Raw genomic sequence first — 143,590 nt, forward strand, 5'->3', positions numbered from 1 at the left:
ATATACACTGAGTGACCAGATAATTATACATTCAGAGATCATAATAATCTGGCCATTCATTGTATATTTAGGCATATAACATTGACTTCTTCCCTTAACTTATATGTAGCTCACATGTCAAGGCTAAATTATATTTCCACATTTTTTCTTCCTATTTACCCATATGCTTACAGTCTTTAACAGTCTTTAACCAACAAAAAATAATATTTTAACTTAAATAATCCAAAGTAAAAGAATAGGTACGAAAATGGTTTGTAGGCTTTTATTTTTAAAATGCATGTTTGCAGCTCTGAGTTTAAAATGTAGGTGTGCTTTGGTCTTCCTGACATGTGTCCATGCAGCCCTGCTCCTATACATAGCTCAGCCCCTCAACTGGATCTCAGCACTCACAGACAGCCCATGTGAGGAAAGTGCTGCTTTATCAACCTCAGTCCACAGGTTAGATCACAGAAATGCACTTCTTCCACATTACGAACACATAAGCAGGCCAATGGGACTGACAATCAATCTAAAAAGCCATGCTCGCCGAAACCAGTTTGGCTCAATGGATAGAGCATCAGCCTGCGGACTGAAAGGTCCCAGGTTCGATTCCGGTCAAGGGCATGTACATTGGTTGTGGGCACATCCCCAGTAGGGGTGTGCAGGAGGCAGCTGGTCGATGATTCTCTCTCATCAATGTTTCTAACTATCTATCCTTCTCCTTTCCTTTCTGTGAAAAATCAATAAAATATATTTAAAAATTTAATTTAATTTAATTTAAAAATTAAAAATTTTAAAAAGCCACGCACTCTTCCAGTCACTCCTTCCTAAGGTCATTTATGAGCCATAATTAACATGCAATGGGCCGGGACCGGTTTGGCTCAATGGATAGAGCGTCAGCTTGGGGACTGAAAGGTCCTGGGTTCGATTCCGGTCAAGGGCATGTACCTTGGTTGCAGGCATATCCCCAGTAGGGGGTGTGCAAGAGGCAGCTGATCAATGACGCTTTCTCATCGATGTTTCAAACTCTCTATCTCTCTCCCTTCCTCTCTCTATAAAATCAATAAAATATTTAAAAAAAAAAAAAAAAAAAACATGCAATGGCAAGACCAAGGACCCCAAACAGGAGAAGTTTAGTGTAATACAAAGTTCATGACTTAGAGTCAGACAGACTAATTCCATGACTTCGAGCAGGTGTGTTAAATATTCTGTCAGTTTCCTCTTCTATTAAATGGAGAATGTTGTGTACATAAAGAAAGAGGCTGTGTACATAAAGGACTGGCACAGTGCCTGGAATACAGTAGTTGCTCGATAAATAGTAACAGTGATGGTAGCAGTAGTAGAGGTTAATAGTGCTGGGGATGACAGTAGAAGTGGTGAAGATAGTGGTACAGATATCTCTTTGATTGTTTCTTTTTTTTTTCCTGCCTAACATCCCTTTCCTCCATATTCTGACAATGACACTCTGTTTCCCTTGGGTAACTGCCCCCCTAATTCTATGTGGTCCTGGAGGAACTACCAATCACAGTGCCCAACCCCTGCCCCCCATCCAGACCACAAGAATGGGATTCTGATCCCAGCCTTTGAGGTTTGTTTCCCTTTCTCTTGGCTCCATGTGAAATAGGATGAATTCAAATTCTAAGCAAGGTTACAGGCAGAACTTCCTTTTTTTTTTTTTATTAAAGAGCCAGCCCTATGTGCACTTAGTGGTTATCTCAATGCTGGCCTTGAAAAACAATGCTGTGCTATCCAATTAAAAAAAAAAAGTGTGTCAGGACCAGTTTGGCTCAGTGGATAGAGCGTCGGACTGCGGACTGAAAGTTCCCGGGTTCGATTCCGGTCAAGGGCATATACCTTGGTTGTGGGCGCATCCCCAGTGGGGGGTGTGCAAGAGGCAGCTGATCGATGATTCTCTCTCATCAATGTTTCTAACTCTCTATCCCTCTCTCTTCCTCTCTGTAAAAAATCAAATTTTTTTTTTTTAAATACCTGTCATGGTATTGAGATTGTGGGCATATCTGGTCTCTGGCCTGCAAGGTCAGACAGCTAAGTTTAACTTCATCATTCTTCAAACTGGCTAAAGCAAACTAGAAAGCAACATTTTATCTAGGAAGAACAGCAGAAAATTCCAAACAACAGTTTGTTGCGGAATGGAGGTTTTCCTTCTCAGAACCTTTAAAAATAACTACCTGTACCTAAAGCGGCACAGTCGTGTAAGGTCTGCCTGCGTGTGGTACTCTTGCGGCTGCCCTGGCCAGATATTTCAATAAATTCTTGCCTGCTTTTTTTAATAAATCATCAGCCTCCGGTGGTCTTATTTTGAACCCAGGGTTCGACCCCACAACACATGGATTGGGGGTTGGGGATGGGAATGTGCAAGGAGGACAAATGAGTGAAGTCTCTCCTCAAGGTTTCTAGAGAGATGCTGAGAGAGAGAACCCCTCCCTCCTCTGGGGTGGCTGGGCTGAGGTGATAAATGCCCAGAGCTATCTGTGATCATGCTGCCCTTCACCTCCTGCTCAACAGAAGTGCATCTTGAAACAGGAGAGAATGTGCCCAACACAGAGAGTAGCAAAACAGAAGGGAAGAGAGAGAGAGAAATATTTATTGTATATCCCTGGATCCAGCTTCACTCCTAGATTTGCCAGTTAAAATAAGTCAGTAAGTTCCCACTTTAGGCTTAAGCTCGTTTGAATTGAGTTTCTACCTTTAACATTCAAATATTCCTGCTAATAGAAGTGTATTTTTTAAACAGAAAGAAAACGAGGAGGAGGACCAGAGGAGAGCACAGAAGCAATCCCCGGAAGCAGCCTCACACGTTCATTCCAGCACAGGAAATAGAAGCCAGCAGGGGAAGTGAGCAGCCCCTGACTTGGCAAAGCTGCTGAGTCCGGGGGCCCTCCTGGAGGACACAGAAAACAACGTGAAGTCACTGCAGGTTCTTGCCCACAGCCTAGGCAGTGGAGGGAAGACGGTAACCCCTGATCTTGTTTCCCTGGCCAGGCTTGTCCCCCTGCTCCCCACAAAATAGGGAGACAGTGGCCAGGTAGGGACCATATTACAATGGCCTCACTATGAAATATGAAGGAGTTAACATTCTCTTCTTTAAGCCACAGGGGCCATCAAACGTTTTAAGAAGGGACCCTGGCCAGTGTAGCTCAGTGGTTACAGAGCCAGCCTGTGCACTGAAGGGTCTCAGGTTCGATTCCTGGTCAAGAACAAGTACCTAAGTTGCAGGTTTGATCCCCAGCCCTGGTTGGGGAGAGTGCGGAAAGCAAGCAATTGATATGTCTCTCTCACATCAGTGTCTCTTTGTCGCTCGCTCCCTCTCCCTTCCACTCTCTCTAAAAAGCAATTTTAAAATATCCTCAAAAAAATATAGTTTAAGTTTTAAGAAAGGTAATAACATGATTTTTTGCTTTTTGGAGGGAGGTGAAGAGATCCAAACTTGTTAAGTAAATGAAACCGAGAATAAGCAAAAACAAACAAACAGAAGTTAACAGCCAAAGGTTCTTCAGAGTTGTGGTGACCGGCAAGAAAGATGGCCAGCCCAACAGCCCAACAGAGGAACCAGGAGAGCCGTGGGAGTTGGTCCCATTTAAGGACAGTGCTGGGCAAACTGCGGCTCACAAGAAACATGCAGCTCTTTGGCCCCTTGAGTGTTCTAACGCCACTTCTTCAAAATAGACTCGCCCAGGCCGAAACTGACTTCTGTGCATGGGCCACGAAGTTTCAATCACTCTGTATGTGCACACCCACACGTGGCATTTTGTGGAAGAGCCACACTCAAGGGGCCAAAGAGCCACATGTGGTCCGTGAGTCATGGTTTGCTGACCACTGTCCTAAAGCAACCAGACATGGACCTAGTAGAGGCGTCCATTGTGGTGTGCTAACAGGGTCTCTCTATCCACTAGCAAGATTGATTGATTGATTGATTGATTGATTGATTGATTTTGGTTAACCCTCACCCAAGGATATTTTTCCATTGATTTTTAGAGAGAGTAGAAGGGAGAGGGGAGATCAAGAGCAAGAAACATCGATGTGAAAGAAATACATCGAGTGGTTGCCTCCTGCATGCTCCCAGACTGGGGCTGGAGCCTACAACCTAAGTATGTGCCCTTGATTGGAATCAAACCTGAGACCCTTCAGTCCGCAGGCCAAAAATTTATCCACTGAGCCAAACAGGCTAGGCTAGCAAGGCCCACCCCCTATGGGCCCATACCTGAGTCCTATGGAATGTAGGTGACATAAAAAGGGAAAACATATGTGGTATGCTTGGGCAAGGATGCTTTACAACCCCCCTAGCTGAGAACAACCCCAAACCCCACGCTGAGAGGGCATTCTTCCCTGCGTCACACATGTCACATGGGTGTCTCCGTGAAAACGCTAGGTATCAGGGACAGAATCTGTGCCAAGCCAGCTCAGCCAGGTTCCAGGACCTGAGAGGGGCAGTGACGGATTGAAGAAAGGCAGACAAAAGAAAAAAGCTGGGTCTTTGTGGGACGCTGTCCTCTCTGATGGAGAGGCAGTGCCACAGCCTGTAAGCTGTCTCTTTATTTTATAGCCAGATTCCACAGGGCAAAGTAAGGGCATGGTTACAAAGTTCTTGTGGGTTTTGAATCTATTCAATTACATGCACCTGAACTCCATCAAGCCCACATCACTCGACACATGGGACCACATGTTCCGACCATAGGCTCAACTATAATTGTGCTATATAACAGCTATCATTGTGCGGGGAGGGCTCTGCCCTCCGGGCTGGTACTTGCACGCGGCCATGAGAGGACTGTGCCCTCTCATCAGACCAAGCTTGAACCTGTCCAAACACTTGTAACCACAAGTATCAGACGCATGGCACTGGGACTCAGTAGTTGACAACAGGACCCTAAGGCAGGGGTCTTCAAACTACGGCCCGCGGGCCACATGCGGCCCGCAGAGGAGTCTGATCCCGGCCCGCCAGGTTTTTTGGGCAGTGAGCGCAGCCGAGGTGTTACAGTAGGAATTAGTAGTTCATATAGTCCGGCCCTCCAGCTCTCTGAGGGACCGTGATCTGGCCCCCACTTTGAAAAAGTTTGAGGACCCCTGCCCTAAGGGTACCCTATGGAGGTAGCAAAGCAGCTGCACCAGGCGGGAGGGCATTCATTTATGTACACACTAGAGGCCCGGTACACAAAATTTATGCATTGGGGTGGTGTCACTCAGCCCAGCCTGCACCCTCTCCAATCTGGGACCCTTCGAGGAATGTCTGTTTGTTTACCAGCAGTCTGACATCCCTCTCACAATCTGGGACCGCTGGCTCCTAACCACTCACCTGTGCCCTGACCCGCGGGGCACAGCAACATGGGGAGAGGGAGGACCTGTGGAGGATGAAAAGAAGGGACAGGAGAAACGGGGAAATGGAGGCAAGACAAAGTTCTGATCAAGCCTCAAACTTTATTTTTGCAATGGCAGTATATATACAGCAGGAACAAAGGGGGGCAGGGTTGCCTACGCAGCGGGGTCTTTGACAGTGTATAATTGGTTTAGGCACTGAGTGGCAAGGTGGTAAGGTATCTGGCAACACAGGATTGGCTAACTGCCAGGGCGGCGTAACATTCCAAGGCCGGGCTAGCTATGTTGCAGAGATCCTCCAGAGCAAGACGTGCTAAGCGGCAGGTTAATCTTTAGCTTCTGGCCAAACCCGCAGGGCACCGCCTAACTTCTGCTAGAAGGAACTTAATTCTAAGATGGAGTTGTATTTTCTTAAGGCGGAGTTGCTTGTCTCAACTCTGATGGCTCCCAACACACCTGCCTACCTGCCTGATTGCCCCTAACCTCTTCTGCCTCCTGCATGATTGCTCCCCTGCCAGCCTGATCACCCCCAATTGCCCTCCCCTGCCAGGCTGGCCATCCCCAACTGCCCTACCCTGCTAGCCTATTTGCCCCCAACTGCTCTCCCCTGCCAGCCATCTTGTGATGGCCATCTTGTGATAACATTGGGCTACCCACCTTGTGACAACATGGGGGTGGCCATTTTGTGATGACGTGAGGGTGTCGTGAGAGGGCCACCTAGGCTTTTATTAGTACAGATGGGAGAAGCCGCATATTACACAGGGTGAAGGATTGCTGGAGTGAGTGGAATAAGAGCTCACTCATCCAGGCCATTATGATTGATGTTATTCCATTTACACTAATAGGCAGTTATCTTGGGTCATGTGAAGTGTTGCCTAATCATGTTGCGTCTTTAACAATAAGAGGCTCCACATTTGATATGACAACCAAAACTTACATCCTTATTTAAATGCAAGGAGTCTTCATTTTTCTCTGACCAAAAATGTTTAACATACTTTATTTAGGCAATAAATCTGTATGAACACAAAAACAAACAAGGGTTCAGATGCAAACTGAACTTTAGCTGCAAATTGAAATGAAATCAAATACTACAAAACCAATGGGAAAACATGTAAAAAATGCATCTTTTGGCAGGGCTGAATGTCAGGATATAGGATTTTCCTCTTTTTACCCCAGATGCTTTCACACATTAATACTAATCCAATATTATCTATGACTCGATACTTTGGTAATTCTGTCACAGTGTCTTCTTGTCTTTGTTAACTAATCACAGGAGGACATGCCAATAGACTTCCACTTTGGATAAATCAGAAATGACTTGACTCTGAGGATTCCTCAAATTCATAAGTGATGACTAATTTTAATGAAAGGGATTGCCCTGGCTGGTGTGGCTCACTTGGTTGGAGTGTCATTCCATACACCAAAAGGTGACAGGTTCAATTCCCTGGAAAGTTCAGTGCACATACAGTTCAGGTTCAATCCCCGGTGTGGGCATTTATAGGAGGCAGCCAATATCTGTTTGTCTGTCTGTCTCTCTCTCTCTCTCTCTTTCTTCCTTTCTCTTTCTAAATAAAAATTTTAAATAAAGGAGATCTATTGCATCTTAATTTCTACTATTGGCTAAGGTATCCTTTAATCCTGGGATATACAGAAAAAAATGTTTGGTTTCTTCTAACATATCTTGCCTAGAGTTCTAGTCAACTATGCTTGAAGAATGAGGCAGTTTGAAGTATTCCATAACAGACTTTCTTGTGTCTCAAATTCATTAAAAAAGAAACCAAAATGTCTTGGCTAAGGAAAGAGCTGGCCCACTACTGAATTTATAGATAAAAACTCCTCTTGGCCAATCAAATGGGAAGAGCTCCTCGAATGAAATGGGAAGTTTAAGGCCACTGCTTTTGCAGATAAATTGGTTTAATCAAGGAAAGACTGCAGATCTGACAAGAAAAACAAAAAACAGCATGCTCAAGAGAAGATGAATTTTTACTATATTTCATTACAGAAGTCCACAGTGAAAGAAAAATGACTTCATCAGTCCCGCTCCAGGAGCCCTGGTGAGGCTGCGGACAGAAGGAGAAAGGCCCTGGGACGGGCTTCCTGCCACACAAGCTGCTTCCGTCAGTGCCGGAGCTGCAGAGAGGCACCTGCGATCCCCGCTGACAGTGGATAAGTCACAATTATCAGGACCTTATTAGCTATTGCCCTGGAGTGAAAGAGGCCCATTTGCCTCTATCAGGGAGCAATCGATTGCTTTGTATGGCCTATAACTTATAAGGCCAAGGTCAGGGTACGGTGATGGAAAATTAGGTTAGATATCATAAATCCTCCAGCACCGGTTCTTCTTATCTGGAGGAGAGTGCTATAAACTATTAACCCTGTTATATTTTGTGGGAAATTTAACAAAATCCAAAAGCATAGTGAACGCTATGATGGATAATACAGTATATCAGAAAAAACTAGACAGATTGAACTTTCTTCACCTGATAAGAAGAAAAGAAAATTGGATTCACTCTGCCTTGAGGCACATTGTTAATTCTTCAGACCAGCAAGTACTCATCAGAATGAGGCAAAAGACACTTTATAGAAGAAAGATGACCTTATTTCTCCTCCTTGTCTTCTCTTGCTATGATGCTATGACCCATACCCTAAATGAATGGGACACGAGTAGCAGAGACCATGAAGTTGGCACTGACCAATGTGAGGCGATAATTCTGCCATAGTATCTTTCTGTCTCTGTAACTAATCACCAAGAAGTAAACTTCCCAAAAAAAGACCAGAAACAAAATATAATTCTCAACTGCCCAAATAAAAGATGTCTTATAACAATTTAGAGTTGTCAGAAAATATTAACAATTAATAAACCTATATAAAGTATGTAGCATTACTCATCTGAATTACTGAAAATATTCAAATTTAAAAGTTGGGGGGAAATCTTGTGATAGTTGGTACTAAAGTAAAAGTAGCTGTGGTTTAGCCGAAACCGGTTTGGCTCAGTGGTAGAGCGTCGGTCTGCGGACTGAAAGGTCCCAGGTTCAATTCCGGTCAAGGGCATGTACATTGGTTGCGGGCACATCCCTGGTAGGGGGTGTGCAGGAGGCAGCTGGTCGATCTCTCATCGACGTTTCTAGCTCTCTATCCCTCTCTCCTCCTCTCTGTAAAAAATCAATAAAGTATTTTTTTTTAAAGCAGCTGTGGTTTAATTCATAAAAATAGTTCCTTGTATTTCTTATATTTATGTTTTACTTATAGAATAATTACTTTAATTTTATGGGCATAAAAAATTGCTTTTATTTTTCTGTATACTGAAATTTGTATACCTAGCATTGTACTAACTACAAATATCTATAAATCAGCATTTTTCATCCTGATTGCAATAAATATTCCAGCAACAAACTTATCTGTGTCTTTGTTTGGCAATTTCTAAAACTTGGAAAAAGATAAGACAAAAAGGTAAAAAATTAATGTCATCCTGATGATCATCTTTAGCATAGTTGAATCAAACAAGGAAAAAAAATTTTTTAACTTTATACAGTGGGAAAAGCGTAAAGTTTTATTAAGTTCATGAAAAATAACAGAAATTTCACCCTGGCGAGTGTAGCTCAGTTGGAGTGTCATCTGTACACTGAAAGGTGGTAGGTTTGATTCCTGGTCAGGGTACATGCCCAGGTTGCCTGTATGAACCTGGATATGGGGCAACCAATAGATGTCTCTCACATGACACTTGTTTAGAAATGACAGAACTTAGAGATTGTTCTTAAAAGTCGATGAGAATGGGCAGGAAAAAAAACAAGATGGCAGCATAGGGCAGACACCCGAATGCAGCCTACCACAACAAGTTTGAGTTTGGAACTGAAAAACAGGGGAAACATTGCCCTGAAGCACCAGACGGCTGGCTGAGAGGAGGCTCTACCATCTGGGAAGGAGAGAGAAGGCACACTGACCCTCAGGAACTGTGAAGGTGTGGAGAGTTGGCTGCCGGCTTGCTTGCGGAGCACGGAGAGGGCGGGCCGAGTTCGCTATGGCTTACTCCCTGCGCGCGGAGAGGGCGGACAGCTAACACGCAGCTGGCTTTCTTGTTCAGGAGGAAAACAGAACCACCCTATTGCACTGATAGATGGCCCCAGACAGGGAGAGGCCAGACTGTCGGACAGTGGGCGGGGATCTCTCAGAGGTGTGTGAAGCCAGCAGCCATTATTGTGGGACTCAGAAACCAGACCCTCATAGGAAGGGGCTGAATAAAGCTTGTCTGTACCACCCGAGATCCCGCCCCATCCAAGCAGAACACAGAAGCCCTTCCAGTGGCTAGCTTCCTCGTTCGCTGCCAATAGGACTCTCCTAGGGAGGGGCAGACAGGAATCTAAAGCTTGTCTGCGCCTATACCAAAGAGGTGCACACGCCTGCAACCAATTGTGTGGGATTCAACAAAGCTTGTCTGTGCCACCCCAAGACTGGGTCCCATTCAAGCGGAATACAGAAAACCTCCAAGCTGAGACACTTATGATCCTCATCGCCAATTGGCTTGGAGATCAACACTTCCCAATGATACCAACAACAAGCAAGGCATAACAACAAGACTGCACACACAGCCCACAAAGGGCTACACCAAGACTGTCCACCTCAGGTAACTGGGAGGCTGACTCACTGAACCATATAGGACACCTTAGCACACAGAGCCATCCTACCAACTCAGGGAAGCTGTGAAAATGCCAAGACAAGGAAATAGATCACAAACAAAAGAAATGGAGGAAAAGAAGAGACTGGATATAGAGTTCAAAACCACACTTATAAGGTTTTTCAAGAATTTCCTAGAAAAGGTCGATAAGACCTATGAGGAGATGAAAAGGGATCAACAAGAAATAATAAGGGATCAACAAGAAATAATAAGGGATCAACAAGAAATAAAGAATACATTGTCTGAAATAAAAAATATTATACAGAGTCCAAAAAACAGAACAGAAGATCGCAAGAATCAAGTCAAAGATTTGGAACATAAAGAGCCAGAAGACACTCCTCCGCAGAAGAAAGAAGACAAGAGAATCCAGAAAGTTGAAGATAATGTAAGAAACCTCTGGGACAACTTCAAGCGAACCAACATCAGAATCATGGGGGTCCCAGAAGATGAGAGAGAGCAAGATATCAAAAACATACTGAAAGAAATAGTGACAGAAAACTTCCCCCACCTGGGGAAAGAAATAGACTTACAAGTCCAGGAAGCACACAGAACCCCAAACAAAAGGAATCCAAGGAGGACCACACCAAGATAAATCATAATTAAAATTCCAAGAGCAAAAGACAAAGAGAGAATATTAAAAGCAGCAAAAGAAAAGCAGGTAGTTACCTATAAAGGATCACCCATACGACTGTCAGCTGATTTCTCAACAGAAACCATGCAGGCCAGACGGGAATGGCAAGAAATATTCAAGGTGATGAATAGCAAGAACCTACAGCCAAAAATAATCTACCCAGCAAAGCTATCACTCAAAATCAAAGGCCAGATAAAGAGCTTCACTAATAAAAAAAGCTAAAGGAGTTCATCACTGCCAAACCAGAATTATATGAAGTGCTGAAGGGGGTTCTTTTGGAAGAGAAAGTAAATAAAGATAAAAACTATGAACAACAAATACCTAACTATCAACAGGTGAATCTAAAAACCAAGGAAATTAAAAAAAAAATCTGATGAACAATATTAACTGTGAATATAATCGAATCAGAGGTATGGAAGGGGAGTGAACTGATGATTCTTGGGGAAAAGGGGAGAGGGGGGCTGTGGGAAGAGACTGAACATAAACTGTGCACCTATGGATGAGGACAATGGGGGGTGGGGAAAGGGCAGAGGGTGGGGTGGGAACCTGGTGGAGGGGAGCAATGGGGGGGAGGGGTGTGAGGAACATTTGTAATAATATGAACAATAAAGATTTATTTTTTTAAAAAATAAAGTATTACAAAAAAAAAGAAGTCGATGGGAATGAATCAATTCATTCTGATGATTTGATGAATGATCCATTCTCCAGATTCAGAAAGGGAACCAATAAAATGTAAATCCAGAGTTACCTCTGAATTCTCAGCTAGTTGAACAAACCTTGATATTAAATCAAATGTTTCTTAAATCAAAACTGAATTTTTCCATAGATTGCTATGGAGGCAAAAACAGGAAACTTCAGAAGCACATAGGCATGAAAATTTATATTCAAAATGATTTACTTTGCAATCTCCTCTGCTTTTTTCCCTCTATTATTGGACACTATCATCTGCTAAAATTACTCATTTATAGCTTTATTATCTCTTATTATATCACTAATTCTCACTAACTAGAGCTGAGTTACATTTCCCTAATACCTAGTAAAGTTGAACATCTTTTCATATATCTGTTGGCCACTTATATGTCTTCTTGGGAGAGCTGCCTGTCCAGGTCCTCTGCCCATTTTTTAATTGGGTTGTTGTCTTTTTGGTGTTGAGTTTTATAAGTTATTTATATATTTTGGATATTAACCTTGTTGGAGCTGTTGTTGCAAATAACTTCTTCCATTGGTCAGTTGCCTCTTTGTTTCATTGTTGCTTTTCTTTGCTGTGCAGAAGCTTTTTAGTTTGATATACTAGTAGTCCCATTCGTTTATGTCTTTCTTTACTTCCCTTTCCTTTGGGATCAAATTCATACCATGTTCTCCACCAAGATCCATAAGCTTAGTGCCTATGTTTTCTTCTATGCAATTTATTGTTTTAGATCTTGTATTTAGGTTTTTGATCGACTTTGAATTCATTTTGGTACGTGGGGACAAACTGTAACCTAGTCCCATTCTTTGCATTTGGCTTTCCAATTTTCCCACCACAGTTTACTGAAGGGACTTTCTTTTACGCATTGTGTGTTTCTGCTACCTCTGTTGAAATTATCTGTCCATATACATGTGGTTTTATTTCTGGCCTCTCAATTCTGTTCCATTAATCTGTGTCTGTTTTTCTACCAATACCATGCTGGGATTATTTTTTGTTTGTGTTTGTTTGTTTGTTTGTTTGTTTGTTTTTATTATTGTAGCTCTGTAGTATGAATTTGTGCATGGGTGGGGTTTGGCCAGCCTGGCCTGGGGACATGGATGGTTGGTCAGCCTGCCTGCTGGTTGAACTCCTGGTAGAGGGAATAATTTGCATATTAGCTTTTTATTATGCAGGATATACGCCGAGTGGCCAAATTATTATGCGTTCAGATCATAATAATCTGGTCACTCAATGTATATTTCTAATTACTCAATAACAATTTATGTCTGTTCTATATTCTTTCAGTTGTAAGTATAACTTTTTTTTTTCAAGAAAGATCACTCAAACTTGCACAGCATTGAGCTTCAATGCTGGGCTTTGAATGTCAAATGTTAATTAATTGGACTCAGAAGTCTACATATGTTGGAAAATGCCATGTCTACCTGTTTAGTACAGTTACTGATATTTTTTTTATAACTTCTCTTTAAAAAGTCACATTATTGATTTTTCTCATAAAATGTACAGTTATTATAGAAAATTTGAAAAAATGAAAACATCACAAAAATAAATAAAACTAACATTCTTCTTGCCACACAGAGGAGATACCTACTATTAACACTTAAATGTATTTTCTTTCTTTTTTTTCTTTTTTTTCCAAATAGATCAACCAACCTCATCCAGACCCCATACAAGGCACTCACAGATCAACACCCCAGCGCTATAATAACTCAACACATCCATATCTAAGCCTTCATCACTTGATTCAGCAGACCCTCAAGTTCCCCCAAAAGTTTCCAGCCATGTCTGAGAGGCAGCCTTGGGGCGGAGGCAGGCGAGGAGCGAGCTGTTCTGGGCCTGGCTGCTCCGGGCCTGGTCTCTGTTGCTCTGTCCGCTCCACAACCAGCTGCTCCGGGTCTGGTCACTGCCGCTCCTGGCCTGGCTGCTGCTGCTCCAGGCCTGGCCGCTCCCGGCCTGGCTGCTGCTGCTCTGGGCCCAGCTGCTACAGGCCCGGCCGCTCCCGGCCTGGTAGCTCCAGGCTTGGCTGCTGCTGCTTTGGGCCTGGCTGCTCCGGGCCCAGCCGCTCCAGGCCTGGCCGCTACAGGTCTGGCTGCTCCGGGCTTGGCTGCTGCTGCTCTGGGCCCAGGTGCTCTGGGCCTGGCCTGGCTGCTCCGGGCTTGGCTGCTGCTGCCCCAGGCCTGGCTGCTCTGGGCCTTGCCGCCGCTCCAACATTCTGTCTTTTTTTTTTTAAACGCATTTATGTTGCAATGTTGGCTGCTGAATTGAGTTCTGTCTTAATCTTTGATTTTTCAAGATCTTCTTTTTATTCTTTCTTAAGTAATTTCACTATCTTTTGCTATAACTTGATTTCTTCACACTGAAAACTTCTTCGGTTTCTTCCTCCTCGTCCTGGAAGTTCAGCAGGTTGGCCTGCGGCACCCCTTTGTTCTCCACGGCCTCCTGCGCAGCTTCAGCCTGTTGCCCGGGTCGGCGCCCAGGAAGCAGCCCCCGGCCTCGGCTCCGTGGCCCGTCAGCGGTTGAGGGCCCAGCGGCACCCCCACCCCCAGGGGCCCCGTCGCCCAGCTCCTTGCTGGCGCCCAGCTTGCTGTTGCCCGGCAGCAGCTCCTGCTCCTCATCGCGTTCTTCCCAGACTGGAGCTTTTCTCCTCCCCGCTAGGGGAGTCTAGCATCAGAGTCAACAGACCGTCCTCTGCGCGCAATGTGCGTGACTCCGGGGGCTCTGCTTTTCCCCACTCCCCTGGGGTTCCACCACACAGTCCTGTCTCTCTCTGTTTGAGCCTGGGTCCCCAGGGTCTGGCCTAGAACTGGGGTTCAACGCTGCCGGTTCTGGGGTTCAGCCCAGTCCGGGGCTTTTATTTACTTCCTGCTAGGGAACGCCAGCAAGGAACTCAGCCTCCCCCTCCTCTCCGGCTCCGTCCTCTCCGTGCGTGCACAGCATGTCTCCGTACCTTAGGCTTTTACAGCTCCTCTGATTTTCCTTCTGGTTTTCTCTTTCTTTCTTGTTGTAGAATTTTCAGTCAGTTGACTTCCTGTAGCTCTGGGCAATGTCCATTTTATATTTTAGTTGTATTTTATTGAAATTGTTGTGTGCGGCTGCGGTTAGGTGTTTACCTGTGCAGCCATCTGGTTCAGTAATAAATGTGAGACCTTTTTTTAAAAAATAATAGATTTGTAACAAATTTAGAATCGACAATTTTTCTTAAACACCATTTTCCATCTCCAGCAGCTGAGGGCTTCTCTTCCTCTCACTAAGGATGGTGATCCAGGGGGCTGTTACTCCTTGGAGGCCATGTGGACCATAAGGTCCACCACCTGTTGCTGTAGCCAAAGACATTGTCATTCCAGGAAACAAGCCTGACAAAGTGGTCGCTGCGGGCAATGCCAGCCTCAGCATTGAAGGTGGAGGGGTGGGTGTCTCTGTTAAAGTTGCGGGAGATGACATGGTCCTCAGTATGCCCTTGAGGGGGCCTTCTGATACCTGTTTCACCACCTTATTTTTAAAAATATATTTTTTATTGCTTTCAGAGAGGAAGGGAAAAGGAGAAACAGATAGAAACATCAGTGATGAGAGAGAATCATGGATCAGCTGCCTCCTGCACACCCCACACTGGGGATGGAGCCTGCAACCCAGGCAAGTGCCTCAACCCAGAATTGAACTGTGATCTCTTAGTTTATAGGTCAGAGCTCAACCACTAAGCCACTCCGGCTGTGCTATATTTTTAATATATTTTTATTTATTTCAGAGAGGAAGGGGGAGAGAGAGAAAGAGAGAGAGAGATCAATGGTGAGAGAGAATCATTGGTCATTACCTCTTGACGCCATCTTATTTAGCAGCTTTCTCCAGGCAGCAGGTCTGATCCACAACTGACACATTGGGGGTGGGGACACAGAAGGCCATGCCAGTGAGCTTCCAGCTCAGGGATGACCTTGCCCACAGCCCTGAGCACCAGTAGAAGCAGGGATGATGTTCTGGGCAGCCCCTTGGCCATCACTCCACAACTTCCCAAAGGAGTCATCCACATGGATTGTGGTCATGAGTCCCCCCATGATGCCAAAGTTGACATGGATGACCGTGGCCCGGGGGCCAAGCAGTTGGTGGTGCAGGAGGCATTGCTGACAATCTTGAGGGAGTTGTCACACTTGACGTGGTTCACCCCCATCACAAGCCTGGGAGCATCCGCAGAAGGGGCAGATGGTGACCCTGCAAGTGAGCCTTGGCCTTCTCCATGGCTCTGAAGATGCCAGTGAACTCCAAAACATGCTCACACCAGCATCTCCACATTTGATGGCAGCACCTCCCTCCTGGGAGATGGGGATGGACTTTCCATTGATGATAAGCTTCCTGTTCTTAGTCTTGATGGCGCCTTTGAACTTGCCGTGAGTAGAATCAAACTGGAACATGTAGACCATATAGTTGAGGTCGATGAAGGGGTCACTGATGGTGACAATATCCCAGCCCTGGTGAGCAGGCACCCAATACAGCCAAATCCATTCTGCCTTTCACTATCATGTCTCAGGGTTGCGGCTTGCACTGTACAGGATGAAGTGACTATCTGATGAACAGGAGGTGTAGAGAGCCTCGTAGTCAAATTCTATTTTGTTGAATCTGGATGGATAATTTGTACTGGCTAGGAAGATATTAGAAAAATTTTTAAAAAACAACACTATAATTCTCATACACTGCTTATAGGAGTATGAATTAGCATAGTAGAGTGGATAAACAAATCATAGTGTATATTCATAAAATACAATACTATGCACAGCAATGAAAATGAATGAATTGCAGTTAAATGTAAAAGCACAAACATAAGCAAAAGAAGCAAGGTGCAATAATAAAGCATTCTCCATTTATGTAAATTTCAAAATTAGTCAAAACTAAACTATATTATTTTATGGATGTATATACAGATGATAATATCTAAAGAAAAGAAAGAAAATTATTATCAAAAAGTCAAGATAGTGGTTACTTATAAGCTGTGCTGTCCAATACAAATATAACTTGAACCACAAAAGCAAGGTCTAAATGTATAATTTTCAGTTTTCTAGTAGCTACATTCAACAAAGGGGGAAAACAGGTGAAGTTAATATATATTTCACTTAATCCAATATATTCAAAATATTATCATTGCAATATGTAATCAATATTAAAAAGTATTAATGAAGTACTTCTTTTCTACTAAGTCTTCATAATACAGTGTGAATTTTACACTTACAGCACATTTGAATTCCAACTAGTCACATTTCAAGTGTTTACTAGCCTCGTGTGGCCAGTGCAGGGGTCGGCAACCTGCGGCTCCGGAGCCGCATGCGGCTCTTTTGAACCTTTGCTGCGGCCCCCAGCAGGTCCGACACTAGCAGGGCAAATAGCAGGGCGGGGCGGGGCGGGGAGCTGTATCACTTATGTCGCAATGGTTTTGCGGCTCCGAGGTGTTTTTTTTCCTTCGAAAACGGGTCCAAGTGGCTCTTTATGTCTTAAAGGTTGCCGACCCCTGGGCTAGTGGCTACCATACTGGATACCTAGTTCTAGCAACTAGGTTGCTAGATAATAAGAGTCAATAATGAGAGTCAAGATAGAGGTTATCTCTACACAAGAAAGGTAGGATTGGAATTAAGAAGGACACATGGGGACTTCTGGGGAATTGACATTATCAATGATATGACATTATCACTTGATATGAGTGTTGGTGACATGAATGTTTGCTTCATAATTATTAAACCATACATGTGAATTTTATGAATATTTTTAATGTGCTATTTCATCAAAAAAGTGGTTTAAACATACTAAATGTATATCCTTCTATATTTATCATTATAAACCTGAGCAGGTATTTCTGAAGAATAAATTTATAGAAGTGTTAACTATTGGATCAAATGATACAAACATTAAGACATTTAATAGTGCCCAGCTGGTGTTGCTCAGTGGTTGAGCATCAACTTATGAGCCAGAAAGTCATATTTCGATTCCCAGTAAGGGCACAGGCCCCAGATGCGGGCTCAATACCTAGTAGGGGACATGCATTTTTTTTTTCTCTCTCTCTCTGTCTCTGTCTCTCTCTCTCTTTCTCTCCCTTCCTCTCTGAAGTGAATTAAAAAAACAAAAACATTTACTAGTACTACATTAGCTTCCAAATACTTGTACCAATTCCCACTCATACCAATAATGAGTAAAAACTGCTATTTCTCTATATACTTACCTACATTGAATTTTATCAATTTTAGGACAATTTTGACAGTTGTGTATAAGACTATATTTGAATAGTTAGAGCCACTCAATACTATTTCAAGCAATTACAAATATTCCATTTAGTACACATTCCCTTTTAGCATACATTGGCCCTAATGATCAGGTTGTTGGTCCTTCTGGTGCCTTTGAAACATATGGGCACCTGCATTCTTGAGCTGCCATTGTCCCACGCCAGCAACTTCACCCTGCAGCTGGTCATTATCTGAAATAGCCTTCCCTTGAAAGGGCATGCCCTAACCTTCATTCTGACTACACATTTCAGCCTTTGATACTTCATCTCAGGGCTGTATCATGCTCCCAAGCTTTGGCTTGAGTGGTAGCCAAATGCAAGTTCTCAAAATCAACGATGACTTTAATTTTACTGAATGAAAAAATCTTTCCATCTTAATTGCAGCAACCTGGATGGAATTGGAGAACATCATGCTGAGTGACATAAGCCAGTCAATGAAAGAGAAACACCACATGACCTCACTCATTTATGGATGATAAAGAACATTATAAACTGATGAACCAAAAGATAGATATAGATACAGTAAAGCAACAAGCAGACTGTCAAATTACAGCAGGGAGGGGAGGGAGATCTGGGGTAGATAAGAGATCAACTGAAGGACTTGTATACATGCATATAAGTACAACCAATGGACACAAAACTCTGGGGAGGGTATGTATGGGGGGGGGATGGTAAGATATGTACACAGATAATAATTTAATAAAAAAATAAAATAAAATAGCAAACTAGATTGAAGGAGCTAAAAAGAGGCACAAGTGAAACACGAGGGCATGCCTACATCCACGAGGTGAATATCAATATGAAGGAGGCCAGTATTAAAGATCATTCTCCATGTGATTTCTTAAGTTTTGTTGGCAGGTTCATAAACCAATCCTCACATTTTCCCCCCCATGAAAACACCAAAATATACCTCACTCTGCCACATTCTTAATTTTATTAAATTTTTGTGTGTGAAAAAAAAAAAAAAAAACTTTCCATCTTAGCACTAGTCCAACCTTTCTCCTCTAAAGTGTTATTACAGTCCTGTTTCCCTTCGTGTGACATTTCTAAATGTTTAAAACCTATGTTTGGACTCGTCTAATAAAACTGCCTTCAGAGATGGATCATCAGCCACACAAGAAAAATGAGTCTCATTACTCTGTCCATTCTCTTTCCTCCTCCCCTTTCCTCTTCCTTCTCTCTTGTTTCCCAACATTGCTTAGACATCACTAGAATTGTGCTTAGTTCTGATCTGTCCTTTCTTCCTCTGCAACTTGAGCCACAGCCTGAGGATCCCACAGGCTCACAGTCTCAGGCAAGATGCCCTGTCCCAAAGGGTGGGCAGCTGAGAAGTAAGGACTCTGGAGACAAACGGAGGCCTTAACTACAGAGAGAGTTACGCAGAGCTTAACAAGCAGATCTGTGCAGGAGGGCTTCCGTGTTCAGTGCTGATTTACTGGCAAAAGTCAATTACATGGGCACAAACAACTGCACCCTAAATGAAATGATAAAAGAAAAGTCTGGCCTGCTTGTACTTTAAATTTTTTTTTTTTAAAGAAACTGTCTGGTATTGTAGAACTGCCTTTAGAATAGCATGACTAGCTAGTAGGGATGTCCAGGGTCCATGGCAGATCTCCCGAATCAGAATAATCAAGACGGTCATACTGGTTAGGACCACTTAACAGATGGAGGCACACAGAGTTCCCAGCCTAATAGTCTGGGCATAACTCTGCTCTCGTTCACACACACGGGCTCATCGCTTGTTAGTGTGACCTTTGAAAGTCTCTATGCACTTTGCTTTCCTTATTCGTAAGCTAGGGATGATGCTTACCATCATCCTAGCTTACAAAGCCAGGAGTGGGTTAAAAACCTGTGGTACATCTACACAATAGAATGCTGCACAGCTGTAAAATAGAAGGAACTCTCACCATTTGCAACAGCACTGGGAAGTATTATGCTAAGTAAAATAAACCAATCAGAGAAAGATAAATATCACATGATCTCATTCATATGTGGAGTCTAATGTGCTTCTATTTTTAATTAGTCTTGCTTTTTCAAGAGTCTAGCCTTTAAGTATCCATTATAGAATCTGATATTTTTTTTAAAAAAATTTTAATGGGAAATGTGGGTCAGTTTCATTGAATAGGGCAAAGGAAAATAATTTTTATATCTTTTAAATGTAAATGTTTTCATCCCAGTTATATTTATAGTTACTGAAATAGAAATGAACAAGACAGACACAAAATCTATTCTCAAAGTTTGTGTTGAGTAGCAGGATAGAAACAACTTACAGCAGACATCGCTAGAATTGTGCTAAGTGACAGTGTGTCACTGGGCCCCTCGCCTCGTCTGGAGGGTCACAGAGGTTTCCTGGGGAAGACACCTGTGCTGGTAGACAAGTGACAACCTAGAAGGAGAGTAAGGATGCACTGGAGGGACAGAGGAAAGAAACTGGGTAGACACCCTGTGGTGGAAAGAAGGCCCAGGGAGGGTGAGGAGAGACGGCTGGCAGTCACATGAAAAGCTTCGGAAGCACAGAGTGGAGGATCACCCAGGCTTTGGGGAACTGTTATGGATTTGGGACTCAATCCCAAATGCAGTAGAAAGCCGTGCTGGGTTTTAGGCAGAAGTGACATAACCTAGCCGAAACCGGTTTGGCTCAGTGGTAGAGCATCGGTCTGCAGACTGAAGGGTCCCAGGTTCGATCCGGTCAAGGGCATGTACATTGGTTGCAGGCACACCCTGGGGGGTAAGGGGTGTGCGGGAGGCAGCTGGTCGATGTTTCTCTCTCACCGACGTTTCTAGCTCTCTATCTCTCTCCCTTCCTCTCTGTAAAAAATCAATAAAATATATTATTTTTTTTAAAAGATATCCTTCAAAAAAAAAAAAGATATCCTTCATAAGAGGATGTCTTTAAAAAGAAGAAGAAGAAGAAGAAGAAGAAGAAGAAGAAGAAGAAGAAGAAGAAGAAGAAGAAGAAGGAGAAGAAGTGACATAACCTAATCTGTTCTTTCAGAGATCAATCTGGGTGCATCATGAAGAACTGAGATGTCGTGGTCTAATGAGAAAAACATTTGATCTTTGTCCTAGGTTCCTGGCACAGAGTTTCTAAAACCCTTGGCATTTCCTGAGTGATGAAAATGAGAGAATTGTTTTTCGTTATTCACATACATGTGTTTAAGTTAATGAGGGACTCTTGATGGAACCCTAGATAGCTTCAGGATAGGGGCTGGAGGAACCAACCTTGTGATTAGAGTGTTGGAACATGCAACCCCGCCTCCATCTCTTGCCTCCAGGGAGAGGGGAGTATCTAGAGGTTGAGTTTAATTACCAGTGGCCAATGATTTAGCCAATCATGTCTACATAAACAAATCTCCAATTAAAACCCTCCACAAGCCCTGGCCAAGTGGCTGAGTATCATCCTGAGGGTCGCTGGTTTGACTGAGTATGGAAAGCAGCCAACTGATGTTTTTCTCTCTCTCAAATCAAGAAAACATATTTTAAAAACAAAACAAAACACCTCAACAATGGGGATTTGAGAGCCTCTGGATTGGAGAACACATTGAGATGCTGGAAAGTGGTACACTCGGAGAAAGCATGGAAGCTCCATGCCCCTTCCCACACACCTCTCCTATGCACCTCTTCCATTTCGCTGTTCCTGAGTATTCTTTACAATAAACCAGTAATGGTAAATAAAGTGTTTTCCTGAGTCCTAGCAATTATCAAACCTGAGGAGGAGGTCGTGGGAACCTTCAATGTGAGGTACAGGAAGTCAGGCTCTCCATTGGCATTAGAAGTAGGAGCCCTCTTGTGGGACTGGATCCTTAACCTGTGGACTCTGATGCTATCTCCAAAGAGATAGTGTCAGAATTTAATTGAAATGTAGGACATTCAGTGGGCGTCAGAGAATTGGTTTGTATGTGATGGAGGGAAAACACGCATTTGGAAGTGTCCTGAGTACAAAAAGGTTTTATTTTAAGAATGGATTCAGAGGAAATAGGCATGAATGGAGTAGTGGCAGTGTAGGGAATAATAAAATAATAATTGGACAGTTCATATCTATTACTTAGGAGGTAAAATCATCAAAACTTAAAGGTTGATTAGAAATGGCAAATGGGAAAAAAGGGAAGCAATAAGGATCAATTCTAGGTTTCTGATTTGGGTAACTGGCTTGGGGATACTATTTATTGAGATGAGGAACACTGATACAGGATCAGGTCTTAGGGGCCAAAAAGAGGACATTACAGTGTCTAACACATAGCAGGAATAGACAGGTGCTCAGAAACAAGGTCTGAATTGCATTATAAATTTGGGAGTGGTCAACCCAGAGATGTGTAATCAGTATGCCTCCAGACCCCACCTCCTCTAACTGCAAGAAAGGCCGCATCTCCTGGAACATCCAAATTGCTTCATCCTTTCCCAGGGCTCTCCTTCAGAAACACCTGGGGACTCTCAGGGCTGCCCACACTGGCCCAAGCCCCATGTGTCTCTTGCTGCTGCCACAGTGAGGGCAGCTCCATCACCGCAGACTTCTCTGTGGCCTTATCTGCAGGCTGCCTCCACCATGTGTTCCCTGGAGGGTAGAATCAGAGGCCAGTTTTGCCTCTGATTGTGCTTGAAGGCACTCCTGGCCTCTATCCCCCTGGGGAGGTGAAGTAACTTACCTGCTTGGAAATCTGGGAAGAACTGGGAAAGCAAGACCAATATTCACCTATCTTCTCAGGAATGAGCTACTACAGCTCCTCAGATGCTGGCTTTTCCCCTCTGCCAGGATCCAGCACTGCCTGTGACTGAGAGAGAAATTCTGCCTAATCCTGGGCTTAGAAATGAACAAGCCCATTTTGAATAACAGATCTATAATACATCAAGCCCTTTGACAGAAAAAAAAAAAAAGATGGTATATGGGTCCACTGTGGTATCTAGCACATAACGTTTCTTATTTGCTATCTCTCCATAACAAAAACTATATGTATACACTATTTTTAAGGGTTGCTTAACAGTCCTCAGTATGATACACCATAATTTAATCAGTCCTCTATGAACAGCCATTCATCTCGTTACCACTTTTCTACTATTTTGAGCTTCATTCAGTTAATATCCTTGAACATTCAATTTTATACAACTGTCTATAGCCCAAGGGTGCAACTGCTGGGTCAAAAGGGATATATATTTTGTTTGCTTGTGGTGTGTTCTTGTTTTTAAATATAGATACCTCCGTTTGAGGCAATGTATACTTCTACCAGCATGGATGTACAAGTCTCCTATTGCTGCATAATCAATTACCATGAACTGAAAAGCATAAAACTTTCTGTGGTTCAGGGGTGCAGGTATGCTTTTCTGTGTCCTTCACTCGGGGTTTCATAAGGTTGCAATCAAGGTGTCAACTGGGCTGTGTTCCCATCTGAACACTCAAGTCGAGAAGAATTCTCTTCCGTGGTGCTGTATGAACAAGGTTCCAGCTTCCTACTGGCTGTCAGCTAGAGCTCCCACAGCTCCTCGAGGCCTCCCACAGTTCCCTGACATGGCCCTCTCCAAAATAAGTTCACAGTATGACTCTCTGCTCGCAGGCCAGCAAAAGACTCTCCCATCTGCCAAGAGAGGGTCTTATAAAATGTAAAAATTGCCCAGCCAATTTGGCTTAATGGTTGAGTGTCAACTCATGAACCAAGAAATCATTGGTTCAATTCCCAGTCAGGGCACATGGCTGGGTTTCAGTCTCGATCCCCAGTAGGGGCATGCAGGAGGCAGTCTATTAATGATTCTCTCTCATCTATGATGTTTCTATCTGTCTATCTTTCTCCTCTCTCTAAAACAATCAGGATGAGGTTGGTTGACCTATCTGGAAATGTCTTTTGTGTGAAGTGTATCTTTGGGCATGTGGAGGTATTATTGATATGAGAAAATGCTAAGTAACTGATTTACTATCTGAAAAGGGATTTATTATCGGGGAAAGGGAGGGAGGAAGAGACTGAACATAAACTGTGCACCTATGGATGAGGACAATGGGGGATGGGGAAGGGGCGGAGGGTGGGGTGGGAACCTGGTGGAGGGGGGAAGAAATGAGGAACCTTTGTAATAATATGAACAATAAAGATTGATTTAAATAAATAAATAAATAAATAAATAAATAAATAATTGAACTAAAAAAAATAAATAAATAAAACAATCAATAAAAACATATTTTTTTAAATAAAATAATAGAATGTTACAATCATGGAGGTGACATCTCATCACTGTCCCACCCACTATCAAGGTTAAGGGGATTCTAGAGAATATAATCACAATGGGCAGAGATCATGGAGCCATCCTAGAATTCTGCTTACCACAGTGAGGGTGCCCGGTCCCCATGCCAATCCCAGGTTATCAACCTCTGCCAATCTGGCAGATGACAAAAGCTGTCTTGTTTTTATAGGAATTTTTTTTATTACCAGTAAAGCTAAATACCTTTTTTTATATTTACTGGGTATTTCCTATTTCATCTTTTGTGATGTTTCTACTCTTTGCACAATGTTTTACTGAAACATTAGTGCAAATCAATAATCTCTTATCAGCAATTCATAAAATGTTTAAAACTCTAACATCTTAAATTCTTAACAACCCATTTGGTAGCAAAATCTGGCTTGAGCTAAGTTCATTTGTCAGCAAAACCTTCTCTGGACTGATGCAAAGATATTTATAGTTTTGTCTATCTCATTTAACCTGAATATTTAATTATTTCAATGCAGAACTAAAAATGTATTTGCTTAACTGCATGCTGCCCTGGACATCACTGGGCATATTAAATAATATATCCCATTTACCTTTCTAAAGCTCCCTCAAGCCGAAGCCGGTTTGGCTCAGTGGTAGAGCGTCGGTCTGCGGACTGAAAGGTCCCGGGTTCGATTCCAGTCAAGGGCATGTACATTGGTAGGAGGTGTGCAGGAGGCAGCTGGTCGATGTTTCTCATCGACGTTTCTAGCTCTCTATCTCTCTCCCTTCCTCTCTGTAAAAAATCAATAAAATATATTTTTTAAAGCTCCCTCAAAATTGAATTCTGAAATATTTATAGTCCCAAGGTTTTTTGATAAGGAATTATGGAACTCTATTTCTTGTTGATTTCCAAAATGTGCTTCAGATTAGGAAAGTGAACACTGCCAGTTTCTCCGCATTTTGTCATGTTCCAATCTAGCATATAATGCCAAGTGTTTTTCTAATTACTAATTAATTCATGTAAATTGCAAAAAATCAAATATAGGTTATAACAGTGTTTCTTAATCAAGTCAAAGATGACTTTGGAAATCTAATTAAAGTACTGAGAAAGCTCCCCAGGAAATTTACATACAATAGGGCATATAACTTCAGGAGTGTTATAGACTTATCATCTATCTATAACTTCCTAATATATGACACATATCTATCTTAAGATAGATAGATAGATATAGATATAGATATAGATATAGATATAGATATAGATATAGATATAGATATAGATATAGATATAGATTATATAGATGTATAACTACAGCCCAGACCCATTTCCTAATTATCATATCTCCATATTCATCAGACTACAAAAAAACTCCACTCAAATGTTTCACTAATATCAAACTTAATATATGAAAAACTGAAATCATTTTCTCTTATGCCAACCCATTCATCTTTTTATATTAATTAGGGGCTCAGTGCACAGATTTGTGCACCTTGAAAGAAACTGTGGGCCACAATTGGTGCACCTTGAAAGAAAGGCTGCGGTGGACACAGGGAGGGGCGGGTCTCGGCCCATCCTCTGCGCCCCCGCCTGGCCCCTCCCACTGCAGCCCCTGGTCCCCTCTCTGACAGCAGCACTGCTCCCGCTGCCACCACTCACACCCATCGACAGTGCCAAGCAATCGGGACCAGCACCAGGTGCTGGTAGCAGGTGCAAGTGGCAACTCCAGCACCGGCTGTGGGTATAAGTGGACCGGCGCCATCAGCAGGTGTGAGCACCGTGTGGGACCACGGCACATGGGAGCAAAGAATTTTCAGTGACCACCAGAGGCTCGCCTCGATGACAGCGACTGGCACTCCGCCTTGTTCTGGTGCCCCGCTCACCTGCTCCACCATCCCTCCGCGGCCAACACCCGCCATGGTCCACGCACATCCCCTGGTGGTCAGCTCACATCATAGCAACCAGTTGTTCGTTTGTTCGGTTGTTCCAATTGTTCTGCCCTTCAGTCTATTTGCATATTAGCCTTTTATTATATAGGATGTTTAACTAATGGAACCACTAACCACTCAACTGAATCAGCCAAAAATCTGGTCAGTAACCACAACTTCCACCTCTCCTCTATCCTTGATATCTCTCAATTTTATCCATTTCTCATCTCCATGCATTGCCTGAGTGACTCTAACAGCCTCCTAAATAGTTTTCCTGTGGAGTTTTTCTCCCCTCCAATCCATGTTCAACATTGTAACCAGGATGATCTTTCTAAAATACAAATCTGATATCACTCCCTCACTTAAAACTCCTCAGTGACTCCTCGCTGATCTTAGGATAAAACCCATACTCCTTAATATGGCTTGCAGCTTCTCAAGCCTCCAGCCGCTGCCGCAGCCCCCAGCTCTCCCAGGGTGGGGAGGGCACCAGGTCATTGCACCCAGAGGGGCCCAGAGGGGGGAGGAGGCAGTGCCTCCACTGCAGCAGCTGCACCCACAAGGCAGAGCATGAAGTGTGTGGTGGTGGGCGATGGGGCTGTGGGCAAGACGTGCCTGCTCATCTGCGACACAAGAACGCCTTCCCCCAGGAGTACATCCCCACGGTGTTCGACAATTACAGCGCCCAGAGCCAGCTGAGGGGCGCACAGTGATCCTGAACCTGTGGGACACGGCGGACCAGGAGTCCGACCGCCTCCGCACTCTCCTACCCTCAGCCCAACGTCTTCGTCATGTTCCTCCGTTGCCAGTGCACCCTCCCAGGAGAGGTGTGCCACCACTGGAGGTGTGCCACCACTGCCCCATGTGCCCATCCTGCTGGTGGGCACCAAGAAGGGCCTGAGAGCCCAGCCTGACACCTCGCGGCGCCTCAAGGAGCAGGGCCAGGCGCCCATCACACGGCAGCAAGGCCAGGCACTGGCCAAGCAGACCCACGCTGTGCCCTCTGCACTACCTCAGCCCTGCAGCAGGAAGGTGTCAAGGAAGTGTGTGCTGAGGCTGTCCGGGCTGTGCTCAACCCCACACCGGTCAAGCGTGGGCGGTCCTGTGTCCTCTTGTGACCCTGGCACTCAGCTTGGGGCTGCCCCTGCCGCCCCCCCCCCCCCAGTTGTGCCTTAAAGACTAATTCTGGCACCTGAAAGCCTGTTTTCCTTAAGGAGGCCCATGGGGGAAGGGGCTTTGGGTCCCCATCTGCTTGGGAATACCAGGCATTCTGGAGAGCTCACCCAGCCCAAGGGTGGACCCCTCCCCAAGAAGCCAACCCAGTGCTCCTCCCATTTCTCCCTGCTGACCAGCTGATCCGGCTTTCTACTCAGATGGTGCTGTCTATCGTGGTGCCTTCTCCCAGGTGAGGAGCTCTTAGCCATCTCTAACCTCTCCCTTGCTGCTCTTCGAATTGCTCCCCCCTCAAGATGCTCTCCCTTCCCCAGTGAAGGAACCACACAATCCGGAGAAGATGAATGTGCCCTAATTTGTCTCCATGTGCCCAGGCCTTAGGCATCGCTGACTGACTCAGCCCCCACCCCACCCCTCAGGTTCCTACCCCCATCAGTATCAATAAAACCTCCTGTCTCCAATGGGGGAAAATATATATGGTTTGCAAAGTCCTTTAACATCTACAACCCCACTTAATTCCTGCATGATCACCCCAATATCTGATCCTTCCCCGCCCTCTGCCCCCCAGTCCCTGTGTTAGTGAATGTCCTCAATTACCAACTTGCTCAAGACAAAAATCTCGACTCTCTCCCGTCTTGCCCTCTAAATCTAATTAACCATCATATCCTCTTGTTTCTTCCCACAGTGTCACACTCCGGTCCAAGCTACCAACTGTGTCTTCCCACAGTGTCACACTCCGGTCAAGCTACCAACCTAGCCTTCCCTCACTGAGAGGGAATAAAACAGATAGTTCTTGGGCTTTGTGAAAAGTTCAATTTTGTAAAAATGTGTAAGAATATACATTATGCTCTTTAAAACCCTGGTGAATATTACAGATTCATGGAAATTAGAGTTTCCTTGTAAACTATTAAAAAAAAAAAAACATATGAGCAAGGCTTTATATATATTCAGAAGTCTGGAAGCTGACAAAGCAAGAAAAAAAAAATGTGTGCTTCAATTAAACCGTGGTATTACTTTATTGCTCAAAGTAAATTAGGACAGTAAGGAACTGAGATTGTATCCTGCTTGAAAGCTAACAAGTGAGCCTAGTAACTGTCTCACACGGATGTGGACAAAAGACATGAGACTCCAGGTCAGAGACAAAGGCCTTTGTTGCCCAGAGCAACAGCACTGGCTGCTGTTAATCTTTTCTTGTTCTGTTCCTCAAGCTCTAAATCCCACAAGCAGGCACAAAGAGGGTCTAAGCGACATCTGCACATACAATGGATTTCATTACAGGAAAACAGCCCTGTGCTCAGAGAACCCAAATCATTTTACACAGGACAGTCAGCGTGTCTGCCCTTTGTGCCGGAGGTAAACACTGTATCTTCCAAGGTTCTGAGCAAACCTACCCTTAGCTCCAAAAGGAGACACTTCATGTCCCAAGGCTGTTTTGTTCCCTTTACAAAGATCCCTGAAAAGATAGTCTGGGACAAAGACGATCAGAGCCACTGTTCGCAGACATGCAGAAATGTGAGAAGCCACAGAGAACTATTTCCCAACGACGTTCACTCCCCAAATACACCCGTGTCAACGCATCACCTGCCGCCCCATCCCTGCTCTGACCGGTCTGACCAAAAGAGGCTGGAACCGAATCAACTTGCCTAACACAACGTTTAATTAAGGCTGCTGCCAACAGGACTCCATGCAGCTGGATGCGCCCATCCTCTATTGACCTCAACCATGGCCCCCAAAGTCCTAGAACCAAGCCATTTAATGAGTCCCATCAGCCATCCAGGTGGACCTAAGAAAGTCAAGTGGCTTTTTCTTAAGTTTCTGTATTGACCTTTCCACTGTTCCAAGGCACCAATCCAGACACCGTAACGTGTGACGGAGATTGCACAGCCTCCGCCTTGGCCCCTGGGAAGGCGGCAAGGGCAGTTCTCCCACGTGTAGCAATGCTGGTCATGAGCTGAGGCCCGCCTGACCTCCTTCCAGGACTAAGGCGGCGTCATTCATCACTCCAGCTAAAATCGTGAATGACTTCCGTTCTGCCTTTCCTAACTGGATGACTCCTATTGTAGGGATAACTGCCCACAGGGTGCGCGTGAGTAATGAGCCAGTTCCCTTCCTGGAGTGCCTCGTTTTGGAGAGATCTTTCGATCATCTAAGGGCCACATGATCTATCAGAGGTTTTTCTTTTAAAACTCAAAGGTCTCTTGTGATGGTCCATAAGGAGTTTTCAGAAGAGGCAAGTTAACTCCTGGCCTCCACAAAAAAAATAAAGTCCAGAGGGCACGCATGATATTCCTGGGGAAAAAATGTTTATAATTGTGGTAACCACTGTAAACCAACAGGGACCTGCATCATTCAAAGAGCACAGGCTGGCATTCCTCCAACGGGGCTTCCTAGCAAGCTGGTGAGCCTTAGTTGGGATTCTCCACTCAGTTTATTTATTTCTGTTTTATTGTGAACAGTACTACACATGTCCCCCCATTCCTCCTATTTGTCCCCCTGACACCAGCCCCTCCCACCCCAGGCCTTCCCTATACTATTGTCTGTGTCCATGGGTTATGCATATATATTCTTTGGTTAATCTCTTCCCATCCCCTCCAACCAGACTCCCGTCATCTGAGATCCGTCATTCTGTCCATGCATCCATAACTCTGGGCCTATTTTATCAGTTTATTCTGTTCATTAGATTCCACATATAAGTGAGATCATGTGATATTTGTCTTTCTCTATGGCACATGTGTCAAACACAAGGCCCGCTGGCCAAATCCAGCCCGCCAGGCCTTGCAATGTGGCCCGCACCGCGCTGTCATCACTGCACTCCGCTGTCAGTTTATGACTGTTCAGTAAACCATTCGGCCTGCGATTTAGGCTGGATTTTAGATTTTGGCCCCTTCTCTGATTGAGTTCGACACCCCTACTATGGGATGATTTTGCTCAGCATAGTACACTCAGGTCCCTCCATGCTGTCTCAAAGAGTAAGGAACCCTTCTTTTTTTACAGCTGCTAGTATTCCATTGTGTAAATGTACCACAGCTTTTTTATCCACTCATCTACTGATGGACACTCGAAATGTTTTCAGAACTTATTGTAAACAATGCTGCTATAAACATAAGGGTGCACACATTCTTTCTGATTAGTATTTCAGGATTCTTAAGATATATTTGCAGAAGTGGGGTCACTGGGTCATAGGCCGTTCCATTTTTAATTTTTGAGGAAACTCCATACTGTTCTCCAAGGTGGCTGCACCAGTCTGCATTCCCACCCGCAGTGTACTGGGGTTCCCTTTTCTCCACATCCTTGCCAGCACTTGTCGTTGGTTGATTGATTGATGGTAGTGATTCTGGCAAGTGCCCACTTAGTTTAAATAATTGAGTCTAGTCCCTATTTTTGGAGGGGTTGAGTGAGAGCTATCAGTTCAAACGGTCCTGTCTGTCCACACCACTAGAAAGGTGGCATTCGTTCACCGCTCCCCCGAATGCCCGCAATGGCCATGGGGATGGAAGAATTCAGAGGTGTGACCGGTGCTTTGCATGGGAGATGCCGAAGCTGACGCTGTCCTCTGTTTTATCTGGTAGATTTTTGGTAAGGTCCAGGGGAATGGCAATCAAAACCATGGCCAGAGCCACCTGGAAGCCAGGGAGGAAGATGCAGGTCCAGCTTCAGTACCCTTGAAGGCGTTTGTGACAGTTTGGAAGGGCCACCGCGGGGAAGGATCCAGCGTGGCTCTGAAAGACATTATGTTATCCGAGTTCCATCCTCCCCTTCCGAGGTCTAAGGCAGCGGTTTTCACCTGGCGTGCCACAAAGAACTTTAAAACGTGCCATACCTCACTATTTAGTCAGGGGCAATGCTCTATTTTCCCTTAGAATGCCAAATAAAAAAGTGACAACAACCAACCCAGTAGCCGTCCAGTGTGAAAGAATGAAAATTATACCTTTTTTCCAGATTCTAGCTATTGTAGATTGTGCTGCTATGAACATAGGGGTGCATATATTCTTTCTGATTGGTGTTTCTAGTTTCTTGGGTTATATTCCTAGGAGTGGGATTACTGGGTCAAATGGGAGTTCCATTTTCAGTTTTTTGAGGAAACTCCACACTGTTCTCCACAGTGGTTGCACCAGTCTGCATTCCCACCAGCTTTTTTTTTTTTTTTTTTTGTCAGATTGGCAGAAATTATATTTTTTGGTGTGCTTCAGGATTTTAGTAATTGGCCATGAGATAAAAAAGGTTGAAAATCTTTGACCTAAGGTGTTCTCACCTCAGGTGCTGGAGTTGTTGCTCTCTCACTATCACTACAAAATCAGTCTGTCCCATTCCAGTAGCTGTAACTTCACCTTTTTTCCAATTATCTCTACTCACACCCAGACCTTTCATCAGAAGAGTCGGGTGCATGAAGGATAGGGCACTTTATAAAACTTACAGAAACTCATTATGCCACCCACGCTGGCCTGCATGAACCACTGTGTGACTCACCAGGCGGTGCGCTCACCGTGGTGATCGGCCTTATGATATGGACTATCTCAACGCCACAAAAGAGCCCAGGTGGCTGAGGCAACCCGAGAGCCTGAGGGCCCTTTTTGACTGGGCTGCCAACCTACCGGCCTAGAGCTGCCATGACTGAACAGAAAACCATCATGCCTGAACAGTCAGAAAGAAATTCCGATTTTTAAAACAATCAGAGATCAGCCAAAACCGGTGTGGCTCAGTGGATAGAGCGTCGGCCTGCGGACTGAAGGGTCCCGGGTTCGATTCCGGTCAAGGGCATGTACTTTGGTTACGGGCACATCCCCAGTGGGGGGTGTGCAGGAGGCAGCTGATCGATGACTCTCTCTCATCGATGTTTCTAACTCTTTATCTCTCTTCCTTCCTCTCTGTAAAAAATCAATAAAAATATATTTTTTTAAAAAAAACAATCATGGGTCATATTTTTTTAATATATATTATATATTATTTTAATATATATTATTTTTTAATATATATTATTTTTAATATATGTTATTTTAATATATATATACCAGTTTCAGCCATAGATCTTCTTGATCATTAGCCAGGAAGTGGCTGAGAGATTATCTCTTTCCTGAGCACAGCCACAGTCAGCGACCGAAGTGCCTTAATAAAGTGTGTGAGCCAGGAAGAGGTGAGGAAGCTAGAGTTTAAAATCTATCTGAATTCAGTGTGAGGAGGCCATTCCAATACTCAACAGTAGTATCTCATGCCCGTGAGCGCCGGAGAGCCTGACATGTCCATCAAATACCTTCCCTATCAGCACCTTGTTGAGCAGCTTTTGTAATAAAAAGCACAGCATCATCGGGCTATCGGTGGTCCAGAAAGCGGAAAACATGACAGAGATTTGTTTCAAGGGCCACCATAGAGAGGCTGGAACTAGCTGATTAGGCTGCAACAGCAATATGGTAAGCTGGAAAAGTGTCAACAGCAGAGGAGGTCAACAGTCTGATGTATTCAATCTCCCAAGAGCAAGCAGGCAGAATGAAGGCCTGAGCTATGCACCCCCACCCCCACCCCCACTGAAACCCTTCGGGCAGCAGGCACAGCCTGACTGCAGAGACAGCCTCTGCCTCAGAAACGGGCCCCGAGCTTCGTGCTGAGCCTACGATGATGGACGGGCCGCCGTGTCCAGGACAGCGATGCAGCCAGGCAGCGATGGGCAGCGCAGTCCTGATGTGAACAGCAGCGTGGCACCGGAGAGCTGGCCCTTATTACGGGCATCTGCACGCGTGGCCCAGGGAATCTGTCAGCAGCTGTGACTTGTCATATTTGGCAGCCCCGAAGGCGGGTACCATTAACTACCAATCTGTACTTTTCTTTTCTTTTTTAAATATATATTCTATTGATTTTTTGTAAACATATTTTATTGATTTTTCACAGAGAGGAAGGAAGAGGGATAGAGAGCTAGAAACATCGAAGAGAGAGAAACATCGACAAGCCACCTCCTGCACACCCCCCACCAGGGAATGGTGCCCGCAACCAATGTACACGCCCCTCACTGGAATCGAACCTGGGACCCCTCAGTCCGCAGACCGATACTCTATCCACTGAGCCAAATCGGTTTTGGCGCAATCTGTACTTTTCTAAGTGGCAGACCAAACTACTTGATCATTAGCTACACCCAAAAGGTCAGTAAATATACAAGGATATATATATATATATATATATATATATATATATATATATATATATATATATATATATATATATATTAGAGAGGACAGGAAGAGGAGGAGGGAGAGAGAGAGGGAGAGGGAGAGGGAGAGGGAGAGGGAGAGGGAGAGGGAGAGGGAGAGGGAGAGGGAGAGGGAGAGGGAGAGGGAGAGGGAGAGGGAGAGGGAGAGGGAGAGGGAGAAGGAGAGGGAGAGGGAGAGGGAGAGAGAGAGGGAGAGGGAGAGGGAGAGGAAGAGGGAGAGGGAGAGGGAGAGGGAGAGGGAGAGGGAGAGGGAGAGGGAGAGAGAGGATCACTGATCAGCTGCCTCTTTCACACCCCACACACTGGGGGGATCAATCCCACAACAAAGGCCTGTGCCCTGACCGAGAATCAAACCGTGACCTCCTGGTTCATAGATCGACACTCAACCACTGAGCCATGCCAGCCAGGCAAATATACAAGTTTTATCAAGAGGAGTATTGGCCATTGAGTCTCTCCCCTCCACAAAGTGCTCCCAGCACCCCCAGGCAGGTGTGTATTGGGCCTCACCCTTAAGCACCTTTCTCCTTAATGAAAGCGAGGTCAGCGGAGAAGAGGAGCAAGAAGGAAGCACAAAGGGAGAGAGCTCTGAGCCAATAAGCAAGGCTTTGCGCTCACTGTTGGTGGCCACCCACTCACGGATCACCCTGATCAGCGTGTTTTCAGGCCACGCCAAGGTCTGTATTGAATAACTCGCCCCTCACTGCAGACGCCATGTTTCCGTTTTGGGGATTCTCTGGCCTCACAGCCAGGCACTGTCTTCAGGTTGTCCCCTTATAATAAGATTCCTACTTCTACCTGCCCAGAGAAGTGACCCCCGAAGGCACCATGTAGGCAGCTTGTTTCCATCCTACCTTTCATTGTTCAGCCTCTAATCTTTAACAAGCAGGATACCGGTATTGCCCTTATTACCCTAATCAACCTAATACTTGGGCAAGAGCATTTATTCCTGGGTGCCAGGGAGTTGTCTCATCTCTCACTGGCCTGTGGGCCACATCACCCGGCAGACCATGTCTCTGTCAGCATGCCATCCTTCTCACCAAAACTGGAAGGAACTGGGAAGGGCCTGAGACTTTACCCTTCTTCAGACGAACAAGTTAGTCTGGCTCAGCTTTGGGGGCGCTGGCAGAAGACATGAGATTCCAGGGTCAGAAACAAAGGACTTTATCACTCAGGGCAACAGCCAAAGTCTCATTTTCTTGTTCTGGTTCCTCAGCCCCACTTCCCACAGGACAATGCAAAGAGCCGAGCGATACCAGTGCACACGGAAGGCTGCAGTACGAGAGGAGCCCTGCACACAGGGAACCCAAATTTTTCCTAGTGCCCTTTGCTCCTGAGGAGGACATTCTCTGTTTTGCAAGGCTCTGAGCAAACCTGCCGTTTTTCCTGGGAAGGGACACTATCTCTTCTCTATCTTCTCCACCCTGCAAACATCAATGAAAGTATTCCGGAGCAAAGGCAGTCATATCTATACTTGCAAGACACACAGAAACATAAGAGACCCATGGAGAATTAATAAACACCTTATACACAGAAAAGGTGGAATGATTTCCCCATTTGTTATTTGCTAACAAATAAAGTAGACATTTGAATCAGTTGGTGAGAATATGCTTCCCTGATTTATTCATTACTTTGTTTTTACATAGTCATTATTTTGCTTCAGATAGTATGAATACAACTCAGACATAAACATATCCAACTACTTTTAACTACTTCAAAACTAAATAATTACCGCTCTTCCTCCATGCTGCCAGCGTGAGTGGGACAGAGCCCATGCTAGCATGGAAAAGGCTCTTTTGTTTATTGCATCGGACTCAGCTCCCTGATGGTCCTTGGGGATCACGAAGTCTGGGCGTAACATATGGGGGAATTCGTCCGGGATCCCCAGGACCATGAGACCCGATCCGGAGAGCCTGACTGGCCGCGGTAGGTGTGTGTGTGTCTGTGTTTTTGTGTGTGCGCTCTGGAGGGATGTAAAACCCCTCGTGGAATTGGTGCCCGAATACGTCTGGCAGACGTGCCATAGGACCACGGGCAGGAGGATCAGAAGACGTTCTGACCTCCCGGGAGGGCCCTAGAGGGATCCTCGTATGGGGAGAGGAATCGAAGCCTCTCCCAGGACGAGGTGAGCGGCGTTAGCCGTTGCCTCACCTGCGGAAACCTTTCCCAGGTCTGAGTTTGGTATCTGCGGGCAACATAGCGCCCCAGTATGGAGCCGGTGAAGTGTGGCCGGCATGGTGGTGCGGGGCCTCCTGGCGGCGTTGGGTCGGAGGGGGGGCTCCCGCGGGGCTCAGTCTGCGCATCGGAGCGCAGCTGGGCAGTAGTGGCCTGGCTCGGGGAGCAGGCACCTGGGTTAATTTGCTGGCTGCCTGGAGAAGGGGAGGTGGAGCCGGGAAGCCGCTGGGGTGACCAGTGCTTTCTCCTGGGGCCGCCTGAGTAGGGTGGCTGGGGCGGGGCGGCAGCAGCCTCGCTCCGGGGGCCTGGGCCCGGGGGGCCTGGGCCGGCGTGGAGGCCTCGGGTACGGGAGAAGAGCTCAAGGGCGAATCTCTGTGCTCAGTAAAGGGAAAAGGCCAGTTCAAAACGAGTGGCATAGTTTGGGGCTGTGCTTAAAACCTTTTCTGTGAACAGAATGAGCTTTAAAAGTGGTGAAGATAACTGAGAGATAAATTAAAACTGGTTTCCCAAGTCATTGTAAGCAGCTTTTGAAATTCCCCGCCGTGAGGTGGAAACTAGATGGTAATGGTAACAAGTTTACATGAATGGCCAGGAGTCTTCAGCTAAAGAATGTGTTCATTTGCATTTGAATGCTACTCCAGTGATCTGCAGGTAGTGGCAGGTGATTCCGTGGTGAAGCTGCCCAGATGGCCTTGCTTACAATGTTTAGCCTTTGTCATGGTATCAGCTAAGCAGTCATATAGCTACTTAAGTATGAATTGTGATTGACCTATGAACAAAATTCATTCTTTTTCCTGACATTGTCTTGAATCTTAGTAAACTGCCTCTGGTGCGGAGAGGTCTAGGGGAGGCTGGAGAGCGCAAGACTATTAGCTCTCCTACAAAGAGATTATTCAGTGCTTTGTTTGAACTTCAGAAAAAAATTTTGAGATCTGAAAAAAATGTATGACCAGATCTGTTGCTGAAACTTTACCCTAAGTAAGCAGGATATGTTAGAAATGTAATGTTATTAATCTAAAAAATGCCAAATATATTTGACTTGCCAGCTTTAAAAGTTCAAAATATAAATTGAATTAGGAAAAGTTAATTGCAGTAACTAAATGCCTAGAATATGGCAGGCTAAACTGTATTACATGTGTTAAGAATAAGCAGTAATGATCAAAGATCTCAAGGACTGATTTATTCTCATTTGTCATATGAATAAGTATGTAATGCTTACACTTAAAAAAATTATTTTAAGTCAGTGATGCAGTATTTTTTGAAGTCAGTTTTTCTGAAGTAATGTTTAATGTAACATGAAACTTTTATATTTGAAAAAAAAAAAACTAAATAATTACCTCTCTCTCTCTTCCCTCACCACCCCTACCTAATAGTGATGATATAGATTGACTCTTTTAAAATATTACAAATTTATACATTACTCATTACCTCCAGACTAGAAAATACTTCCCAAGTCTAGTCCTTAAAATTTAGGGCCAAAAATACCTACATTTTTTTGACCAGCCAGTGTCGCTCAGTGGTTGAGCATTGACCTATGAACCAGGAGGTCACGGTTCGATTCCCAGTCCCAGTGTGGAGCATGCAGGAGGCAGCCAATCAGTGATTCTTTCTCATCATTATTGTTTCTGTCTCTCCTCTCTATCTCCCTCTCCCTTCCTCTCTGAAATCAATAAAAATAAATAAATAAATAAATAAATAAATTTTAATTTGGGCCAATACATTTTTTTTAAAATGGTAAAATTTATTCTGGAAAGCATATTAAAATATATGTCTAGCCCTGGCTGGCATTGCTCAGTGGTTAGAGCGTCAGCTGGAGCACTTAAGAGTCTTGGGTTCGATTCCTGGTGAAGGGCGTGTAGCTGGGTTGCAGGTTTGATCTGGGCCCTGGTACAGGCGTGTGTGTGGGAGGCAGCTGACTGATGTGTCTCACTTGCATTGATGTTTCTCTCTCTTTCTCTTCCCCATTCCCCACTCCCTTCCACTCTCTGAAAATCAATGGAAAAAATATATGCAGGTGAGGATTAACAAATAATAATAATATATCTAATTTTTAAATTAGCAACACTTTCATGTTGAGAAACATATTAAAATACTTATTGCTTATACGTCCACAGTAATCAATTCAGAATATACTAAATACTAGATCAATATTTAACCACAGAGAAAAAAACACATTGCCACCACATCTGATTTTTCTCTTTGCATTTAATGAGTTTACATAAAAAAATTAATAATTTTACATTTAAGGAATAAAAGTTTTTTTAAAAAATAATACAAATAGTGAAAGAAAGGATTTTAACCAAGTTTACCTTTCTTTTTGATATAGCTTTTAACAATTCATCTCATCACATGTTATTGCAATGTTCAAATGCACTTACAGCACCCATTACAATCAGAAATTAAACTTAAGGAAGTACATGTAAGTAATATCTCTCAGGGAAAACGGATCTACTGTCCATTAAAAATTCCATGGTATATAAGCATTACACAATAATGCTGCTTAACCGCCTGTTGTCACAGAAATCACCACCACAGTTTTCTGGAAATGAGTCCACATAAGAATTAATGTTTAAAAGGTGAAATGTTCCTTACGTTTAACTTTAGCAAGATCTTATTTTTTCAGTTAAGAAACATTTTAATCTAAAGCAGAAGCTGTTAGTCTAGAGAGCTAAAACTTACAGATAAGTCTCTTTGTAAATAGTTCTCAATAAAATATCCTCCCTCCCCACCCCTGCCCCGGTTCTTACAAAACTTTGGTCAAGAGTAGAAATATATCCAGGCAGATGTATATGCCATCCAGTAGCAAGAACTGTAAAGCCCAACTAACGATTTTGGGTTTTAGAAATAGAAGGCAATTTAAAATGTACTCAAAGTTACATTAAGAAAAGCTTTCACAGGGTAATATTTAAAGTCACAAAGGTTAAGAAAATACTGATATCAAATTACAAATAACTACAATGTTAAAATAGACAAAAACTACTATACAAGAGCCTCTTTTAAAATTAAAAATAAAGAACACAACACATGAGTCAGGATTATGTTCCTGTTCTACTCATGAATTTTAGTCTTTATATTCACAAGGTTGGTCACGCTGACATCGAGTCGATTTTCTTCTGACATCTGACGAAGTCTCATTCCAACTTCAGAGGCTGGCTCTTCCCTAGGGATCCTCGCTCCGGTCCCCTCCGGGTCACTGTACAATTTCAAAGTAGTGCAAGATGGCCATGATGTGCTGGGGCATGAAGACGTATCCCGTGTATAGGGCCATCCCCACGACGGAGACCAGCATGGAATCTGAGTCGTAGTTAAGAAAACTTACTGTTTTTCTGAATTTATTCAAAACTGAATCCCAACATTTTTTTCCTCAACAAATGTTTTATGTGGAAGTAGCCATTCAATTGGTGTTTTCTCATATATATCAAGTATTTATAAAGAACTAATAACTGTAGCCACTAATGTTTACTACATTTTTAAAGCTCATTTTAGCTTCACCATCACCTTACAAGGTAATTACTATTATTCTCCCTTTTATACTCCAAAGCATCAGGTTGCTTCAAGTTAATCCTAGAAACTAGAGCTGTTTAACCAAAAAGACAGAAATATATAAAAATAAAATTGTATTTAATCACTGTACAAGGTCTACCAACTTGAATAAGTAATTAGTAATGTATGATCCAAGACTTTTAGATTGAGACTGTGGCTAAAAGCATTGGCTTTGGAGCCAATGCTAAAATCAATCATACACCAGTGACATAAGTTGACAGCACCTGCTACTATTAAATATTTAGTATTATCACTAAACTGCAACATCAAATAAAAGTCATCTTGATAACCTAACCAATATATGTTCTCTACAGTGTTCCTTCCTCCTCATTCCACAGGGAAGTGAAACTATACAGATGCAAATCAACAAAGTTTCTGACAAAATATTGATGCAGTGAATAAAGAGCTTCCCTCCCCCCACAGTCACATGGCCATGATAAGGGGAATAACAGCTTCTGAACTGGGGCCATGTTATCCATCCATTCATTCATATTCTCTCCCTCCCCGTTCCATCGCATACCTTTCAGCTCTGCCTACTAGTGGTTCTATAATACTTTACATTCTTTTATGAGAAGATATGGCTTATATAAACAATATGCTTACTGCCAACTAATATTTGTATAACAGTTTAGATGACAAACCTCTTTCACACATTTCCTTTCCGAGTTCCTGTGAAGTATTTAGAGGCTGACAAAACAGAGTGACTTGTCGAGGGCGACAAAGAAGCTGTCTTTAGAGCGGAGACCAAACGAGCTATTTAAACCAAATTCTAAAAGCATTTCCCTCATCCAGCAAACATGGGCAAAAAGCCCCCATAACCACCTCCTTAAGTTTCCTTTTTAGCCTCCCTTAATCAAGTCCTTTCTTAAACTACCACTTCTATTTGCCACTTAATTTCTTTTTCCTTTCTTTTTTTTTTTTAAAGTGCATGCATACTCGCTGCTTGGTATCTCTCTCCGGTCACCAATGACCTCTTAGCAAATCCAATGGCTGTCTGAATTGACTGTTTTACTTTTCTCTCTTCAACACTCTTCCACCCTGGTCTGAGATACTCCCTAGGGCTCTCCTCCCATCTCTCGCACCACTTTTCTGTCTCACTGGCTCTTTCCCTGTATGTTCCTTTTGTGAATTTTGAGCTTTTCTCTCAAACACACACTCCTTTCTCCTAGTATAGCAGCCATGCTCTTTGTGTAGGCCTAACCCTGCCCCACGTCCAAGGGTAAGTCCCACGAGAACTTAATCAATTAGTAATCGCTTCTTTCTATAATAATGCCTGCCCCCAAAACTATCAACCGGCTCAAAGCTTAGGACTTCTGCCGGGACTTCAGGAACACAGATCCTCTCCCTCCCTCCCATCCTCGAATGTGCAATTTGCTGATGGGCTCCTGGAATTACTGGTGTCACTCTGCCGCCATGAGGAAAGCAAAACTCAGAACAAGGCCGACTCATGAAGGTGGTGGAACAAAAATAATCACAGAAAAATGGAGCCAGAACCCTAATCAAACCCCCTGGAGCCCACCCTACCACTGGACTTTCTGATACAGAAGTCAATAAATTCCCTTCATTCTTAACAAGTCTGAGTTAGATTTTCTTTGTTACTTGCAGCTGAGAGCATTCTAAATGATAGTAATGGAGTTCCCAATATTTTGTCTTGGGTCGTATACACTCTTATCACTTAAACAATCGCCTTCATGTTGTTGACCTGACTGCATCTTCCATCCCACAGACAAATATTTTCTACAACTTACTGAACATTTCTATGACATTCCATAAGGTACTTTGAATTCAACGAAGCCAAAACTGAACTTATTTTCTCCAAAACTACCTCTTCCTATGAGTCCTATTTTTTTCAACTACTTGAAAATAGTTGATGTAATTATTTGATATAACTATTGATTAACTATCTCCCCAGTCATCCAATCTATAAACTACTTTTCTTTTTGTTATGATTTCTATATTCAACACATAACAGAATGCTAGTGACACAGGGCCCTGTGAAAGGAGAGACACAATTACTTGCAATTAAAAATTTAAAATCCTAGATCAGTATATTTAAAAATCTACCAAGTTCTGATGGAAATTTTGCATCAAGTACGTTGGGGTCGAATGAAAAAGGTATCTTCCAGAATTTGATTCTCCTGTAGCTCTTTGGAGAGTCCTGCTTGCCCCATCCTCTTCCAGGTTGATTTTAGAGAATTGAGTTGCAAGCACTGTGACTCCAGGCTCGTTTCTCTGCAGGGATGGGGCTGAGGTCCAGAAGCGAACTTTGGGCTCAGAGATTGAGCCAAATCCAGCAGAGCTGCCTCATACCAGGAGTCGTGTTGGAATGATGATGTGATTGAGCTTACAAGTTCCTTTTGGCTTTCTGTTGTCATTGGAGATGTAAACACATATTTTCTAACTCCTGTCATCATCGCTCTTTGGAGTCGAGATCTGTATAAGGTATATTTCTTTTGACATGTCCAAAGGGCATCATCTTCCACAGGTGAGTGAAACCCAGCTGTCTTCTTCTCCCTTCTAGTCTCTCCGCTGTTAGTGGACTCTTGGTGCGTTTTGATGGATGACGATGTTCCAGTCACATGGTGACTGCAGCAAACCTGGTCCAGGGTCACTCCCATTCATATCCAAGGTGAGCTCTCGGGGCTCAGTGAGCTCTTTCATCAGCAATCAGTTCTCTCCACTTAAACACAGCTTGGATCCTTAACCAACTGTAGCCTAGGCGAGACTGATGAAGCTGCTACTGTCTTAGAAGTTTTGTCTCCAGCAGATGCTAAAGGCGCTCCTTTTTCATTTCCAGCTCCATTTTTGAAGCATAACTTGCTGCCTTCTGTCTTCTGATAGCTGCTTTCTGAAATCAGTCTCACTGGGCTGCAGTACCTCTTGGCCATGCACCAGATGTGCCCAGGAATGCCCACAATAATGGCATGATTCCAGTGTGTCTTGTAATACCGAAGGGTCATGTCTGTAGAATGGCTAACATGAACATGATCTGCATGATCTGCATTTTCAGAAAGTTTACCAGCACAACACAGTCTAGACCAGGGGTCACCCACCAGGGGTCCGCAGGCCACAGGTGGTCCGTGAGGTCCAAAAGGTTGGCGGCCGCTGGTCTAGACTGTGTTATGCTTAAGGTGCTGGCATGCCTTCATCTTCAGTGCCTCTGAAGGTACTTTCTCTGTAGGGGCTGCATCTGCTAGTCTTTTCCTTGGGGATCCATAGTCACATGTTCTGGTTTCTGACGGCACCCTGTCTAGATCCTCTTTGGGATTTTGATGGGCTGATGGTTTCAAAGAATTATTCCTGAACTCCACAAGGGATTCAGTTTGCAGACTTAGGCCTTTGCTTGGTTTGGTAGTAGGTTTGTGGTTTGGCTATAGGAACATCCAGTTCCATGGATAAAGACGGAAGAGTGCTCTTCCTATTGAATAACTATTGTTCCTGCATTCTAGCAGCACCAAGTGCTGAGAGAGACATGGTGAGTTTCTCTTTCTCTTCGGACAGATATCTCTGATAGAAGCTTAGGAGTTCTTGGCATTCTATACTGTAGCTGGGCCTTGTCTTGAGCCCCTGCCTCTTCAGGAGACCAAACCTTCATGAGACAGAAAGGATGATCCAAGGGCAGAGCCATGGGTCCAGGAGGGGAGAGCCTCAAAGCAAAGAGGACATTTCCAGGCACTGAAACCTAACAGAGCTTGTCAGACTGGATCTCACAATCACCTGGAACTGGTAACTGCATTGTCCCTTCAATTTCCTCCCTTCCTGAATGAGAATTCCTAGAGCTTTTACCCAATGCCTGTCCCACCACTGTCTTCTGGGAACAGATAACTTGCTTCTTGAGTTTCACAAGTTCACAGAGCTACAAACTTATTTGATCCCTTCTCTCCACATTCAAATTATCTGACTTCTCAGTTCTTCCCATCCCTACAAGGGACTTCATAGTTTAAGTCCCCCATCCTAATCAATGATAAATGATTGAGGTATTTATCACTCCTTGCTTAATCAAATAAAAGCTCCCATTTTAGGCCTCTAGACACTTTGCATGCCACTCTTTACTACAGTGATCCTTTTAAAATGCATTAGGCCCTAACTGGTTTGGCTCAGTGGATAGAGTGTCGGCCTGCGGACTGAAGGGCCTCAGGTTTGATTCCGGGCAAGGGCAGGTACCTTGGTGCAGACACATCCCCAGTGAGGGGTGTGCAGGAGGTGGCTGATTGACGTTTCTAACTCTCTATCACTCTCCTTTCCTCTCCGTAAAAAAAAAAATCAATAAAATATATTTTTAAAAATACATTTAAAATGCTTTATGTGTCAGGCTGGTGTAGCTCAGTAGTTGAGCATCAACCCATGAACCAAGAAATCACTGGTTTGATTCCTGGTCAGGGTGCACGTCCAGGTTGCAGGCTCAATCCCCAGTACAAGGCATCTCTCAGTGATGTTTCCATCTCTCTATCCCTCTCCCTTCCTCTCTCTCTAAAAATCAATAAAAACATGTTTTTTTAATGTGATTGGATAGCATTACCCATAGGTAATTGGATAGTGCCCATAGGATAGCACTTGAAATTCTAAGCCAAGCTTCCAAGGACGTTTCCAATCTGATCCAAACTACCTGTCTTAGGTTGAAGTCCATAGAAGCAGACAGGAATTAAGGGATTGGGACAGGGATTCTTGTATAAATTACTCTTGAGGGAGTTTTCTCAGAAGGCTCAGAGGCTCAGTTCTAGAGCAGCGGTCACCAACCTTTGGACCTCACAGACCACAGTGATCCGCAGACCACTGGCTGGCGATCGCGGCTCTAGGCCAGTGGTCAGCAAACTCACTATTCAACAGAGCCAAATATCAACAGTACAAGGATTGAAATTTCTTTTGAGAGCCAAAGTTTTTAAACTTAAACTTCTTCTAACGCCAATTCTTCAAAATAGACTCGCCCAGGCCGTGGTATTTTTGGAAGAGCCACACTCAAGGGGCCAAAGAGCCGCATGTGGCTCGCGAGCCGCAGTTTGCCGACCACTGCTCCAGAGCATGAATTGTACCACATAGTTGGTGATGCTTGGAGGCCGGGGGGCTGACCTTTTGTATCCCTTTATCTGCCCCTCACTGGCCGCAGGGTGTGGGAAGGGAAAGCCACCTTAGTAAGACAGCTGCCTGGGCTGAGGGCGCCAGGCGGGAGAAAGGCAGCTAACGGCCCTGGCAGTCAGCACTCACAGGGGTTCCGGGACCCAGGTGGGGACCAAGAGCAGCACGGCCCTCCTGCCCACCGCTCCACCCAACACTCCAAACCATCCAGCAAACACCATCCTACCCGCAGCCATTTTACCTGAGCCTCAGGAAGCAGCATTCTTTACTTTCATACCGCTCTGCCTTTGACTAGTAATGTGGTTCAATAATAACATACGAATAATAGTAGCAGCAGCAGCTCTCATTTGAGAAAGTCTAGTGTGCGCCCAGCAGTTAGACCCTTCAGCATGCTCAAGCGACATTCCCAGTCAGAGCAAACAATGGCGCCAGTTCCGAACCACGTCAGCTGGTCACCAAAAATCTGTGTTCTTAACTAATCGCTATACTGCAATACAGCGATTTTCAACCTTCTTCATCTCGTGGCACACATAGAATATAATTACTAAAATTCTGCAGCACACCAAAAAAATATGCGTTTTGCCAATCTGACAAAAAAAAAAATAGGCATAATTTTGACTCATTTACACTGGAAGCCAGCTATTGGTGTGTTGGCTATTGTCATTTTGTTACTCGACAATCTATCGGAAAGAGGTATAGCACCCCTACCTAAATAGTCAGGTGTTGCATGTTTTAGAAATTCTTACAGCACATCAATTGAAAATCACTACTATAATACCTCCCTACATATGAAGAGTCCTGATCCTCCTAGTAAAACCTAATCCTTCTTAGAGCTCACTGGTTTCCTCCTCTTACACAAGGCCTTCCCTCGCTCTCACATTTTTCTCATTCTCACCCTAACCTGCTGGCAGAATTAATCACTGCCTACTGCTCATAAAAACTGCTCCTACCACCTGACATGACCTACTTATAGACATATTTATCTCCTCCAGATTATCAACTCTCTGAACACAGGAACAATGTCATAGTTTTGTATCTCCTAACATAATCCACACTCAATAAATATTTGATGAATAAGGGATTGTTTGAGACAGTATTTGACACTGTGGTGCTTCCTACATATTCCACATATTATGTGACTGACAAACTTTATAGTGACTACAAAGGAGAAAAGCAAAATCCATTTCTAGGCAATACTATATTTTCAAATTGCTTTTTTGGTTTTTTACAGCTTTTATGTAAGTCTTATAAAAGTATACACCGAGCAAATTAAATGATATAGTAATAATCTTCAGGTCATTGGCTCAAATTCAATTCAAATAAGAAGTGATTTCAGAAAACAGCTATTTGATTGATTATAGCCTGTACTCTTTATGGCACTGTAATTCCCCAAGTTAGTATGGAGAATATATCAGTTAAGGATCATGCAACTAACAGAGATCATTCCCATATAAGACAAGAACCTGAAAATTAAGCTCAATTTTGTGAACACTAAATTATCTAATTTTTAAATTTTTATGTGCATAAAAAAAATCACGATGTTTTCCTAAATGAATTAAGAACTTATCAAAACCTAAAGTTTTTTTGGCTAATTAAAAGATACTAGAGATTGTGACTTCATATAGCATTATGCTGTGATGCATACATGTGGAATAAAAGTAATAAAAAATGGCAACTGTATATGATAATTCAGGACAGTGGTTACTTGATGGAGTAGAAGGGGGAGAAGAAGGGAGAAGCAACTGAAAAGGGGCATTAGCATTCTTCAAAGGCACTAGTAACGCTTCTCTCACTCAGCTGGTAGCACATGCACACTCACTGTATTAGATTTTGTGGGGGTTTCACATGTCTAAATAAATAAGAACTGTAAAGGAAAATGGAACCACAAATGGTATTAGACTAAAATCTGTTTTGCGCCGAAACCGGTTTGGCTCAGTGGTAGAGCGTCGGTCTGTGGACTGAAAACTCCCAGGTTCGATTCCGGTCAAGGGCATGTACATTGGTTGCGGGCACATCCCCGGTAGGGGGTGTGCAAGAGGCAGCTGGTCAATGTTTCTCTCTCATCGACGTTTCTAGCTCTCTATCTCTCTCCCTTCCTCCTCTCTGTAAAATATCAATAAAAATATATATTTAAAAATAAATAAACAGCCGAGACCGGTTTGGCTCAATGGATAGAGCGTCGGCTTGGGGACTGAAGCGTCCCGGGTTCGATTCCGGTCAAGGGCATGTACCTTGGTTGCGGGCACATCCCCAGTAGGGGGTGTGCAAGAGGCAGCTGATCGATGACTCTCTCTCATCGATGTTTTTAACTCTCTATCTCTCTCCCTTCCTCTCTGTACAAAATCAATTATATTTTTTTAAAAAAAAAATAAATAAATAAAAATAAAAATAAATAAATAAAATAAAATAAAATCTGTTTTGTGTGAAAGAACTAACTCCTTTACAAAACTGAGTTAGGCATCACCGGATCTAATTTGTTACAAGGAAATAAAAAGAGTCTTAGCTTCCAGAAATAAAATAAACAATTCTCAATTCGTACCAAGTTAAACAGAAAATTATCAAAAGTCACCTGGACCTAGATGCAAATGCCAATTTATAAGCGGCTCAAAAAAATGTAACACTGAACCTTCCCTTTTACCCAGAGCCACTCACTAAATCCAACTTTATCCTGTGTCCCCAGAAACATTTCTATATTCTGATCCCATCTCTCCCCTAATTATTTCCAGAATCACGATAGTTAAATAAGCTTCTAAAGGTGAGTTTTCTATGCAATTAAATTTCAAAATTATTCCCTAAAGCTCTCAAAAATTCTTAAGGGAGTACAGGCAGTCCTCGGGGTACGTCGAACTCGACATGTCGTTTCGTGGTTACATCGCCATCTCCCGTTTATTTATTTAAAAAATAAATATTCTGCAACAAAAGGCAATACAGTGCTTATTAAAACTATCATTTGAGCCGGGACCGGTTTGGCTCAATGGATGGAGCGTCGGCCTGCGGATTGAAAGGTCCCGGGTTTGATTCCGGTCAAGGGCATGTACCTTGGTTGCGGGCATATCCCCAGTAGGGGGTGTGCAAGAGGCAGCTGATCGATGATTCTCTCTCATCGATGTTTCTAACTCTCTATCCCTCTCTCTTCCTCTCTGTGAAAAATCAATAAAATATATTAAAAAAAAAAAAAAAAAAAAAACTATCATTTGAGGGGGTGGGCATTTAACATTATGACTCAAACCAGTGTTTGATAACTGCCCAAAGCAGCCCTTGTACTAATTTATTATTACTTTATAGTACAGCCTGGGACATGACCGCCTCTCGGGGCCCCAGCTTCTCCATGAAAGGAGGCTGCTGCCTTCATTCACATTCTAGGATCCCGCTTGCTTGGAGAGGGCATTTAGACACCAACTCTCAACCATCTTTCACATACTTTTGACTCACCACAGAAAACAGAAAAATAATCCATGTTATCTAACACACCTACTTTGGAAAGTGATACACAAAATGACAGTAATCTTTCTATTTGTCAAGTTCTTGTTTTTCATGTAAGTATCAGTAGCTGTACACAAATTAATCAGATTTATATTCTAGAGGAGGCTACATGATTCAAGAAATATACAATAAAATTAGAGAAATCTAGATTTAAAAACAAAAGACCTCAACAACTAAAAAACAGACTTGTGTTTTGTGTGTTTATAACTGTCTCTATTAATGAATTTTAAGTTTTTGAGAGAAAAAGCACCTCAGCTCAGCCATCCTTTGCTTCTTTCTGGAGTTCACTGCTGGATAAAGCAGGCACTGCATAAAACACTCCAGAACTGAGCAGATAAGGTGCCAGGATGTGTGCAGGTGCTGAAGACAAATTTGTTCAAGAGCTGAATGAACCATCAGAGGTTAACTATGACCCGGACATAACATAAATATTTATTTTATGGGCTCAATGGATTTAAAAGCAAGTGGGAACCATTGATCTGCATGTTGTTTGCTGCTTCTTTAACAGGGCTTTCCAACTAATCAGGAGCTGATAAGTTTCCAGATAGGAAAATATAAAGATTTTTTGCCCATACAAGGGTCTTTCCCAACTTTTTCATGCAACAACAACAAAAAAAGCCCAGTAAAAGAGGAAATGTTTTAAAAATAAGTAATCAGAAGATGCAAGACCACAGTAACTAACATTTCCTGTCCCAAACAGTAACTCTGCCTTCTCATCGCCTATTTGAGTCACAAGACTTTAGAGAAATCAAAAGTAGTTTCTCAGTGGGAAAAGGCCAGGGACCTTTGTTCCAGTGCGTATGATTTATCTCTTCACTAATCTAAATAACTTCAAACCTTTAAATCTCTGATTGCACTAGTCACATCAAAACACATAGCCAGCCCTGGCCGGTGTGGCTCAGTTGGTTGAGCTTCCTCCCATACACCAAGAGGCCATGGTTCTATTCCCGGTCAGGGCACATCCCAGATTGTGGATTCAATCCCCAGTGCAGAGCAGGAGGCAACTGACTGATGCTTCTCTTTCTCTCTCCCTCTCCCTTCCTCTGTCTCTTTAAAAAATCAATAAAGACATATTTTTTTTAAAGGATAGCTAAAATGGCATCTAAAACAATCCTATCTTCTATTAGTCAAACTCCTTTTTAAAAATCAATTCTAAAATGCTAATTTTATGGTTAGAAATAAACCTAATTTATTTAAGGAACCATCCTACTGAAAATAAAAATAAAGAATTTAACAAAGCCCTAGCTGGTTTGGCTCAGTGGATAGATCATCAGCCTGCGGACTAAAGGGACCCAAGTTCGATTCCGGTCAAGGTTGCGGGCTTAATCCCCAGTAGGGGACGTGCAGGAGGCAGCCAATCAGTGTTTCTCTTTCATCATTGATGTTTCTATCTCTTTCCCTCTCCCTTCCTCTCTGAAATCAATAAAAGATATATTTTTTTAAGAAAGAATTTAACGAAGTGGTACCACAGGCTGTTTGGTGAAAACTAATCAAAGCCCTAAGGGAAAGCAGTCACAGGAGAAGAATCATAACCTTCAGCAAGAAGCGTCCCTCAGTTTGGCTACGGCACAGGTAGGAGTCCTTTAGCTCTGTTTTAAGACATTTAAAAATTAACATCTGGAGAATCCAGAAACTGACCCAAGTCATTATAGTCAATTAATATTTGCCAAAGGAGACAAGACTTCAATAAATGGTGTTGGGAAAATTGGACAGATGCATGCAAAAAAATGAAACTAGACACCATACACAAAAATAAACTCAAAATGAATAAAGGACTAAATGTAAGAAGGGAAACCATAAAAATCTTAGAGGAATCCATAGGCAGCAAAATAGCAAACATATATCATAGCACTATCTTTGTTGATAAAGCTCTTAGAACAATGGAAACTAAGGGGGAAATAAACAAATGGGACTACATCAAAATAAAAAGCTCTGCACAGCAAAAGGAACCATCAACAAAACAACAAGAAAGCCCACTGCATGGGGGAACATATTTGCCAATGTTATCTCCAATAAGGGTTTAATCTCCAACATTTACAGGGAACTCATACAACTTAACAAAAGGAAGATAACCAATTCAATCAAAAAAATAGGCAAAGGACCTAAATAGAACCTTTTCAAAAGAGGAAATCCAGAAGGCAAGAGACATATGAAAACATGCTCAAAGTCACTAATCAACTGAGAGATACAAATTGATTTTATTATAGAGAAGAAGGGGGAGAGAGAGGGAGAGGGAGGGAGGAAGGGAGAAAGGAAGGAAGGGAGAGAGGGAGGGAGAGAGGGAAGGAGGGAGAGAGAAAGAAGGAGAGGGAGAGGGAGAGAGAGAGGGAGAGGGAGAAGGAGAGGGAGAGGGAGAGGGAGAGGGAGAGGGAGAGGGAGAGGGAGAGGGAGAGAGGGAGAGAGGGAGAGAGGGAGAGAGAGAGAGAGAGAGAGAGAGAGAGAGAGAAATATCCATGTGGGAGAGAGAAACATCAATCAATTGCTGACTGAGGATCAAACCCACAACTTAGATATGTGCCCTAACTGGGCATTGAACCTGCAACCTTTTTGGTGGATAGACGATGCTCCAACTAACTGAACCACCCAGGCAGGGCAAAATCAGCCTTAATTTCTGTCACAAAAAGCTCAGTGCCATTTTTCTGTTCAAATAATTCTGTTAACAGTGGAACTCCTGTCTCACTTGTTTTTTTGCTTTTATAACTTTACTAGAGGCTCGGTGCATGGATTCGTGCACCAGTGGGGTCCCTCAGCCTGGTCTGCACCTTCTCACAATCCGGGACCCCTCACGGGAAGTGGAGCTGCTGGTTTCAGCCGGATCCCCGCAGGCCTGGCTGTAGCAGTGTGCGAAGTGGCAGGCCGTCAGAGAGGAATCTGACCCTGGCCCCGCTGCGCCTGCCACTGCCGCTGTGCTCAGCTGGCACCTATCAGGTGAGCAGTGCTCCCGCTGGGAGCACACTGACCACCAGGGGGCAGCTCCGGCGTTGACCTTGCCCCGTCCTGTCCTCATGCGTTAAGTGTTACACCACTTATGGCAGGAACAAAGACAGGACACTCATTCACAGCTGTACCTAAATGCCAAGAGTTTATTCAGTGGCCCCAACAAGAGGTCTGACACTCACCCCTAGGCTGATGTTCACCCTCACATGCTTCTCCGTTTCATCAGTCTCTTCTGCTTCCCTCCTGGCGGGTAGTTTTTCCAGCAAAGAGGGTTCACCAGGGGGGAGAAAGCCATTCTCGGGAAAGTCTACCTTAAATCTGACGACGAGGCGACCCTTTCTTACGGTCTTCGCTGAACGGCCGTGCCTTCCCTTAGCTGCACGTCTGGCATCTCCGTGCCTGACAGCCTGGCTGGGTGAGAGGCGGTGCCCCGGCTCGGACGGCAGGAGTAGACACTGACGATGCTTCAACCAGCTGAACGTCCGTCCGCATGAAAGGTCTTCTCGTCCCTCTCCCCGCGTGTCCGCAGCCCAGCACCACCTCCTCGTGACAGCCTTCGGGTCCCGGGCGGGCTCCGGGCTCAGGGGCTCTGTATGGCTCTGCCCTCGGCCAGCCATGCTCTTCCCTCAGACCCCACCCAGCGAACTCCCTCACCTTTATGTTTTTACTCAAATTATTCCTTCTCAACTAAGCCTCTCCTAGTATCCTCTTTAGGGCAACTCTGCCCTAACCGGTTTGGCTCAGTGGTAGAGCGTCGGCCTGTGGACTCAAGGGTCCCAGGTTCGATTCCGGTCAAGGGCATGTACCGTGGTTGCAGGCACATCCCCAGTAGGGGGTGTGCAGGAGGCAGCTGATCGATGTTTCTCTCTCATCGATGTTTCTAACTCTCTATCCCTCTCCCTTCCTCTCTGTAAAAAAAACAATAAAATATAATTTAAAAAAAAAAAAACAGCAACTCCATCCTACAGTATTTCTTATCCTCATGACCTACTTTTCTTTTCTCAATAATGCTTACCACCTAACACACTACATCACTCACTCACTATCGAAGGACAAGGACAGAGATGTGCGTCTCATTTTCTTACTGATGTATCACAAGCACCAGGCCAACATCGGGCACACGTGTTCAGAGAAGAAGTATGCTGAATTAATAAACGGGCCCATCCTGCTTTTTCCATTTTACTTCCGACCTATTCTGTCTTCATCCTGCTCCAGCCTGTCCCCTGACGTACTCCCCATCCCAGCCCACCGTGCACCCCAGGCCACACCTTCCTCCAGGCTGCGAAAAACAGAACTCCAACTCTCCTCCGTGAAGCACTCCGCACTCCCGTCCCCCGGCCCTCCTGCCCTGCGCCCGCCACGCTGACTGCCGGCTCCCTGAGCTAACTCACACGGGGCAGCGCTCTGAGAACATGCGTGAATCTGAATGTTTCCTGAAAAGTGGCTCTAATTTCCTTGAAGGAAGAAATGAAGTCCTTCTTCTTGGAAACGTACTAAAAATCTCAGAACAGTAAGAATGAGAAACAGAGAGGATCCAAGATGGCTGAAAGGTAAACACCTAGCCGCAGCCACACACAACAATTTCAATAAAATACAACTAAAATATAAAATGGACATTACCCAGAGCTACAGGAAAGTCGACTGACTGGAAATTCTACAACAAGAAGCAAGGAGAAAACCAGAAGGAAGCGCGGAGGAGCTGTAAAAGCCCAAGGTACGGAGACACGCGGCGCGCGGAGAGGACGGAGCCGGAGAGGAGGGAGGCCGAGTGCCTGGCTGGCGTTCCCTAGTGGGAAGGAGATAAAAGCTCCAGACTGTGCTGGGCCCCTGACTGCTCTGAACCCCAGTTCTAGGCCAGACCCCTGGGACCCAGGCTCAAACAGAGGGAGCTGGGCTGTAAGGTCCCACAGGACTGGCCTCCCCTCCTGCTGCTCACACACCCTCCCCTCTGCCCGCCACAGCAGCCCCTCCGCAACCCTGAAACATGCCACACACGCTGGTGCCCTGAGTTCATACTCTGTTCCTTCTGCCTGCAATACTCCTTGCCCTGAATTCTTGCCCTGCGTAAATCTCTGTAAATGCCCCCTCCCTGACCACTGTAGCTGGATCTGAAGAACACGCCTTCTTCCTTACTTCCTAGCCTCTTCTCTGTTTTCTTTTTCTCCATAACAGCTTTTACAATCTAATCATCGGTATTTTTTACTTATTTATCTAGTGGCATTAGAATAAATATTTTTATCTGTTTTACTCACAGTTATAGTCCCGCTATCTAGAATAGTATCTGACAATTAGAAGGTGCATAATACGTTTGGAACACGGAATTCAGCAAACATATACCTTTTACAAGTGAATAGACAGAGCAATGCAAATTTTTTAACATCTCCAAAAAAATCAAGGAAGTTTTCCTAATCATAGCACTTTCTACTTCTTTAAACCTGAATTCTCCCCAAGAACTGAATTCTGTTCATTGGAAATAGCCAAGCTTCAAAGCTACTCTACAAGTGGTTTAAAATCAGGTCCCTTTTACCATTGCTAAATATTTATGCAATTGCTTTGAAATGACACATCAATATATATAATAAACAAATGTTTCTCCAGCATTATTTGTGTGCCCAGCACTGTGGTTTAAAAAGTCTGTCCTTCTTGTATACATGCATATAAGTACAACCAATGGACACAAAACTCTGGGGAGGGAGGGTATGTATGGGGGGGGGGGGGGAATGTTAAAATATGTACAGAGATAATAATTTAATAAAATAAAAATAAATAAATAAATAAATAAAACTCTGAGAACTGAAAAAATAAATAAATAAATAAATAAAAATTAAAAAAAAATAAAAAGTCTGTCCTTGAGGAAACAAGGCTTGTTTTTCGGAGAGAATCTAATTCCTCGCATAACCCCAAAACTACCCATATTTTGCTTAAAATAAATGGAAGTGTAAAATGCCATCTATAATAATAAAAGCATAACATGCTCATTAGACCAGACAGCCAAATGACCTTCCAAAGCTGCGGTGGCAGGGGCTGAGGCAGAGGCGATCAGGCAGGCAGGCAAGCAGTTAGGAGTCAGAGGTGCCGGATTGTGAAAGGAATGTCCAGCTGGTGGGATCGGGCCTAAACCGACAGTCGGACATCCCCCAAGGGGTCCCAGATTGTGAGAAGGTGCAGGCCAGGCTGAGGGACACCTCACGGTGCACCAGGCCTCTTGTGAAAACATAAGAAGCTGTAGAAAGATGACAAATATAGCCCAGTAATTACAGACTAAAACTTTTTTTTTTTTTAATTAAAACAAGGCTAACATGACTTTTACTTGTGCTTCAAATTTTTTAACAAGGTATTTTTATTTCTTCCACCTGCCTTCAACAGGATGGTTACAATTTTATTCAATGAGGCACTACAGGGAGTGTCTCACTAGCTACAAAACCTGTCTTGGTTACAAAACCTGGTCTTTTCCTTTGCACTAATGGCTGCCAAAACGGAAAGGTTTTGAAACATGTCAAAAACTTCCCCGCTGAGATGGACTCATTGTAATAACACTTAGCACTTACATGATTCATTTTACAGTTACCTTGTTTTATGCAAGTATCAGGTTCCATTTTTTGTAAGCTAGAAACCATGTCTGCACATAAAGTAAATATTGGTTGACAAAACAAAAGCTAGCTATCACTTCAAATGTGGTATCAGAAGACAAGATAAAATTTAGGATGCAGGTCCTAGCATAGAAGGATTTACAAAACAAATTTATAAATGTTATTGTTTCAAGAACTATTTACAATGTGTCTGACTTGACAGATACATTTCCTTAAAATATTTTATTTTTTTAATTAAAATTTTCTTCCTTAGAAAACCTCAAAAACCCTCATTATTCAATTGAGACTAACCTTTCAATTTACAACAGGTATTAATTCACGTCTAGCCATTTGATTTGGGAAGAAACAGAGAAAAGCAAGCTCACATGTTCAAGGATGCCCCTAAAAAATATGCAGAAATAGTTATAGCTATGTTTTCCCTAAAATAAGGACAACTTCAATTAAATGAGTTACAGTAGTGTAATGTAAGCTAAGGCATTTACTCTCTTCTAGATTCTTCCTCTGTCCAAGACTCCTAATTCAGACAGAGGCCATTTTTCAGACAGCCAGACAAATCTCTCTTACATTAAATCTTAGGTAAGATTTAGGTTTCTAGTAGTGATAATTGTGTTCAATGTATTTTTAAAGAATGTCTCTTTTCCAAACCATGTAACTGGCCACAAAAATAGTTCTGGGTGAGGCTTACTAATTATTAATGAATTTATGAAATTCCAAAGCCAGGCGGAAGGATCCCACCTATGCACAAATTCGTGCACTGGGCCCCTGGTAAAAAATAAATTTTCTTGTAAGCAGCTAAGCTTCCTCAAAAGTGCTGAAACACAGACTCAGCTTTCAGTGCAATCTCATGTTAGTTCATACAAACAGACACACTTAACTAAGGCTTGGAATGAAATTGCCTCAGCCACTTCACCAGAATGCAGCTATGCATTTGCAAAGTTGTTCTGAAGCTGCTCCTAACTAAAGCACATGGAGGAGAGATCCTTGTGAAGTAAACATAGTGTGTAAAATGCTTGTTTCATATTGGCCCCCAAGTTTTAAACTGTTACACCTCATGGTTATTTCTTCTGCAATAATATCAAGGGATGTCAACACAGACAAACGGAGAGACCAATGCCATGGACTTAGGGAGCCTATCTTCAGAAGCTTGAGTTACTAATTGAGGTTGTTAGGAAAGTGAGACGAGTTAAGATTCAGGCAAAGTGCTTAGCACAATGGCTTGGCTCCTAGTAAACATTCAATAATAATTTAACAAATGTGCATTAGCATTCTACTACAGCCGTCTACAACTAACCACAAATTCCTTTTCAGGCCCTCCTTCTACGGACTGTGCAAATAGCAAGTGAAAGCACAAAACACCCTTTTTAAACTACCCATCTTGAAGGCCAAAAAGGCACCACCACGAACTGCTTTCAAAAATCTGTCTTGAGCTGCCATGAGCACAACTTCACAGCCTGACTAAAAAGCTGGGAAACTGGTTAGCAGCCTAATTAGGATCAGTGCCAGGCAAATCAGGGACAGTTAAAGGTCAAAGGCGTCCAAGCCCGGAGCGGATTTTCTCCACCGACTGGGTCCCCGCCGCCGCCGGAGCAGGAGCAGGGGGCTGACCCCAAGGCGGGCGCGGCCCCGGTGCGGGCCGGGACCAGCCGGTGAGCCACCGCCCGAGGGGATTTCTTCCAGGAATAAAGACGCTTCCATGTTGGATCCAGGGACACGCCAGCGACCTCGGATCTCCGGAGTCCTCGCCCTCCCACCCACGCCCCAGCCCGGAGCGCCGCCCTCCGCCCCGGCACCTCCGGCAGTGCGCCCGCGGGGAAGAGACCAGTCCTGGCGCGGCCCGCGCAAGGGGCCACCTCTCCGCGCCCCCCACCTCTCCGCGCCCCCCACCTCTCCGCGCCCCCCACCTCTCCGCGCCCCCCACCTCTCCGCGCCCCCCACCTCTCCGCGCCCCCCACCTCTCCGCGCCCCCCACCTCTCCGCGCCCCGCGCCCCCCACCTCTCCGCGCCCCCCACCTCTCCGCGCCCCGTTCCCCGTCCACCCCCAGGTTCCCCACCTCCGGGCCCCGGCCCCGCGCTCCCCGCCCCCGGCCCCCCGCGGCCCGGGCAGGATACTGAACACGGTCCGCTCCCAGGGCTCCAGCATGTAGAGCGCCGTCACCAGCAGGTACTGGTAGTAGAACCAGGACATCTGCTTCCAGGCCCGCGCCAGCGCCATGCCCGCGGTGTGCCTTCTGTCCGTCTGTCCCGCAGGCCCCGGTGCGCGTCCCAGAGCCCGGCCCCGAGGCCCGCCCGCCACCCGGCGCCCATTGGCCTGCGCCGCCGCGTCACCCGTGGGCACGCCCAGCCCCGCGCGCCCGCCGGCCCGGCCCCGCCCGGCAGCGACCATTGGCCCCGCGTCCTGCCCGCCCGCCCCGCGCCCCTGCCGCGCCCGCGCCCGCGCCGCCGGAGGACGGTCCCGGAGGGCGCCGCTGCGCCCCGCCCGCCCCGGGGAGCTGCTGGTGGGCGGGGCGTGAGTGCAGTCCGGGGCACCCGGTCCTGCCCCAAAACGCTCCCCTAGGAAGTATTTGTGGGACATCTGCGATGCCTCCGGCATCCTGCTGGGAGGAGAGCTACAGGGTGAGCTGGAACGCTTTGGGTTCCTATCTTCGTGCATTTTACGATCTAGCGGGGGAGGCGGCTACTGATGACACAAATGCAACCAAAGCTGGGGTTGCAGAGGGAGAGAAGTGGGTGCTCAGTGGGGGGGGGGGGGGGGGGGGCGCGCGAATGTCACCCAGTCAGGAAGGCCAGAAAAGGCACCTCTGAAGGGATGCACACCTTGCCTCCTTCCTCTCCTGCGCCCTCCTCGGCGGCGCGTGCGCCCGCTCATGCGCCAAGACACAAAAACACACCCCCACACACCAACATGCCAATGCACTCCTTCACCCAAAGACAAAATAAATTATCATAACTATGTCTGTGGGCCCACCTTCCCCTAGTGGCTACAGGTATCATGTAGGTCAGGCCTGGGGAAGAATGCTGGTGTGGCGGGTTCTGCAGGCGACAGCTGCCTGTCTGTCTGTGGGCTGATGACGCCTGGAGATGCTTTTTTGAGAGTTCAGGTTTTCCCACTGACAAATAGGCCAGCAACATTGCACTCAACTTCAGGCATGGGATGCGTGGTTAGCGTGTGAAATGACCTAACTAAATGGCCTGCTGTTTAAATGGTAAAAGGTTCTAGCTTAAATAGCCTAAACTCTAAAACTGCCAAGGTTGATCATGTTTTATTTATTCAAGTAGAAATATCAAGCACTGTACATTGTGCATTGTTAAATGGGGTTGAGCCTTAGTCGGTTTGGCTCAGGATACAGAGCGTTGACCTGCAGACCAAAGGGTCCCAAGTTCGATTCCCATCAAGGGCACGTACCTGGGTTGTGGACTCCTCCCCGCCAGGACCCTGTGTAGGAGGCAACCAATCGATGTGTTTCTCTCACATGTATCTCTCACATCGAAGTTTCTCTCTGTCTTTTCCTCTCTTCCACTCTTTCTAAAAGATCAATGGAAAAATATCCTCGGATGAGGACTAAAAAAATAAATTAAATTAAATTAAATTAAATTAAATTAAATTAAACACAACGGGTTTGGAAAGCCAGATAGAGTAAGATCTGCCTTCTACTAGGAAAGAGAGGCAAGTTATCTCATTACAGTGAGATGTGGTAAAGGGTATTGTTATGTTATATGCGGGATGCCACCATAGCCCAGAGAAAATCAGATTGGGATTGTAAAAGGTTTCTGGGAAATGGTGCTTAAACTGAATAGTGAAGGGAAAGTAGAAATGGCAGGATGAATGGGGTTGGGGAGAGAGGAGACAGGGAGACAGATATTTCAAGTCCTGCATATGGAGGCCTGGTGTGCTTCAAGGACTGGAGGGACTTCCTCGTTTACGGCTGAAGCAAAAAGAATGTGCTGCAGGAGCAAGAAATGGGGCTGGGTAGTGAACAGAGACCATAGCCTGAAGGACCTAGTGTGAGGAGCCAAAGGATTTTTAACTGGATGTCCAAAAGTTCAAAGAGCCAATGGCTCAATAAGATTTGCTTCTGGACAAGATTTCAGTAGCCTGGAGGCTGCTGAGGAAGAGAGGGTCCCATGGCGGACACTGCGGAGGCAGAGCCTGTATACGGGGCATGCATACCCCACACTCGCTAGGGTCCTTCTTACGTTAGGAGATCCAACTACGCTTGGTCCTCCCACATCTAAATCTTATTGTGTTGGGCTTCCCGCTACTCCGTTCAGATCTATTCGGACGCAGGCTTTATTTTACTTTTTTAGTATGGAACGCTTCACAAATTTGCGTGTCATCCTTGCGCAGGGTCCATGCTAATCTCTCTCTGTATCGTTCCAATTTTAGTATATGTGCTGCCGAAGCGAGCACGAGCTCTGTTCCTTTAGATTCTAGAACCCCAAGTACTTCCCTAGCCGGTTTGGCTCACTGAATAGAGCGTTGGCCTGCGGACTGAAGGGTCCCAGGTTCAATTCCAGACAAGGGCATATGCCAGGGTTGCGGGCTCGATTCCCAGTTTGGGGCATGCAGGAGACAGCCGATCGATGATTCTCTGTCTCTTTATTGATGTTTCTATCCCTTTCTCTCTCTCCCTTCCTCCAATATATGAACTCCAAGTACCTCAGCACTTGGTGATACTGAGGTAACTTTACCCAAGATTGGAAGCATCACCTGTAACTCCCCTGCCCTCATTGTGTGCCCATTCCTAGCACACAGTCCTCCCTACCGTACAAAGCCCCCGTCCACACAGCCCTACTGAGCCAGTCTGCACCCCTCAGCTGCCCTGGGATTCTAGAGCAGTGTTTTTCAACCTTTTTGGGGCAAAGGCACACTTGTTTCATGAAAAAAATCACGAGGCACACCACCATTAGAAAATGTTAAAAAAATTTAACTCTGTGCCTATATTGACTATATATAAAGTAATTCTCTTGAATAGGAATCAAATAAACACAAAGAAGGTATTTTATAATTACTTTATTATGAAATATTAAGTAAACAAAATAGTGAAAAATTATAAAATTCTTGTCTTGTCTGCACCTACGGCACACCAGGCAACATCTCGCGGCACACTAGTGTGCCGCAGAACAGCGGTTGAAAAACGCTGTTCTAGAGAACAAAACCCATCTTGCTAGAGTTGCCAACTGACTAGAAATGGGGCAAAGAGGCTGAGATCTTGAATGGCGAACATATGCACAAGGAATCTAGGGGAAGACGTTTGGCTGAAAAGATATGAATTCTGTCAGGACAAGGCTGAGTCTGAGGTACCTGAGGGACATTTAAGTGGAGGCATCTAGGAGGCAGTTGGGCATACAATATGGATCTAGAATTTAGAAGACAACTATAAAGAGAAGCTAAAGGCATGTGAATTTTCAGTAAGACCCCGGTCATTGAAGTCCTGGTTGCTGATGAGGTCACCCAGGGAGAGCATGCAGAGTGAGAAGGACAAAGTACAGAATAAGCCCAGGACTCTGACATTTAAGGTAATGAGAGAGAGGTCAGCGGGAGCCTCTGAAGGGCATGCAAAAGGAGCTGAGATTTGATAGCAAAGGGGAGGGATGTACAGAAGAAGCTAAGGGAGGAAGGGGCAGCCAGCAGAGCAGACAGCTCAGGGAGGACAATCAAGAGGAGGAAAGGAAGTGCCGGTCTGTCTTATCCACATGGGGCTCACGCGATGGCTCACTCGCTGGGGAGTGCCACGGAGAAACCCGATTGGACAGGGAGTGGGAAGTGAGGAAGAAGAGAGCTAATCAGACTTACTTGTGCAGGAAGCTTGCCTTTGAAGGAAAAGAGAGAGATAGGATGAAAGCAAGGGTTTTTGTTTGGTTGCCAGATGAGAAAGATTTGAGCAAGTTTATGGGCTTAGGGTGAAGATATGGGTATCTTTATGGATGACAGGATGGGGGAGCAGACCTAAGGCCTTAATCTGACACCCCTCCAAGATATGCAAAGTCTGAATTCTACCCCTACTCCCTATTGAAACCATTTACTAAGATTTTCCAAATTCCACAGAGTTTAATCACTCCTCTCCTTAGCCTCTCCACAGCATTTGACACTGATGAACATCTCCAGCTTCTAAAAATTCTGCAGAGTCTTGGTCTCCTCCACTCCGCACTATCTCACCTCTTACAGCTCTCACTGCTCCCTTGATAGACCCTATTTTCTCCCTCATCTCTAAAGACGTGCTCACCCCTCTATTTCTCCATCCATGTCTGCTCCCTCAGTTGTCTCATCCTGTCCTTTGAATCTCTAATGTCACTCAAGTGTTTATTCTAACCGCTGGCAGAATATATCTAAGCATAGTTAAAATAATAATAAAGGCTATTATTATCATAATTATCTAGACCTTCCCACTGTTCAAATTTCATAGTGCTTTCGTCCATTATCTCATTTCCTCAGAAAGAGCTAGAACAACTTTACTTAATAACTATGGACACAGCTGAAACTGGTTTGGCTCAGTGGATAGAGTGTCGGCCTGTGGACTGAAAGGTCCCAGGTTCGATTCCGGTCAAGGGCATGTACATTGGTTGCAGGCACATCCCCAGTGGGGGGTGTGAAAGAGGCAGCTGGTTGATGTCATCGATGTCTCTAACTCTCTATCCCTCTCAATTCCTCTCTGTGTAAAATCAATAAAATATATTTTTTTAAAAAATAAAATAAAATAATTGTGGACACAAGTTCAGAGACATATTTGGCTCCACACTAATCTTCTACCCAAAACTCACTTTTCTTATCTCTGTTAATGGCAAACAGTACCTTGACCTCCAAGCCACAAACCTTTTATCAAGGGAAGGGCAGGTAAATAAAAGGCAGTCAGGCCTTCAGGATGTCATTGCAAAAACAACAAAAAAATGCTTTGGATCATTTCTGTTCTATGAATTGTCATGATTTGAGCTTTGCTTTCTGTCTCATTTTTCTGTATTTGGCATCTAATTATCTTACCTAATAAAAGAGAAACATGCAAATTAACCATCACTCTGCTATGCCTACATCCAATCAGAGTGGGTATGCAAATTAACCGAACAAAGATTGGGGTTAATTTGCATATGCAGGCACAGAGCAGCCAGGAGGGATGTGAAGCTATGAGAGGAAGTGGGGCAGTGGAGGGAGTTACTGGAGTAGTGCTCCAGACATAAGCAAGGACTTGCCAGCTCCCGGGCAGGCCAGGAGCAGGGACATGCCAGCTCCTCGGAGGCTGGGAGTGAAGCCAGGGGAAGGAAGACATATTCTTGCATGAATACCGTGCAATGAGCATCTAGTCCTAGTTAATAAAAGGGTAATGTGCAAATTAACTGTCACTCCATCACAAAGATGGTAGCACCCATATCCACAAGATGGCGGCGCCCAGTCCTCTTAGCCACACCGGAGTACCCCAGTCCCAGGCGGCGTGAACGGGCTGATGGAATGCTTGCCTCCAAGAAGCAACTTGGCGACGAGGCAAGTGTTCTGCACCCAGCCACAGAGGGACCCCTGGCCGGGCCAGGGCACGGATGGGCCTCTGGGCCACGGAGAGCCTCTGGGCAGCAGGCACTGAGCAGCCAGGTCCCACAGAGAATTCGTGCACAGGGCTACTAGTATTTACATAAACCATAAAAAGAGTATTAATAGTTGTCTTGTACATGTTTAGTAAGCATAAGCAGTTGGACTATATAAAAACTCCAAAGAACAGGTATAACTATTATGACTAATATCATTAGCAAATAGGTTAAAACAACCAAATAAAATGGATTCTGAGTTCAGTATCTATCTATAGGTATTCAGGCCTTGTCCATGTCTTGGGGTAGCTGTCTACCTCCAGTTTCACTGGCTTCTTGTCCTCAAGGAGTCTTTGCTGTCCATAGACAGGGGTAGACAATTTTCCCTACTTGCCTCTGAATGTCCAAATCATGCCTTCAGGGGTAAGTACCTGATAAATCCCTTCCAGTGAGGTTGGAAAATGTCTTTTATTTTATGTCCTTTCCAATAAACAAAATCTGACCAGGTGGCAGTCAGTGATCTTTAAAATCTTTGCCTACTGAGAAAATTACCTGTGGGAGAATTCAAGATGGCTGCACAGGTAAACACCTAGCCGCAGCCGCACACAGCAACTTCAATAAAATACAACTAAAATATAAAATGGACATTACCCAGAACTACAGGAAAGTTGACTGACTGGAAATTCTACAACGAGAAGGAAAGAGAAAACCAGAAGGAAGAGCAGAGGAGCTGTAAAAGCCTAAAGTATGGAGACACGCGGCACGCGGAGAGGACGGAGCTGGAGAGGAAGGGCGGGGCAGCTGAGTACCTGGCTGGAAAGAGATAAAAGCTCCGACTGTGCTGGGCCCCAGTTCAGACTGCTCTGAACCCCAGTTCTAGGCCAGACCCCAGGGACCCAGGCTCATCCATAGGGAGCTGGGCTGTAAGGCGGAACCCCAGGGGAGCGGTGAAAGGAGGTCCCGGAGGCACGTACATTGTGCACTGAGAAGGGACAGTTAGTTGGCTGTGCTGCGGGATTGCCCTGGCAGGAAGGAGACAAAAGCTCCGGACTGCTCTGAACGTCACCTCCAACTCCACTTCCAACTGAACTGAACCCCAGTTCCGGGCTCATTGGGGGAGAGACTAAGTGTTTACCTGTGCAGCCATCTTGAATTCTCCCACAGGTAATTTTCTCAGTAGGCAAAGATTTTAAAGATCACTGACTGCCACCTGGTCAGATTTTGTTTATTGGAAAGGACATAAAATAAAAGACATAAAAGACATTTTCCAACCTCACTGGAAGGGATTTATCAGGTACTTACCCCTTTTGGTAGCAGGCAAAAATCAAGGGCACCTTTCTCTCAGAGATGCTTGCAGCAAGTACTGAAGGACCCTGGGGATTACTGAGACCCAGGAGCCGCATAGGGTGGGGCTGAGGGAAGCCAAGGCTGTAGGCTCCACCCTGAAACCCCACCCCATCAGGGAAGCTGCGAAAATGCCGAGACAACGAAATAGATCACAAACGAAAGAAATGGAGGACAAAAAGTGACTGGATATAGAGTTCAAATCTACACTTATAAGGTTTTTCAAGAATTTTCTAGAAAAGGTCGGTAAAACCTATGAGGATATGAAAAGGGATCAACTAGAATTAATAAGGAATCAACAAGAAATAATAAGGGATCAACAAGAAATAAAGAATACATTGTCTGAAATAAAAAAAATATTATACAGAGTCCTAAAAACAAAATGGAAGATCGCAAGAATCAAGTCAAAGATTTGGAACATAAAGAGCCAGAAGACACTCCTCCGCAGAAGCAAGAAGGCAAGAGAATCCAGAAAATTGAAGATAATGTAAGAAACCTCTGGGACAACTTCAAGCAAACCAACATCAGAATCATGGGGGTCCCAGAAGATGAGAGAGAGCAAGATATCGAAAACATACTGAAAGAAATAGTGACAGAAAACTTCCCCCACCTGGTGAAAGAATTAGACTTACAAGTCCAGGAAGCGCACAGAACTCCAAACAAAAGGAATCCAAAGAGGACCACACCAAGACAAATCATAATTAAAATTCCAAGAGCAAAGGACAAAGAGAGAATATTAAAAGCAGCAAGAGCAAAGCAGGTAGTTACCTATAAAGGAGCACCTATACGATTGTCAGCTGATTTCTCAACAGAAACCATGCAGGCCAGACAGGAATGGCAAGAAATATTCAAGGTGATGAATAGTAAAAACCTACAGCCAAAAATACTCTACCCAGCAAAGCTATCACTCAGAATCGAAGGTCAGATAAAAAGCTTCACTAATAAAAAAAAGCAAAAGGAGTTCATCACCACCAAACCAGAATTATATGAATTGCTGAAGGGGGTTCTTTCGGAAGAGAAAGTAAATAAAGATAAAAACTATGAACAACAAATACGTAACTATCAACAAGTGAATCTAAAAACCAAGGAAATTTTTTTAAAAATCTGATGAACAATATTAACTGTTGAATATAATAGAATCAGAGGTATGGAAGGGGAGTGAACTGAAGATTCTTGGGGAAAAGGGGAGGGGGGATGTGGGAAGAGACTGAACATAAACTGTGCACCTATGGATGAGGACAATGAGGGGTGGGGAAAGGGCAGAGGGTGGGGTGGGAACCTGGTGGAGGAGAGCAATGGGGTGGGGGGGAGGAACATTTGTAATAATATGAACAATAAAAATTTATTTAAAAAAAAGAAAAAGAAAAAGAAAAAGAAAAGAAAATCTTTGTCTCCTGCTGAAGCCGGTTTGGCTCAGTGGTAGAGCGTCAGTCTGCAGACTGAAAGGTCCCAGGTTCGATTCCGGTCAAGGGCATGTACCTTGGTTGCGGGCACATCCCCAGTAGGGGGTGTGCAAGAGGCAGCTGATCGATGTTTCGATGTTTCTAACTATCTATCCCTCTCCCTTCCTCTCTGTAAAAAATCAATAAAATATATATTTTTTTTAAATAAAAATAAAATAAAATAAAAATCTTTGTCTCCTGGGAACTTGCTATGAAAGGAAGCAGTTACCAAGTTGGCATTATCAAACCTTGGCAATAGTGTAAGATGTCCCCTTTCAATAATGTCAGCTAAGTTCCTTCATCTAATTTACATCCAGTTTAAATGCACTATGATCCATGAAGGAATGAAAAAGAAATGGGGTACCAGAGAACAGGCACAGTATTTATTTGAAACCTCATTCTAAATGTGCATTTTACTCAAAAACAACAACATATATCTGCATTTGCTTCAATATGTAGTGTTTTCCCCAAATGAATCCAATGTTCCAGGAAGATGGGAATTGTGCACATGTTGGTGTCAAGTATCCCAGGCACACACGTCAACTGAGATTCAAGTTTGAAAACTGGCCACAGCCTCTCCCACCTCACCTTCAGCTCAGACTTGATTATCAAAGTCTCGGCAATTCCAGGACTGCGGGATTCACAGCCTCAGTCGAGCACATGCACACCACCTCCCCAGCACAGGCTGTTCTCACCCTCTTCTTTCTGCTCAGAAAGCATTGGGAGCCCCATTCCCTTCTGCATTTGGGGCAGATTCCTTTGTCGTGCTTTCTAGAATCTCCACCATGGACTGTGCCCTTCTGGTTACTGTCGTCCCCACACCTGCTGGGGCCCCACACACTCACAAATGGCCTCTCCATTCATAAACACCGCCTGGCGCTTCCACCTTTATGCCTGGAATTCCGCCCCCCGACACACACTTGCCTCTAAACGTCCAAATCATGTTCTCCCAGGCCCAGCTTAAGTTTTCCTTCTCAAATTTAATAATTCCCTCTCTCCCAAAGATAATGACAGCCTGTCTGTGCCAACAATCTGGCTTGATGTTTTTTCCTCACATTTTGGGTTACACCTTAGCCCCAAACCCCCATATAAACTGTCCCATTCACACACCTAGGTACAGCATGTGTTGGATTTGTTTGGTTGAGTTACAGAGGATTCCCAGTAGTCCCTTTCCTTCTTCCACTTCCCCAACTCCATGTCACGTCTCTATCCTGTTGAGCTCATCCCTCCAGGTCTTCTAGAGGCAGTCACCCTGGCCCTGAGCCCCAGCCCCACCCTGCTTCTATGGCAGTCCTCCCTGTTGCTGCGGATCTTCATGGAGGGCTCTGGGTTCCAGCCTTCCCAGGCAGATGGAAGGTTGGTTACTGCATTCCTGAGTCCTCCACAACTCAACAAAACCAATAGGTGGGTGCCTGCTGAGCATGCAGGGGACTCCAGGTGAGCATGCAGGGCCTCTGTGAAACAGTTCAGAGTTTACTGAAGAAAACAGCCTGGAAGGGGCAGAATTTTTCCTACCTGGGATGTGAGAGTGTCAGGAAGGCAAAAGAGGTGACCTTTGGCCTGGCCTCAAAGTTGTGTATGATTCCCAGCTTGAAGTTGGAAAGCAGGGGGAGGGGGGCCACGTGGACACGTTCCAGAGAGAGGAACCTGCCTGAACAGAGACACTGAGGACATGCAAGTCCCAGCCTCTTAGAATAGCAAGCACGTTAGTTCAGTTAACAACTGAGTTGTCACTAAATTTTTCTAATTACGAAATATTTTCTCAGTTCTGATTTTTTTTTTTTTTTTTTGAAGAAGGAGAAGAAGAAGAAGGAGGAACATTTTGAAGATTAAGATAGAGCTTGAGCATGTATGTTCTATTGAAAATCCTTACTGGAGGTAAACCCTATCCTTTGAAAGCTGACCCTTTCTTGGAAATATCCCAAAAGCAATTAGAGGAGAATTCAGTGATTCATGGAGGTTACCAAACTGGTTCATGCTCCATGGAATGAGTAAAAAAGTAAGGAATTTTATCTTCGTGTCCCATAAAGGGACTCAGGAGGCAATTTTAAAAGTTAGTGACCAAGCTAGAGATATGTAAATTATCCTAGTCGGACCCCTCAGCCCCTACCATCACCTTAAAGTACTGACCAAGCTCTATAATCACTTCCCAAGCCATTGAATGACCCCGTTGTCCTAGCCACCTCATTCCTTCCCTCGCTTGGGTTAACCATTGATTCTCACCTGGATGAATACGGCGCAGTATGACTGACACGTTTGCTGGTCAGGGAGAGGGTGGGGGAAACCAGGTTGTCATTTTCTATTCTGACGGAAAATGTTCAATTGCTATGTGGGCTACCTTTCACCACGTACATATATGGTTCATATGTTGGATAGTTCTATCACGTGGAAAATTATAAAAGCTTTCCTACTCCCTCTAGAAATTGGGGTGCATATTCTCCCCCAGACATCCCCGGTGCCCTCCCACAGGCTGTGCAGATGAGCAGCATTAGCCTCTTGCCTCATCCTTCTGTCTTGTCCCCAAATCCAGTCCTTTCTCAGTACTGCCAAAGTGAACTTCAGCCGAGACCGGTTTGGCTCAAGGGATAGAGCGTCGGCTTGGGAACTGGGGGGTCCCGGGTTCGATTCCGGTCAGGGGCATGTGCCTTGGTTGTGGGCATATCCCCGCTGGGGGGTGTGCAGGAGGCAGCTGATCGGTGACTCTCTCTCATTGATGTTTCTAACTCTCTATCTCTCTCCCTTCCTCTCTGTACAAAATCAATAAAATATATTTTTTAAAAAAAAGTGAACTTCATAAGACCTTTCAATGATTTTTTGTCACCTCAGCATTATGGGCAAGGTTCTTTTTTTTCTTTTTTCCTTATTGATTAAGGTATTACTATGTGTCCTTATCCCCCCCCCCATTGCCACCCCCCACAGCAGCTCGTGCCCTCACCCCCTGGTGTCTGTGTCCATTGGATAGGCTTATATGCATGCACACAAGTCCTTTGGTTGATCTCTCCCCCTAACCCCCACCCTTCCCTGACTTCCCTGTGAGGTTTGACTGTCTGATCAATGCTTCTCTGTCTCTGGATCTATTTTTGTTCATCAGTTTATGTTGTTCTTTATATTCCACAAATGACTGAGATCATGTAGTATTTATCTTTCTCTGACTGGCTTATTTCACTTAGCATAATGCTCTCCAATTCCATCCATGCTGATGCAAGTGGTAGGAGTTCCTTCCTGTTTACAGCATAGTATTCCATTGTGTAGATGCACCGCAGTTTTCTAATCCACTCACATGCTGGTGGGCACTTAGGCTGTTTCCAAATCTTAGCAACGATGAATTGTGCTGCTATGAACATAGGGGTGCATATATCCTTTCTGATTGGTGTTTCTGTTTTCTTAGGATATATTCCTAGAAGTGGGATCACTGGGTCAAATGGGAGTTCTATTTTTAGTTTTTTGAGGAAACTCCATACTGTTCTCCACAGTGGCTGCACCAGTATGCATTCCCACCAACAGTGCACAAGGGTTCCTTTTTCTCCGCATCCTCAACAGCACTTGTCATTTGTTGATTTGTTAATGATAGCCATTCTGACAGGTATGAGATGGTACCTCATTGTCATTTTGATTTACATCTCTCAGATAATTAGTGACTTTGTGCATGTTTTCATATGTCTCTTGGCCTTCCTTATGTCCTCTTTCAAAAGGTATCTATTTAGGTCTGTTTCCCATTTTTTTTAATTGGGTTATATTCCTTTTGTTAGGAAGCCACCTTAATGGGGAAAATTAATAAGACACCCAGATAAACTAGAAATTGATAAATTAACTCCTCAATAATGTTAACTACAGCTATCTCTTCTTGTTTCAGATAAGATCCACAAAGGGTGCTTCTCTTTCTAATTCTTTTAGGATGCACTTTTATTACATTTCAATAAAAGACACCTGCTAAAATTATAAGATGAGAAAGACATTGCTTGCCTTGATAAGCCTTAGACTCCACCAGTGAGATGACAAGTAAAAGGCTGAATGTAATCTAATAGTCACAAACAAAATGGTAGAAGCACAGAGGAAGAAGTCATTCCAATATGTATGGTGACTGGGGAAGGAAGTGGACCAGGGAAGGTATGGAGGAGGATGAAAGAAATAACATTCATAAAACAAGAGGATGTTATACAAGTAACAATCAGGGGGGGGGGAAATCTATGTAATAAATAAACAAAAAAGCACAAATAAAAAATCATATAAGTGCACTCAAAAATAAAGTTGAGGAAATCTCCCAGAAAGATCAAAATGACAAAGAGTTGGGCATACTTATCCTGGCTGGAATAAAGACAAAGAGATGAACCAAATTTCATCTTTTACTTTTCTTAAGGAAACCAAAGAGAAGAAGAATAAATCAGAAGGTTCTACATCTGACAAGAGATCCTAATGGAAAATAGAGCTAGTGAGAAGAAATTAGATAGAACTTTTTTTTTTTTAATTCTCTACGGCTGAAGATCCAGATTCAATGGGCCATCTGAGTGACTCATTCTATGAATTTAAAAACAAAAACAAAAACAAAAGACACATCATTGTGAAATTTAAGAATATAAAGGAAAAAGAGATGAGGGATAGAATACAGGCTGTCTTAGGTTAGTACCCCCAGAAGCACACCTTGAATCTAGGATTTTAGAATAAGTGGTTTATTGGTAGATGGTCCCAAAGAAACTTTAGAAGGAAAGTGGTGGGTAAAGGGGGAAAGGGAACTTTAATTTAGGCAACTGGGGCTCAATCCCACAAGGGACCTCTGGGAGACAGTGTAGACACCACTCAGAGTCGTCCCATCCCAGGGTATTGGCCATCAGCTGCTTTCATCGTTGGCTGAGGACCACTCTGAAGCTGCCTCGAGCTTCATCATGTAGTGGGCCTGGGCCTCATGGGATCTTGGGTCAGAGAAAGCCCTTGGGCCATGTTTTTTGGGCACTGAAAGTGAGAAGACAGGGAACAGGGACTGGGGAGGGGCTACAGATGAGCATGAACATCATCTGCTTCTGTCATGTACAAGGAAAAGGAATCCAATGTCATCAGAGTTCTGATAGTAATCCCGGATACTAGAATGCAGTGACAAATTTTAATTTTCTTAGTGACAAATACCTTTGATTTTCTTAGTGACAAATATATCTCATCAAAATTCTTAACTGGCCAAACTTTCAATTAACTCTGATTAAAGAATGAAGTCAATGTATATATTAAGTCACATATACCCTTTCTCTGGTATTGGAGGTCTTGCTCTAGCAAGAAGAAGAAGAAGAAGAAGAAGAAGAAGAAGAAGAAGAAGAAGAAGAAGAAGAAGAAGAAGAAGAAGAAGAAGAAGAAAAAGAAGAAGAAGAAGAAGGAGGAGGAGGAGGAGGAGGAGGAGGAGGAGGAGGAGGAGGAGGAGGAGGAAGGAGGAGGAGGAGGAGGAGGAGGAGGAGGAGGAGGAGGAGGAGGAGGAGGAGGAGGAGGAGAGAAAGAAAGAAAGAAAGAAAGAAAGAAAGAAAGAAAGAAAGAAAGAAAGAAAGAAAGAAAGAAAGAAAGAAGGAAGGAAGGAAGGAAAAGAACGAAGGAAGGAAGGAAGGAAGGAAGGAAGGAAGGAAAAGTGAAGCACAGAATCCAGGAAGTAAGATCCAACATTGGAGTAAAATAAAGCAAATTCCCCATATTATGGGGAAGGGAGGGTACAGAGCGGCAAGTGTACAGCAAAGCTATGGAGAGCAGAGTAAGAACAAGGCGTCCAGGAGGGTGTTCCTAGGAACATGTAGAGGAAGCGGATTGTCTGCTAGGTTTCACCATGTGGAATGATTCATTGAGAAGCAGCTAAAAGATGTAGGAAAACTCGTTTAGATGTTCAAGAAAATTAAGCAAATGAATAAAGTAAAAGCAATTTTTTAACTCTAATAAAAACAAATTGTGACAATCATACATCACTTAGTTACATTATTAAATGATTAATAAGGTGACTCTTCAATACTGATTTTGAAAAGAAAGCCAGTGCTGCATTTATATTGAGAGAACAGAGTATAAGAAAACTCTAGGTCCTTGTTGACCATATACTGTAGAAAGTAAACACAATTGTCTTAAGTTGATGAATTGAAAATCCATGGTACTAAGCATATTTTTTAGATAGAGGAAGTGAATGCCCAGAAGAAGAAAGAAAAAAAAAACTAAATTGGAAGGAGATGCCTCTGGGTTGCAGCATCTTGGCTAGGAAGGAAAACTGTTTTGTTCCCTTTTAGTACTTTTTTATCCTTAAAACAGTTTATATAACTTCATAAAAATTAAAATTTTTAAATTCTGAGAGATCTTCAGTAATAGGGGCCAAAGTTGTATGCATTACCTAAAGATGAGAATCATTTTTTTAGTCAAGACACATTCGCAAAGGGCACTTTCTGCGCATTTCTGACCACCTGTGATCTCTCTTGGGCTCTGCAGGTAACAGCTGCTGAAGGCACCAGGTCTATCCTGACAGACTATGTCCTCCCTACAAATTATTCACCCTGCCCTTGGATAGCGGAAAACTGCCTTGACAACTGGTATTCGGGGACCACTATACGATTCATTAAAATAATTCTGACATGGAAGGATGGAACAGAGTGTGGAATCTCAGAGCGATGGTGGAAGAGGGTGAATGGGTGGGAGGTAATCAACCAAAGACCTGTGTACATAAATGCATAACCCATGGACACAGACAACAGGTGGTGAAGGCCTGGGACAGGGGTGGGGGCAGGCTGGAGGAGGTCAATGGGGCGGGAAAGGGACATATGTAGTAGTTTCAACAATGAACATTTTTTTTAAAAAAAAGGATAATTCTTAAATAGAAGCTGAACACAGAAAAGCTGAAGTTACTTTATAAAGCAGCTCACTACGCAGTGAAAGGAGAAAGGAGATCATGCTGGGCCTTTAACTAGAGCCCTGCAAAAGCTGGCATTTCTGCAGGCGCCCAAGGATCCTGAGCTAAAGACACACCATCTGGCAATTAAAACACCCCAGAAAAAGTGATTTAACTTGAGGACCTTTAAAGTGATGTATTTGGCGCTAATCCTACAACAACACGGACGGATTGCACACCAGTGGAGGTGGTTCAAGAGGCTGAGTTAGTTCATTTAAATATGATGTTGCTTCTTTCTTTTTTTTTAATATATTTTATTGATTTTGTACAGAGAGGGATAGAGAGTTGGAAACATCGATGAGAGAGAGTCATGGATCAGCTGCCTCTTGCACACACCCTACAGAGGATGCGCCCGCAACCAAGGTACATGCCCTTGACCGGAATCGAACCCGGGTCCCTTTAGTCCCCAAGCCGACGCTCTATCCACTGAGCCAAACCGGTTTCGGCTGGTGTTGCTTCCTTTAAGCTCGGTGAGGTTCAGGAAGAGCACAGCATCCTTCCCCTCCCCCTGCCGGCTGTGCGGAGAGGAGGGGGCGTGGCCCGCACAGCTCCACAGCGGAGGCGGAGCCTGGCTTTCACAGGCAGGGCCCGGATTCTGCAAGACGCTCAGAACCTGACTTCGGGCTCCTCGTGGAGACGGAGGTAGCTGATTCCGACACATGTGCAAATGCCCCCTCTCTCCCACCCCCACCCCACATTCTTCTCCAATCAAGGAACGCCAGGAGTCCAAAGCGCTTTTTATAGCCCTGAAGATCCTGGGGACGGGCAGCACTTGAAACCGCCACCTAAGAAACGCTGGAAGCGTGGCGGATGTAAAAACGTGGGGTGAGCAGCCCTGATGACTCACTGATGAGCTCACTCAGCATCGTGTGCCGGGGCCTGGCAGTGCAGAGGGAACCTCTGAAAGGCTCAGCAGTTCTCAAGCAGCTCACAGCCCAGGTGCATGGCGGGATGTGAAACAGAGGGCAGTACACTTCATTCCCGCTGCAGGGCGAGAGCACCGGGCGCCCGCCACAGGCTCCCCTGAGGAGCACTCACCTTCCTCACCTCTGCCTTTTGTCGGCAAGCCCCGCTTTATCGTCATGTACACATTGAAAAGATCAAAATGTGGCCGAAACCGGGTTGGCTCAGTGGATAGAGCATTGGCCTGCGGACTGGAAGGTCCCAGGTTCGATTCCGGTCAAGGGCATGTACCTTGGTTGCAGGCACATCCCTGGTGGGGATTGTGCAAGAGGCAGCTTGATCGATGATTCTTTCTCATCAGTGTTTCTCTCTATCCCTCTCTCTTCCTCTCTGTAAAAAAATCAATAAAATATTAAAAGATCAAAATGTGGTAAGACTGAGAAAATTAAAAATCTGCCTTGTCATTTACCAGGCTAGGAGAACAGGCACAGGTAAGGCAGGTGCTAAATAACAAGAAAAACGTCTGACCCACCGAAACCGGTTTGGCTCAGTGGTGGAGCGTCGGCCTGCAGACTGAAAGGTCCCGGGTTCGATTCCGGTCAAGGGCGTGTACCTTGGTTGCGGGCACATCCCTGGTGGGGGGTGTGCAGGAGGCAGCTGGTCGATGTTTCTCTCTCACCGACGTTTCTGGCTTTCTATCTCTCTCCCTTTCTCTCTGTGAAAAATCAATGGAATATATTTAAAAAGAAAAAGAAAAAAGAAAGAAAAGAAAAACGACTGACCCAATGACATTACGGCTGTAAAATATCAAAACCACCCCCTCGTGGTGTGACTACTGCTTTCTAACATACCAAAAGTTTTTATTCTCATAGGGGTGTCAAACTCAATCAGAGAAGGGGCCAAAATCTAAAATCCAGCCTAAATCGCGGGCCAAATGGTTTACTGAACAGTCATAAACTGACAATGTCATAAACTGACAGCGGAGTGCAGTGATGACAGCGCGGTGCAGGCCACATTGCAAGGCCTGGCGGGCTGGATTTGGCCCGCGGGCCTTGTGCTTGACACATGTGCCTAAAATCATAGTCTATTGGAAATTTTGCTATCTGAAGTTTTTTCAGTAAAAATGAAACATTTCGCCCTAGCCGGCTCAGTGGATAGCGCATCAGCCTGCAGACTAAAGGGTCTGGGGTCCGATTCCAGTCAAGGCCACATACCTTGATTGCAAGCTCCTCCCTGACATGGGCCCTGGCAGGGGTTCATGCAGGAGGCAACCAATTAATGTGTTTCTCTCACATCAGAGTTTCTCTCCATCGTTCCCTCTCTTTTCCACTCTCCCTAAAAATCAATGGGAAAATATCCTCAGGTGAGGATTAACAAAAATAAAAATAAGTAGAAATGAAACATTCCATTCCTGACTGGCGAATCTAAGTCACTTTGACAGTGTCCCTCCCGCTATCCGACTGGTTGCTATAATGCACACTGACCACCAGGGGGTAGACGCTCAATGCAGGAGCTACCGTGACGCCCTCTGGCCATTTACAGAGAAACAGCTGCGTGGACCCGGCACCAACAAATCAACACTCAGCTCCCCCAAGTGGGACACAGGCCCCACCACCACCCTGGAGGGACACCCACCAAATTGCAGCCAACGCTTCCAAGACCCCATGGTGCAAAATGAGGCCCACAGTCCAGTCCAGCCCGGAAACGGTGACTGTGGGCACCGGGTAATGACGTCACATGGCAATGCCCGGCTTCCTCTCCCTAGTGACAGGCCATCTACTAGCATCCTATATAATAAAGAGTAATTTGCAAACTGACCCTCACACCATAACGCCGTCACAAGATGGTGGCACAAACAGAGGGGGCAGGGCCAGCAGACGCTCCGCATGGCTTCCTCGGGATGCAGGGGTCCCAGCAGCCACATCACATGACTTCTGCCGGGGTTTCCGCAGCCCTGCATGTGCACCACAGGGGCAGGGCCCAGCAGCCACTGCACGTGGCCTGGAAGCAGGGCATCAGGGCAGCACCCCGCCGCACGCTGGCCATGCGGGGCAGGACTCCGAGACTCAGGGCAGTCCCATGGCATGGGGGATGGAGGGGAGGAGGGCCCCAGGGTCCCACATGGTGAGTCACTAGTCTTACCTAATAATAGACAAGCATGTAAATTGACCATACTTCTGCTACACCCGTAGCCAATCAGAATGAGTATGCAAATTAGCCCAACAGAGATGGCAGTGAATTTGCATACATAGGCACCCAGCGCCTGGGTCCCGGGACATCCTGGCATCCCGGGGACACCCAAGTCACTCAGAGGTAGGCCCCGCGTGGGCCCTGAGCAGCCTGGAAAGGGCCTGAGCCAGGGGGCTCCTGGGTAGGGCTAAGCCTGAGATCAGAGCAGAGGGGACAGAGGTGGAGCCGACGATTGGAGGGAGTTGGGGGTCCCCTGCCCAGGCCTAAAGCATTGGCCGGAGGCTTAGGCCTTGGCAGGGGCAGAGCCGGCAATCGAAGGCTATTGGCAATTGGTGTGGACCGGGGCTTCCCTCATAGAGGGAGGCCCCAACCACCCGCCACAGCCCACTGGTCAGTGGCCTGGTCAGTGGCCTGGGCCTCCCTCTTTGGGGCGATCATGAAGCCCCCCGATTGATCGCCCCGCCAGATGGTGGCCTGGGCCTCCCTTACAGGACAACTATGGGGCATTGACTGGGCCCCCAACCAACCACATCACATTCACCTTGGCTGGCCTGAGGCCGGTGGGTGTCATAGCGTGGTCCCGAAGGTCACCCAGATGGTCGTCCAGAAGGTCATCCAGACGGACGTTCCGCTGTTCAGCCATCCAGTCTAATTAGCATATTACACTTTTATTGTTATAGATGCATAGCCCATGGACACAGACAATAGTGCAGTGAAGGCTTGGGAGGGCAAGTGTGGGATAGATGGGGTCAATGGAAAAAAGGGGGGGGGGAGCTGTAATACTGTCAACAATAAAGATTAATTTTTAATTTTAAGACTGGTTTAAAAAAAAAAGTTAATCTCAGAGGGCTTATGCACACGCGCACCATTTCTCTCCACTAATACCAGCAGCGAATATTTTAGCAGCCGATTGCCACATCATTAGTCTTAGACTGACTTGCAGCAGGAAATATTTTGCTTTCGGAGAACAAGAAAAATAGATTTATTTGTGTTACGCTTATTAATCTGTGTAGTTATCCAGTATCTGGTAAGTTAATGATCAAGAAAAATATTTTTATTAACATGTTCTATTATTTTATGTTAAGGATTATTCATTTATTTCATCCCTTTGTATTCAGCATGTCTCTATCTAAATAAACTTACGTTTCTATGGAAATAGAAGCTTTTGTTTTTTTGCAGCCCACATAGTAAACCCGGTCTAACTGGCCCGTGTCAGCCTTTGGGTTTGAGGTGCTTGGTTTAGACTCTAGACTCCAGACGCAGGGGTCCTCAAACTTTTTAAAGTGGGGGCCAGATCACGGTCCCTCAGAGAGCTGGAGGGCCGGACTATATGAACTACTAATTCCTACTGTAACACCTCGGCTGTGCTCACTGCCCAAAAAACCTGGCGGACCGGATCAGACTCCTCTGCGGGCCGCATGTGGCCCGAGGGCCGTAGTTTGAAGACCCCTGCTCCAGAGGGAAAGAGTGTGTTCCCGGAGGAACAAGGCAGTGCCAACCCCTGGACCCAACGGAGCAGCACCACCTGCAGGCGAGAGGAGGAAAACTCAAGAGAATCACCTGAAACTACTGGAACTCAATGTTGGGAAGCTGGTGAGTTTCAAATAAACAATTGCTTGCAACAACCGACGGCTTTGCCCCAACTCCAACCTGTTAGAAAATATCATGGACAAAAGATGCCATTTACAATGGCAAAAAATAAGAAAGAAAAATCTATGGCTAAACTTTGAAAATGAGTGGTACTGCTACAATTTGCAAAAACTGAAAGAACATTTTAATAATGTGGAGACATTGTTGGTGGGAAACATATGAAGCTACACTATGGCAAACACAAGGTTACGATAAATAAACTGTAGTGCTATTCTGTAATATACCATCTGGCAATATGTTGAACCATTTTTTTAAAATGTATTTTATTGATTTTTTACAGAGAGGAAGAGGGATAGAGAGCTAGAAACATCGATGAGAGAGAAATATCGACCAGCTGCCTCCTGCACACCCCCCACCGGGGATGTGCCCGCAACCAATGTACATGCCCTTGACCGAAATCGAACCTGGGACCCTTCAGTCTGCAGACCGATGCTCTACCCACTGAGCCAAACCCGTTTCGGCTGTTGAAACATTTAAAAGTATATGTAATGTGCCCTGGCTGGATAGCTTAGTTGGTAAGAGCATGGTCCTCATAGGCCAATGTTGTGGGTTCAATTTCTGGTCAAGGCACCACAAGAATCAACCACTAAATGTGTAAATAAGTGGAACAACAAATCAATGTTTCTCTCTTCCTCTCTCTCTCAAATCAGTTTAAAAATAAAAAAATAAAGTATAGCACTAGCTGATTTGACCCAATGGATAGAGTGTTGGCCTGCACACTGAAGGGTCCCAGGTTCGATTCCAGCCAAGGGCACATGCCTGGGTTTCATTCCAGCCAAGAGCACTTGCCTCAATCCCCAGTAGGGGGCGTGCAGAAGGCAGGTAGGTGATCAATGGTTCTCAACATTGATGTTTCTCTCTCTCTCTCCCTCTCCCTTCTTCTCTAAAATCAATAAAAAATATATTGATATTTAAAAAATAAAGTATACATAATGCTTCTAATCAGATATTAGCATATTTTTCTTTATCATTTTCTGCCTCCACCTAATTCATACGAACACTTCACCATCACTGGTTCCAGCTCTCTTAAATGTAGCTTTTAGAATGCACAAAAGGCATGTTTTCCTTCTGGAGTGGAGCATTCTCTGAGGCAGTATGCAGAGGTCCCTGTCAAGCTCTGTTGAACCCTGATCTCTGCAGGGAACCACTGCCCTGACCCAATTTTTCCATTTTATAGATGAGAAAACTAGAATCCAAAGAACAGGCTTGCCCAAGATTACCATGATAGAGCCCAAATTAAAGCATATTTCCTGATCTATTTTCATTCTATCACATATCTATTACTAGTAGATTAACAAGAGGACTCTGAGTTTCCTAATGTTGCTTTTAGAAACAGTCCAATCATATCACTCTTTTAAAAAGTTAAAATGGTCCAGCTGGTGTGGTTCGGTGGTTGAGTGCTGACCTATGAACCAGGAGTCATGGTTCTTCTATTCCTGCCCAAGGCACATGCCCGGGTCACAGACTTAATCCCCAGTAAGGGATGTGCAGGAGGCAGCGGATCAATAATTCTGATCATTGATGTTTTTATCTCTCTCTCCCTCACTTCCTCTCCGAAGTCAATAAAAAAATTTTTTTTTAATTTTTTTAAAAAGCTAAAACGTACAGTTGCCTACAATGTATTTTCCTCCCAGGCTGCCACTAATGATTTTTATGTACTTCAGAGATTATCAACCAGTATGCTGCAAGAATTTTTAAAACGTGTAGTACCTACCTGTTTAGTCAGGGGCACTGACTTCTTTTCCCTTAGACTGTCAAATAAAAAAATTACAACAGCCAAAACAACAACAGCCATCTGGGTGAATGAATCAAAATTATACCTTTGAGCTGAAACCGGTTTGGCTCAGTGGATAGAGCATCGACCTGTGGACTGAAGGGTCCCAGGTTCGATTCCGGTCAAGGGCAGGTACCTTGGTTGTAAGCACATCCCCAGTGGGGGTTGTGCAGGAGGCAGCTGGTCGATAATTCTCTCTCATCGATGTTTCTAACTCTCTATCCCTCTTTCTTCCTCTCTAAAAAATCAATAAAATATATTATATTAAAAAAAATTATACCTTTGGGGTTTTTTTGTCAGATCAGCAAAAAATACTTTTTGGTGTGCCACAGAATTTTAGTATTTAGATTATGTGTGCTATGAGATGAAAAATGTTGAAAATCACTGATGTACTTAATAACAAAAAAAAAAAACAAAAACAAAAAACTAGGCTGCCAGCAACAGAAATTCTGGAATATATAGTAGATATAAGGGGCAGCAAGATATTTTTAAATCTAAGGCTAGAGGCTGAGGCTGCTCTTCCTCACCACAAATTTCCATTTCACTATGTTAATTTATTAAGTTTAAAATACTAGTACAGTAAGTACAATCCTTTTAAGGAAAGGCCTACATTAATTACTCAAAGCAGCCAGCAATACTAACTCCCTGTCATTGTAACAGTTGCTAAATACTGTCACTCCACCCTGTGGGATAGAAATAAAGATACTCTTAGCAAAACCAATACATGCAGAACTCAGAAATAGTTTCCAGTTTAGGCACACCAAGGGCATGTCTAAAATAAAAAATAACACTCTAAAACAGATTACTTACAACTCCAGAACACTTTAATTCTAAAGAGCTTTAATAAATGAAAAGCCCCAAGTTTCCAAGGTCCGAAAAAAGGGAATGAATAATCAGTCTCAACAGAGCTGGGGGAAATGTTTTAAAGAAGGGGGAAAGTGAAGGCTGGTAACCATTCTCTTTCAAAAATGAAACATTCCTTCCACTCAGAATATCACTTACTATAAATAGGCAGGAGGAAAGTAACTGTCATATTTGCCTTATATACACTATTGGGCACTTTAATGCAAACTTAGCTATTTAGGAATGGCTTGCCAAAACATTGAAAAAGTGGAAGACTTCATCCTTGTCATAGACGGCCACTTCGGTGGAGCATTCGGTGCACATCACGGGGTGATAGATCTCTCCCACTTCCGTCTCTGCCTGCTTTGCAGCATCTTCCTGGTTAGCCCACATCTTCTTATGGCCTCGCTTTTTCTTCCTGTTCTCTGGGATTTTATATCTTAGAACCTCCTCTTTGTTGACAGAACAATTCATCACAAACATTGCTCTATACTGAGTTTTGTATGATTCATGCCTAAAAGGGAAATAAAATGGAGAATGTATATTTATGTTTTATTTTCATAGTTATCCATTTAGATAAAATATGACACCAAAAATTACTGAAATATCAACCAAAGTAAAGACATGAGAACAAAATGGGAAACTTAAATAGATGTTAACAGCTTTTTTAAGAATAGAAAGAAACTTGTTAATAGATAATGGTGCATAAGTAACTTTTACCTCAGAAAAAAATTTGATTTGCTCTTCAAACTTAGGAAGATAAGTTGTAGGAAACTTGAAAGGTAATATTTAAATAATCTTTGACTGTTTCTATTGTGACCTGAGTCTCTGCCATCCTCTCATTACAAGTGGTGCCATTCTAGTCACCATTTCAGTAAAAGCTAGTTTTAAAAGCTTAAGGAGCCCTGGCTCATGTTGCTTAACTGTTAGAGACAGCCCACGCACTAAAGGGCCGTGGGTTCAATTCTGCACACCACCAACAGCATGTACTTGGGTTGCAGGTTCCATCCCGACCCAGGTCAGGACAAGTGCATGAAGCAAACAATCAAAGTCTCTCTCACACATTGATGCTTCTCTTTCTGCCTCTTTCTCTCCCTCTCTCTCTCTAAAATCAATAAACATTTAATCCTCAAGTGAGGATTAAAAAAAAGAAAAAGATAATGATTCCTTTGTTCCCCCCAAATACTTAACATTTTCCTACTTCTTTCCCCGCTTAATAAGTTGCTTTACTTTCTTCCCTTTAAACCTCATGTAACAGAAATATCTATCTGGCTAAACACAGTGAACTCCAGTTATGCCTTCATTAGTTCCAAATGTTAACCTCCGCTATCACCACCACCATTGGTAACTTAGACTGTGCAAGCTGGTGTTTCTCCAAGTAAGATTATAAAAATTTCATTTACACTCCACTGTATTGGAATCCTGTATTACTGTGGAACACAATTTTTACCAAGGAAAAATTCTGTTAGATTATAAAGCAACTTCTTTTGAGTGTAGAAACCCTGTAACATGGTTTAATTTGAAAGATCAACTAAAGTACAAAGACATTTTACTTTTTCTTCATTTCATAAACATATTCTAGGTGTTGATTTATATACAAAAAGCTTAAGGGTTCACATGGAAAGTACATAAATTAATTGTTGCAGATCAGAAACTTCCAGGTAGTGAATAAGAATAACTTGCATCTAGTTCCTCGTTAGCTCCTAAAGCAAATCCACCACTCCGGCATCACTTAGTTTCAGTTACCTTGATTCAGAACACAGACTAAGCTAGGCATTTATAAGGCTACCAATAGAGGAAAAAAGAAAAAGGTAGAGAGTATACAGTCAACCCTCCATGTCTGCTAGTGTCACATCCACAGATTCAACCAATTGCAGATAGAAAACAGTATTTTCAACCTGCAATTGGAAATCCATAAATGCCAACAGCCAACACGTCTGCACTGTTCTGTGCTATTTCATAGTATAAGGGACTTGAGTATTCATGGATTTTAGTATCCACTGGGATGGAGGGGATGGGAGCGGGTCCTGGAATCAATCTCCCTCCAACACCAAGGGATTAACAGAAGGAAGGGGAGAGAGCGGGGGGAGACAAAGTTGATCATCTCAAATGATGCAGAAAAAGTTGATAAAATTCAACATGCTTTCATGATAAAAACACCCAATAAGCCCTGGCCAATTTGGCTCAGTTGTTAGAGCACTGGCCCATAGACCAAAGGGTCGAGGATTCAATTCTCAGTCAAGGGCACATACCTTGGTTGTGGATTCCGACCAGGTCAGGGCATGTGCAGGAGGCAACCAAACGATGTGTCTCTCTCACATCAATGTTGCGCTCTCTCTCCCCTCCCTTCCACTCTGTCTGAAAATCAGTGGAAAAAATATCCTCAGGTGAGGATTATAAAAAAAAATTAATTAAATTAAATAAAATAAAATACCCAATAAGCTAGGACTAGAAGAAAATACCCTCAATAAAACAAATACCACATATGAAAACCATAGCAGCATCATACTCACTGATGAAAGACTGAAAGCTTTTCTTCTAAGATCAGAAAAAAGATAAAAATCCCTGCTTTCACTCCCCATTAAAATACCAACGACATATTTCACTGACCTAGAAAGAACTCTCCAAAAGTTCATTTGGAACAATAAAAGACCCCGAATAGCCACAGCAATTCTGAGAAAGAAGAGTAAAGTAGGAGGGATCTCAATACCAGACTTCAAACTATACTACAAAGCCACTGTTCTCAAAACAGCCTGGTACTGGCACAAGAACAGACAAATAGATCAATGGAATAGAATTGAGAACCCAGATATCAACCCAAATCACTATGCTCAATTAATATTTGACAAAGGAGGCACGAATATACAATGGAGTCAAGACAGTCTCTTCAATAAATGGTGTTGGGAAAATTGGACAGACACATGCAAAAGAATGAAACTAGATCACCAACTTACACCATTCACAAGGATAAACTCAAAATGGATACAGGACTTAAACATCAGAAGGGAAACCATAAAAATACTAGAAGCATCCACAGGTAGCAAAATCTCAGACGTATGCCAAAATAACTTCTTCACTGATACTGCCCCTAGGGCAATGGAAGCTAAAGAGAAAATAAACAAATGGGACTACTTCAAAATAAAAAGCTTTTTTACAGCAAAAGAAACCATCAATAAAACAACAAGAAAGCCCACGGTGTGGGAGATCATATTTGCAAATATTACCACTGATAAAGGTTTAATCTCCAACATTTACAGACAGCTTATACAACTAAATAAAAGGAAGATGAATGATCCAATTAAAAAATGGGCAATGGACCTAAACAGAATATTTTCAAAAGAAGACAGAAGGAAGGCCAAAAGGCACATGAAAACATGCTCAAAGTCACTAATTATCCGAGAGGTGCAAATCAAAACAACAATGCGGTACCATCTCACACCTGTCAGAATGGCCAACATCAACAAATCAACAAACGACAAGTGTTGGCGAGGTTGCGGAGAAAAAGGAACCCTCGTGCACTGCTGGTGGGAATGCAGACTGGTGCAACCACTGTGGAGAACAGTGTGGAGTTTCCTCAAAAAACTGAAAATGGAACTCCCATTTGACCCAGTAATCCCACTTCTAGGAATATATCCCAAGAAAATAGAAACACCAATCAGAAAGGATATATGCACCCCTATGTTCATAGCAGCACAATCTACAATAGCCAGAATTTGGAAACAGCCTAGGTGCCCGTCAGCAGATGATTGGATCCAAAAACTAAGGTACATCTACACAATGGAATACTATGCTGCCATAAAGAAGAAGGAATTCTCATCATTTGCAGCAACCTGGATGGAATTGGAGAGCATCATGCTGAGTGAAATAAGCCAATCAACGAAAGAGAAACACCACATGACCTCACACATCGGTGGATGATAAAGATCTTTATAAACTGATGAACCAAGAGACAGATATAGAGAAAGTAAAGCAACAGGCAGACTGTCAAATTACAGTGGGGAGGGTAGGGATATCAGGGGGAGATAATAGATCAACTGAAGGACTTGTATAAATGCATATAAGTACAACCAATGGACATAAAACTATGGGGAGGGAGGGGATGTGTGGGAGGGAGGGAGGGTGGCAATAAAAAAAAAAATCAAGAAAATATGTAAAAAATAAATAAATAAATAAATAAATAAATAAATAAATAAATAAAAAATCCCTGCTTTCACCACTTTTATTCAATATAGTATTGGAAATTCTAATCAGAGCATTTGGTATGAAAAATAAATAAAAGGTATATAAAGGAAGATGTAAAGTTATCTTTGTACACAGATGACATGATCTTATATGGAGCAAACTCTAGATTACACAGGAAAAAAAAGTACAAGAAACTGTAAGTAAGCAGTGTCGTATGTACAAAATCAACATGCAAAAGTCTGCACACCAGCAATGAACAACCCTAAAGGAAAGGATAACAGATCATCAGAAGCTGGAGCAGTGAGGGTGAAGAATGGGGAATTATTGTTTAATGGATACAGTCTCTGTTTGGAATGACGAAAACTTCTAGAAATGGATAGTGGTGTTGGCTGCACAATATTGTGATTGTAGTTAATGTCACTGAACTTTACACTTAAAATGGGAAACAAGATAAGAGTGTCCACTGTCACCACTCCTAACCAACAGAATAGTGACAGTCCAGGCCAGAGCAGTCAGGCAAGAAAAAGAAATAAAAGGCATCCAAGTAAGAAAGGAAGAAGTAGCGGGGGAAAGTTCAATTGGGGGGGTGGGGGGAAGATATATGTACTACTATATATAAAACTTTAAACAATAAAAAAAATAAATAAATAAAATTTTTTAAAAGAAATTTTTAAAAAGGAAGAAGTAAAATTTTCTGTTTTCAGATGATATAATCTTATATATATATAAAACCCTAAAGACTCCATTAAAAAAACATTAGAACAAACAAATTCAGTCAAGTTGCAGGATACAAAATTAATATACAAAACCCTGTTGTGTTTCTATATAATAACAACTATCTGAAGAGGAAATAAAGAAAACAATCCTATTCACAATAGTAGCATCAAAAATAATAAAATACTTAGAAATAAATTTAACCAAGGAGGTGAAAGATCTATACACTGAAAACAATAAGACATTGATGAAAGAAATTGGGGACACACACACACACACACACACACACACACAAATAAATTGAAAGATATCCTGTATTCAGAAACTGAAAGAATTAATATTGTTAAAATATCCATACTACCCAAAGCCATCTATATATTCAATGCAATCCCTATCAAAATTCCAATGGTGTTTTTCACATCCTAAAATTTATATGGAACCACGGAAGACTCTGAATAGTCATCTTGAAAAAGAAGAATGAAGCTGGCCCTAGCCAGTTTGGCTCAGTGGGTAGAGTGTTGGCCTGCAGACTGAAAGGTTACGGGTTCGATTCTGGTCAATGGCACATGACTAAGTCGCAGGCTCAATCGCCAGGAGAGGGCATTCAGGAGTCAGACAAACAATGATTCTCTCTCATCATTGATGTTTCTCTTTCTCTCTCATTCTCCCTTCCTCCCTGAAATCAATAAAAATATTTTTTTAAAGAGCAAAGCTGGCCGAAACCAGTTTGGCTCAGTGGATAGAGTGTCAGCCTGCGGACTCAAGGGTCCCGGATTCGATTCCGGTCAAGGGCATGTACCTTGGTTGCGGACGCATCCCCAGTAGGGGGTGTGCAAGAAGCAGCTGATCGATGTTTCTCTCTCATCGATGTTTCTAACTCTCTATCCCTCTCTCTTCCTCTCTGTGAAAAATCAATAAAATATTTTTTTTTAAAAAAAGAGCAAAGCTGGAAGCATCACACTTCCTGATTTCAAACTATAATATAAAGCTAGAGTATAGGAATGGTAAACAGTGTGGGAATGGCATAAAAATAGATCCATAGATCAACAGAACAGAATCAAGTGAGAGCCCAGAAATAAAGCCACAACATATAACCAATATTTGACAAGTAAGCCAAGAATATTCAATATGGAAAAGATAAGTCTCTTCAATAAACAGTATTGGGAAAAGTGGATGTTCACATGCAAATGAATAAAACTGTACCCCTATTATACACCACTCACAAAATTTATTTTAAATAGATTAAAGACTTAAATATAAGGCCTGAAATTTTAAAACTCCTAGAAGAAAATGGGAAAAGCTTCTTGACCTTTATCTTGGAAATGTTTTTTTTTAACGTAACAGCAAAAGCACAAGCAATAAAAGCGAAATTAAACAAGCAGGGCTACATAAACCTAAAAAGCTTCTGCAGCCGAAACCGGTTTGGCTCAGTGGATAGAGCGTTGGTCTGCGGACTGAAAGGTCCCGGTTCAATTCCTGTCAGGGTCATGTACCATGGTTGTGGGCACATCCCCAGTAGGGGGTGTGCAAGAGGCAGCTGGTCGATGTTTCTCTCTCATCGATGTTTCTAGCTCTCTATCCCTCTCCCTTCCTCTCTGTAAAAAAATCAAAATATATTTAAAAAAAAAAAAAAAAAAAAAAAAAAAGGAAGCCCTGCTACTGTGACAACAAAGAGGAACCCTGAGGGCATTATACTAAATAGAATAAGTCAGACAGAGAAAGAAAGTACTGTATGAACTCACTTATATGCAAAGTCTAAAAAAACTGAAATCATAGAGAGAGCAGACTGATGGTTGACGGGGAAGGGTGAATAGGTGAAAATGTCAAAGGGTACAAATTTCCAGTTATAAGATGAATAGTTCTGGGGATATAATGTACAGCATGGTGACTACAGTCAACAATGCTGTACTACATACTTGAGAGTAGCTAAAACAGTAGATCTTGAAAGTTCTCACCACAAAGAAAAAGAAAAGTGATGGATATGTTAACTAACCTTATTGTGATAATCATTTAACAATATACTTGTATATCAAATGATCATGTTATACACTTTAAACTTATATAATGTGGCCGGGACCAGTTTGGCTCAATGGATAGAGCGTCGGCTTGGGGACTGAAGGGTCCCGGGTTCGATTCCGGTCAAGGGCATGTACCTTGGTTGCGGGCATATCCCCAGTAGGGGGTGTGCAAAAGGCAACTGATTGATGATTCTCTCTCATCGATGTTTCTAACTCTCTATCTCTCTCCCTTCCTCTCTGTATAAAATCAATAAAAAATATATTAAAAAAATAAATAAATAAATAAATAAACTTATATAATGTGAATTGTATCCCATAAGTCAATAAAACTGAAAATTTTTCATTTTTTTTCAAATGGTCTAGTTGACAATAAATTAAATATTCCAATGAAGTACTCTTCAACAGCAAACTTGTTAATGGTTAAAATAGTAAACTTTATGTTACATGTATATTATCACAATAAAAAAGAGAGTGTATGGAGAGATTATATCATTTCACAACATATGCACAGTTTCACTGAATCCCTGTCAGTACTGGCAAGTGCTTCACTTTACACTACTTGTGACAGACTATGCATAAACAAAATTATTACATAAAGATTAACCATGTAACGCCAAGGATATGTGAGAACAGAACATTACCAGAATTCCTGACTACCTCAAGTCTATTTCAGATTTTTTTTTTTAAACCATCGTTTTGTTTTTATTGTTTTGTATATTGTTAGCCTTTATCTGTTACCTTTGACAATCAAGACACAGTGTGGTCATACAGGCAGGGCAATTCAGGACAGCATCACTATTTGGAACAGGCTGCTGTTGTTGGCGTGGCCTCTGTATTCCAAAACCATGGTATCTTGAAAAGAAAAAGAAAGTAGGGGGAAGACATATTAAAACCAGAACTTGATTTCTAATGCAACTCTCCAATAAAAATAATCAGTAATCCTCAGAAAATTGGTTAATTCTTGGAATGGGGCATACAAGATGAACCTGGAGCATCGTGTAGTGCCAGAAAGGAAGGAAGTGCTAAGAGAAGAAGAAAAAGAAAAACCTGCCCAGCTGGCTTGGCTCAGTGGTTGAGAGTCAACCTATGAACCAGAAGATCATGGTTTGATTCCTACTCAGGGCATATGCCTGGGTTTTGGGCTCAATCCCTACTGTGGTGCATGCAGGAGGCAGTACATCAAGGAGTCTCTCTCATCATTGATGTTTCTATCCCTCTCTCCCTCTCCCTTCCTCTCTGAAATCGATAAAAATATATTCAAAAAAGAAAAAGAAAAACACAATGCAGTAGTTATGTCAAAGGGACACAGGAGCCAACTGAAAGCACTTCCAATGGCCAAAACTAAAGCAATTAATAAAAAAAAATAAAGTAGTATTGGATTTTAACTCAAAGTATTAAGTTCTCCTGAGTCCATGCTGATATAAATGATCCTATCTAATAAAAGAGTAATATGCAAATTGACCATCATACCAAGACACAAGATGGCTGCCCCCATGTGGACACAAGATGGCCACCACAAGATGGCCTGCAGGGGAAGGCAGTTGTGGGTGACCAGGCCTGCAGGGGAGGGCAGTTGTGGGTGACCAGGCCTGCAGGGAGGGCAGTTAGGGGTGAATGGGCCAGCAGAGGGAGTTTAGGGGGACCAGGCCTGCAGTGGAGGGCAGTTGTGGGGGACCCAGGCCTGTAGGGAGAGAAGTTGGGGGGACAAGGCCTGCAGGGGAGGGCAGTTGGGGAGAGGGGACCCAGGCCTGCAGTGGAGGGCAGTTGGAGTGGGACCAGGCTTGCAGGGGAAGGCAGTTGGAGGGGACCAGGCCTGCAGAGGACAGCAGTTGGGGGGAACCAGACCAGCAGGGGAGGGTGGTTGGGGAGGACAAGGCCTGGAGGGGAGGACAGTTGGGAGCCAGCAGTCCTGGATTGCGAGAGGAATGTCCGACTACAGGAGCTCTAGACTGAAGAGGGTGCAGGCTGGGCTGAAGGACACTCCCCGCCTCCCATGAATGAATTTCATGCATTGGGCCTCTAGTTGAATACATAAATGAGGACGAATAGACAAATCTCCCATACAGAAGAATTACAAATAACTTATGAAGATATTCTCCCCTCATAACTCCCTACTCAAGTTTGGGCTGCACAGTTGACTTCTTTCCAAGAACCACAGTATGTAAAGAGGGGGGAAAGGGTACCTTTATAGTAGAGAGAAACCTGAGACACACTACCCAACCAAGATGATTAATAGTCATAAATCATGATGACAGTATGTTTCCTTGATATGTGATAAAAATGCTACTTTGCTTCTTTGGTCTTCTCCTAAAAACTTGTATAATCCGTCTAATCATGAGAAAAACATGAGGCAAATTCCAATTAGAGAGGGTTCCTACAATATACAATCATGTAGCACATAACAATTTGGTCAATGACAGAACACATATACAATGGTGATTCCATAAGATTATTAAGGAGCTAAAAAATTCCTATCACCTAGTGACATCATAGCCATGGTTACGTTGTAGTGCAATGTATTACTCAGCAACAAGTTACTGTTTGTGGTTATGCTGATGTAAACAAACCCACCACATTGCCAGTAGTATAAAAGTATAGTGCATACAATTATGTATAGTAGATAACAATTGATGATAATAAATAACTATGTTACTGGGCTATATATTTACTATATATACTTTTATCATTTTTTTGAGTGGACTCTTACTACTTACAAAAGTAAAAAATATGCTATAAGACAAATGTGCCTTATGCTGGCTGCAGCTTTATAGATTTTATATTTACCAAGTTTCTTTTTTTCTTTTTTTACTTTTTCATCAAATTTATTGGGGAGTCATCTATAATAATAAAAGCATAATATGTTTATTAGATCGGAAGAAGCCAGGGCTGTGAGGGAAGTCCGGGTCCCGGGTCCCGGGTCCCAGGTGCTGGTGGCTGGAGGGAAGCCCGGATCCCGGGTGTCAGAGGGAAGCTGGTGCTGGCAGCCAGGGGAAGGAAGGCCTACTCTTGCACGATTGTGTGCATCGGGCCTCTAGTTGGTTACTAAGATTATATAGGTTTCAAATGTACAATTCCATGATACATCAGCTGTATGTTGCATTGTGTACCCACCACCCAAAGTCAAATCTTCTTTAACAATATATTTGACCACCTTTACTACCCCCGCCCCTCTGGTAACCACCACATTGTTATCTGTGTCTGTGGGTTTTTGTCATTTGTTCATTTGTTTTATGTTTACCATGTCTCTTGGTAGCACCCTGCTGGTCCCCGAAAATATGCCTCATTCATGTGTATGCAACATGGAGGTTCAATTTAACTGTAACAGGTTTCCAAATAAAAATCTCCAGAAGAGACTTGCCTTGGAACTCTTCCCACCGGAGTCAACAATGAAGACTTGGTTAAGGAACCAAAGAGTCAAATCAAGGAAGCAGAGGCAGCAGCAGCAGCTATCACTAAAGCAACCAATCAGATTCTTCCAGCCAAGAATGTACCCACCTCACCCGCAGCATCAACCAGTCCTTCTTATTCCCATAGCTCCCTTCCACCTCGGCCTGTAGGCCCTTCCAATTTGGCATGGGACTCTATCATCACCGAGGGTCCCACAGTGATGTCCAAAGGCAAGATCCTCAATTGGAGAGGCTGAAGCCCTCAGTTCCTGCTTAGTTCCCTGACACTTATATCACAGAGCAAATCATGGAACTGTACAGTTTTCCTGGTGAGGAGGAAATGTCTGACTGTTCTTTCCACTGTCTGTATCAGTATCTCACCCACAGGCCCCAGCTAGAAGAAAAGGGTTCTTAGCATCTTTGCTGATACACTTAGGTCTATTGTTTGGATAAACCTCATCCAGTATAACAAGCTGAGGCCATTCAGCCTACAGTCTCAGAAACAGCCTAGGATTCCAGAATCCCTCCAGTATAAGTGAACTTTGGAGGTCTCTGACCAAAGTACTAATTAAATATCAGATTGTACAGGAAAACATCTTCTTGTATCTTGGTACATGCTTCTCTTCTCTCCTTTGCATACTTCTTAACCCAAATATCTGGGTCAGTATCATTGATTTCCATGGAAAATTAAAAATGAGTTTTTTGTGATATTTTGCTAACTATGAATTCTCCTAAGATTTATATGGTTTACCATCTTTATGTAAGTCTTTTATCCTTTTTTTTTTGTGTGTGTGTATGATGTTAATTTGGTGGTCTAAATACATGCCTAATTTTCCCATCATCATTTACTGAAGAGACTGTCTTGTCCATTGTATGCTCTTGCCTCCTTTGCAAAATATTAATTGAACATAATGGCTTTGGTTGGTTTCTGGTTTCTCTGTTCTGTTCCACTGGCCTATATGTCTGTTCTTGGGCCAGTACCATGCAGTTTTGAGAACAGTTGCTTTGTAATATACTAGCTTGATATCTGGTATTATGATCCCTCCAACTTTGTTCTTCTTTCTCAGGATTGCTATGGCTATTAAGGTTTTTTTTTTTGTGTTTTTTAAATACCATATAAATTTTTGAAGAGTTTGTTCTAGGTCTGTGAAATATGACACTGGTATTTTAATGGGGATTGCATTGAATCTACAGATTGCTTTGGACAGTATGGACATTTTAATTATGTTGATTCTACCAATTCATGAATACGGTATATTCTTCCACTTGTTTATATCTTCCCCTATCTCTTTTTTCAATGTCCTGTAGTTTTCTAAGTGCAGGTCTTTTACCTCCTTAGTTAAGTTTATTCCTAGATATCTTAATTTTTTTGTTGCAATGGTAAATGGGATTTTTTCTTTTCTTTAGTTTCTCTTTCTGTGAGTTCATTATTGGTATATGAAAATGTTGTAGATTTCTGGGTATTGATTTTCTATCCTGCTACATTGCCAAATTCATTTATTAAATCTAATCGTTTTTTGATAGAGTCTTTAGGGTTTTTATGTACAATATCATGTCATCTGTGAATGATGACAGTTTTACTTCTTTTTTACCAATTTGGATGCCTTTTAGTTCTTCTTGTCTTATCACTACGGCTAGCACTTCCAATACTACATATCTCATAGCAATGGAAACTAAGGAGAAAATAAACAAATGGAACTACATCAAAATATAAAGCTTCTGCACAGCAAAAGAAACATCAACAAAATAACAAGAAAGCCCAGTGCATGGGAGAACATATTTGCCAATATGACATCTGATAAAGCTTTAATCTCCAATATTTACAGGGAACTCTTGCAACTTAATCAAAGGAAGATAAACAATCCAATCAAAAAATGGGCAAAGCGCCGAAACAGGTTTGGCTCAGTGGATAAAGCGTTGGTCTGCGGACTGAAAGGTCCCAGGTTCGATTCCGGTCAAGGGCATGTACATTGGTTGTGGGCACATCCCCAGTAGGGGGTGTACAGGAGGCAGCTGGTCGATGTTTCTCTCTCATCAACATTTCTAGCTCTCTATCCCTCTCCCTTCCTCTCTGTGGAAAATCAATAAAATATATTTTAAAAAAACAAATGGGCAAAGTACCTACATAGACATTTCTCGAAAGTGGACATATAGACGGACAAGAGACATATGAAATAATGCTCAAAGTCACTAATCATCCAAGAGATACAAATCAAAATGACAATGAGATACCATCTCACACCTGTCAGAAGACTATCATCAACAAATCAACAAATGATAAGTGCTGGTGAGGATGTGGAGAAAAAGGAACCCTTAAAAAATACTGATAGGAAAGCAGACTGGTGCAGCCACTATGGACTTCCCAAAAAAAAAATTAAAAATGGAACTCCCATTTGACCCAGTAATCACACTTCCGGGAATATATCCCAAAAACTTAGAAACACCAATCAGAAAGAATATATGCACCCCTATGTTCATAGCAGCACAATTAACAATAGCTAAGATTTGGAAACAGCCTAAGTGCATATCAGCAGATGACTGGTTTAAAAAACTGTGGTACATCTACACAATTGAATACTATGGTGCTTACCATTCACAACAGCATGGATGGACCTGGAGAGCATTATGCTAAGCGAAATATAAGCCAGTGCCAGTCAGAGAAGGATAAGTATCACATGATCTCACTTATTTTTGGAATATAATGAACACTGTAAACTGGTGAACAAAAATTAATCCAGAGACATAGAAACATTGAACACACCATCAAACCTCAGAGGAAAGGTGGGGAGGGGAAGGGGAATGGTAAGAGATCAATCAAAGGATTTGCATGCATACATATAAACAACTTATGGACACAGACAGTAGGGAGTGAGGGCATATGCTGGGGGATGGGAGCGGCCAGGGAGAGGACAATAAGGAAAAAAAGGAGACATATGTAATACTTTCAACAATAAAGAATTTAAATTTTTTTTTTAAATTATGCTACCCTGACTGGTTTGGCTCAGTGGATAGAGCATCAGCCTGAGAGGTCCCAGGTTCAATTCCAGTCAAGTGCATGTACCTTGGTTGCAGGCATATCCCCAGTAGGAGGTGTGCAAGAGGCAGCTTGTTGATGTTTCTCACTCATCAATGTTTCTAACTCTCTACCCCTCTCCCTTCCTCTCTGTAAAAAAATCAATAAAATATATATTTTTTAAATAATAAAATAGCCGGGACCGGTTTGGCTCAATGGATAGAGCGTCGGCCTGCGGATTGAAAGGTCCTGGGTTCGATTCCGGTCAAGGGCATGTACCTTGGTTGCGGGCACATCCCCAGTAGAGGGTGTGCAAGAGGCAGCTGATCGATGATTCTCTCTCATCGATGTTTCTAACTCTCTATCCCTCTCTTTTCCTCTCTGTGAAAAATCAATAAAATATATTTAAAAATAATAATAATAATAATAAAATAAAAAATAAAAAAAATTACGCTGAGCCCTAGCCGGTTTGGCTCAGTGGATAGAGCATCGACTATGGACTGAAGGGTCCCTGGTTCCATTTGGTCAAGGGCACGTACCTTTTGTAAGGGAATGTTCAAAGTACTGTCTTACAGTTATAATAACATTTAGCCACTAAAAAAGATTGAAGTGGATAAATGGTCACCTACTATTACTCCACTACCAGTACCACCACCTCCTCTTTCACTATTTAAAGCAAATATGTATATGGGATTTGATTTGAATTAGGCAATGTCCTAAGGACTTCCAGTATATTAACTTATTTAATCTACTAGAGGTTAAATATGTGTGTGTGTGGGGGGGGGGGGGGGGTCCCCTCAGCCCAGCCTGCACCCTCAGGGGATGTTCATCTGCCAGGGATCAGGCCTAAACTGGCAGTCGAACATCCCTCTTGCAATCTGGGACTGTATGCACCATTGACCATACTTTTCATACATATGCAAGGCATCTTGCTGTTGTATGGGCACCTACATTTTTTTGCCCTGATTATAAAAGGATCATGCACCTACATGATCCTTCTGAGGCAGTTGTATCATTTCGCCATCTTATGGGTGGGAAAACTGAAGCAGAGAGAAGTTAAGTAATTGGTTTTCTCACAGTTAAAAGTGTCAGAATCAGGGCTGACCACAAAATATGCAATAGCCTTACCAAGTTTTAATTTTTAAATCTAAGAGACTATTCCCAATATAGAGGGTAGGTCCCTAGGCCTAGCCGGCAATCAGGGCCATCTGTGGGGCGACCAGCAGGCAGCACCCCCCAACCCAGGTTGGGGGCAGCTCCTGCGTTGAGTGTCTGCCCCCTGTGAGGTCAGTGCACGTCATAGCAACCAGTTGTTCAGCCATTCAGTCAATTTGCATATTAGGGTTTTATTATATAGACTTGGCTATCTCTGAAAGAATATGCAAGAACCTGGTCATTGTGGTTTCTCTGGAAAGGGAGTCTAGGACAACTAGAATCTGGCTTAAGGACTTAGTTTTTACTGTATCCTTTTATATTGCTTTGAAATTAACATATACAGCTGGGACTGGTTTGGCTCAATGGATAGAGTGTCAGCTTGGGGACTGAAGGGTCCCGGGTTCGATTCCGGTCAAGGGCATGTACCTTGGTTGCGGGCATATCCCCAGTAGGGGGTGTGTAAGAGGCAGCTGATCGATGACTCTCTCTCATCGATGTTTCTAACTCTCTCTCTCCCTTCCTCTCTGTACAAAATCAATAAAATGTATTTTTAAAAAAAAAAAAAGAAATTAACATATACATTGTATTAACTTTAGCATTAAAAAATGAATGAAGACCCACACTACATCAAAATATATCTGGATTTGAAATATATAAATTCCTGGACCCCCCCTTACCGGAATCAAAACTTCCTAGACTACAACTCAAGGGTTTGCATTTCATTCTCCCTAGGTAACTCTGAAGCACAGCCAGGTTAAGGAACACTATGTAATAGTGGCAAGTTACCTAGTTTTTATTTTATGACCTATCAAATTTGAATATGAAGTTTCCTCCTGAAATAATGAAAATGGTTGGAAATTAAATAGAAGTGTAAATATATTCAATGTCACTTTAGTGTGAATATATTAAATGTCAGTGTATTTTGTTTTTTGGTTTTTTTTTACAGAGAGGAAGAGAGAAGGATAGAGAGCTAGAAACATCGATGAGAGAGAAACATGGACCAGCTGCCTCCTGCACACCCCCCTCCAGGGATGTGCCCGCAACCAAGGTACATCCCCTTGACCAGAATCAAACCTGGGACCTTTCAGTCTGTAAGCCAACACTCTATCCACTGAGCCAAACCAGTTTCGGCAAGTCAGTGTATTTTTAAATGGTTAGTTTTATGTTATGTGAATTTTACTTTAATTATTAAAAATCCAATTTATAAACAGTTAAAACAGTTCAGATGCAAACATAACATCCACTCTTTGTCCACATAAACACTTAATTTCCAATAGATTTAAATTGTATCTATTTTTTAATTCATTTTTGGTATATATATATATATATATATATATATATATATATTGATTTGAGAAGAAGGGAGAGGGAGAGATAGAAACATCAATGATGAGAGAGAATCATAATCAGCTGCCTCCTGTATGCTCCCCACTGGGGATCGAGCCTACAACCCAGGCATATGCCCCTAACCAGAATCAAACCTGCGACCCTTCAGTCCACAGGCCAATGCTCTATCCATCGAGCCGAGCCAGCCAGGGCCATTTTTGGTTCTTGAGTGGAGAGACTAACTACAACAGTATGAATTCAAAGTTTTTTTTTTAAATCAACTTTCTGACTTTCTGACTGAAATTTGCTTTATTTTCAAAATCAAGTATTCAGCAGTTTGTTCTCAAACTTCTTTATGTACATCTATAGAAGCATACACATATATTCAAAATGTGAATGTAGTGAGATTAGCTTTATTTCTTAATATATTTTATTGATTTTTTACAGAGAGGAAGAGAGAGGGACAGAGAGCTAGAAACATTGATGAGAGAGAAAATTGATTAGCTGCCTCCTGCACACCCCCCACTGGGGATGTGCCTGCAACCAAGGTACATGCCCTTGACCGGAATAGAACCCAGGACCTTTCAATCCACAGGCCAACGCTCTATCTACTGAGCCAAACCGGTTTCAGTGAGATTATCTTTTAATCATGTTCTCTAAAGATTCTAAATATTAAATTTCAGTTCTTACCCTCTTCTCCGTGCATCAACCCAGGCCTGATCTCTGTTATCTTTTTCAGGATCATATAGTAACTCATCATTTGTTAGAATCCTGTGTCGTTTCTTCTTTTTTCTCTTGGTCACCTGTGCTAATTTAAAAAATGTTAAGGATATAGCTAAGTATCATGTCTAAAGTTCACACTTTTTTTTAATCCTCACCTGAGGATAGTTTTTCCACTGATTTCTAGAGAGTGGAATGGAGAGGGAAAAAGGAGAGGGAGGGGGAGGAAAGGGAAGGAGGAAGAAAAAAAAAAAGGAAGGGGAGGGGTAGAAAAGGGAGGGGGAGGGGAAAGGAGAAAAGGGGAGGGGGAAGGGAGAAGGGAAGGAGGGGGAGGGGGAGGAGAAGGGAGAAAAAGGGAGGGGGAAGGGAGAAGGGAAGGAGGGGGAGGGGGAGGAGAAGGGAGAAAAGGGGAGGGGGAAGGGAGAAGGGAAGGAGGGGGAGGGGGAGGGGGATAAGAAGGGAGGGATAAAGAAAGAAAGGGGAGGGGAGGGGAGGAGGAGAGTGAGTACATCAACGTGAGAGACACATCAATTGAAAACCTCCTGCATGCACCTCTACCTGGACTGGGGAACCTGCAACTGAGGTCCTGCCCTTGACTGGGAATTGAACCCAATACCTTTTAGTCCTCAGGCTGACACTCACCATGAACAAAACCAGCCAGGATTAAAGTTTATAACTTTTTAATACAGAATGAAGAATCCCATTTCCTAAGCTTCATATTTTTTCTATTTATATTTTCTTTTTAAAAAATTTTAACTATTCCTCCAAGTACAGTTCTTGCCCAATTAACAAAGCATTAAAAAGAAGATGACAGCCCTAGCTGGTTTTGCTCAGTGGATAGAGCATCAGCCTGCGGACTGAAGGATCCCAGGTTTGATTCTGGCCAAGGGCACATGGCTGGGTTGTGGGCTCAATTTCCAGTGGGGGACATGCAGGAGGCAGCTGATCAATGATTCTCTCTCATCATTGATGTTTCTATCTTTCTATCCCTCTTCCTTCCTCTCTGAAATAAATAAAAGTATATTTAAAAAAAGAAGAAGAAGATGACAGAGGAGGCAAAACTGGTTTTTCACTGAAAACTGGTATCTCAAACTGGTATTTAAATAATGAAAATTCTGAATCCAAAAAGGCAAGAATAGAAAATATTTTTGACATCTACATTCTCTACAAGTTCCCATATATAAAATGCTACTAAAGCCAAGACCGGTTTGGCTCAATGGATAGAGCGTTGGCTTGGGGACTGGAGGGTCCCGGGTTCAATTCCGGTCAAGGGCATGTACCTTGGTTGCGGGCATATCCCCAGTAGGGGGTGTGCAAGAGGCAGCTGATCGATGACTCTCTCTCATCGATGTTTCTAACTCTCTATCTCTCTCCCTTCCTCTCTGTACAAAATCAATAAAATATATTTTTTTTAAATAAAAAATAAAATGCTACTAAAATCATAAAAAAAATTTCAAGTGAATGGAAAAAAATATGGTCTACATACACTAGATTTTTAAAATGTACTTAAACACATCAATATTTAATAATATATAAAATTATTTCTTTTTTTTTAAATTTATTTATTTTTTTAATATATTTTATTGATTTTTTTTTTACCCCCTCCCTCCCTCTCACACATCCCCTCCTTCCCCAGAGTAAAATTATTTCTTTACCAAATAAATTTATTATTTGTGTATTTCAATGTAGTTACTGATAAAGTAAATTAGTTTTGGATCTTGTCAATATGTTCATCTTCACTCAAATTTTATACAAAACCAATTCCAAAAAATAGAGGCTGATTTTTAAAAAATAACAATCCCTAGCTGGTTTGGCTCAGTGGATAGAGCGTTGGCCTGCGGACTGAAAGGTTCCAATTGAGGGCACAGGGCCTGGTTGTGGGCTTGATCCCCAGTGTGGGGTGTGCAGGAGGCAGCCAATCGATGATTCTCTCATCATTGATGTTTCTCTCTCTCCCTCTTCCTTCTTTTCTGAAAGCAATAAAATTATATTTTTTTAAAAATCGAGTTAGGGAGAATTCTGCAAGGGAGGTAAAAAAATATGGAAATTATTTACACGTGTGAAAACAAATGTTGCTGTGCTAGGGAACCTGAAAGACAAGGGGGCCAAGAGCCCAGAGTTGAAACACTCTCCCTGTCCCGAGCTGTCCTAGGCAATGCCCGTGTTGGACCTCATACGTATGCATTCCATCTGTCCTTTTCTTTTTTTCTTGTGGTATACAAGGTTATATATATTTCAAGATGTACAACATTACAGTTCAATATTTGTGCCACATCTGTTCTTATTCATCGATCCTGCTTTTGTTTTCACATCAGCAGCCTGCAATTTCTTTGAAAGAAATCAAACACAGGGAAATCCTAATACAAAATAATTCCTAGGTAAATTTTTCTTCATAAAATATAACTGCTAGACCTGGTAAACATTTCACTTACCGGTTTTGTCTTCATCCTCAGAATCAGAATCAAAATATATATCATCATAGTACTTTGTGGAAGCTGTTCCAACTTTCCCATTTCCTGAAGACGAACCTGTTCAAACCATAAGGGAAGTTTTCAGACTAAATCTTACATAATTGACAAGAAAAAAATCTCCATATATCCTTCCATCACTTCAAAGTAATATCAACTCATTCCAATCTCATTTGGATGGGAAAATATTTTCACATCAATGACGTACTAGATTGGTGCCCATGCATTAGAGAGCTGCCCCTCCTGATTAAATGTTCCAGATCATGGGATTATTTTTTTCTCCACCTTCCCACAAATCTAATTAAATAGCCTATTTTCAGGTAGCCAGCATACATATCTCTACCTTTCAGCCATGCAATATACTGTGGAGAACAGGGAAAACATCTTGGTTTTTTTTTGTTTTGTTTTGTTTGTTTGTTTTTTTAAATCAATCTTTATTGTTCATATTATTATAAAGGTTCCTCATTTCTTCCCCCCTCCACCAGGTTCCCACCCCACCCTCTGCCCTTTCCCCACCCCGCACTGTCCTCATCCATAGGTGCACAGTTTATGTTCAGTCTCTTCCTGCATCCACCAAACATCTTGTTTTAAAGGCACTTCACGGGAGAGTAAGAGCTCTACAAAGAGGCAGGGAAATGACTCAAGGACTCATTTGTGCCTAGTGCTATGACATTACCTATACTTATGTCATCATATGCCTGCATCCTAATTCTTCCTTGAAAAATCTGCTTTTGCTTTTATTACTATCATATACACTTTCTTATCAGCTAATACATAGCATATCAACATGGAAATCAATGCTGAGGAGTCCTACTATCACAAATCAGTGTTTGAGTCAGATACAGTTTACATATGAAAACAAAATGTTTCATCCTATATAATAAAAGGCTAATATGCAAATTGACCAAACAGCAGAACAACCAATCACTATGACATGCACTGACCACCAGAGGGCAGATGCTCAATGCAGGAGCTGCCCCCTAGTGGTCAGTGTGACAGGGGGAGCGCCACTCAGCCAGAAGCTGGGCTCATGGCCGGCTAGCACAACAGTGGTGGTGGGAGTGCTAAGAATGTCTGACCGATGGCTTAGACCCACTCCCTATGAGGGCATCCCCTAAGGGCTCCTGGACTGCAAGGGGGTACAGTCTGGGCTGAGGGACCCCCCATCCGAGTGCATGAATTTCGTGCACCAGGCCTCTAGTTACTTAATAAAATAAGATGGAAATTTGTGCTGACACATCATTTAACCTGCCATATCAGTGCTATATAACCCTAAATATGCTTCTATAAACCTGCTTATTTTTTTCTCCCGGGTAAAAATTACAAAAAGAATTCATGCAAATAAACAGTATTAATCTCTTTCCAATAACACAGAAAACTCTTCACTAGTCATCAAAGAAAACTATGCTCAGGTTGCCAAACACTTTATTCATTTACTCAATAAATATTGACTGAGTTCCCCTGGTCCACGTGGCTCAGCAAGAGGTTGCTGGTTAGATTTCTAGTCAGGGCACATGCATGGGTTTTGGGCTCAATCCTGGGTAGGGGGCATGCAGGAGGCAGCCAATCAATGTTTCCCTCTCATTGATGTTTCTTTCTTTCTTTCTTTCTCTCTCTCTCTCTCTCTCTCTCTCTCTCTCTCTCTCTCTCTCTCTCCTCCTCTCCCCCTCTACCCTTCTCCCCTTCTCCCCTTCTCCCCTTCTCCCCTTCTCTCCCTTCCTCACTCTTAAAAAAAAAATTATATAACTGAAACTGGTTTGACTCAGTGGTGGAGAGTCGGTCTGCAGACTGAAGGGTCCCGGGTTCGATTCCGGTCAAGGGCATGTACCTGGGTTGCAGGCATATCCCCAGTGGGGGGTGTGCAGGAGGCAGCTGATTGATGATTCTCTCTCATCGATGTTTCTGGCTCTCTCTATCCCTCTCTGTTCCTCTCTGTGAAGATTCAATAAAATATATTTTTTTTTAAATTATATATATATATATCAAGCCCTAGCTGGTTTGCCTCAGTAGATAGAGCATCGGACTGCAGACTGAAGGGTCCCAGGTTCAATTCCAGTCAAGGGCACATGCCCAGGATGCAGGCTTGATCCCCAGTAGAGGGCGTACAAGAGGCAGCCAATCAATGATTCTCTCTAAATCACTGATGTTTCTATCGCGCTCTCTCTCTCTCTCTCTCTCTCTCTCTCTGAAATTAATAAAAATCAGTAAGAATTTTTTTAGAAGTTCAGCTTATCTCCAGTTGGCTCAGTGGATGGAGCGTCTGCCTGTGGATTGAAGGGTCCCATGTTCGATTCCGGTCAAGGGCATATCCCCAGTGGGGGGTGCACAGGAGGCAGCTGGTCGATGTTTCTCTCTCATTGATGTTTCTGGCTCTCTATCCCTCTTCCTTCCTTTCTTTAAAAACTCAATAAAAATTTATTTTTCTAAATTCAGCTTATCCATTCATATATACATATACCGTGTGTGTGTGTGTGTGTGTGTGTGTGTGTGTGTGTGTGTAGATAGATAGATAGATAGATAGATAGATAGAACTTATTTATTTACTTACTTATTTACTGAGTACCTACTGAAGGTTCTGGGGACACAAAAGAGCACAAACAAGGTTCTTGCCCATATGGAGCTTGGAAAAATATCTTTATGGAAGTCTAACTAAAAGTTTTACCTGTTTCCAGAGAGGATAATTTGACCTCCATTGTTTTTATGGTAGAATTTAATTCAGCTTCCATTTCTTTTTCAAATTCATCTTCACTAGATTCACTTTCTCCAGTAAGACATTCTCTGATGAGTTTTCGTTTTTGGTCAGGAGTTCCATGTAAAAGCACATCCACTTCATCTTCAGAACTAATATAAATTTAAATCATAAAGAATATAAATATTAAAGAATTAAAATAATTTACAACTCCCACCATCTCACTGCCCAACAAGTTTAAGTGCATAAGGTTGCATTTATCTGGCATATTACATAGAGCTATTTTCACTTAATAGGTCAACCATTTTTGCATATTTCCAAGTATATTTTTTAATGTTAACATAACACTGCCTCTTGTAAAAGTTGTACATTTATTTCTAGTTCTTTGTTATTAAACTCTAGAATGCACATCTTTGTATATATAACTTTATTTCCTTAGGATGAATGTCTAAAATTAGATACTGCCGGAAGCCAATTCCAGCATGTCAGCAGGGCTGTCATCTGGGATGGCTGAAAGGCATTTCCCCAAATCGGAAAAGGATGATTGCTCGCTGCCAGACAGTTCAGGGCATCTTAATCTACATGTTATTGCCTCCTACTGGCCAAACACCTGAACAGCCAAAGGCAATTCCCCAATCTGACACTGGATTTGTGTACAAACCCTGGCCTTTGATGTGTATATCTCTGCCTTGCCTAAGGACAAATTGTGTTAATAAAAAGCAAGGGGTACTGAGACAAGGAGAACTTAGTTCCTTTAGCTAAGTCCTCTCTAACTCTCCCCAATATACCTTTCAAAATTATGTTTCATCTCTGGGCTATTTAATTTACACACAGCCCCTTCCTCCAGATTTCTGAACCCTTCTAGAGGCTGGAACAAGACCACCAGCGAGATACAAACATCTTTCTGACTTCTCTGATTACCACACTGCTTTCCAGAGGATTGCACCAATTCTAATTTTATCAGCAATGAAAAGTTTACTCCACCGTTTTGTTTTGTGTTTTTTTGTTTTGTTTTTAATATATTTTATTGATTTTTTTACAGAGAAGAAGGGAGAGGGATAGAGAGAGCTAGAAACATTGATGAGAGAGAAACATCAACCAGCTGCCTCCTGCACACCCCCTACTGGGGATGTGCCCGCAACCAAGAAAGAAAAATAATACATGCCCTTGACCGGAATCGAACCTGGGACCTTTTGGTCTGCAGGCCAACGCTCTATCCACTGAGCCAAACCAGTTTTGGCTACTCCACCGTTTTTTAAAACTCAGGACATTTAAATTAAACCTAAAATGCCCATCCAATGTAGCTCAGTGGTTGAGTGTCAACCTACGAATCAGGGGGTCACATTTCAATTCCAAGTCATGCCACATGCCCAGGTTTCTGGGCTGGTCCCTAGTATGGTGCAAGCAGGAAGCAGCGATCAATGATTCTCTCTTATCATTGATATTTCTATCTCTCTCCCTCTCCCTTCCTCTCTGAAATCAATAAAAATATATTTTAAATTAATCTTAAAATATGTAATACCGTATTTTTCGGACAATAAGAAGCACCGGACCATAAGACGCACCAGTTTTTAGAGAAGGGAAATGAAGAAAAAAAGATTCTGAAACAAATAGTATCCTAAAATATTTTATGTGCATTAAAACCCAACATCACAGTCATAAACACATGTAATCAACCCTGTAAAGTAAACAGCAGCATTTAGAACCATTTTAGAGCCGGGCAAGCACACAGAGACCACACAGAGCCGGGCAAGTAAAAAAACTTTTTTTTTACAGTATATGTGTAGGCTATATTTGGACCATAAGACGCAGGGACTTTTTCCCCCCACTTCTGGGGGGAAAAAAGTGCTTCTTATGGTCCGAAAAATACGGTATATCTCTAATATCTACATAAAATATTAACCGTTACAATTTAAAAGGCACAGTGCTGTCAAAACTGGTTTGACTCAGTGGATGGAGCGTTGGTCTGCAGACTGAGGGGTCCCAGGTTCGATTCCGGTCAAGGGCATGTACATTGGTTGCGGGCACATCTCGGTTGGGGGTGTGCAGGAGGCAGCTGGTCGATGTTTCTCTCTCATTGATGTTTCTAGCTCTCTCTCTTTCCTCTCTGAAATCAATAAAAGTACATTTAAAAATAAAAATAAATAAAAGGCAGTGCTGCCAGGCTGGTGTTGCTCAGTGGTTGAGCATCAACCTATGAACCAGGAGGTCAGGGTTCATTTCTCAGTCAGGGTTCGATCTCCAGTGTGGAGTGTACAGAAGGCAACCAATCAATGGTTATCTCTCATCATTGATGTTTCTATCTCTCTCTCTTTCCTCTCTGAAATCAATAAAAGTACATTTAAAAATAAAAATAAAAAAGGCACAGTGCTACAGAGAACTATAAAGAGAGATAAAACTAAATTATATCCCAAGTTCTCCTGAGCAATTTCTGCCAATTGGCCTTCTGTGCCTGGGTTTCCCCAGCAATAGGAATGGGACAAAATTAAACCAGATAATATCTGAAATGCCCAAAACAGTTCTAATACAGTCAACAGTACATAAATAATGCTCAGTTATTCATGGTCTGAATACTCACAGACTATTCTTGGATTTTGGTTTTCTATTTTTGTCTTCTAAACAATGCTTTTGAGCCTCTAGCAGAAAGTAAATCAGAAAAATCCAACTCACGCCGAAGCCGGTTTGGCTCAGCGGTAGAGCGTAAGTCTGCGGACTGAAGAGATCGGGTTCAATTCCGGTCAGGGGCATGTACGTTGGTTGCAGGCACATCCCCGGGAGGGGGTGTGCAAGAGGCAGCTGGTCGATGTTTCTCTCTCATCGATGTTTCTGACTCTCTATCCCTCTCTCTTCCTCTCTGTAAAAAAAAAAATCAATAAAATATATTTTTTTAAAAAAAGAAAAATAAAAATCCAATTCACAACAATCAATTTTAAACCAAGATGTCAATATCTGACCCAAGATGTCAATGCTGCCAAGGTTGAGAAATCCTGATCTATTCTATATTCAAGTGTTTCCAAAGTGTGGAACATAGATTATTTTAATGAGTAGCAGAATAGATGATGACCCATTAGAGAAACTAAAGCCATTGCTAGCAGGAATGTAAAATGGTACAACCACTATGGAAAACAGTGTGACAGTTTCTTATAAAATTAAACATACAATTACCATACAACTCAGCAATTGAACCCCTGGGCATTTATCCCAGAAAAGTGAAAATGTATATGCAAGCAAAAACCTATACATGGCCCTAGCCAGTTTGGATCAGTGGATAGAGCATTGGCCTGTGGACTGAAGGGCACCTGGTTCGATTCCAGTCCAGGAGCCACCAACCGCGGTCAGGGGCATGCAGGAGGCAACCAATCAATGTGTCTCTCTCATCAGTGTTCCCTCTGTCTCTCCCTTCCACTCTCTCTGAAAATCAATGGGAAAAAATGTCCTCAGGTGAGGTTTAAAAAAAACAAACACCTATACATGAATGTTTATACCAGTTTTATTTACAATAGTCTAAACTTGAAAGATGTCCTTCAACAAGTTAATGGTTAAATGAGGAATATTACTCAGCAATAAAAAATAAATGAACTATTAATACCTAAAAAAGTGGGGGTGAATCTCCAGAGACTACGCTGAGTGAAAAAAGCCAATCCCACAAAGTTACATACACAGAATTCCACTTACATGTTTTTAAAAAAAGACAAAAGTATAGAAATGGAGGACAGACTAGCAGTTACCAGAGGTTAAGTGGGGCCAGGGGAGTGGGAAGTGGGGAATATGAACGAACCTCATGCTGATGGAAACGTTCTGCAACTTGACTGTATTCATGTCAACATCCAGTTGTGAGATTGTACTAGTTTTGCAAATGTGAACATTGGAGGAAACTGAGTAAAGGGGACACAGTCTCTCTGTATTATTTCTTACAATGACATGTGACTCTATTTGTAAGAACAGAATGTTTAATTTAAAAAATTAAAACCCGCCGAAACCGGTTTGGCTCAGTGGATAGAGCGTCGGCCTGCGGACTGAAAGGTCCCGGGTTCGATTCCGGTCAAGGGCATGTACATTGGTTGCGGGCACATCCCCAGTCGGGGGTGGGCAAGAGGCAGCTAGTCGATGTTTCTCTCTCATCGACGTTTCTATCTCGCTATCCCTCTCAATTCCTCTCTGTGTAAAATCAATAAAAAATATATTTAAAAAAAAAAAAAACCCAAGGCAAAAGTGTTATTCTTTTTGCAAATTTTCTTCAATCTTTGGAATTATTTCAAAAGTCTCAGCATTTAGCACTGCTAGTCAAGGCAATCTGTCATGAGCCCTGCATATTCTTGTTGAGTATGCCAAGAATGCAAGGTTCACAAAACTCTTTACCTAGGCCATTTTTCAGGGTTGTTTGCAGGGGGCAAAAAAAAAACACCAAACTTCATGGATGAGGTGATGTCCCTTCCCAGGACAAAGAGCAGGCTTATTTACTGCCTGCTATAAAAGAGGTAAGATTCCAAGCTCAGGTGGCCCTCAGCCAGGATAACAATCCACTGAATGTTAGCATCCATCTTGGTCTCTTTGCGTAACTTCTGTAGAAGTTAGGAAGAGCAACCAATACTAACATAATGTTCATGCTGCCTGCTATGCTGTGAGTTTTCTGTAACCCAGGAGTCTCAGATCCTCTGCCAGCTTCCACAAAACAGGGACATGCTATAAAATATTATCTTATAAAGAGGAGTAAAATCAAATCCTGACACCTCTCTAACACAATCTCCCTTTTTAAAACAAGCACCGGGTTCAGAGCCTCAAGCAGGTAATACTGCCTTAAAGCATCGTTTTGTTTTCATAGTATTTCTTTTTTTCACTACTTTACAATTAACAACTGTCAGGATTATAAGCTTTCTTTAAGATATTTAACTATGAAAGTGTAAAGTGACTTAAAGAAAAGTGTTAAATAAGTAACACAAGTGAATATGGAGATGGCAACAGCAGAATAACTCAAGTCCAGGAAACACTCCTCTATTCCAATCAAACTGAATTACTAACTGAAGCCTATCTATACGCCCTGTAAGTGACAGGGCAGCCTGGAATCCATCCTCATTCCCCACAACAGAAACCTTCACAACAGCCTGATCGCCCATGCCCAGGACCCCTCCCCAGGATAATGGAAGGAAGCACTGTGATTCCAAGTAGGACAGTTTTACAGAAAGCTCAAACGGTTTGGCTCAGTGGATAGAGCATCAGCCTGTGGACTGAAAGGTCCCAGGTTCGATTCCGGTCAAGGGCATGTACCTTGGTTGCAGGCACATCCCCAGTAGGGGGTGTGCAAGAGGCAGCTGATCGATGATTCTCTCTCATTGATGTTTCTAACTCTCTATCCCTCTCTCTTCCTCTCTGTAAAAAATCAATAGAATATGTTTTTTTAAAATAAAGGAAAAAAAAAGAAAGCTCAATCTGACAAAATGTCTTAAAGTTATAAGTAGGATCTGCTGACAGCTCTAAAATGGCTTAAATTTGCCTGGAAATCTATTGCCAACAAAACTGCAAGTTTCCCTCAGGTAGGATTACGACCTTCCTTTTGAGAATTCCCCCGAAAACTTCGTCGGTGCCTAGCTAAGATCGTTTTCTACAATGCTCTTCAGAGATGCATGCTTATTTCCAAGATCCATACCTTCCAAGGTATGTATATTATTTCCCCTACTATGCTGCAAACCTGTAAAAGGCAAAAACCTCATGACCGATCTCTGTAGCCCAGAGCAAGCACATTAACAGGTGCTCAAAAAAAAAAGCCTGTTCAATATCCTCTTATTTCTGTGTAAGGCGCATTAGCCTTCTAGCTGTTCACTTCACATTAAGTGACACGAGCCTTACAACACACTTAGGATGTAACTATCACAGTCCCTTTTCGCAGATGAGAAACCGAGGAGAAGCGACTTGCCTTGGGTCACACTGCTAGTGAGCTGCAGAGGCAGGACTCGATCACACGGTTTTTGGAGACTTACGCGTGGTTCTACAATAGCCCCATTCCCCGCGTCCGTTCGGCCCCGCCTCCCCCGTGGCTGCGAGACCTCAGCAGACGCCCCACAGGCGACAGCGGGGCGCGACCGGGCCCGAGCCGAGGGTCCGCACAGGCCGGCCGGCCGGGGCAGTGCAGGGAGGAGGCCGCGGGCCGGGCGGAGCGGGGGGCCGGGGCGGAGCGGGGCCCACCTGCTCAGAGCCGGCTCCTCATCGCTAGGCTCTTCAACCGCGTAGGAGTCATAGTCATCCTGGAGCCGGTTCATGTCGGCCTCCGCACTCCCACACCGTCCGAAGACGGCCGCAGAGTACGTTTCCTCCGGGGCCCCTTCACTGGCGGTGCGCACGCCACTTCCGTCCGCACTTCCGGCCCGCCCCCCCGCGCCTGCGCAGATTGTCCCAGCTGGGGGCGGGTGTATCCGGTCACTTCCGGCCGCCGGCTCTGCTTTCCTGGAGGCAGCTACCTTATCGCCGGATGTAATAGTCCTCGTCCTGCCGAACCTCATTTCGTGACGTGAAAAGCAGAAATCTAGGTGCAGAGGGACCTGCAGCCTGTGGGTCCTCGGACACTGGAACCGCCGTTCCTCCAATCTCCCCGCCTCCAGCCGCTCTCCTTTTCGCTGCGCCGCCACTTCACCGTCAGCATTCACTCCTCGCTCAGGCAGCGGCCCCGACTTCCTACGGAAAAGTCGGTAGACTGTCACCCGTTACTTCCCAATTGTCTTTTTGGGACTCTTCTCAGTCCCAGCCTTTGCTCAGCCCTTATCCACTCCATGCTTGAGCTGAGGCAGGCAGGTGTCTGATTGTGACACCTTTTCTCCCGTCTCTGTGCCAGCCTATTCTCAAGTTCCTTCCCAACCACTCTCCCGTCTTCAAAATCCCATTCACATCACTATCCACTATCCCCTCTTATTTGGATCCTTGCCCTCTCCTCCAAGCACTATGTCGGATTTCCAATTGCCTGGCTAGGTATCTCCGTCTGCTGCACCCCTGCCAATTCAAAGTCGATTTAACTCAAATCCAACTCAACATGTTCCATCCCATTCCTATACTTTAGCCGTAACTACTTTTTTTCCTTTTTTTAATTACTCTATTGATTAAGATATCACATATTTGTTCTCATTTTCCCCCCCATTGCCATCCCAAACCCCTCCCCACACATGCCCTCATCCCCCTGTTGTCCATGACCACTGGTTATGCTCATATGCATGCACACAAGTCCTTTAGTTGATCTCTCTCCTTTATCCCTCCCCTCCCCTACCTTCCCTCTGAGGTCCAACAGTCTGATCAATGCTGTTCTTGAACATCAGTCTTTGTTGTTCACAATTTCCCCTAGATGAGTGAGCTCATGTGATACTAGAAATACACTTATAAGAACTGAAAATGAGACAAGCCATAATGGTTATGCTGAAAGGCAAATGAATCAGTCTCTAGTGAGTTTCTTTCTGGGCTCACAGTTCTTTTTTTTCTTTTTCTTTTTCTTTTTTTTAAATATATTTTATTGGCCAAGACTGGCTTGGCTCAGTGGATAGAGCGTCAGCCTGTGGACTCAAGGATCCCGGGTTCGATTCCAGTCAAGGTCATGTGCCTTGGTTGTGGGCACATCCCCGATGGGGGTGTGCAGGAGGCGGCTGGTTGATGTTTCTCGTCGGTGTTAATAGCTCTCTATCCCTCTCCTTTTCTCTCTGTAGAAAAGCAATAAAATATATTTAAAATATATATATAATTGATTTTTTACAGAGAAGAAGGGAGAGGGATAGAAAGTTAGAAACATCAATGAGAGAGAGACATCATCGATCAGCTGCCTCTTGCACACCCCCTACTGGGGATGTGCCCGTAACCAAGGTACATGCCCTTGATTGGAATCGAACCTGGGACCTTTCAGTCTGCAGGCCGACGCTCTATCCACTGAGCCAAACCGGTTTCGGCCCAACAGTTCTTTCGAGTCCCAATTTCTATGTCAAACAGTTCCTTATGTGTACATGTCAGCAATGGTATTTCAGCTCTGGATTATGGACAAATGGTGGTGTTGCAGGTCCAACCCTCTCTGGTTTGGTCCTGGGCAACCTGCAGTGACACACAGCTGCTGACTGCTAGTATGGCAAGGCGACATCAGTGTCTTCTATCTCTGGACTGTTTCTCTTCTGTCTTCATGGCTGGAGCATTCCGGTCAATTCCTCTCTATTTCAGGAATCCACATGGTCTTGGAGTTGTTTTCTGAAAATGTACAAACATATTCTCAACCAAAAGTTAATAAAGGAATCTTTTCTATAAAACTGACTTGTGCCGAAACCGGTTTGGCTCAGTGGTAGAGCGTCGGTCTGTGGACTGAAGGGTCCCGGGTTCGATTCCGGTCAAGGGCATGTACATTGGTTGCGGGCACATCCCCGATAGGGGGTGTGCAAGAGGCAGCTGGTCGATGTTTCTCTCTCATCGACGTTTCTAGCTCTGTATCCCTCTCTCCTCCTCTCTGTAAAAAATCAATAAAAAATATATTTAAAAAAAAAAAAAAAAACTGACTTGTGATCCTTTTTCATTTTTTGCCCAATTTTTCTTTGGCTTGTTTTGACATGTGGAGCTCCAGTTTCACAATCGGTTATTGAGCTGTACTTATAACTATGTTTTTTATTATTATTTGATTGATTTTAGGGAGAGAGAGAGAAACATCTATTTGTTGCTTCACTTATTCATTCATTGGTTGATTTCTTGTATATGTCGTGACCGGGATCGAACCCACCACCTGTAAAGAAAAAGCTAAAGGAGTTCATCACCACCAAATCAAGAATATATGAAATGCTGACGGGTATTCTTTTAGAAGAGGAAAAAGAAGAAAAAGGTAAAGGTAAAAATTATGAACAACAACACGACATCAAATACATACCTACCAATAAGTGAATCTAAAAATCAAGTGAATAAAAAATCTGAAGAACAGAATGGACTGATGAATATCATAGAATCAGGGATATAGAAAGGGAGTGGACTGACAATTCTCAGGGAGAAGGTGATCTGAGGGGTGCGGGAAGAGATTGGACAAAAATCTTACATCTATGGCCGAAACCGGTTTGGCTCAGTGGATTGAGAGTCAGCCTGCGGACTGAAGGATCCTAGGTTCAGTTCCGGTCAAGGGCATGTGCCTTGGTTGCGGGCACATCCCCAATTGGGGGTGTGCAGGAGGCAGCTGGTCGATGTTTCTCTCTCATCGAAGTTTCTGGCTCTCTATCCCTCTCTCTTCCTCTCTGTAAAAAAATCAATAAAATCTATTTTAAAAATAACAATTCTCTCTGATCATTGGTGTTCTATCTCCCGCTGTCTCTGAAATCAATGTATACGTATAGATAGATAGTTCTATGTATCTATTATCTATCATTTTATTTTATTTTTTAATATATTTTATTGATTTTGTACAGAGAGGAAGGGAGAGAGTTAGAAACATTGATAAGAGAGAGTCATCAATCAGCTGCCTCTTGCACACCCCCTACTGGGGATATGCCCGCAACCAAGGTACATGCCCTTGACCATAATCGAATCCAGGACCCTTCAGTCCCCAAGCCGACACAGCCAAACGGGTCTCGGCTATTATCTATCATTTTAAAAAGAGCTCTCTAAGAGCCTTGGCTGCAGGTAACTAACATAATGATGAGCAGCCTCTGCAGAACAGACCTTTCAGAACCCCTCATCTCCAACCTGCACTTCAGGGGAAACCCACCAACCCACTGTCAGGCATTATCTGCTTTGGGATTGCCAAGGGCTGTTGAAAATTTGCACCTGGAGGGTGAAGAACCGATGAGAACGTGTAATTACTTTAACAGGAGAGAGGTAAAGAGACTCAGGTCAGACAAATGAAACTCCCTACAACTGCTTGCTTGAGAAAACATTCCTGTTAGCACGGGAAAACTACAGAGCCAATAACAATGCTAAAACCATTGCTTCTTTCTTTGCAACCAAGAACCAGGGGAGAGCGCGAACGCAGTCCCCCACTACCACAAATTATGCAGTCGAGTTTCCCACATTTGGGGAAATCGCAGGGGTCAGCACATCCGGAGTGCAATGGATAAGCCTCGCCCTGGGAAAACCACCTTCGTGATCATGGTGTCTCCCCTGCCAGGTAAGTATGAGTTGCACACCCCGCCTCCTCCCTCACCCTCAGCCTCCACCCACTCTGCACACACGGTCACTCCGCTCCGCACGCCCCTAAGCCCCCGCCGCCCCGGGACCCGAGCGCCCACCGCGCCCGTCGCCACAGCAACCCCGGGGGCGCTGCCATCTCCGGGTGCGGGGACGTGGAGGCGCAGGCCGAGTGGACCGGCAGCCCCTGCGCCCCTGCTCATCTGCATACGCCACGCCCCCGGCCTGACAGCCCGGCGCCCGGTCTCCGGGTTCCGATCCGGGCCCTGCGCGCTGCTGGCCGCGAGGGGACGAGGGCCCGACCCGGGAGGGGCCCGGGGCTCGCCGCCCCCGCCGCCCGCAGCCGTCAGGGCCCCCAACCCCCCCCGAGGGTGCGGGCCGGGCTCGCTCTCCCTTCCGTCCCCGGAACCACACGCACCGTGTCCGCTCCCCTCGGGGCCCAGAAGCGGCGCCCTCCCGTGGCCGCTCGGCTCAGACGGAGGCCCCGTCGGGCCGCGGGGCCGGGACCGGGGGCGGGAGAGCGGCCGCGGCGTCCGTCCGGGGGGACACGCGGGCCGGGAGGGGGCGCGTCTGGGAAACGGACGGACAGAAACGGCCCCTCGGCCCGGGGTTCGGGGCTCGCAGACCGCACAGGTTCCTCTCCCGTCCCTCCTAGCCCCAACCGGTTTGGCTCAGTTGTAGAGTGTCGGCCTGTGGACTGAAGGGTCCCAGGTTCAATTCCGGTCAAGGGCATGTACCTGGGTTGCGGGCACATCCCCAGTAGGGGGTGTGCAAGAGGCAGCTGGTTGATGTTTCTCAACGACGTTTCTAGCTCTATCTCTCCCTTCCTCTCTGTAAAAAATCAATAAAATATATATTTTTTTAAAAAAAGAAAGGGGGGGGCGGGAAGAAGGGTCCTTCCTGAGGCTAACGGCACTTCCCCCCGGGAGGTGAGCACAAAGCTCGGACTGTGTGCGGCCCTGTGCGGCCCTGAGGGGTCGGCGCCATGGAGCAAAGCCAGGCAGAGAGAGTCCAGGCTGCAGATGACAGGGTGAGGGAGGGTCCAGCTGCGACGGTGAGAAGAAACTACTGCAGCATGTAGTAGTAGTAATAGTAGTTGTTAATCCTCACCCCAGAATATTTATTAGGAAATTGATAGAGGGGGAGGGACAGAAACAGATCGGAAGAGCGAGAGAGAAACAGCGATGTGAGAGTGACACGACGATTGGTATTTCTTGCCAAAAGTGCACAACCTAACCCCAATAATTAGACAAACCTAAATTAAGGGGCATTCGGTAGGCCTGTGATTCCAAGTGTCCAATAGTATGTGATGCAAAGACCCAGGAACTTTTCCAGATTAAAGAAGTCTAAAGAAACGTGCCCGGAGTGCAACACGTTATTTTGAATTTCCTTTTTAAATTAAGGACATTCCTGGCACAACTTGTGGCATACGAATAAAGGCCTGTGGATTAGATAAGCATAGTATCAGAGTTAACTTTCTGATCTTTCTTATTGTAATGAAGATTTAAGAGAATTATTTGGTTTTAGGAAATTCACACTGAAGTGTTTAAGAGTCAAGAGGCATCATATCTGCAACTTACACAAATGTATTAAGACAAAATGAGATGTATATATATGTGTGTGTAAAGAGGAAGGACTATGCAAATGTGATAATGTGTACATTTGGGGAATCTGGGTGAAAGGTATCCAGGAATTCTTTGTACTTTCCTTACAACTACCTGAAAGTCTGAAATTAAGAGAACATACTTTTAACTTCAGGTTAAGTCAATTGGGTTACTGTCCATTTTTGGACAGTATATTATCAGACAGCGACGCCTCCGGAGCCTCCGAACCTCCCATCAGCAGATGGAGCCGGACCTCAGAGGCCTCGCGGAAGCCCCCATAGCGACGTGGGCACTGCCCTCGTGTCAGCCCGCAGCCGTGGCTGACACGCTCCTGGGGCTCCTGTGCCGCCTGGACATTCATTCGCCGCCCCTCATGGCCTAGAATACGGGCATCACCTGTCCCATCGGTGGAGATGATTAAACCTGGAATGAATGTGGCTCCCATGAATTTTTCTCGTGGAACTCACGCGCGCCATGCAGAGACCATCAAGATCGTGCCCGCGGCCACTGAGAGCTGTGGCCCTGGACACTGGGGGACCTGAGATCCGAACTGGGCTCCTCAAGGGCCGCGGCTCCGCGGAGGTGGAGCTGCAGCAAGGGGCCGCTCTCAAGGTCACGCTGCATGGCGCCGGCAGGGAAAAGTGGGACGAAAACACCCTGTGGCTGGACTACAGGAATGTTTGCAAGGTGGTGGGAGCGGGCAGCAAGATCTACGCGGATGGTGGACTTCTTTCTCTGCTGGAGAAGGAGAAAGGCGCTGACTTCCGCCGAAACCGGTTTGGCTCAGTGGATAGAGCGTCGGCCTGCAGAAGGTCCTGAAAGGTCCCAGGTTCGATTCTGGTCAAGGGCATGTACCTTGGTTGCGGGCACGTACCCAGTAGGGGGTGTGCAGGAGGCAGCTGGTCGGTGTTTCTCTCCCATCGACGTTTCTAGTTCTCTATCCCTCTACCTTCCTCTATCCTTCTACCTTCCTCTCTGTAAAAAATCAATAAAATATATCAAAAAAGAAAAGAAAGAAAGGCGCTGACCTCCTGGTAACTGAGGTGGAGAAGGGTGTGAACCCCCCTGGGGCTGCTGTGGACATGCCTGCCTGTCAGAAAAGGACATCCAGGATCTGAAGTTTGCGGTTGAGCAGAATGTAGGTATAGTGTTTGAGTCTTTCATACGCAAGGCATTTGGGGGGGGGGGGGGGGGCGGGGAGGAAAGAACATTAAGATAATCAGCAAAATGGAAGCTCTCGAAGGAGCTCGGAGGTTCGAGGAGATCCTGGAAGCGAGTGATGGGATCATGGTGGCTCGTGCCGATCTCGGCATTGAGGTTCCTGCAGAGAAGGTCTTCCTTGCTCAAAAGATGATGGTCGGGCGGTGCAACCGAGCTGGGAAGCCTGTCACCTGTGCCTCGCAGACGTGGAGAGCAGGATCCAGAAGCCCCGCCCACCAGGCCGGAGACAGTGATGTGGGCCATGCAGTCCTGGACGGAGCTGACTACATCATGCTGTCTGGAGAGACGGCCAAAGGGGACTGACTACCCCTGGAGGCTGTGCGCATGCAGCACCTGATTGCCGGGAGGCAGAGGCCGCCATCTACCACTTGCAATTATTTGAGGAACTCCGCCGCCTGGCCCCCATTACCAGCGCCTCCCCACCCCCAGCCACCGCCATGGTTGCCATAGGGGCCTCCTTCAAGTGCTGCAGGGGGCCATAATTGTCCTCACCAAGTCTGGCAGGTCTGCTCACCTGGTGGCCAGGTACCGCCCCGGTGCTCCCATCGTTGCTGTGACTCGTAGTCAGCAGACAGCTGGCCAGGCCCACCTACACTGAGGCATCTTCCCTGTGGTGTGTAAGCACCCAGCGCAGGAGGCCTGGCTGAGGACCTGGACCACCGGGTGAACTTGGCCATGCATGTTGGCGAGGCCCGAGGCTTCTTCAAGAAGGGAGGTATGGTCGGAACCGGTTTGGCTCAGCGGATAGAGTGTCGGCCTGCGGACTGAAGGGTCCAGGATTCGATTTCGGTCAAGGGCATGTACGTTGGTTGCGGGCACGTAGGTACCCAGTAGGGGGTGTGCAGGAGGCAGCTGATCAATGTCTCTCATCAATGTTTCTAGCTCTGTCCCTCTCCCTTCCTCTCTGTAAAAAACCCATAAAATAAAATAAAAAAGAAGAAGGGAGATGTGGTCATGGTGCTGACCGGTGGTGTCCTGGCTCTGGCTTCACTAACACCATGCGTGCAGTGCCTGTGCCGTGGTGGGCCTCAGAGGCCCTCTTTCAGCCCCTGTCCCCTCCCGTCCCCCAACCCATCCCTTAGGCCAGCGATGCCTGCAGTGCTCACTTGGGGCTGCAGTGTGGCACCGATGGGCTGGGGCTCCAGGGAAGAAGACTAAGGCTCTGAAGCATGGCTATTTTTAAAAAAAAAAAAATTTTTAATTTTTATTGATTTCAGAGAGGAAGGGAGAGGGAGAGAGAGATAGAAACATCAATAATGTGCCGAAACCGGTTTGGCTCAGTGGAAAGAGCGTAGGCTGGGGACTAAAGGGTCCCGGGTTCGATTCCGGTCAAGGGCATGTATCTTGGTTGCGGGCACATCCCCGGTGTGGGGTGTGCAGGAGGCGGCTGGTCGATGACTCTCTCTCATCGATGTTTCTAACTCTCTATCTCTCTCCCTTCCTCTCTGTACAAAATCAATAAAATATAAAAGAAAAGAAAAGAAAAGTGTCTATTTAAAAAAGAAAAGAAAAGAAAAGAAAAGAAAAGAAAAGAAAAGAAACATCAATAATGAGAGAGAATCATTCTGCATGCCCCACTCTGGGGTTGGAGCCCACAGCCCAGGCATGTGCCCTTGACCGGAATCGAACCAGGAACCCTTCGGTCCACAGGCTGACACTCTTTCTGTGCTGCGCCAGCACAGTCAAGAGTTCGGTGAGCCTGAGGGAGGGCGGTGAAGGATGGAGAAAAAAGACAGACAAGAGAATAAGCTGGGTCTAGGTGGATCTTCGCCTTGCTGAGGCCACAGAACAGATCCAGACTGCAAAGTTGATGCTTTATTTATAGTCAGGGGCAAATAAAGTAGTTTACAATGTTCTTGTGAGTTTCACTTGTTTTGGCAGCACTTGCTGCCCCTCCCGCAGCCCATTAGCCATCCTGGAAAGATCTAGGGAGCAGTCACAAGATCAAGCTTAATTATGCTTAGAGGACTGTGCCCTCCACGCTGGGACATGTTTGCGACTTGGCCAGCAGGTCAGTCCGAGGCTTAACCCTATAACCGCTCCCTACATCTTCCACTGAACCAAACCAGTGAGGGGAAGCATGACTATTTTTAAGACACTGCTCAGCTGAGTTGTAATCCAGAGCCAGGCTGCCCATCTCACAGCCATAACCAAATAAGACAGGCAGGGGCCGAAACCGGTTTGAAACAATGGATAGAGCGTCGGCTTGGGGACTGAAGGGTCCCGGGTTCGATTCCAGTCAAGGGCATGTACCTTGGTTGCGGGCACATCCCAGTAGGGGGTGTGCAAGAGGCAGCTGATTGATGATTCTCTCTCATCGATGTTTCTAACTCTCTATCTCCCTTCCTCTCTGTACAAAATCAATAAAATATATTAAAATAAAAAAAGACAGGCAGGGGTGCAGGACTGGAGGCTCCGAAGCTGAACATAGAGGGCAATAGCTCCTGTTTCTCCTCTGTGCACTCCTTTCAGTTCTCCCTTCCAGCGTGTCATAATTGCAAAAATTTCATCGAAAGGGTGATGGAACTTGGGAACTCAACAAAGGCTGAGTCACATATGTTGTCACCTATAGGGAATGGCTAAAGGCATTTCCCCAAACCTGAAACGGATGCATTAAATTGATGGTTTGCTGTCAGACAGCTCAGGGCATTTTTTTCCCCCCAGGGCATCTTAATCTACATGTTATTGCCTCCTGTTGGCCAAACACCTGAATAGCCAAAGGCAATTCCCCAATCTGACAAAACTTTTGTATGAAACCCTACCCTTTAAAGTATATATCTCGCCCTGGCCGGTTTGGCTCAGTGAATAGAGCATCAGCCTGCAGACTCAAAGGGTCCCAGGTTTGATTCTGGTCAAGGGCATGTACTTTGGTTGCAGTCACATCCCCAGTGGGAGGTGTGCAGGAGGCAGCTGATCGATGTTTCTCTCTCATCGATGTTTCTGACTATCTCTCTCCCTTCCTCTCTGTAAAAAAAAAAAAAAAATCAGCCAAAACCGGTTTGGCTCAGTGGTAGAGCGTCGGTCTGCGGACTGAAGGGTCCCGGGTTCAATTCCAGTCAAGGGCATGTACATTGGTTGCAGGCACATCCCCAATAGGGGGTGTGCAGGAGGCAGCTGGTCGATGTTTCTCTCTCATCGACGTTTCTAGCTCTCTATCTCTCTCCCTTCCTCTCTGTAAAAAAATCAATAAAATATATTTTTTTTAAAAAAGAAGAAGACACCGCTGGTGGAATCATGTGTTTGGCCACAGTTCAGGACCTATGGTAGAAAAATACTCAGTAGCCACCCAGATTGCAATGGGTGGAGTGACTGGCTGGTGTGCAGGATTTCTGTTTCAGAAAGTTGGAAACTAGCAGCAACTGCACTAAGTGGTGGCTTTCTTCTCCTTCAGATTGCTAGTTACAGTGGCTATGTGCAAACTGAATGGGAAAAAGTTGAAAAAGCTATAAACCAAGCAAAAAGAGAGGTGAAGAAACAAGCAAACAAGGCAGCACCCGAAATCAGCACCATCACTAAGAGGCCTCGGAATTTGTGAAACAGAGCCACATTGTGATATCAGGAGGCTTTGTGGGAGGCCTTTTGCCAAGCCTTACATCTTAAGGATATGAGTGTTCTACCACAGTGGAGTCAACTGTGAGAAAGGAAGTGGGTGAACAAGTCAGGCTCCCAACGTTACATGCCATCCTACTCTCCAGATGACAAGAAACAACTAGCTGGACAATTTAAAGTCCAAAAGTTAGCTGGAACCGGTTTGGCTCAGTGGTGGAGCGTCGTCTGCCGACTGAGAGGCCCCAGGTTCGATTCCGGTCAGGGGCATGTACCTTGGTTGTGGGCACATCCCCAGTGGAGGATGTGCAAGAGGCAGCTGGTCGATGATTCTCTCTCACTGATGTTTCTAACTCTCTGTCCCTCTCTCTTCCTCTCTGTAAAATATCAATAAAATATATTTAAAAAAAAATATATATATATATATTAAAAAATAAATAAATAAATAAATAAAATAAAATCCAAAAGTTAGCAAGCATATTGCCGTTTGAAGTTTGGCAATCTAGTATATGCTGTAAAACAACCTATATGGTACACATACAATAGTATTCTTGATCAAAACAGGGCTGCCATTTATTTAAATTAGATGTTTTTCATTGTGCTTTATAGTATAGTGCCAATAAGTAAAAAGTGTATTATAGCTGCAACATTTGGGTAGACTTTTTAAAAATATGTGTTTGGCTCTAGCTGATTTGGCTCAGTGGATAGAGCATCAGCCTGCTGACTGAAGGGTTCCAGGTTCGATTCCAGTCCAGGGCATGTACTTTGGTTGCAGGCACATTCCCAGTAGAGGGTGTGCAGGAGGCAGCTGATTGATGTTTCTCTCTTGTCAATATTTCTAACTTTCTATCCCTCTCCCTTTCTGTCTGTAAAAATCAATAAAACATATTTTAAAAAATAAAAATAAAAATGTTTGCAATAAACTGAGTTGTAATGCCCTTTTATGGAAGTATATAGAAATAGTAGAATTATTAAAAATATTAAACAGATTTAATACCAATTTTTTAGATTGTTTTCTTTCCCCTGCCATTCTTACTTTGCTTATACAATAACTATAATTAACAATTTTAAGAAAGATTCTTCTAAGGAAATATCACGTGTTTAAAGCTTTCTTTCTTTTTGTGTGTGTGTGTGTGTGTGTCTGTAATTGTAAAATATCTTCTTGTATATAAGCTTCTAATCTTTTAATTAATTTACTAGAGGCCTGCTGCATGGAATTCATGCATGGGGGGTATCCCTCAGCCCAGCCTGCACCCTCTCCAATCTGGGATCCCTCTCACAATCCAGGACTGTTGGCTCCCACCTGCTCATCTGTCTGCCTGCCTGATTATCCTTAACCACTTCTGCCTGCTAGTCTGATCAACCCCCTAACCCACATGTGTCAAACACAAGGCCCGCGGGCCAAATCCAGCCCGCCAGGCCTTGCAATGTGGCCCGCACCGCGCTGTCATCACTGCACTCCGCTGTCAGTTTATGACATTGTCAGTTTATGACTGTTCAGTAAACCATTCGGCCCGCGATTTAGGCTGGATTTTAGATTTTGGCCCCTTCTCTGACTGAGTTCGACACCCCTATGGCCTAACCACTCCCCTGCCAGCCTGATCACCCACTACTGCCCTCCACTGCTGGCATGGTCACCCCTAACCGCCCTCCCCTGCCAGCCTGGTTGCCTCTGTCCTTTCCTGCAGGCCTGATCACCCCCAACTGCCATCTCCTGCTGGCCTAGTCACTCCTAACTGCCCTCCCCTGCAGCCCATCTTTTGGCGGCCATCTTATATCCACAAGGGGGCAGCCATGTTGTGTGTTGGAATAACAATTTGCTTATCAGACTTTTATTATACATGATTTATTTTGGTAACCTGGGCAGAACTAATTATTTTGAGGATACCTATAGTTGGTTCACTGATTTATTACATTAACTTTGAGCTCTAAAAGTTCTAGCCAAAAACCATTAAAATACATTAAAAAAATAAAAGTTCTAATTATTAATTTGGCTTCTTTACAAAGTGATGAAAACTACCTTAAAATGCTTAGTAACACAGTATGAATTTACTGTCTGCAGGGTGACAGCAGGCCCAGAGGGGCCGTTTCTGTCCGTCCGTTTCCCAGACGCGCCCCCTCCCGGCCCGCGTGTCCCCCCGGACGGACGCCGCGGCCGCTCTCCCGCCCCCGGTCCCGGCCCCGCGGCCCGACGGGGCCTCCGTCTGAGCCGAGCGGCCACGAGAGGGCGCCGCTCCTGGGCCCCGAGGGGAGCGGACACGGTGCGTGTGGTTCCGGGGACGGAAGGGAGAGCGAGCCCGGCCGGCCCGCACCCCCGGGGGGGGAGGGTGTTGGGGGGCCGTGACGGCTGCGGGGCGGCGGGGGCGCCGAGCCCCGGGCCCCTCCCGGGTCGGGCCCTCGTCCCCTCGCGGCCAGCAGCGCGCAGGGCCCGGATCGGAACCCGGAGACCGGGCGCCGGGCTGTCAGGCCGGGGGCGTGGCGTATGCAGATGAGCAGGGGCGCAGGGGCTGCCGGGACACGCTGCCTGCGCCCCCACGTCCCCGCACCCGGAGATGGCAGCGCCCCCGGGGTTGCTGTGGCGACGGGCGCGGTGGGCGCTCGGGGCCTGGGGCGGCGGGGGCTTAGGGGCGTGCGGAGCGGAGTGACCGTGTGTGAAGAGTGAGTGGAGGCTGTGGGTGAGGGAGGAGGCGGGGTGTGCAACTCATACTTACCTGGCAGGGGAGACACCATGATCACGAAGGTGGTTTTCCCAGGGCGAGGCTTATCCATTGCACTCCGGATGTGCTGACCCCTGCGATTTCCCCAAATGTGGGAAACTCGACTGCATAATTTGTGGTAGTGGGGGACTGCGTTCGCGCTCTCCCCTGGCCTTCTTGGTTGCAAAAGCAGAGACAACTGCGGGAACCAGTTTGGTTTGGGGGTTAGAGCGTCAAATTGCTGGTCTGGCTTAATGTTTCAGTACTGCTGAGGAAACAAGTCATTTTGGCTTCCATACTTGCTTGCTCAAAAGTTACTGTTATTTTCTGAATTTGTGTCCTATCCCAATTGGTTGTATACTCTATTGACGGTGGTTTAGGTAACACTTAAAAAAGGACCCGGGCCCTTCCCCGCTCCACCACTGAGCCACCTGGGCAGGGGTCTGACCTACTTCCTTTTGCAACCTCTTCTCCTGCTGCCTCCACTCTCCTGGAATAAGCCCCTCACCGCACATTATCATTATCCTGGTTCCCTCCCAACTGTAGTTTATGTTTAATTATTATTATTATTTTTTTTTTGCAAAATATTTATGTGACCTGAAGAGAAACCAGAGTATATATGCTTAATTTTTAAAGAAACTATTACACTTTTCCATAGTACTGCATCATATTTTCACTAACAATGCGTCAAAGTTCCAGTTGCTATAATTACAAAAAAAAAAAAAAAAAAAGTTTATTGATATTTAGAGACAGAGGAAGGGAGTAGAGAGAAACATCAATGTGAAAGCCCAACACTGATCAGCTGCCGCCTGCAAACCCCCGGGGAATCGGAATCGAACCAGCAGCCCTTCATTGCACAGGATGACCCCCAGCTAACAGCCACACGGCCAGGCCAGTTGCCATAATTTTTGTCAAAATCTTTCCATTTTAGCCATTCTAATTAAGGAGTATAGTGATATACAATTGTAGTGTGTGTGTGTGTGTGTGTGCGTGTGTGTGTGTGTGTGTGTGTGTGTGTGTGTGTGTTTTAATTGTTTCAGTTAAGTTTCAATTCTTTCTTGTGTTTACTAAAAGAGCTTAGGGTTGGCGCCTGCGGGGCGGGCAGGCGGGCGGCTCCCTCCCCGCCCCCTCGGCCCCCGCCCCCGCCCTCGCCCGGACCGGCATAAAGCCGGAGCGGCGGGCTGCGGACCCAGCCGGGGATGCCGTCGTGCCAGGACTTCTCCACATTTCTCAGAACAGAGTGGCGGTTCTTCTTCTAGCTGGTGGGCAGGTGACGCGGCTCAGTCATCCCATAAGACCCTTTTCCAGCTTCAAGCAGAGCGAATCCTGAAACTTCAGCAGCTAGCTGAGAAGTGCCATGGCAACAGATGCACCATCCCCTGATCACACCCAAGCCCTTGTGCCCGAGTTCACAATGTTAAAGAGACACATACCTACTGCCGTGGGAATGAATGATGCCAAGGTCTTCATTGATTCACTCAGCAGGTGTCACTTAGTTGAGTGTGTCCTCTGGGTGCTGGTTTCAGATTTTCCTCCTCTGTCACTTGGGTTGGGGGTTCCTGTGGCAACACAGAGTATACCTTTACTTCCCTGATGTCACATGAAGGTGACAGCCCACAGGCCATTTCAGAACTTTAGCAGGAAGGCACCAGAGGTCACTGGAATGTATCATAGTTATTCCTTTCTACTCAGTTAAATATGAGTTTGTTAAGGTAAAAACATTAAAACCTGTAAAGAGTTAAAAAAAAAAAAAAAAGCTTAGATTTACTTTTAAAGCCATGTTTCATTCTAAAATATATTTTTTTATTGATTTCAGAAAGGAAGGGAGAGGGAGAGATAGAAACATCAATGATGAGAAAGATTCATTAATCGGCTGCCTTCTGCACGCCCCCTACTGGGGATGTGCCCGCAATCAATGTACATGCCCTTGACCAGAATCGAACCCAGGACATTCCAGTCCACAGGCTGATGCTCTATCCACTGAGCCAAATCGGTTTTGGCAATAAAATATATTTTTTTTAAATAAGTTTTTTGTTTTTTTTTTTTTTTTTTCCGAAACTGATTTTGCGCAGTGGATAGAGCGTCGGTCTGCGGACTAAAAGGTCAAGGGCATGTACCTTGGTTGTGGGCACATCCCCTGTGGGGGGTGTGCAGGAGGCAGCTGGTCGATGTTTCTCTCTCATCGACGATTCTAGCTCTCTATTCCTCTCCCTTCCTCTCTGTGGAAAATCAATAAAATATATATATATTTTCAATAAATCAATAATATATATAAATATATATATTTTAATATATATATATTTTGCTCTTTCCAATCATTTTAATAATGTGGCAGTCAAAATATGAAAAGCAGACTCAAACTTGTTTTCTTTAAGGGGGGGTGCTACCATGATTGCTTCACACAAGCATGCTCCAAGCCTTAGACCTAAGCCTTCGATTCTAAGGTAATGATGACTCCGATTCCAAAGAGCAAGGGTGGTAAGAAGACTTCAAGGCTCACAGACGGAAAAGCTTGGTTTCGCAAAAGTCTCAGAGGGGTCGCCGGTGGCAGGAGAGACATGAAATGCAAGGGACCTTCACAGTACAGGGCGCGGCTGCTGGGTCATCAGCACCTTGAAACGTTTCTTGATGGTGACTCGGTGTCGGGAGTATTTGTCGTCTGGAGAGAACCGAGCAGGATGGGCCGAGCAGGTCTGTTGTCCCAGAGCACATGTGTCAAACACAAGGCCCGCGGGCCAAATCCAGCCCGCCAGGCCTTGCAATGTGGCCCGCTCCGCGCTGTCATCACTGCACTCCGCTGTCAGTTTATGACATTGTCAGTTTATGACTGTTCAGTAAACCATTCGGCCCGCGATTTAGGCTGGATTTTAGATTTTGGCCCCTTCTCTGATTGAGTTCGACACCCCTATCCCAGAGGATCAAACTTCTTCAGGGTATAGACCCGTTCCCCCTGTTCATTGAGGTAATACCGGAGAAACATGATCTCGCTGAAGCAGGAGGTTCCAACGCCGTCTGCGATTCTCTACAGAGAGCTTCGCGTGGTTGTCAGCTTTTCTCCAATAAAATATATTTTTTTAAAAATAAGTATTTTTTTAAAAATGTGAACAATTCATTTTATCATGGCCCATCCAATGTAAATCATTTATAAGACTCAACCTGATTGAAAGCTTATACTACAGTTCACTCTCAGTGTTACACATTCTGTTGTTTTTGACAAATATGTGATGACATGTATCCACCATAAGTATCACGCAGAATAGTGTCACTGCCCTAAAAACCCATTATGCTCCACCTTTCCCCCCCCCTCTCTCTCATCAATAATTTGATATTGATGGTATATTTGCAAGTACCTTCAGTAAGTCCTCAGATTAAAAAAAAAAAATGTTGTTATGCAATGGAAGATCTAGCTTATTATTTATTTATTTATTTATTTATTTGCTCATTCTCACCTGAGGATATTTTTCCATTGATTTTTGTTGTTGTTTTTTAGGGATGGTGGAGAGAGATGGAAAGACAAAGAGAAACACTGATGTGAGAGAAACACACATTGATTGTGCAAGTTCAACCAGGGCCCAGGCCGGGGAGGGGCCTGCAACTGAGATACGTGCCCTTCACTGCATATCGAATCCAGGACCCTTTGGTCCCCAGGCTGACACTGTATCCACAGAGCCAAACTGGCTAGGGCAGTCCTCAGATTTAAAAGGGTGTTTATAATTTGATAAGCGAAACCAAGATGGTGGCATAGGTAAATGCCTAACTGCAGCCTCACACAACAATTTCAAAAAAAATACAACTAAAATACAAAATGGACATTATCCAGAACTACAGGAAAGTTGACTGACTGGAAATTCTACAACGAGAAGGAAAGAAAAAACCAGAAGGAAAAGCAGAGGATCTGTAAAAGCCTAAGGTATGGAGACACGTTGCGCGCACACGGAGAGGACAGAGCCGGAGAGGAGGGAGGCTGAGTGCCTGGCTGGCGTTCCCTAGAGGGAAGGAGATTAAAGCTCTGGACTGTGCTGAGCCTCAGTTCCAACCGCACTGAACCCCAGTTCTGGGTGAGACCCCGAGGACCCAGGCTCATACGGAGGAAGTCTGGGCTCTAAGGCAGAAACTTAGGGGAGTGGCAAAAGGCAATCCCGGAGGTGCACACATTGCTCACAGAGGATGGACTGTTGACTGCACCGCTGGATTGCCCTAGTGGGAAGGAGACAGGGGCTCCAGACTGCTCTGAATCCCACTTCCAACTGCACTGAACCCCAGTTCCGGGCTCATTGGGGGAGAGACTAGACTGTTTGGTAGTGGGTGAAACTCGAGGGCACCTTTCTCTCAGAGATGCTTGCAGTGAGTACCAAAGGACACTGAGGAACACAGACTCAGGAACCTCATCGGGCGGGGCTGAGGGAAGCCAAGGCGGTAGGCTCCACCCTGAAACTCCGCCCCATCCAAGCTGAGCACAGAAGCTTTTACAATTTTCCAAGTCTAGTCGAATAAGGCTGTCTCCTGGCATAGACACAGCTGATCCTCACAGCCAATTGGCCTGGAGGTCAGTTCCTCCCAGTGATACCAACAACAATCAAGACGTAACTACAACAAGGCTGTACACACAGTCCACAAAGGGGTGATCCAAGAGTGTCCACCTCAGGTAACTGGGAGACTGACCCACTGAACCATATAGGACACCTTAGCACACAAAGCCACCCTACCAACTCAGGGAAGCTGTGAAAATGCCAAGACAAGGAAACAGATCACAAACGAAAGAAATGGAGGACAAAAAGCAACTGGATATAGAGTTCAAAACCACCCTTATAAGGTTTTTCAAGAATTTCCTAGAAAAGGCCGATAAAATAAAGGAGACCCATGAAGATATGAAAAGGGATCAACTAGAAATAAGGAATACATTGTCTGAAATAAAAAAAATATTATACAGAGTCCTAAAAACAGAATGGAAGATCACAAGAATCAAGTAAAAGATTTGGAACATAAAGAGCCAGAGGACACACCTCTGCAGAAGCAAGAAGACAAGAGAATCCAGAAAGTTGAAGATAATGTAAGAAACCTCTGGGACAACTTCCAGCGAATCAACATCAGAATTATGGGGGTCCTGTCAAATTACAGCGGGGAGGGGAGGGAGATCTGGGGGAGATAATAGATCAACCAAAGGATTTGTATACATGCATATAAGTACAACCAATGGACACAAAACTCTAGGGAGGGAGGGTATGAAAAAAAAAAAAAAAGAATTATGGGGGTCCCAGAAGATGACAGAGAGCAAGATACCAAAAGAATACTGGAAGAAATAGTGACAGAAAACTTCCCCCACCTGATGAAAGAATTAGACTTACAAGTCCAGGAAGCGCACAGAACCCCAAACAAAAGGAATCCAAAGAGGACCACACCGAGACACATCATAATTAAAATTCCAAGAGCGGAAACCAAGATGGCGGCATAGGGTAGACACCCAAATGCAGCCTACCACAACAAATTTGAATTTAGAACTGAAAAACAGGGGAAACATCACCCTGAAGCGCCGGACAGTTGACTGAGAGGAGGCTCTACCATCTGGGAAGGAGAGAGAAGGCACACTGAACCTCAGGAACTGTGAAGGTGTGGAGAACCATGCGGTGAAAAGGCGGCCACAGAGTTCGCTGCTGGCTGGCTTGTGAAGTGCAGAGAGGGCGGGCCGAGTTCGCTGCCGGCTTACTCCCTGCGCTCTGAGAGGGCGGACAGCTAATGCGCGGCTGGCTTTCTTGTTCCGGAGGATAACAGAACCACCCTATTGCTCTGATAGATGGCCCCAGACAGGGAGAGGCCAGACTGTCGGGCAGTGGGCGGGGATCTCTCGGAGGTGTGTGAAGCCAGCGGCCATTACTGCAGGACTCAGAAACCAGGCCTTCGTAGGGAGGGGCTGAATAAAGCTTGTCTGCACCACCCGAGATCCCTCCCCATCCAAGTGGAGCACAGAAGCCCTGCCAGTGGCTAGCTTCCTCGTTCGCTGCCAATAGGACTCTCCTAGGGAGGGGCAGACAGGAATCTAAAGCTTGTCTGCAACCAATTGTGCGGGATTCAACAAAGCTTGTCTGTGCCACCCTGAGACTCCGCCCCATTCAAGCGGAATACAGACACCCTCCTAGCTGAGATAGTTCTGATCCTCATAGCCAATTGGCTTGGAGATCAACGCTTCCCAGTGATACCAACAACAAGCAAGGCTTAACAACAAGACTGCACACACAGCCCACAAAGGGCTACACCAAGACTGTCCACCTCAAGTAACTGGGAGGCTGACCCACTGAACTATAATATAAAGCTAGAGTATAGGAATGGTTTCGCATAAAAATAGACCCATAGGGACGAAACCGGTTTGGCTCAATGGATAGAGCGTTGGCTTGGGGACTGGAGGGTCCCGGGTTCGATTCCGCTCAAGGGCATGTACCTTGGTTGCGGGCATATCCCCAGTAGGGGGTGTGCAAGAGGCAGCTGATCAATGACTCTCTCTCATCGATGTTTCTAACTCTATCTCTCTCCCTTCCTCTCTGTAAAAAATCAATAAAATATATTTGGAAAAAACACAAAACAATAATTAACATGCTATTTGGTCGGTTGCTACTGGAGGAAATTTCAGTTTGGTTAATCTGCTTTGCTTTCTCTTCACTCATCTCCCAGCTGTTCAAGACACATCAAGCTACTTTTACATTCTTACCTGGATAATCCCAAAGCAGATAATGCCTGACTGTGGGTTGGTGGGTTTCCCCTAAAGTGCAGGTTGGAGATGAGGGGTTCTGAAAGGTCTGTTCTGCAGAGGCTGCTCATTGTGTTAGTTACCTGCAGCCAAGGCTCTTAGAGAGCTCTTTTACAAAGATATTGGGTCGGCAGCTAAGTAATTGCGGGTTTCACACATATATGGCTTCAGTTGAATTTTTAGGTTTGCAGACGTAGTACAAATGTAAAACACATTTTGTTATTTGATAGTTGGCTATTCAGCTGTTAATCAGTAAAAAAAGTTTTTTGATCTGTTTTGTAGTTTTCGTTTGGCGTTCGTTAAAAAATGGAAAATCAAAAGGAACATTTTCGTCATATTTTGCTTTTTTATTTCCTCAAAGGGAAAAACGCATCGCAAGCTCATAAAAAGTTATGTGCTGTTTATGGTGACGAAGCCTTAAAAGAACGGCAGTGTCAAAATTGGTTTGCCAAATTTCGTTCTGGTGATTTTTCACTCAAAGATGAAAAACGCTCTGGTCGTCCAGTTGAAGTTGATGACGCCCTAATCAAAGCAATAATCAATTCGGACTGTCACAGTACAACACGTGAGATTGCAGAGAAGCTTCATGTATCACATACATGCATTGAAAATCACTTAAAACAACTTGGCTATGTTCAAAAACTCGATACATGGGTTCCTCACGAACTGAAAGAATCACAGTTAACGCAACGCATTAGCAGCTGCGATTTGCTAAAGAAACGTAATGAAAATGATCCATTTTTAAAACGACTGATAACTGGCGATGAAAAATGGGTTGTTTACAACAATATCAAGTGGAAAAGATCGTGGAGCAGGCCAGGTGAACCAACTCAAACAACATCAAAAGCTGATATTCATCAAAAGAAGGTTTTGTTATCAGTTTGGTGGGATTACAAAGGAATTGTCTACTTTGAACTCTTACCACCCAACTGAACGATCAATTCTGATGTCTACATTGAACAACTAACGAAATTAAACAATGCAATTGAAGAAAAGCGGCCCGAATTGACAAATCGAAAAGGTGTTGTATTCCATCATGACAATGCAAGGCCACACACATCTTTGGTCACTCGGCAAAAATTAATGGAGCTTGGTTGGGATGTTTTGCCACATCCACCATATAGTCCTGACCTTGCACCATCTGATTACTTTTTGTTTCGATCTTTACAAAACTCCTTGAATGGTAAAAATGTCAATAATGATGATGATGTCAAATTGTACCTGATTCAGTTTTTTGCTAATAAAAACCAGAAGTTTTTTGAACGTGAGATTATGATGCTGCCTGAAAGATGGCAAAAGGTCATTGATAAAAATGGGCAATACATTACAGAATAAAGTTATTTAGTTCCATGAAAAAATTGTCTTTGATTTTCTTTAAAAAATCCGCAATTACTTAGTTGCCGACCCAATAGATGAGAGATAGAGCTATCTATATCTATATATTGATTTCAGAGACAGAGGGAGATAGAACACCAATGATCAGAGAGAATTATTCTTTTAAAAAATATATCTTGTTGATTTTTTTTACAGAGGAAGAGAGAGGGATATAGAGCCAGAATCGTCAATGGGAGAGAAACATTGACCACTGAGGATGTGCCCGCAACCAAGGTCCATGCCCTTGACTGGAATCAACCCTGGACTGTTCAGTCCGCAGGTCTATGCTCTATCCACTGAGAAAAACTGTCTAGGGCTATCATCTTCTCTTGAATGACTTGTTAATCGTACAAGAACTGTAATTGGAGGAATAGTGTTTTTTTTTTAAATGTTAAGGAAAACATCAATAGGAAAATTATGTAGCTTAGGAAATGCAATTCCTCGTTCTGTGTTAAAAAAGCTATGAACTTTGGGAAAAATCCAAGATGGCTGCTCAGGTAGACACCGCAGCCGCACACAACAATTACAATAAAATACGACTAAAATACAAAATGGACACTACCCAGAACTACAAGAAAGTCGACTGACTGGTGGAAATTCTACAACAAGAAGCAAGGAGAATACCAGAAGAAAGCGCGGAAGAGCTGGAAAAGCCTAAGGTACGGAGACACACGGCGCGCGGAGAGGACGGAGCTGGAGAGGAGGGGTGGCTGAGTGCCTGGCTAGCGTTCCCTAGCGGGAAGGAGATAATAGCTCCGGCTGTGCTGAACCCCAGACCCAACAGCACTGAACCCCAGTTCTAGGCCAGACCCGGGGACCCAGGCTCAAACAGAGGGAGCCTGGGCTGTAAGTTGGAACCCCGGGGGAAAGGAGGTCCCGGAGGAGTGCACACTGCGCACAGAGAAGGGACGGTTGGCTGTGCCGGGGGATTGCCCTGGCGGGAAGGAGACGGGGGCTCCAGACTGCTCTGAACTCCACCTCCAACTCCACTTCCAACTGAACTGAACCCCAGTTCCGGGCTCATTGGGGGAGAGCCTAGACTGTTTGGTAGCAGGCGAAAATCGAGGGCACCTTTCTCTCAGAGGCACTTGCAGCGAGTACTGAAGGACCCTGAGACTCAGGAGCCGCATAGGGCGGGGCTGATGGAAGCCAAGGCTGTAGGCTCCACCCTGAAACCCTGCCCCATCAGGGAAGCTGCGAAAATGCCGAGACAACAAAATAGATCACAAACGAAAGAAATGGAGGACAAAACGTGACTGGATATAGAGTTCAAATCTATGCTTATAAGGTTTTTCAAGAATTTCCTAGAAAAAATTGATAAGACCTATGAGGATATGAAAAGGGATCAACTAGAAATAAAGAATACATTGTCTGAAATAAAAAATATTATACAGAGTCCTAAAAACAGAAGGGAAGATCGCAAGAATCAAGTCAAAGATTTGGAACATAAAGAGCCAGAAGATACTCCTCTGCAGAAGCTAGAAGGCAAGAGAATCCAGAAAGTTGAAGATAATGTAAGAAACCTCTGGGACAACTTTAAGCGAACCAACATCAGAATTATAGGGGTCCCAGAAGATGAGAGAGAGCAAGATATCGAAAACATACTGAAAGAAATAGTGACAGAAAACTTCCCCCACCTGGTAAAAGAATTAGACTTACAAGTCCAGGAAGCGCACAGAACTCCAAACAAAAGGAATCCAAAGAGAACCACACCAACACACATCATAATTAAAATCCCAAGAGCAAAAGACAAAGAGAGAATATTAAAAGCAGCAAGAGCAAAGCAGGTAGTTACTTATAAAGGAGCACCCATACTATTGTCAGCTGATTTCTCAACAGAAACCATGCAGGCCAGACGGGAATGGCAAGAAATATTCAAGGTGATGAATAGTTAGAACCTACAGCCAAAAATAATCTACCCAGCAAAGCTATCACTCAGAATCGAAGGCCAGATAAAGAGCTTCACTAATAAAAAAAAGCTAAAGGAGTTCATCACCGCCAAACCAGAATTATATGAATTGCTGAAGGGGGTTCTTTCAGAAGAGAAAGTAAATAAAGATAAATATTTTGAACAACAAATATGTAACTATCAACAAGTGAATCTAAAAACCAAGGGAATTAGCCGGGACCGGTTTGGCTCAATGGATAGAGCGTCGGCTTGGGGACTGAAGGGTCCCGGGTTTGATTCCGGTCAAGGGCATGTACCTTGGTTGCGGGCATATCCCCAGTAGGGGGTGTGCAAGAGGCAGCTGATCGATGACTCTCTCTCATCGATGTTTCTGGCTCTCTATCTCTCTCCCTTCCTCTCTGTACAAAATCAATAAAATATATTTAAAAACAAACAAACAAAACAAAAAAAAAACCAAGTAAATTTAAAAAAAAATCTGAGGAACAATATTAACTGTTGAATATAATAGAATCAGAGGTATGGAAGGGGAGTGAATTGACGATTTTTGGGCAAAAGGGGAGAGGGGGTGTGGGAAGAGACTGAACATAAACTGTGCACCTATGGATGAGGACAATGGGGAGTGGGGAAAGGGCAGAGGGTGGGGTGGGAACCTGGTGGAGGAGATCAATGGAGGGGAGGGGGAAGGAACATTTGTAATAATATGAACAATAAAGATTTATATTAAATAAATAAATAAATAAAAAGCTATAAACTTTCACCAGGCTGGTTTTGCTTGCGGTGAGAGCATCAGCCTGAGGACTGAAAGGTGTTGGGTTCGATTCCTGGTCAAGGGCAGGACCTCCCTTGCAGGTTCCCCCGTCCCGGTAGGGGCGCACGCAGGAAGGCTGCTAAATGATGTGTCTCTCACGTTGATGTTTCTCTCTCTCCTGCTGTCCTCCTCCCCTTACACTCTCTCTAGAAAATCAATGGAAAAAATATCCTCAGGTGAGGATTCAAAGAAAAAAGTGTGAACTTTAGACCTGATACTTAGCCATATCCTTAACATTTCTAAAAAATATTTTATTGATTTTTTACAGAGAAGAAGGGAGAGAGATAGAGAGCTAGAAACGTCGATAGAGAGAAACATCTACCAGCTGCCTCTTGCACACCCCCTACCCGGGATGTGCCCACAACCAATGTACATGCCCCTGACCGGAATTGAACCGGGGACCTTTCAGTCCGCAGAACGACGCTCTAACACTGAGCCAAACCGGCTTCGGCATACCCTTAACATTTTTGAAGTTAGCACAGGTGACCAAGAGAAAAGGGAAGAAACTAACCCAGGATCCCAAGAAATGATGAATTACTGTGTGATCCTGGGAAAGACAACAGAGACCAGGACTGACCCCCGGAGAAGAGGGAAGGACTGAAATTAGGTCTCTAGCTGCAAGGGCGCGAATGGGAGCCTGGACCCCCACCTGGAGCGAAGGCCTGGGGTTGTTTGAAGAGAACGGCCCAAACATCCAAAGAAAAGCATGTAGTTTTATTGTTCTCTGAAGTGTAGGTTTGCTGTGAATGCAGATTTGGGCACATCACATCATCTGTCATTCATTGTTTCATCAGCACTTAACAAATCGCTTTCTGTATCTGCCACCAAATTGGGTGAATTAACTAAAATTCCTAATAAAACAACGGATGGTTAAATTTTATGTTTTATATGTGTGCATATAAATATATTAAACTATCCTGAAAAAAATGAATAAAATAAAGAGAACGGCCGATGAGCCGGACCGTGGGGAAGTCTCCAGCGGGGAGGAGGCCCAGCTGCAGAAGGCGGGGATGCGGACGCCCTGCCCCCCAAGAGGCAGACCACCGCATAGGAGGGGGGGGGGACATTTCCTACGAGCCTGGGGGTTTCCCGTCCCCGCCGTCTTCTTCGGGACCCCGGTCGTGAATCGGGGAAGAAAAAGCCACCTGCAAGGGCCCGAGTGGCAACCTGCACCCTGAGCCCGGACACTCCGCCCCCCGCCGTCCGCCTGTGCGTCTCCCGGGGACCTGCCCCCGCCCGGCGGACTGCCAGATCCTCCGCTTTGCCCTCGGTGATGGCAGAAAATTATTTGTGTGATGAACGAAATAACACACACCTCGTGGCACAAAGCAAAAACAAAAAGCACTTTAATACGTAGAATCTTTAGAGAACGTGATTAAAAGACACTCACATTTTGATCTACGTGTATGCTTACATAGATGTACATAAAGAAGTTTGAGAACAAACTGCTGAATAGTTTATTTAGAAAATAAAGCACATTTCAAACGGTTGATTTTTTAAAAAAAGACTTTAAATCTTTTGTTGCTGAGAGTTATTATAGATACTATAATCGCCCAGTGTGCGTGAAAACTGCCTTAGGCTCCAGGTCTCAATCTGGAAGCTGAGTCAACTACCCTATCATTTAAGCAAGTGAGCAAGTGCCGGAGCCAGAATAGCAGGGTTAAAATTCAAACAGCAGTTTTTACCTAAGTATGGTTGCTACCATTCTTCCACCGTCACCAGTGAAAACCTTATTCATTTATTTCCTTATTTATTATTCATTATTTATTTATTTTAAATCTATTTTATTGATTTTCCACAGAGAGGAGGGGAGAGAGAGAGAGAGAGAGAGCTAGAGAGACTTCGATGAGAGAAACATGGACCAGCTGCCTCTCTGTGCGTGCACCCCCCCCCCCCCCGGGGACGCGCCCGCAACCAAGGCACACGCCCTTGACCGGAATCGAACCCGGGACCTTTCAGTCCGCAGACCCACGCTCTACCAACTGAGCCAAACCGGCTTCGGTTGAAAACCATTTCTAAAGAAATAAATAACTACAGCAGGTCGCTCTTACATTTTAGTTTCCAAAGAAAATTTATTTATTTATTTATTTGTTTATTTATTAAATATATTTTATTGATTTTTCATAGAGAGGAAGAGAGAGGGATAGAGAGTTAGATGAGAGAGAGTCATCTCTCAGCTGCCTCTTGCACACCCCCTACTGGGGATGTGCCCGCAACCAAGGTACATGCCCTTGACCGGAATCGAACCCCGGACCTTTCAGTCCGCAAGCCGACGCTCTATCCACTGAGCCAAACCGGTGCTGGCCAAAGAAAATTTATAAGGAAAAACTTTATATTTTGTAGCGGTCAGTCTTAGAGAAAAGACTTCCCCAGTGAAACGCTTTTAACTCTCCTGTCCAAAGTCCTCTGAGAACTTCTTCACTTTCAGGAGGTCATCTGCATTCACGGTGGGCCGGGTGGTGGCCAAAGACCGGAGCATGTCCGACATGCAGACCACGGGCTCTAGGAGTTTGTCACTAGGGACATCCACCCAAGTCATCGCCATGGCCCCTGGGTCCCCTGGAGAGCATGGGGTCAGGAGGTCATGAGCCGTCGTGTCAGGGTGGGTGCGGGAAGGGCCGGAGGCCTTTCTGAAGTGTGTTGCTGACCGCACTTTCCTCACGGGCTGCATGAGGGCGTCCCGCACCAGGATGCCGATGTCCGCGCCCGAGTAGCCCTCTGTCTTCCGGGCCAGCTCCTGGACATGGGCATCGGTGAGGCTGTGCGGAGTGCTGCCCAGATGCGACCGGAACATCTGGGAGCGGGCAGCCTCCTCCGGCAATGGGATGTGAATCCTCCTTTCAAACATCCTCCTAACAGCCGGACCCAACGCCCACGGGATGCTTGTGGCGCCGAGAACCAGGATCCCGTCGTCGTTACTGCCCGCGCCCTGCATCTGGGCCAGGAACTCCGCTCTGGTCCTTCGGGCAGCCTCGCTCTCATCTCCGTCTCGGGAGCCGCAGAGGGCATCCACCTCGTCCACGAAGATTACGGAAGGCTTGTGCCGCCGGGCCAGCTCAAACAGGCTCTTGACTGGCTTGGTTTTATCCCTCTCCCCCAAGCACTTAGACACCAAGTCTGAGGGGGACACGGAGAAGAAGGTGGAGTGGTTGGCCTCTGTCGCCAATGCCTTGGCCAGGTAGGACTTCCCGGTGCCAGGGGGTCCGAAGAGCAGGACCCCTCGCCAGGGGGTCCGCTTGCCTGCGAACAAGTGTGGGAATTTAATTGGCAGAATGGCAGCTTCTGTGAGGGCCTGCTTGGCCAGCTCCAGCCCGGCCACGTCGCTCCACCGGACGTTGGGCTTCTCCACCGTGACGGCACCCATCAGTTGTTGTTGCAGTCTCTTGTCTTCTGGGTTATCCCCTTCACTGGCGCTGTCACTGCCCTTGCTCTCACTCTGATTCTCTGGGACTGGCTTCTTGCCCTGCAGATGGCCCTTCAGCTCCTGGGCGCGGTCTAGGTACTCCTTGCACTTGGCTCGAATGCTCTCCTTGGCCTTGTCGCCCTGAACCTCATTTCTAAGGGCTTGTAGGAAACAGCCCACCGCACGCAGGTAGAGCCGGAGCGCCTCCTCGTAATTCTTGGTTTTATCCTCATCTGCGGCTTTTGTGGCCAAATCAATAGCTTTCTGGAGGGATGACATTGTAACTTTGTGAGCAACTGTGAGAAAATCCCAAGTATTCCCAAGTATCTTTGTAAGTAGCGTTGCGAGTAAGTGGCGTTGTAAGCAAGTAATGTACAATATGTCACTTTGCAAGTAAGCAACGTTGAGAGTACGTTTGTAAGCAAGTGAAGTCTCCAGTGACTTTGCAAGAAAGTGACGTAGCACGTAAATTTTTGTAGTTTTTGTATGGAGTGACTTTGTAAGCAAGTGAACTTTCACGTAACTTTTGAAGCAAGTGAAGTAGCACTAACTTTTTGTAGTTTCTGTGATAGTAACTTTTTCTTTGTTTTTAAATACACCTTGTTTTTGAAGTTTTTGTAAAGAGAGACTTTGTAAGCAAGTGAAGTAGCACGTAACTTTGTCGTTTTTGTAATAAGTAACTTTTTTTTTGTTTTTAAAAACACTTTATTAAGGTTCGTTTATAGAGAGGAATTGAACCTGGGACCCTTCAGTCCCCAGGCTAAGGCTCTAGCCACTGAGCCAAACCGGTTCTGGCTGTGGTATGCAACTTTGTAAGCAAGTGAAGTCTCCAGTGACTTTGCAAGGAAGTGACGTCTTTGTAAGCAAGCGAAGTTTCACGGAACTTTTGAAGCAAGTCAAGTAGCACTAACTTTTTGTAGTTTCTGTAATAAATAAATTTCTTTTTGTTTTTAAATATACCTTGTTTTTGAAGTTTTTGTAAAGAGAGACTTTGTAAGCAAGTGAAGTAGCACGTAACTTTTGAAGCAAGTGAAGTAGCACGTAACTTTGTAGTTTCTGTAATAAGTAATTCCCCCCCCCCCGTTTTTAAATATTCCTTGTTTTTGTAGGTTTTGTAATGAGACTTTATAAGTAATTCCCCCCCCCCGTTTTTAAATATTCCTTGTTTTTGTAGGTTTTGTAATGAGACTTTATAAGTAATTCCCCCCCCCCCGTTTTTAAATATTCCTTGTTTTTGTAGGTTTTGTAATGAGACTTTATAAGTAATCCCCCCCCCCCCGTTTTTAAATATTCCTTGTTTTTGTAGGTTTTGTAATGAGACTTTACAAGCACGTTTCTCGGACTTTAGAAGCAAGTGAAAGTAGTTTTATCTTCTCGCAATTTCTATAATAAATAATTTGCTTTTAAGGATACGTTGCTGATGTTTCTTGTAGAGAGGAATGCCGAAGCAACGCAATTTCTGTAATAAATAACTTCAAGTTCTGTAACAAATTATTTCTTTTCAGCACACAGTGCTGTGCTCCAGCACGTAAACTCCTGTCGGCTCCCTTAGAGCGTCACTTCGTAGGCAATTGAATTCCTCAGTATTTCTCAGTAACTTCGCAGGAAACGGAGGCGGCAATTATCTTCACACAATTTTCACACAATGTTCACAAGGTCTCCTGCTCACAGAGTCTGGGAGACCCAAAAGGGGCTGTCCGCTTCCTCCCGAGCTCCACTGAGCGACACGCTTTTAAAGCACGGTCACTCTGCTCCACCCGCCCCTCCGGTAACACAGTGGGTATGTTTTATAGTTGTTGTAGGAGTTATTTTGTAAGCAAGGGGAGTTTCCAGTGAGGTTGCAAGAAAGTAACACAGTGGGTATGTTTTATGGTTGTTGTAGGAGTTATTTTGTAAGCAAGGGAAGTTTCCAGTGAGGTTGCAAGCAAGTACCACAGTGGGTATGTTTTAGTGGTTCTTTTAAGCAAGGGGAGTTTCCAGTGAGGTTGCAAGTAAGTAACACAGTGGGTATGTTTTATGGTTGTTGTAAGGAGTTATTTTGTAAGCAAGGGGAGTTTCCAGTGAGGTTGCAAGCAAGTACCACAGTGGGTATGTTTTAGTGGTTCTTTTAAGCAAGGGGAGTTTCCAGTGAGGTTGCAAGTAAGTAACACAGTGGGTATGTTTTATGGTTGTTGTAAGGAGTTATTTTGTAAGCAAGGGGAGTTTCCAGTGAGGTTGCAAGTAAGTAACACAGGGGGTATGTTTTATGGTTGTTGTAGGAGTTGTTTTGTAAGCAAGGGGAGTTTCCAGTGAGGTTGCAAGCAAGTACCACAGTGGGTATGTTTTAGTGGTTCTTTTAAGCAAGGGGAGTTTCCAGTGAGGTTGCAAGCAAGTAACACAGTGGGTATGTTTTAGTGGTTGTTGTAAGGAGTTATTTTGTAAGCAAGGGGAGTTTCCAGTGAGGTTTCAAGCAAGTAACATGGTAAGTATGTTTTATGGTTGTTGTAAGAGTTATTTTGTAGGCAAGGGAAGTTTCCAGTGAGGTTGCAAGCAATTATCACAGTGGGTAAGTTTTTATCGTTTTTTGTAAAGAGTGACTTTGTAAGCAACTGAAGTTACCAGTGAGGTTGCAAGCAAGTAACACAGTGGGTATGTTTTATGGTTGTTGTAAGGAGTGACTGTAAGCAAGTGAAGTTTCAAAAGTGCCTTTGCAAGCAATTATCACAGTGGGTATGTTTTTATCCTTTTTGTAAAGAGTGACTTTGTAAGCAACTGAAGTTACCAGTGAGGTTGCAAGCAAGTAACACAGTGGGTATGTTTTATGGTTGTTGTAAGGAGTTATTTTGTAAGCAAGGGGAGTTTCTAGTGAGGTTGCAAGCAAGTAACATGGTACGTATGTTTTATGGTTGTTGTAAGAGTTATTTTGTAGGCAAGGGAAGTTTCCAGTGAGGTTGCAAGTAAGTAGCACAGTGGGTATGTTTTAGTGGTTCTTTTGAGCAAGGGCAGTTTCCTGTGAGGTTGCAAGCAAGTAACACAGTGGGTATGTTTTATAGTTGTTGTAGGAGTTATTTTGTAAGCAAGGGGAGTTTCCAGTGAGGTTGCAAGCAAGTAACACAGTGGGTATGTATTATGGTTAGTGGTTGTTTTAGGAGTTATTTTGTAAGCAAGGGGTGTTTCCAGTGAGGTTGCAAGAAAGTAACACAGTGGGTATATTTTATGGTTGTTGTAAGAGTTATTTTGTAGGCACGGGAAGTTTCCGGTGAGGTTGCAAGCAAGTAACACAGTGGGTATGTTTTAGTGGTTCTTTTAAGCAAGGGGAGTTTCCAGTGAGGTTGCAAGAAAGTAACACAGTGGATATTTTTTAGTGGTTGTTGTTAGGAGTTATTTTGTAGGCAAGGGAAGTTTCCAATGAGGTTGCAAGGAAGTAACATAGTGGGTATGTTTTAGTGGTTCTTTTGAGCAAGGGGAGTTTCCAGTGAGGTTGCAAGCAAGTAACACAGTGGGTAAGTTTTTGTGGTTGTTGTAAGGAGTGACTTTGTAAGCAAGTGAAGTTTCAAAAGTGCCTTTGCAGGCAAGTATCACAGTGGGTAAGTTTTTATCGTTTTTGTAAAGAGTGACTTTGTAAGCAACTGAAGTTACCAGTGAGGTTGCAAGCAAGTAACACAGTGGGTATGTTTTATAGTTGTTGTAAGAGTTATTTTGTAAGCAAGGGGAGTTTCCAGTGAGGTTGCAAGTAAGTAACACAGTGGGTATGTTTTATGGTTGTTGTAGGAGTTATTTTGTAAGCAAGGGGAGTTTCCAGTGAAGTTGCAAGCAAGTAACACAGTGGGTATGTTTTATGGTTGTTGTAGGAGTTATTTTGTAAGCAAGGGGAGTTTCCAGTGAGGTTGCAAGCAAGTGAAACAGTGGGTAGGTTTTCGTGGTTGTTGTAAGGAGTGACTTTGTAAGCAAGTGAAGTTTCAAAAGTGCCTTTGCAAGCAATTATCACAGTGGGTAAGTTTTTATCCTTTTTGTAAAGAGTGACTTTTTAAGCAACTGAAGTTACCAGTGAGGTTGCAAGCAAGTAACACAGTGGGTATGTTTTATGGTTGTTGTAGGAGTTATTTTGTAAGCAAGGGGAGTTTCCAGTGAGGTTGCAAGCAAGTAACATAGTGCGTATGTTTTATGGTTGTTGTAAGAGTTATTTTTTAGGCAAGGGAAGTTTCCAGTGAGGTTGCAAGGAAGTAACACAGTGGGTATGTTTTACTGGTTCTTTTGAGCAAGGGGAGTTTCCAGTGAGGTTGAAAGCAAGTAACACAGTGGGTATGTTTTAGTGGTTGTTGTAAGGAGTTATTTTGTAAGCAAGGGGAGTTTCCAGTGAGGTTGCAAGCAAGTGACACAGTGGGTAGGTTTTCATGGTTGTTGTAAGGAGTGACTTTGTAAGCAAGTGAAGTTTCAAAAGTGCCTTGCAAGCAAGTAACACAGTCTTTAGGTTTTACTGGTTGTTGTAAAGAGTGACTTGAAGGAAGTGAAGGCAGCCTGTAACTTTTCACAGTTATTATAATAAGTAAGTTACCTCTATCTTTAAATATATGTCAGTGATTTCTCTTAAAGAGAGGAATGGAACCTGGGACCCTCCAGTCTGCATGCCGATGCTCTATCCACTGAGCCAAACCGGTTTCGGCCCCTCGTTCTTTATACATTTCGGTTGACTTTCTACTTGAAGGAAGGGGGTTCTTTCACCCCCGTTTTATATATTATGTAACCTAAATAGTGGGACAAAGTAGGCTTCCATTTGTTCGTATGGTAAATAATACAAGAATTAAACGTAATAATAATAATAATGTCAGAATAAACTGTTCTTCACACACTCACAACTGTAAACCTACTTTTGCCTCACCCTGTACTTAAGTTTGTCTTCACACATCTCCAGATTCCATGGCAGTGTGCGTGCTTTACAGATGGGCACTTAATTTGTAATCATTTTTCTTACTATGTTTTATTGACTTTACACAGAGAGGGATTGAGAGGGACAGAGAGTTAGAAATGTCGATGAGAGAGAATCATTGACCAGTTGCCTCTTGCACATCCCCCACTGGGGATGTGCCAGCAACCAAGGTCCATGCTCTTGAAGGGAATCAAACCCTGGACCCTTGAGTCCCAAGGTCTATGCTCTATCCACTGAGAAAAACGGTCTAGGGCTAGCATCTTCTTTTGAATGACTTGTTAATCGTACAAGAACTGTAATAGAAGGAATAGTTTTTAAAAAAATTTAAGGAAAATGTAAATAGAAAAAATACGTATCTTAGGAAATGGAATTCCTTGTTCTGTATTAAAAAGCTATGATCTTTATGCTGAAACCGGTTTGGCTCAGTGGTAGAGCGTAGGTCTGCGGACTGAAAGGTCCCAGGTTTGATTCCTGTCAAGGGCAGGCACATTCCTGGTGGGGGGCGTGCAGGAGGCAGCTGGTCAATGTTTCTCTCTCATCAATGTTTCTAGCTCTCTATCCCTCTCCCTTCCTCTCTGTAAAAAAATCAATATATATATATATATATATATATATATATATATATGTATATATGTATATATATACATATATATATATATATATATATATATATATATATATATATATATATAATTTAAAAAAAAAAAAAAAAGGCTATGAACTTTAACCCAGGCCGGATTTGCTTGCGGTGAGAGCATCAGCCTGAGGACTGAAAGGTGTTGGGTTTGATTCCTGGTCAAGGGCAGGACCTCCCTTGCAGGTCCCCCAGTCCTGGTAGGGGCGCGTGCAGGAAGGTGCCCCAACCAGCAGGGCATTCAGCGTGGGGCGAGGAGAATCCTATAGAGAATGAAAGAGGGACAGGAGACCCGAAGAAATGGAAGCAAGGCAGGGTTCCGATCAAGCCTCGAATTTTATCGTTGCAGCTGCAATATATATACAGGCTGCAGGGGGGAGTTCCCGCGGGGACATTCCAGGGCGGGGTAAACTGTGGGGGGAGGAAACAGCAGGGAGAATGAGGAAGTTCCTCCAAGGACATCAGTGGGTAGCTAAGCAACTAAACCGCAGATGTCAGGAATAGGTTATCTCAACAGAGAGCACCTGTTGTGCAGCTGTGTCCCAACGGCAGGATGTTCCATAAGCAGAGCTTGAGCAATTACTGTCATGAGTTGGGGAAACAATGTATCTTAGGCCATCCAGGTGCAGTGTATCTTAGGCCATCCAGGTGCAGTGTATCTTAGGCCATCCAGGTGCATATCTGAGAGTTCAGTTTCCCACAAGTGACTTTGTAAGCAAGGAGAGTTTCCAGTGAGGTTACAAGCAAATAACACAGTGGGTATGTTTTAGTGGTTCTTTTATTTTTTTTAAAATCAATCTTTATTGTTCATATTATTACAAAGGTTCCTCATTTCTTCCCCCCTCCAACAGGTTCCCACCCCACCCTCCGCCCCCTCCCCACCCCCCATGGTCCTCATCCATAGGTGCACAGTTTATGTTCAGTCTCTTCCTCCCTCCCTTTCCCCGAGAACAGTCAGTCCACTCCCCTCCCATATCGCCAACTCTACTACAATGAACAGCTATTATTGTTCATCGGGTTTTTCAATCTCCTTTTTTGTTGTTGTTTTAATTAATAAACTTATACACTTCTAAGAATAAATTTTAAAATCTAATAATTTTAAATATATTTTTATTGATTTTGTACAGAGAGGAAGGAGAGAGATAGTTAGAAACATTGATGAGAGTCATCGATCAGCTGCCTCTTGCACACCCCCTACTGGGGATATGCCCGCAACCAAGGTACATGCCCTTGACCGGAATCAAACCCGGGACCCTTCAGTCCCCAAGCCGACTCTCTATCCATTGAGCCAAACCGGTCTTGGCAAAAATCTAATAATTTTAAACCTTGTTTTTTTTTCTGCCCTGGGAATTGAGAGCAAACTTGTTTACATGTAAACTTGCCCTTAGGCTATCAAAAGATGCAGCCATTCAAGTGTAAATGAACACGTTGTTTAAGCATAGCTGCTGGTTGAAATTGGATTACCTGTTCTGGGTGGGAAGGGTTTGTCATTCCCTTTCTCCATTAAAATTAAGGTGATAGCTTTAAAACCTCTTTTTGGCAAGAGACCTTAAACTTTCAGAACTTTAAATTTTTCAGGTAGTAAATCAGTTACTTAGCATTTTCTCAAATCAATAATATCTCTACATGCCCAAGGATACACTTCACACAAAAGACATTTCCAAATAGATCAACCAACCTCATCCAGGCCCCACACAAGGCACTCACAGATCAACACCCCAGCGCTATACTAACTCAACACATTCAGATCTAAGCCTTCATCTCTTGATTCAGCAGACCCTCAAGTTCCCCCAAAAGTTTCCAGCCATGTCTGAGAGGCAGCCCTGGGGCTTGGGCAGGCAAGGAGCGAGCTGTTCCGGGCCTGGCTGCTCCGGGTCTGGCCTCTGTTGCTCTGGTCCGCTCCACAACCAGCTGCTCCGGGTCTGGCCACTGCCGCTCCCGGCCTGGTTGCTCCGGGCTTGGCTGCTCCGTGTTTGTTTGGTTGTTTCAGGAAGTTTCCTTCCTCCGGGTGTATTTCCTGGAAACAAAGGGACCTCTTACCTAAACCCCAACACCATGATCAAAATCGATAAATGAACCTGGTACCATATTTTTCTCATTTACTCTGCAGACATTATTGCGTTTTCATCCATTGTCCCTACAACGCCCTTTATAGCAAAGGAACACTCAAAACCACGGATTCCATTCGGAGGTCATGGCTCTCGAACCTACTTTAACTTGAAACAGGGCCCAGGCCGTTCTTTGAAGGCATTTTCTGAGACTAGAAGCCAGTTATCCTGTAGGAAAGCCTTCCACCTGGGTTTGTCCTGTTTCCTCACAATCACGTACAAGCGCCCATCGGAAACAAAGACTACATACGTGATGTTGTGACTGTTGAGGGCTGGCGTGGGTCCCTCAGAGACATGGTTTGAAGTCCTGGCCCTGGTACCTCTGAATGCGACCTCACTTGGGAATAAGATCTTTGCAGACACAACCAAGTTAAGGTGAGGTCGCCAGATGGTCCCTAATCCACTAGGACACGGTTATCCCAAGAGAGGAAAATGCCATGTAAAAGACAGAGGCACACAGCTCGGCTAGTGGGCTCAGTGGTTTCATGTTGACCTATGAACCAGAAGGTCACAGGTTTGATTCCCATCAGGGCGCATGCCCGGGTTGTGGGCTCGATCCCCAGTGTGGGATGTGCAGGTGGCAGCCGATCCATGATTCTCTATCACCATTGATGCTTCTATCTCTTGCTCCGTCTCCCTGCCCCTCTGACAGCAAGCAAAAAATAAAATGAAATAAAGGGGAAAAAATAAAAAATCCCAGGTTAAAGAAGAGGACGATGAAGAAGAAGGAGAAGAAAGAGACACACAGAACTCCATGTGATGACAGAAACAATGACTGCAGTGATGTAACCACAAGCCCAGGATTGCCTGTCGTCCCTAGAAGCTGGGAAGAGGCACGGAGAGATTCTGCCCGAGTCCTAGTGGGAGCATGGCCCTGCCGACACCTTGATTTTGGATCCCAGCTTCCAGAACTGTGAGAGAACAGAACCTGTTGTTTTAAACTACGCAGTTTGTGGTGGAGGCTTACCCTAGAGTTAACGAGGGTTCAGACCAAGCAAGAAAGCCAGCATCACAGAAAGCGAGCCGTAATCTTCATTCTGGTGGATGGTTTTGCCTTCTGTTTTTAAAAAAATGCAACACCTGGCAGGGTTGGCTCAGGTGGTTGGAGAGACATCCTGTAGACGAAAAGGTTTCGGGTTCCATTCTCTGTCAGGGCACATGCCAAGGTTTCAAGTTTGGTCCCAGCTGGGGCACAAAAGGAAGCAACTGATCCATGTTTCTCTCTTTTCTCCCCCCAACCCCCAACCTGCCCTCCATTCCTCATTAATAAACATTTCCTTGGATGAGGATTTTAAAAAACACACAATGGCCGAGACTGGTTTGGTTCAATGGATAGAGGGTGGGTTGGGGACTGAGGGGACCTGGGTTTGATTCCGGTCAGGGGCATGTGCCTTGGTTGCGGGCATATCCCCAGTAAGGGGTATGCAAGAGGCAGCTGATCTATGACCCTCTCTCATCGATGTTTCTGGCTCTCTATCTCTCTCCCTTCCTCTCTGTACAAAATCAATAAAATATATTAAAAAAAACAAACAAAAAAACACACACAATGAAAGTAACACCTGTGAAGCACGATGAACTGAAGCACAACAAAACGAGGAGAGTCCGTACTTGACTGTCACAGCCCTAAGCATTGAATGCGGTGTCCTCCGTGCACCACGTCTGGAGGCACTGGAGGCCACGTGTTCAGGTATTGGCGGTGTTAACATTGATTAATAGGTTAAGGTGGTATATCAGTTACCCAGTGAAACATACCCAGAAATAGCAGCAAACCGGCCCTAACCTGCTCCAGGCCACAAGGCAGCCAAAGAGAAAGTAAACAACCTGGACTCCCAAACGGTGATCTCCCGCTGGGGAAAATGTTAGAAAAAGGACGGTGAGAAAATGGAGCCCGTCAATCTAACTTTAAACTACAAACTAATGTTTATTTGAACAAGAAAACTCAGAGCAGCTCTCCCCCGAGTTTTCTCCCCTGGAGTCGCGCAGGGCCTAAGTCAGAACGCAGAGAGAGGGGGCCCGGGAGGGCAGGCCGGGGGCGGGGCGTATGCAGATGAGCAGCAGCGCAGGGGCTGCCGGGCCCACTCGGCCTGCGCCCCCAGGTCCCCGCACCCGGAGGTGGCAGCGCCCCCGGGGTTGCTGTGGAGAGGGGCGCGGTGGGCGCTCGGGGCCTGGGGCGGCGGGGGCTTAGGGGCGGGCGGAGCGGAGTGACCGTGTGTGCAGAGTGGGTGGAGGCTGAGGGTGAGGGAGGAGGCGGGGTGTGCAACTCATACTTACCTGGCAGGGGAGACACCATGATCACGAAGGTGGTTTTCCCAGGGCGAGGCTTATCCATTGCACTCCGGATGTGCTGACCCCTGCGATTTCCCCAAATGTGGGAAACTCGACTGCATAATTTGTGGTAGTGGGGGACTGCGTTCGCGCTCTCCCCTGGTTCCTCTGTTTGCAAAAATCAGTCATCAGAACTCTTCCGGGCATGTTCTCTTACATGCGACTTTCCAACACGGT

General features: G+C 44.3%; 3 protein-coding genes, 1 long non-coding RNA gene and 5 pseudogenes across 10 annotated transcripts; 4 read left to right on the forward strand and 5 right to left on the reverse strand.

Moving 5' to 3' along the window:
* Positions 1-14,496: 14,496 nt before the first annotated feature.
* Positions 14,497-15,756, reverse strand: LOC311630561 (glyceraldehyde-3-phosphate dehydrogenase-like; annotated as a pseudogene). The gene is made up of 2 exons: positions 15,107-15,756; positions 14,497-14,787 (listed from the first exon to the last, which is right to left on the reverse strand). The product of its transcript is annotated as a glyceraldehyde-3-phosphate dehydrogenase-like (transcript).
* Positions 15,757-25,556: 9,800 nt separating this feature from the next.
* Positions 25,557-27,137, forward strand: LOC311620605 (rho-related GTP-binding protein RhoG-like; annotated as a pseudogene). Its single transcript has 2 exons — positions 25,557-25,688; positions 26,075-27,137. The product of its transcript is annotated as a rho-related GTP-binding protein RhoG-like (transcript).
* Positions 27,138-37,370: 10,233 nt separating this feature from the next.
* On the reverse strand, positions 37,371-56,384 carry SPTSSA (serine palmitoyltransferase small subunit A). Its single transcript, XM_084875203.1, has 2 exons — positions 55,919-56,384; positions 37,371-38,477 (listed from the first exon to the last, which is right to left on the reverse strand). Exons 1-2 carry the CDS (start codon positions 56,379-56,381, stop codon positions 38,374-38,376), a joined length of 567 nt encoding a protein of 188 aa, XP_084731329.1. The 5' UTR covers positions 56,382-56,384; the 3' UTR covers positions 37,371-38,373.
* LOC311612094 (protein hinderin-like) lies at positions 38,486-44,317 on the reverse strand (annotated as a pseudogene). Its single transcript has 2 exons — positions 44,288-44,317; positions 38,486-41,836 (listed from the first exon to the last, which is right to left on the reverse strand). The product of its transcript is annotated as a protein hinderin-like (transcript).
* An 18,881-nt stretch (positions 56,385-75,265) lies between the features above and the next one.
* LOC311618106 lies at positions 75,266-76,645 on the forward strand. The gene is made up of 2 exons (XR_014794236.1): positions 75,266-75,354; positions 75,558-76,645. It is a non-coding gene; the product is annotated as an uncharacterized lncRNA (long non-coding RNA).
* Positions 76,646-78,319: 1,674 nt separating this feature from the next.
* Positions 78,320-106,391, reverse strand: EAPP (E2F associated phosphoprotein). Of its 2 annotated transcripts, XM_084874756.1 has the most exons (6): positions 106,208-106,390; positions 100,001-100,179; positions 97,303-97,398; positions 94,841-94,958; positions 86,009-86,122; positions 78,320-78,870 (listed from the first exon to the last, which is right to left on the reverse strand). In XM_084874756.1, exons 1-6 carry the CDS (start codon positions 106,279-106,281, stop codon positions 78,594-78,596), a joined length of 858 nt encoding a protein of 285 aa, XP_084730882.1. In that variant the 5' UTR covers positions 106,282-106,390; the 3' UTR covers positions 78,320-78,593. The 2 variants fall into 2 exon arrangements, with proteins under 2 accessions (XP_084730882.1, XP_084730883.1); XM_084874757.1 differs by lacking the exon at positions 94,841-94,958 and having other exon boundaries at positions 106,208-106,391.
* Positions 106,392-111,125: 4,734 nt separating this feature from the next.
* Positions 111,126-114,110, forward strand: LOC311612104 (pyruvate kinase PKM-like; annotated as a pseudogene). The gene is made up of 4 exons: positions 111,126-111,170; positions 111,899-112,530; positions 112,788-113,680; positions 113,912-114,110. The product of its transcript is annotated as a pyruvate kinase PKM-like (transcript).
* Positions 114,111-116,187: 2,077 nt separating this feature from the next.
* On the forward strand, positions 116,188-116,565 carry LOC311612109 (FUN14 domain-containing protein 1-like; annotated as a pseudogene). Its single transcript has one exon. The product of its transcript is annotated as an FUN14 domain-containing protein 1-like (transcript).
* A 15,844-nt stretch (positions 116,566-132,409) lies between these two features.
* On the reverse strand, positions 132,410-133,721 carry LOC311614545 (vacuolar protein sorting-associated protein 4A-like). Its single transcript, XM_084869469.1, has one exon. The coding sequence runs from the start codon at positions 133,717-133,719 to the stop codon at positions 132,421-132,423; it is 1,299 nt and encodes a 432-aa protein (XP_084725595.1). The 5' UTR covers positions 133,720-133,721; the 3' UTR covers positions 132,410-132,420.
* Positions 133,722-143,590: the final 9,869 nt, after the last annotated feature.

This window comes from Pipistrellus hanaki (genome assembly GCF_964339955.1).
Source record: "Pipistrellus hanaki genome assembly, chromosome: 1".
NCBI classification, from domain to species: Eukaryota; Metazoa; Chordata; class Mammalia; order Chiroptera; family Vespertilionidae; genus Pipistrellus; species Pipistrellus hanaki.

What these genes read in the sequence shown, in the direction of transcription:
- SPTSSA (XM_084875203.1), bottom strand. Translation starts at nt 56,381, where the DNA reads ATGTCCCACAAATACTTCCTAGGGGAGCGTTTTGGGGCAGGACCGGGT. An exon ending in CTGGGAGCGGACCGTGTTCA is followed by an intron (nt 38,478 to 55,918) that starts GTATCCTGCCCG and finishes ACTACGACTCAG; the next exon opens with ATTCCATGCTGGTCTCCGTC.
- EAPP (XM_084874756.1), bottom strand. Translation starts at nt 106,281, where the DNA reads ATGAACCGGCTCCAGGATGACTATGACTCCTACGCGGTTGAAGAGCCT. An exon ending in ATTATCCTCTCTGGAAACAG is followed by an intron (nt 97,399 to 100,000) that starts GTAAAACTTTTA and finishes TGGTTTGAACAG; the next exon opens with GTTCGTCTTCAGGAAATGGG. An exon ending in GTTGATGCACGGAGAAGAGG is followed by an intron (nt 86,123 to 94,840) that starts GTAAGAACTGAA and finishes TTTCTTTTCAAG; the next exon opens with ATACCATGGTTTTGGAATAC.
- LOC311614545 (XM_084869469.1), bottom strand. Translation starts at nt 133,719, where the DNA reads ATGTCATCCCTCCAGAAAGCTATTGATTTGGCCACAAAAGCCGCAGAT.